Source organism: Ambystoma mexicanum, chromosome 11 (assembly GCF_040938575.1).
Source record: "Ambystoma mexicanum isolate Mex_15411 chromosome 11, UKY_AmexF1_1, whole genome shotgun sequence".
Taxonomy (NCBI): domain Eukaryota; kingdom Metazoa; phylum Chordata; class Amphibia; order Caudata; family Ambystomatidae; genus Ambystoma; species Ambystoma mexicanum.
This window is the reverse complement of record NC_090934.1, coordinates 1,053,064,276-1,053,208,454: the sequence shown is the minus strand read 5'-3', so window position 1 is coordinate 1,053,208,454 and position 144,179 is coordinate 1,053,064,276. Positions and strand designations below refer to the sequence as shown.

The 144,179-nt window shown below is 46.9% G+C and overlaps 1 protein-coding gene across 2 annotated transcripts; it reads left to right on the top strand.

Annotated features, from left to right (window-relative positions):
* The first annotated feature begins 42,375 nt into the window (after positions 1-42,375).
* Positions 42,376-130,186, top strand: LOC138504084 (apoptosis-enhancing nuclease-like). Of its 2 annotated transcripts, none has more exons than XM_069624294.1 (4): positions 42,376-42,515; positions 99,103-99,927; positions 100,464-100,664; positions 127,315-130,186. In XM_069624294.1, the coding sequence occupies exons 2-4, from the start codon at positions 99,112-99,114 to the stop codon at positions 127,510-127,512; spliced, it is 1,215 nt and encodes a 404-aa protein (XP_069480395.1). In that variant the 5' UTR covers positions 42,376-42,515; positions 99,103-99,111; the 3' UTR covers positions 127,513-130,186. The 2 variants fall into 2 exon arrangements, with proteins under 2 accessions (XP_069480395.1, XP_069480396.1); XM_069624295.1 differs by having other exon boundaries at positions 42,393-42,525.
* The last annotated feature ends 13,993 nt before the right edge of the window (positions 130,187-144,179 follow it).

The window sequence follows — 144,179 nt, the reverse complement described above, 5'->3', positions numbered from 1 at the left end:
TCAAATAATCATTCAGTGCCCAGGCGAAGAGCTGTTCCCACGCTAATCTAAGCGATCTATCTCTTAGGGCAGGCAAGTATGGGTGGAGGTGGGGCATCGAGTATTCTATGGCCAAAAGGAATGCTGTGTAGTAGACACGTACTCTTTTCCTTTTCAGGTACGTTGGCCTTTTTATTTCATATACAAATTGGTGTGACAATTCTTCTGGGTAATTATCGTCTGAGGGTACCATCTACTCCTGGGCAGTGAATTTGTTAGTTATCTACTTTCTTAGCAGTACAATAATACGCGGTTCCTGCATGTGCGAGAGAAAAGAAAAGAGAGCATTCACGTGTTTACATGTGTATTTGTGTAAGGCAATGTCCTTCAGTTCAGTTACTACTGTAATGGGGACAGGGGTCAGTGGATGGTGGGCAGGGGGTTTTTGGGCTCAACTGGTGGGCGTGGCTTTTACTCTTTGAGCGTGTGATCATGGGGTGGGCTGTATGGGGATCACCCCTTTCTTCTTCAGTTATTGTCTCTGGGGAGTCTCGGGAGTGACAAGGTATGGAAATACTTGGGCCGCTGGCTGTGGTAGAACTGTCTTCTTCCGTTGTCGATGTTGTTGCTGTTCTCTCAATGGACCTGTCGGTGGCGCTGGGGCGGGTCTGTTGTTTGTAGATCTTTACGTCGTGTAGGTGGTTCCAGGCACGCTTGTCCTGTAGCTTTACTGCTCTTGTTGATACCTCCTCTACCAGATGGGGACCAGTAAAGCGTGGGCTGTTCCACTTCCTATTGAAGTTGCGAAGTAGTACGTGGTCATCTTTAGCAATTTTACACAGTCCTTCCTTTTCCAGTTCTTTATCCGCGTCTTCTTGTTGGCTTCTATTAGACCCGCCCCGTGTGCGCTCGAGCTGTTGAGACACAAACACTACACTAGTAATCAAAGAAGACACATATTGGTACATTTCATCACCCAGAACACTTGCTGTGCTTTCGTGGTCGGTAAATGCTCTTGACGTTGGCGTTAGGGGAAGGCGCATTTGACGTCCGGTAACCACCTCGTGGGGAGTGAGGTGGTGGTCGGACCCTGGCCTATTCCTTAGCTCAAATAAGGCTAATGGAAGACAATATAACCAACTCCTCTTTGTTGTTTGTTGTATCTTTGCAATTGACTCCTTTAATAGGCCATTCAGGCATTCACATACACCGTTGGCCTGTGGGTGGTATGCACATGCAAATTTATGTTGAATGTTCAGCAGTGATGTAATGTGCTGAAACATCTCGTTTGCGAAATGTGGGCCATTGTCTGACCTTAACACCTCGCACACTCCCCACCTGGGGAAGACCTCCCTCACTAGGAATTTGGCTGCTCTAAATGCATCTGGGTGTGAACAGGGCCCTGCCTCAATCCACCTAGAAAATGGGCATACTACTACAATCATATACCTATTTCCTTGACATATATTGATCATATCAACATAGTCAATATGGAGATGCCGGAAAGGTCCCTCTGGCCGGGGTATAATACCTCTTATCACCTTTAGAGTGTGGCCGGCCGTAAACTGTTGACATGTGAGACAATTACTGATAAAATTTGACACATGCGGATTTAACTCGGGGCAGAACCAGTCTTCCCTAATTCGTGCTGCAATTACTTCCTTGCCTGTGTGGGCTGGATGATGTAGTTGGTTCAGGGCGGTGTTCAAAAGTGCCAATGGTATTACAACCTTTCCAGTGCCACCCTGGCGCCATAGTGCGTCGGTTGGTGACATTGTACACCCTCTTTTTACCCATATTTCTTTTTCGGCCACTGGTGCAGCCGCTTGTAACTCCATAATCTGTGTGGCTGGGAGATGGGTGTGCCCTTCTCTTATCAACATCTCCTTAGCCATTCCCCTCCCTCTCCCTCTCTGTGACTCTGGGGGGTTCCATATCTCACCAAAGTATGCAGCATACTTCGCATGTGCGTCCGCTGCTGCGTTTCCCTTCGAGACGTGGTCCTCACCATTGGTGTGTGCGGTGCATTTCACTAAAGCTAATTCTTGGGGGTCATTAATTACTTCAATTAGTTCAGCCAATAAGAGGGCATGTTGCACTGGAGTGCCATCAGCTCTCCTAAACCCTCTTCTTCTCCATTTCGACAGCCCTGAGTGGACAGTGGATGTAACATATGCGCTGTCAGAATATATGGTCACCCGTTTGTCAAAGCTTTCCTTCAACGCCAAGATCAGTGCGACCAGTTCAGCTGCTTGAGCGGAGTAATGCTGTGGTAATTGTACACATTTCATTGCCACACACACCGGTACCTCCATCATTTTTACCACTGCAGCCCCAGTTCTCCTCACACCATCCCTCTGATCGATAGTTGATGACCCATCAATAAATAACAGCTCACCCCACTCTAGTGCGTTTTCCTCAACTTTTCTAGTACATGAGTACATTTCAGTTATTTGTGTACAGTCATGGGCATAATCTCCCTCCTCAATTACTTCTGCTAGGAACCTTGCAGGGTTGACCGTGCTGCATCTAACAATTGATAGTTCGGCTCTCGATAGAATGATCTCATAACCTGATGCTCTTTGCGTGGTTAGGGTGGATTTAGGTTTATTTAATATCGCAAAAAGTGCATGTTCCACAAAAAGTGTAGTCGGGCACCCCATGGTGATTGCTGATGCTTTTTCCACCGCAAAAGCAGCTGCGGCGAGACCTTGTTCGCAGGGGAAGTGGCCTAACATTACAGGATCTAAGTGGCCACTGTAAAATGCTACTGGTTTGTAGCCCATGCTTGTTTTTTGAGCCAACACTGCTTTCATTACTGCTGAGTCGCAATGAGAAAATATAAAAAATTGCTGCTCATAGTCTGGGGATGCCAGTACTGGAGCAGTTGATATCGCATCTTTTAATTAATCAAAAGCTTCTTTCATTTCCATTGTCCACCCCAGTTTTTTCTCCCCTTTATTAGCTTCCCGTAACGCCTCAAGCAGGGGTCCTATATACGAACTGTAATCAAATACCCAAGCTCTACAGTAGTTGCAGAGCCCCAGGAACTGCTGCAGTTCCCTTACAGTTTGTGGCATTGGAGTGGTCGAAATAGCTTGTGCTCTTTGTGGTGCGATCTTTCTTCCATGTTGGGATATAAGCTGACCAATGTAAAGTACCTGTTCTTGACAGTACTGTATCTTCTCCATATCTACCTTGTAACCTTTGTCAGCCAATATTGTCAACATCTTTAAGGAGTCCTCTCTGCATGTTTTTTCGTTTTTACTGCAAATTATTATGTCATCCACATACTGCAACACCGTGCTTTCTACTTCAATGTTACCCAAATCCCTCTGTATCACTCTATTGAAAATTGAAGGTGATTCACAATACCCTTGTGGCAATCTGGTGTGCTTCCACTTAGTGTTTCTGTAAGTGAAGCTCGTCAGATCTTGTGAGTCTGGGTGTAATGGTATTGAGAAAAAAGCATTTTTAAGGTCGATCACTGTAAATCGTGATGCTTCTGCTGGAATGCCACACAAGATTGTGGCCGGGTTTGCAGCTACGGGATATTCCGCTTCTACTATGTTGTTCAAGGGCCTGAGATCCTGTATAAAGCGCCAAGACCCCCCTTTAGCCTTGCGCACTGGGTACACAGCCGTATTACATGGTGATTCTGAGGGGACCAATATACCATTATTTATAAGGGCCGTTATGGTTTCATATATGCCCTCATCTGCCTCTTTTGATAGTGGGTACTGTTTTACTCTGGGGAGTATTGCACCTTTTTTCAATTTTATTTTTACTCCCCCTATACTTTTATGCAGCCCACGTCATAGGGGCCAGTAGTCCACAATGATTTGGGTACTTTTGACATATCGTCCTTAAAGAAAGGGACCGGGGTGCATGCGGGTGCCTCAAGTGCCATTGCAATTTTCTGTGCTACTTGTTTGTAGGCCACTCTTAGCCATATTTCCACACTCATCATGAACACCATTTCACCTTCCTCCTTTTCATCTGCAAACAGCTCCTCATCTGACACCTGGGTGAGCCTACATCCTTCTGCTAATGCTATCACTGTCCTCCATGCTCTTCCTTCTCTGTCTTGGGCATGTACAGCAATATAATCAGCTGTTGCAATAATGCTTTCAATATCCATTGAAACCACCTTCCCTTCTGGTTCATTAACAGGTGTTTCTGGTCTGAACAGATAGGCTGCTGGCCTTCTCCATATTTTCCCTTCTATCCCTGGCATCCATGCAATTGCCATGTCCGTTCCATACTGGAAGAGTTCACCATCTACTGGCTCTGCCCTAATCGCTTACTGTCCACAGTATGCTTGCATAATCTGTCGTGCCCTGACCATGTTAATCCCCGGAGTAGAGCAAATTATGCCGTCCTCAGTAAAGGAGATCGTCATATTCAACCTGTTCATTATATCTCTCCCCAGTATATTTACTGGTGAGGCACTATAATATAAAAGTGGAACTGACAGATCGTAATCTCCAATAGATAAGGGAATGTTATCAGTAAAGGGAACCAACCCTCTAGCCCCAGAGAATCCTTGGGTGTTCATGGTCTCGCCTGACATCTTAAATTTACCTTCCCTTATGCAAGACCGGGTCGCCCCGGTGTCAACAAGGAATGATAATTTTTTGTCACCTATCGTTACCTGCGTGGTTCCTCCGCACTATTAGGTGTTACGGACAGGATGGGACACACCAAGGCCGTCTGTGGGCTGTCCTATTGGGGGTACAATGACTGGCCATTTCCAGTATAAGGGTTGGTTCCCAAAACCGTCACCCTACCCAGTTGTGTTTGTGGTGTTTGGGGTTGTTGTGTCATTGCTACCTGTTGTTGTGGAAGTGTTTGGGGCTGTTGTTATGTTAATTGTTGTTGTTGTTCATTTCCATTTTGCAACATTTGCTGTTGTGGTATGCCCTGCTGTACCTTGAGGGCCTTGATTGTCCCTGATCACTCCATGATGGTGTTCCTGGTCTAACTCAACACGTGCGTGACATGTGCCCCAATAGTCCACAGCTCCAACACACCGGTGGTTCCCTATTCTGCCATGGAAAGCTCCCTGTGTTGTACTGGTATACTGGTTGCCCTGTGGGGTAGGAATTTCTAAATCCTCCCACCTGCGGTTGGGTGCCATATCCGTACCCTCTCCCTCTCATAATTCCTCCTCTCCCCCTGTTATAATTATAATACCCAGCTCCTGGCATTGGGTATCCTCCTCCCATGTTGGGCGTGTATGGTTGGAGTGGCGGCACCTGTTGTGTTGTAGTCTGTGAAGATGGTATTTGGGAGGAATCTTGTGCAGCCACTACTTGTGTGGGGCTTTGGGTCATTGTTGTAGGTGTAGTTATTAGTGCCCCTTCCATTGTGTATTTAGTAAGCTTTTTCTGTACTAATTTAGCCTCTTCCGTTTTCCTGTCCTCTTCCTTTTGTTTCATTTTTCCTTTCCATGTCCTACAATGATGCACTATAGTCAGTTGTATTTCGGGCCATGGTTTTGCTTCCATTCCCACTACTTTCTTTAGTTGTTTCTGAACTCCTTCTGGGAGCCCTTGTACCAGTATATGGTAAAATATTGCTGGTGTTTTATCCCATTGTTCTCTAGTTTCCATGCGCCACTTCTCTTGGATTTCCTGGATATAATCAACAGGATCTTCGTTCTCATGCATCTTGCGGGATGTAATTGCTCCTATATCTGATGTGTCTGGGTACTGTACCCTTAGTGCCTGCCATAGTGCATGTCTGCAGTTTGCGAACAGGGCCCCATCGTGTGATGTATTTGTTATTGTTACCCCATGAAATCCCGCTCTCTTCCAGATGTCATCCGCTCTATCCCCTAATATTGATATTAAAAGGCCCTTTACATCTCCTACTGCCAGCTTCTGTCCTGCGGTGTGTTTTTCCATTTCATATATCCATTTACCCGCACCTCCACTCAATGATGGGAGCCTACATTTGATATTTTCTTTATCGGTATGCTTCCAAGGAACATACTGTGGTCTAACCCACCTCTCTCCAAGAGTGGCATTAAATTATGTTTCGTTTCACCCTTTGTGTTCCATAATATTGAGTCCTCACACCCTTCCTCCTCTTCTCTTTCTTCCACATTTTCACTTTCGTTTGTATTTCCCCTGCTCATACCTCTTTCTTCTCCATCTTTTCCCCTTCTTCCATCTTTCTCTGTATTTAATGTGGGCATGTGTATACCTCTTTCCTGCCTGCGACTAGGGAGGTCTCTAAGCTGCCATGTATAGGGTGTCAGTTCGTCGGTGAAGGGAGCTAGTTTTATTTTGCGTAACGAACGTGAGGTGGTTGAGCATGTAGGGTGCGATAGGGGAGGGTGTGATGGGGATGGGGATGTTGCGGCCTCATGTGCCTGTCTTTCCTCTATTCCTTTCTTTCCCTCCTCACTTCTCTCCATCTCATCCTTTCTCCTACTGATCCATGGTGAGTCTAGGTTGGTCCGGGTGATGTATAGTTTATCTAAGCTTTCCCTTTCACTGTTTCTTCCTTCATTTTCCGCTCCCTCTTCCTCGCTACAAAAGCTAGTCATAAACGGCACCCCCCACTCGGTCTTTTTCCCCTTGATCGTTACTGTATGTAAATCTATTAGGTCCAGTTCTCCTCTTTCTCCTTTATCAACCGCTCCCCTTTGTGCTGATGTTGTTGCTACTTCTGTGTCATCATATACATCCCCCCATGCTCCACTCTCCCTTCCCCTATCTCCTCCTTCTCCTTCATACCTTTCCTCCATCTCCTTACTATTTTCCTCCCTTTTCCTTTTCAATTCCTCCATCACTTCACTTCTCATCTGTTCTAATATTCTTTCATCCTCTTTCTTCCTTTCCCATTTCGCCCTTTCTTTTTCTACTTTACTCTCTATCACCCTCCCTTCTTCATATTTCTTAGTTGATTCTGATAGTAACCTCCTCCTCCATATTGCCATTTCTTTTTCTTTTTCTTCTTCTTCCCTTTTCTTTTCCCGCAGTACTACTCTTGATACCCGTTCTGCTGCTGCTTTTACCCTGTCAGCTTCTCTCCTTTGCTCCTCAGTTCGTTCCCTTATTTTTTCCAATTCGTTCTTACCTTCTCTCCTTTTCCTCGCTCTCTCTCTCTCCTCCCTCTCAAGCTGCTTGATCAATTAATTCTGTTCATCCCTTAATTTTGCTAATCGTTCCTCCAAAATCTCTTCTTTTTGTCTTAACAGCTCTTCCCCCCTCAATTCACTCTCTCTGGCATTATCCTCGTCTGTTTTCTTTACTACCTCCTTCTCTTCTCCTGTTAATGAACCTCGTAATTTTAATAATATCTGTGCAGCTACCCATTCATCATTTCCTATTTCCACAGTCTGGTCTTCTCCAGTCCTCCCCTCCCCTGCTGGAATTTTCCTGTGAGCCACATATGGTGGAGGGCTGTATACCGGGTTCGAGTATCCCTCAGCCGCCCTTAACTGTCCTCTTTCTATTTCTCCCAATTCTCTTAAAGGGTACAACCCCCCTCCCTCTGTTTTTACTCCCGTTGCTATGGGTATATCATTGCTCGGTTCCTTTTTTATTTCATCTGCTTTATTATTCTTTTCTCCTCCCTTACCTGTGTTTCCCCTGTTCTTTGGGTCCTCATTCCCCTGTGTCCCATCCACTCCTTCCTCCTTAATCTCTGTTTCTTCTGGTATTTCCCCCATAGTGAATATTCCATTTGGTCCTGGTCGGGACCCCTGGAACATCCACCATAAGTTAAACACCTCCACGTGGTTTGCCAACTTCTTCCCTTTATATGTATTGTGCAGATGGTTTAATAGTGAATGTTGGGCATATGGATCAAAGCTGCCGTTAGGCGGCCACGGTGTTAGCATTTTGTTATCCGTCCCCTGGGTCCATTCTATGCTATACTTAATCAGTTTCTCCCTATGGGGTGGCAGTGTTGTGCATATGTATCGTAGTGGCGTGGTGAGGGTGTTCCCCCACCCTCCCGATCCTGTTCCGTATGACATAGTAGCGCTCCACTTGCTACCCTTCCCTAATCTGGTATCAGTTTATCCCACTAGTAGTTTACAATATTTAGCCTTATATCGTTACCTGGCCCCGTAAGTTTGGGGACTTACGATAGTCCGCGTAAGGAAAACTATAAAAATATAGTATGTTACATTTGTAGATTTTCCTCTGCCTTTCTTCCTTTATACAACACCCTTATGGCCCCCTGCGGCCGAGGCGTACGTAGCCCCCTGCGGCTGCGTACCCCTTATTACGTTCTTATACAGTCGTCCTGTTTTCACGTGCTCCTCCCCCTTCTACACTTGCCGTGGCCAGCGTTCTCCGTGCGCAGCCACGTTCCCCGTTTCGCCTTTCCTTGATCAACTCGTTTACCGTTTATCTCCGTTTCCACTCCCTTACCACAGTTCTCTTCCACACCACTCTCAAAACCAAGATCCCTCGTGCTTGCGATATCCTATGAAAACCCTACTGGTGACGTCGCCGATCTCGTAGAGCTACTGGTAAGTTCTTCATATATTCTTTAAATCCAAAATACACCTGCAATCTACCCCCGTTAACCCCACAGCTGTCTTCCTGTCACTCCTGGAACAAGGTAATCAAATCAACAATATAATCGGACTGCGCACGCTGCGTCGCCTCGCGTGTGATACGCCCCTCGACAGGAGGGCTTAACCAGCCAATTATCTTCCGTATTGGGCAACTAACTAGCTACCGCCTACAGGGAAACGTCATCTACCTATCGAGTGTCTTGCTCGAACAATAGGGATCCTCATCTACTCATTGACCAATAAATGCCAAATCGTAGGAAACCACACACACACACACACCCTTACACGTAGTCGCGACCTAGGCCAATCAGTGTCTACAAGCGGCCGCACGTGATGTTTTCGTGCTCCGCCCCCTTCTCTCGCGTGATGTAGCCAACGGCTCTCGCGCTTGTACAACTACCATTCATTCTATTTCTAACACTAAATTCTCAAACCTTCGCCGTTCACCTGTGCAACACCTCCCGCCTCCCGTATTTAATTCCTCCCCCCTCCCTCACGATTTCACATTGTTTGTTGTGCGTGGCATGCTCACCAAGTTCTCTTGATGCGGGGCCGCTCGACTGCGCGCACCCCTCCGAGCGGCTCGTCACCTCCCCTCGTCTGGACCACGTCTGGACACTCGCCAACCGCGGGCGGGATACTTCTCAACCGGCTCCCAAGGGCCAATATCCGGATTGCGCTGTCCGGTCTTCTCGCAGTTCCGCGATGGTCCTGTAGTCCTCAGAAGGGGGCGACGGCAGAGGGGGCCGCGCCGCCGGGCCTCCTCGCAACCGGAGTGATTGGAAAAAGTAAAAAAATAAAAATGCCGATCTTAAACAGATCTCAGCAGTGCCTCCAACTTGTCGGGGGGAAATTCTGCCGGGGTCGGCCGGGCCGTTCGCAGACCTCCGGGCAGGGAGGCCCCAACTCCTCCCGTATATCCCAAAAGAGATAGAGTATGAGACACACACAAGAAGCAAGGTGACTCTGCTGTTTATTAAACACAAACGGCAGGGCTGGGTCAAGGATCATACGCGTCTGACCTGACACACACACAATCGTGGGGCTCGCAGGCCCTTTTTACTGTAGTATGACGCGCTACTTGCGTCACTTTAGAAAGTTAACAAAAAACCTATCGCCACTCTTAATTGGTTGCTCGACTGGTAGGGTTAGTATAGCATATGTATAGAGAATAATATGAGTGGACAAGGGTTAGTCAGGTGATATATCTGGGGTGTCCCTACAATTAGATACATGAGAATTGTTACATGAAGACTCCTAATGATTGGTTAATATTAATGGTGTCAGTGATAAGAGCCCCATGTTCTGATTGGTGCGCCTGTGAGCTTCCCAGCCTGGGACCATCGCTGTTCCCAGCTCTCGGTGTACCTGCAATTTGCAACAATGTTTCACTATGGGTACATGCAGACAATGTGAAGACTTATTCATGAGCTGGACGGCCGACTACTCCCACTGTCGCAGATGTCCATTGATCCTTTCAAGTGTATCTGCCAGTGTCTTGTAACGAGGGATCCAGACGCCTCCTTCCTCCTGGGCTTGGCATCTTGTCAGTTTCGGCTTGGTCACGTGAGGTAGGACCGTGTTTGAGGCAGAATTCTGCACAATTAATATTGTTTTTCCACTGTGTGCCTGGTTTAATTTGCAGGTGCGACTTTAATGTTGGTGCACGGCGTGCGAGGTTGCAACATCGTGCCCTTGATGGTCTGCTTTTGAAATGTGGGTTTGCAACATTACGACCTTGGCTGTCTGCTTTCGCCAGGCTCATTCTGCAGGATCAGCAACCTGACTCTTGTTCTGTTAACGTCCACGGGAGCTCTTGCTTGCGGCCTACTTAGGCCTGGTGTATAGGTGGAACCGTTTGGTGCACAGGCGCTTTAGGTTATAGTCTCATATTGTCTTATGACCAGTATCGTGTCTTCGTTATAATTCTCATTATGGCACCTAGGTTTAGAAAAAGCGTAAGCAAGCTCTTTAGATGAGTTCATGGTGCGTCTTGCGTTTCTGCATTTTGAGAGCCTATGTGGAAAATAATAAAGATGCACGTCTGTGAGTATGTCTGTCGCCTACGTCATAGCACTGAGTATATGCTTCGTGTAGATTGGTGCAGGAGTGTCCAGTGTGTATATTGGCACAGGTGTGCTATCCGTTAGCTAGGTCGTCATGGCATTTCTAACGACTTATAGGTTTTAGTCTAGTTGATCCATGCCGCAGGCATCGGCATGGGCAGGGCGGGCTGCTGGGCAGGCAGATGGACACATCCTTATGTTTCTGTACCAGGGTATCTGGTCGTCTGGTAGATGGGCAAACTCTTCTCGTGGCGGGTGCTTGGGCCGTGAACCTTTAGGCCAGGCGCGAGAGGGGAAAGATGGGAGCCTGTTTTTCCATTTTCCCACTTCAGGTGCCGGTGCTGGGACGGTGCCGGTGCTTCCGTCATCTCCTATCAGACTCAAATGGGAATGGGGATTTACATTTTTCCGGCGCCTGACTTCCAGGAACACTGGGGTCATAATCCCCCAGTGTTTCCGTGGAGCCAGGTGCTGGAAAAAATCACAACTCTGGCAGCAGCCTGCTGATTTTACCGGCACGGCTACCGCCGGAGCTGTAATGAGGCCCAATGTCTGATGTGCACCATACAGAATTTAGCAACATGTGGTTTAATCACCTGCGCTCAGTGGGGAAACAGAGGTATAATGGGGGCTGTTATGTCTGCACTCTCATCCAACACACATCTGGGGCACCCAAGATGTTAGTGCCCCATAAAATGGTATCCTTGTAAGCCCAGTGTTTGCTTCATCTGGCGCTATGTCGAGTTTGCAGTTTCTTCCAGGGGCACGAGGTGCAAGTTGTATTAATGGATAAGGATGAAGAAAAATGACCCCTGCTGAAATTGGACAGAATACTGTTCTTGTCAAACAGATGGGAAAAGGCAGCGTGAACTGTGCGACAGTGGTCTTGACAGGGTTTGGAAAACAAGTGATGTGGAACATCAATTAGAACTGCTTTACAGTATGTCTCGAAACGAACATGGATTGAGACACAAGAAGTTCCAGTGATGGTTCAAGCAGCTGAAGAATGAGTTTTGCTTTCGAGGGCTGGGGACAGTTCCCTTTGGAACTAACATCAAATGCAATAAAACACTGTTATTCCAGATCTTGCTAAAGGAACAGCGGCCCTCATGGATATCTACTGGGTATGCGGTCAGCAAGCATACATGCATCTTCCACCATCTTGACCAGGTACCTGTGCATTGACAACAATGCAATCAGCTATTCTCGTAGTGCGTGAAGCTTATCTAACAATTGTATCCAAGTCTGATACAAAGCAACAGAATCAAGTTCTGACCCAATCCCCGGTGGGCAAAAAGAAAGAAGTGCTCCCTGAAGATAGGAAAGAAGAGATCGAATTATTTGTCAGAAGATTTGTCCAAGTTGCCCAAAGCCATCCCAGAGAAATACCGCCTGCATACCAAGACAGAAGTGATTTTCGCCTCCCTTCTGATGCCAGGGCTTCATGCTGCAGCAAATGCTAAGTGGTTACAGATTGTGAGCTGGGAAATGATCGTGCTGGCAAACAATTCAGAACAAGGTTTGAATGCTAACAAGAGTGAGTTGCCGGCTATCCGGTTGATGAATGTTCAAACCTAGTATGTTTTGGACATTTAGAAGGCGATGGAGTGGGGTTTGGGCAAAAAGATTGGACAGTCATGCCGCACGTACAGACCCCCAAATGATGCAGGAAATGGTTCCCTGTCAGACAACATAGGGGCTGCATACAAGTTGAAGACAGACATGGAAAGTGAAGCAGCTGCAGGCCGAAGATTGGTTTGACATACTGTTCTCGTGGGCACTATAGGGTAGACATGGTATCAAACAGCGAAGACAGACACAAGTGATAACAGTTCAAGGGTGTTTATTGAACTTCAAATGGGTTGGTTGAACACCTATCTAAACCTAAAGCTAAGGATGGGAGCAAGCTACAACCATCAAATAATAATAATGCAGTCCTAGTCAAGTCTCTGTCAAATAAAAGTGCCTGTACTATTAAACCTATTGCCAATCTTGAATACTCCCAATCATACTTCTCCACGTCCCTCTTGACTATTCTTACCCGAACTCGGAGATGACTTTGACAAAACACTACTGTTCCCACAATCCCCCCCATTCAGTTCATGATGACAATCTTGATCATTTTCAGTTGTCTCACAAACCCTACCAGTCTCACCCTTCTAAATGTACCAAAACCCCTAGTACAAGGAATAGAATCCCATACCACACCTCTTCCTCATCCTACCCCCATAGCCGGTCAGATATCACAGCGAGTAGAGTGCTCGCATTGACATCGTGCAGAGCCTGCTGATGCAGGTTTGAATCCCGGCAGGGCCAAACTCAGCCTTTCATCCTTCCGAGGTCGATAAATGAGCACCACACACCATGGGAAATAAGCAGCGATCAAATACCTGAGGGTTTGTAGTGCTATATAAATGCACAAACAAACCCAGTGGGATATCTGGAAACTCTACTAACACCCTTTTCCACGTTCTCCCGCCACGACAAACAACGGACTGACACTAAAGCCATTTACCTGACATGTCCCAACCCGAGGGTCAGGCAAAGTCAGGCAATTAACCAGAACGGAACACAACTGACTGCTGTTTCCTTCCCCCACAGGGATAACAGGTGGAGCACAAGATGAGCAAGGCAGACCACACAATGTGAGAGCTAACTCACCACGGCAGTTCAAGAGGAGAAAGACAGTGCATATTGGGGGGTTCACAAGGAGAGAAATGGCCTCGCCCTTTCTGACCAAGCCCTGTGAAACCTCTGCAGAAGGAATTATAAGTCTGCGAACAATAGTCAGCATGAGTTGCAGCAGATGTCTGAGGTACATGAGACCCTTCTCCCCTGATAACCAAGCCAGGGAGAGACACGGGTCTCTGTGGTACCAAACTTGACTCGCAGGAGAAGAAAGACAAGCAGTTCATCACAGCGGGTGAGTCGAGGGAAGAGACAATAAGAAATCAAACTGTGTTGAACGATAAATAGCCAATGGCTAAAGTGAACTTTGAACAGCTAAAGAGCTGGTAAACTAGCAATAGAGGAGTTTGACACCATGTGGGTGCTCAGGCAGGAACCTGTGATGCTTGAGCTAAAACATGGCACTGATGCGCAGTGCATTCTGGGGGCACTCAGAGCCAGAATGGATATTTACTCCATGCCTCCATGAAAATTGCACTTGCTTTGCTAAAAAACATGCTTTCAATATTATTGGTTGCTGAGCCTGGTATGCAGGCCTCAGTCAAGGACACTGTGCTGGGAAGGCTGCTGGGATTCACAGGTGCCGGCTGGTACCCGATAAGAAGGTAATTTCCGTGCCAAGGTTAAAGATGAGATATGGAATTGTTTTCCGTAGTGCTTTAGAACAGGGAAGCTTTGCTCCTTGGGGTTACTGTCAGTTGGCCCAGCCGGCAACCAACGCTCACTCATCAATGCGCAAGCGCTAATGCCAGAAGGTTCGAGAAATTACCACCCCATTTTGGGGAGGGCATATATGGGGAGCTCTGGAAAGGTCAGGTGGAAAAAACACAAAGACCTCAGTCGGAGGTCGACCTTCCTGTGGGCTGTTGTGCTCTCGGCCTGGCTGTTACCGGGGTCTTCCAGCCGCTTCTGGCAAGATGAGGGATTCAGTTACGCCGCTCATGGTGATGTATTCTCTTTAATTCACTATCTTTTCTGTGATTTATTTCTGTGTTATTACTTGTCGCCTATGTATGCTTAAGTATGAATAAATAGCCGTACAAGTGCTAATTATTTCGCTAACTGCGTGTCTGGTTGTGAGTTATTGTTCCGTCTACCTGCGTTCAAAGTATTTGCTCTGCTCTGCAACTGTACTGGTGATAAATAACTGTCCGTGCACTGTTGGCGAGTAATACAGAACCTTTGGGCGATTACCTTATGGTAGAAACTAACAGGACCAGAAGCCCATGGGAAGAGGCAAAAAGAGGTCAAAGTGGTCATACAGGGGTCTTGTAAAATCTTTTGTACCATCGAAAGTCTTTGACCTACAGATGACAGAGGAGAAAAGGCGTGAAGTCTAAAGTCCCATAGTGAACTGTTTGGTAAAGGTTGGCCAGAGTGAACATGGCAGAGGGATGCTAACGAAAAGGGGTAAGGCCTGAAATCCCTATGAATAGTGTGTTGACCGAAGCAAACCTGATCGAAGGTTGTCCACAGTGAACCGTCTGAAAACATTGGCAAGAGTGAACCCGGCAGAGGGAAGCCGACAAAAGGGGCGAAGCACAAAGAACTGTTTAAAAAGACATTAAGATTTGTGAAAGTAAGAAAAGCCACAGTGAACATTTCAGGCTAATGTCTGAAAGGGGTCCGAGCCCGAAAGCGAGTGATGGTGGAAAGTTATCAGCCAAAATTTCATTGAAAAAAAAGGAACTGTTTAATCAATTTGTTGAATACAAGACAAGAGTCTATGCCCGGAAGAGGAGGACCCTGGGGTGAAGCCATCATCCAAAGTATAGGTGAAGCAGAACTTGTTGTTTGTTTGTTGGATGCATCAAGCCTCAAAGGCAAGAGACTTTTTCATTGAAAAGAGACTTAACCATCGAAGACCCTGATAGCATATACAGACTGTTGGCTGATGCTGGGAAACCTCAAGTGTGTGCTGTGCGCAGGAGATCCACCTTGTCCCGTGCTCTAAACGTGGGGAAGGGAGACCCCAACCAATGCATCCTGACACATTATTTGTGAACACTTCTTTCTTTCTTATGAATCCTATCCCACACTCTTTTTTTAATTAGCGTTAGGATTTGGCAATATTTTTTTTTAGGATAGGCCATTTATTTTGACAAGACACCACAAGGACTCCTTTATTTTCATTTGATGGTCAAAGCTCTCTCCCGTGTTAGATTTAGGATTAGTTTAGGCGTTTTTCCACCCTGCATTTATAGTACAATAAACACCCTTGAACTGCGATCACTTGTGTCTGTTTTTACTGTTGCCACCATGAGTTCCTTACATATGGTGTAAGTAGTGGGATTTGATCCAATTGATGATAGTTGGAGAACCCCCTTGCACTTGGAGAATCCAAATAGAGATTTCCATGCCCTATCCTCAGAAATCTTAAAATCAAGAAAGAAACCCTATCAAACTACTTTTACCCTCAATGGTGAGAAATCGATGGAGAGTAGGACATCGCCCTTCCAGCTCTTAGAACAGAAAATGGGAGTGTAATTTTTCCCCTTGACCTCTCAGGCTATTTCCCCCAACTGAAAAATTATAGAGCTATTATCTCTGATGTCCCTACGACTTTCCCATCACAGGGAGGGATAAAATCGTGCTCTCTCTGGGCTTACAGATGGGGTTATCTACAACCTCTGCAATCTAAGTGGTACCCCTCAAAAAGCAAGGCGTACAGATCTTTCCCCTTTTCTCATGTGGAAATGATCTACAATTTGCTGTGCTCAACTTTTCTCCCCTTCCCAGAACTATTTGGCGGGTTGAAATACTGGAGACTCTTAGATTTGAGAATTTATGGAGCACTGCAACTGAGAAAACCACCAAAAACCTAGATAGGGTTAATGACCCTGCAGCAAATCTGTCATGAACCACCGGACGTGTCCCTTCAGGACTTCATGGTCCCTGACCCATAGAGGATTGAACTCAGCAGTACTCCCAACATGGCTGCTGAACGTGAAACGCTGTTTGCTAGTCTACGCGTTGTACGCTCTGCGTTCTACAAAGCAGACACGCCCCCGCGGCCCTGAGTGTCTCACCGCTACCGCTTGCAGTAGTCAGACGTGTGCTGCCGTAGTTCATACAGCGATTTCCACTGATTCCTGGTTCCCGGTCCCCTAATTTTCTTCCTCCTTCATCCTCCCCTTTTTGTCCTCACCTTGCATTCCTGGATCTCCTTCGCACTCGCCTTTCGATTGCGCTCCTTGCCATTTCCTGGACTTTTTTCCCAGACATCTGAACGCTCCCTGGAGACAGGTTGTGAACCGCATGCTGGAACCCGAGGACCCACGCACAGGGTTATACAAGACCCGAACTGTGCGAAAGAAGACTTCATCGAAGAACTCGAACAAACAACACAGACAGGTGAGAAGGGGGGTTAACCTGTGACAGATTGAGACACCAACAAACTGATACAGTTACGGACATGGAGGCTGCAGTTTAAGACCTCATGCGCGGCATGCAGGAGTTAACAACAGAAGTTCAGAATCTTAAGTACGAGAATGCTGCATTGAAACAACTTGTCCTGTCACGTGATTCTGCAACCAAGGAAAGTGTGTTGCTGGGCGGAGTGGTGGATAAATATGATGGCTCATCAAAGAACCTTTGTGGCTTCCTCGATTCGTGTTTAGTGCACTTTACCTTTAAGCCCTACTACTTCCCCACCTCCAGGGAAAAGGTGGGCTTTATGATTTCACATATTTCTGGGAATGCATTAACTTGGGCAACGCCCTTAGTTAATTCGGGTGATGCCCTCCTGGATGACTATGATGGTTTTGTACGGGTGCTAAAGGCCATGTTTGACCGCCCAGAACAGGTATACAGTGCCCAAGAACGCTTATTGGACTTCCAACAAGGATCCCAGGATATGCTTACCTATGTAACACGCTTTAAGCAACTGGCCAAGGAAGCAGACTGGTCCTCTGAGGCCTGCTTTACCCTCTTTCGAAGAAGGCTGAATGAAGAGATAAAAGACAAGCTAGCCAGGGTAGCTCGCCAAGGTTCCTTCCAGGCTCTCATGGATCTCTCTTTACAAAAAGACTTTCATATCCAGGAAAGGAAGGCGGAAAAGAAGAAGACTAAAATGCCTTACCAAAAGACCTCTACAGAACCTTCCTCTAGACCTGAGCCCATTCCTGCCCCGACCACAGACCCAGAACCCATGCAACTATGAGCCTTCCGCAGACCCATAACTCCACAAGAAAGGATGCAACGGATTCACACCGGGCTGTGCATGTACTGCGCCTCTGATAAACATCTTGTGAGAGAATGTCCTTTAGCCCTCCACGGCGTTCGGGAAACGCCAGCTCCTGATCCTAGATGGAGCACAGCTTCGGGAGAGAGATGTTTGCTCCACATCTATTCCATCCTTGAACTCTCCTGGACAAAACAATCTTGTGATTCTTCAGGCCTTTCTATCGCCTTCCAAGAAAGAAGCTTATCCCATTCTGGCATTAGTGGATTGTGGGGCCATGGGGATATTCATAGATCATTATTGGGTCACTACCCGCCACATTCCATATGAAACACGAGACATCATGCAACCTGTAGAGGCTATCGATGGAAGACCTCTTTCTTCAGGACTCATAACCCTGCAAACCAAAGAGATCCTGGTTTCTATAAACCACCATCAAGAGAGGATCAAATTTGACATCATAAGATCTGCCCATTATCCAATGGTACTGGGTATGCCCTAGTTACAGAAGCACAACCCCTACATCAACTGGGCGGCAGGATCCTTGTTTCTTGGTTCAGAACACTGTATGTCCCACTGTCTATTCCTGAATTCCTCGTCAAGATCCTCTGAAGATACGCAAACAGACCAGCAAGGTCCATTCACGGTCTCAAATATCATCCAGGTTCCCAGGGCCTATCAGGATTACACTGATGTGTTCTCGACTGCCATAGTTCAGGCCCTACCCCCTCACAGACCTGAAGACTGCGCTATTGATACTGAACCCTCAGCAGTGATTCCCTTTGGAAGGATGTTAATTCTATCAGAACCAGAGAAAAGAGCCCTCCGAGAATACTTGGATACCAACGTGGATAATGGCACTATATGACCATCCAAATCCCCGACGGGAACTTTGTTGTTTTTTGTTCCCAAGAAAGATACCAAGGAGCTTAGGCCTTACCTTGATTATCGTGGCCTTAATCAATGCACCCTCAAGGACCGCTACCCATTGCCCTTAATCTCGGCTATCCTGGAAGCGGTGAGAGGAGCTGTAGTGTTCAAGAAATTAGATCTCAGAGGTGCCTGCCATCTGATCCGTATAAAGGAGGGTGACGAATGGAAAACAGCCTTTAGAACACCCTTTGGTCATTTTGAATACTTGGTTATGCCCTTCGGACTCGCCAATGCCCCAGCAGTCATCCAACATTTTAAGGACCAGGTGTTCTCCGATATGCTGTTCCTCTTCATCATAGTTTACCTGGACAATAAACTGATAGACTCCAAGGACCATCTGAAGCATGAAGAACATGTTAAAGCAGTCTTACAGCATCTACGTGAACATAAGCTCCTGGTTAAATCCGAGAAATGACTTTTCCATGTGTCTACTGTTCACTATCTCGGATTTTTCCTTAGCCCAGAAGGAATTAGAATGGACCGCTCGAAAGTAGACTCCATTGTATCCTTGTCTGTTCCAACTACTGTGAAACAGATTCAATCCTTCCTGGGGCTTGTCAAATTCTACTGAAAATTCATACCTTCTTTTTCGGAGCTAGTACAACCGATCATTACATTGTTGAAGAAGGATACTCCCTTTCACTGGACAGCAGTCCAAGATGAGGCGTTTCAACGATTGAAGTCAGAGTATACACAAACCCCCATCTTGGCTCAACCTGACATTCCTAGTGGAAACGGATACCTCTAACTACGCCATCGGGGCAGTCCTAAAACAGGAATTTGATGACAAATTAGAACACCCCATCGCCTATCTTTCTCACCCCCTGACTTCTAGCGAAACCCACTATTCTGTTCTGGAGAAGGAACTATTAGCCATCCGTCAAGCCTTCACAGATTGGCGTCATCTACTCCTGGGAGCGAAACATCCTGTTCATGTCCGAACGGACCATCGGAATCTTCAAGTTCTACAATCCCTGGAATGTAGGAACAGTTGTCAAGCCCATTGGGCCTTCTTCTTTGCCCAGTACCAGTTTCAAATCCATCATGTTCCTGGAACACACAATATAATTGCTGACGCCTTATCCCGACGTCCCGACTACAAAATTCTTGAAGACCGATCCTTCCCAAAGATGTTTCCCCACACAATATTTGTTGCCCAAGCAATCAGTCTCCTGGAAGACATTCGGATTCAAACTCAGTCCTTTGGGATCTGGAAGGAGTTTACTAGGAAGAATCCATGGAATCTCAAAACAAAGGACGGATATTTGTTCAAGGATAATGGTCTGGTCATCCCCACGCAGAGATTGCGACAAAGGATCACAAGCCTATGTCATGACACCCTTCATTCAGGACACCGTGGCATCACCAACACTCTCCGTTTAATACAAAGACAGTTTTGGTGGCCGAAAATGAAAGATGATGTCCAGCATTACATCCAAACCTGTGCAGTCTGCACTCAAAATAAGCATGATAACAAGAAACCGGCGGGTCTCCTGCTCCAACCAGCGCAGCCAACAAGACCTTGGGAATTCATTGCTACGGACTTTATTGTGGACCTACCACCTTCCAGGGGATACACAAGTATCATGGTTACCATTGATTTATTCACTCACATGGCTCATTTCGCATCCTTATATAAACTACCATCCGCCTCTGAACTCGCTGGAATCTTCCTGGAACACATATTCCGACTTCATGGACTACCCTCCAAGATCATATCTGACAGAGGACCTCAGTACATATCTCAGTTCTGGAAACACTTATGTCGTATACTAGGAATCCAACGTGCCCTCTCCTCAGGTTATTATCTACAGACCAATGGAGCTACTGAACGCGTGAACCAAACCCTGGAGCAATATCTTCGCTGTTTTGCCACCAAGGTCCAGGACGATTGGTCACTTCTAATACCCGTGGCTGAATTCGCATACAACAATTCGGACCACTCAGCTGTTAAAACCAGCTCCTTTTTCTGTAGCCAAGGATTCCACCCTTCGGTTCTACCATCCATACTCCCACATCATACCCCAGTTCCTACAGTTGACTCCTGGATTGAAACCCTCATCAACGTACACAGAGAAGCCAAAGAACACCTCGAAAAGGCCTGAACAAACACCAAGCATTATGCGGATTCCAAAAGAAGACCAGGGCCTTCATACGCAGTGGGTGATAAGGTCTGGCTTTCCTCGGAACTACTGCATCGACACTTACAAACAAATAAGTTGGCACCCCGGTACTATGGCCCTTTTTCCATAAAGGAAATCATTAACCCAGTGGCCTTCCGACTCCAACTACCAGAATCTTGGAAGAGGATCCACACAGTTTTTCACACTTCTCTGTTGAAACCATACGTCCAGTCCTCCTGGACTGCTCCAAGATCTACCCCTGTGGTTGTCAATGATCAATTACAATACAAAGTGTCTGGAATATGTGACTGAGTGGAAAGGGTACCCTCCCAGTGAACGCACCTGGGAACCAGTCTCAAACATAAATGCCCCCAGACTACTCCGAAGGTACCACCTTATACACCCGGGCAAACCCGAAGGAATTGGGTTTTGGAGGAGGCATGCTGTCATGAACCACCAGACGCGTCCCTTCTGGACTTTATGGTCCCTGACCCATAGGGGACTGAACTCAGCAGTACTCCCAACATGGCAGCTGAATGTGAAACGCTGTTTGCCAGTCTCTGCGTTGTATGCTCTGCGTTCTACAAAGCAGACACGCCCCCACGTCCCTGCACGTCTCAACGCTACCGCTTGCAGTAGTCAGACGTGTGCTGCCGTAGTTCGTACAGCGATTTCCACTGATTCCTGGTTCCCGGTTCCCTAATTTTCCTCCTCCTTCATCCTCCCCTTTTTGTCCTCACCTTGCATTCCTGGATCTCCTTCGCACTCGCCTTTCGAGTGCGCTCCTTGCCATTTCCTGGACTTTTTTCCCGGACATCTGAACGCTCTCTGGAGACGGGACGCGAACCGCACGCTGGAACCCGAGGATCCACGCACTAACACAGACAGGTGAGAAGGGGGGAAACCTGTGACAAAATCTGCCCTTCCTCTTCCCAGAAAAACTTCATCTCCCTTCACACAAGAAATATAAAACCCCCTTGTTAGAGAACTTCCTCTCTAATTCATTTCAGAGGAAAAGAAAATGTGCACAAGATACATCAAACTCCCACAGGTTGAAGGCAGGGTAAGATGTACATTTGGGAAGTGTGAAAAATGGAACAGCTAGAGACCCTGAACTAAGGAAAATGCCCAAAGAGAATCCATTGTATGAGACCTTCTCATGAAACATTAGGAAGGGCTCTAGAGATTCTTTTTCCAGAAAATCAAATTCCCGATCCTGACTATTCAGAGGGGAAAATAGAGGGTGAACAATTAGGGGAAAGATACACTCAAAGGGGAAACTGCAAGAAGAACAAAAACTAGAGAGCCAACACCCTGGACAGTTTTATTTTAGCCCCCTAAATAAGGACAGGAGAGGGTCCATATCTGCTGTGTCTTTAGATGGGTCAGTTACCTGCCAAGTAGATCAGTGCTTATTTTGCGGAGAGAGGGGCCATGTTATGGAAATCTACCCCGACAAGCTAGAGGAAGAGTTAATAGACGCCTAAAGAGAAAAGGAAGTGAAAGAACGCCTATAACCATATCGCCTGCAAAACCGGAACAACCAGACAAGGGTAGAAAGCCCCAACCATAATAATCTTGGGCTATTCGAGGGGGAGGATATACCCGGGTTCTATGCTGGAAAGCTTGGACTGACTCTCTGGATGTTACACAGAGAGATCCCTTGGTGAAACATCTCTGCCCGACCAGCATAGGGGAAGGGTATGTGAGAAACCTGAGGGTATTCTCAAAAGTAGACCTCAGGAGTCCCTTATTTAGGAGGGTAGAGAGGGGCTGGCGCTCTGAGATCCCAACCCTGGGGGTGGAATAGCGAGGGAGGATCACCTGGTTAGGGGAACCCGGGTGGTGCTCGTAGGAAAACATAGTTGAGACGCGGTACTGTACTGGGGAAGGAGAAGACAACATACCTGAGGCCTTTGTAGGATGTAATACATGTACTCCCCCTACTGCCACTGAATCGGTCTTAGCCAGATCCAACGACCCCTCTGCATATAACAAATTCCTTAGTTTTCCAAACCCCATTACACCCAGAAACTATCTCTCCAAGAATCCCTGATATCCTGTTACCTGTCAGAATACTCCCAATCGTTCTTCTCCACGTCCCTCTGAATATTCTTAGCCGAACCCTCAGTTGACTTTGACAAAACACTACCCTTCTCACAATCCCCCCCATTCAGTTCACAATGACAATCTTGATCATTTTTGGTTGGCTCACAAACCCTACCAGTCTCACCCTTCTAAATTTAACAAAACCCCTAGTACACTAGTACAAGGACTATAATTCCATAACACTCCTCTTCCTCATCCTACTCGTAGACTATCTGCAAACTCTACCAACCCCCTTTTCCACGTTCTCCCATCACGACACACAACAGACTGACACTAAAGCTGTTTACCTGACATGTCCCAAACCGAGGGTCAGGCAAAATCAGGCAATTAACCAGAATGGCCCACACATGACAGCCCTTTCCTTTTCCCACATAAGTCAAACCGCACGACGTGATAGCTAACTCAGCACGGCAGTTCAAGAGGAGAAAGACGGTGGATACCCAGGGGTGACAAGGAGAGAAGTGACCTCTCCCTTTCTGACCCAAGGACTATGAAACCTCAGCAGAAGGAATAAGTCTGTGAACAGTAGCCAGCGTGTGTTTAAGCAGATGTCTATGATACATGAGACCATCCTCTGCTGATAACCAAACAGGGGAGAGACACAGGTCTCTGTGGTACCAACCTTGACTCGAAGGAGAATAAAGCCAAGCAGTTACTGCTTCATGACAGCCAGTAAATCGAGGGAATAGACAATAAGAAATCGAACTGTGTTGAACGATAAATAGCAAAGGGCTAAATTGAACTTTAAAAAGCTAAAGAGGGTGAAAGCCAGCAACAGAGGAGTCCAGCACCACGTGGGTGCTTAGGCAGGAAACTCTGGGCAGTTACCCAATGGTAGAAACTACCAGAAATAGAAGCCCTTGGGAACATGCGAAAAGAGGTCAAAGTGGTCATACAGGGGTCTTTTAAAATCCTCTGTATCGTCGAAAGTCTTTGACCTATAGATGACAGAGAAGAAAAGGGAAAAAGTCTAAAGTCCCATAGTGAAATGTTTGGTAAAGGTTGGCAAGAGTGAACCTAGCAGAGGGAGGCTAACTAAAAGGGGCAAAGTCTACAGTCCCTTAGTGAACTGTTTGGTAAAGTTTGGCAAGAGTGAACCCGGTGGAGGGATGCCAACGAAAATGGGCGAAGTCTAAAGTCCCATAGTGAACTGTTAGGTAAAAGTTGGCCAGAGTAAACCATGCAGATGGATGCTAAAGAAAAGGGTCGAGGCCTGAAGTCCCTATGAATAAAGTGTTGACCGAAGCAAACCCGATCGAGGGGTGTCCACAGTGAACTGTCTGCAAAAGTTAGCAAGAGGGAAGCCGACAAAAGGAGCGAAGCCCGAAGAGCTCTTTAAAAAGGCATTACAATTTCTGAAAATAAGAAAAGCCACAGTGATCCCGAAGGAGGGAGGTTAACGTCTGAAAGGGGTCCGAGCCCAAGTGTGGGAGATCCGGTGTGGAAAGTTATCACCCAAAAGTTCATTGAAAAAGGAACTGTTTAGACAATTTGTTGTATACAATTTTGTGAAGGTTCTACGCCCGGAAGAGGGGGACCCTGAGGTGAAGCCACCATCCAAAGTATACGTGAAGCAGAACTTTGTGGTTGTTTGTTGGATATATCAAGCCTCGACGACAAGAGACTTTTATATTGAAAAGAGGCTTAACGATCGAAGACCCTGATAGCTAATACAGAACTGTCGGCCCGTGGTGGAAAAGCCTGAGTGTGTGCTGTGCTCAGGAGATCCACCTTGTCCTGTGCTCTATACGTGGAGAACGGAGACCCCAACCACTGCATCCTGACAAATTATTTAACACTTCTTTCTTTCTTATGATTCCTATCCCACAATTTTTGTAATTAGCGTAAGGATTTGGCAATCGGTTTTTTTAGTGTAAGCCATTTATTTTGATAAGACGCCACAAGGACTGCCTTATTTTCATTTGATGGTCAAAGCTTGCTCCCATCTTAGATTTAGGTTTAGGTGTTTTTCCACCCTGCATTTATAGTTTAATAAACACTCTTGAACTGTGATCACTTGTGTTTATCTTTACTGTTGCCAGCATGAGTTCCTTACACTAACCCATTTTTTATTGGACAATTGTGTATGTAACAGGAAAACTGCAATAGGTTACACCAACTGTACATTTTGTGAACGGTGTATAAAAAGAGGGACTGTTCTTCTGACAAATTGCTCACTTCGCTACTCTGCCTGAGATATGGGTCATGGTCGAACCTGAGCACACTCGAGTGAAATACACGTTCTCTTTATCTAACTCCGGGTCTGATAGTCTAATTTCCATTGATAGATGTGCTTTTGGTCTTACAGGTGGCATCTCTAAAAAGTCTGTTCTAAATGACTAGAGGGGTTGGCGATATCATGAGGTTTACAGGGTGTTCAGTGCAGACAAGTGCACAGCTATGTTGCGGCAGAAATCTTCTTCTGAGCCTAAGAAGTCCTTCTCTTCTAAGTCTCAGCCTTCTTTTCAGTGACTGGGTGCAAGTCCTTCGAGAAGCCACGGGGCAGGGGTGTGTGCTCGTCCTAGACCTGCTTGCCTTTGGGGCTGGTTCAGAAGCCCCAAAGGTTACAGTGGGCAGATGACTTTCTCTTTCTTTGCCTGTGTGGGTCCAAGGGTCCTCCGATGCCTGGGCTCTCTGCACAGTCCGGTGGACATTTTATCCCTTTCTGTTCTACTTGCGTTGACCAGGACTTCTACTCCATGAACGGTGACCAAGAAGAGGGCCATTTTCACTGCCTTGGAGGAGTTGTTGCAGAAGAACGCTATAATGCCAGTCCCTTGTTGCTTGTCAGTAGCACTCTTGCCCTTGTAGTGTAGCCGAGGAATTCTTCTTGCCAATCTACCGAACTAGTTGATGCAACGAACAACTAGAACAATTGATTGGCGGAAAGATGGAATGCCAATGATGAACCCAGAACCGCATGGAACAGGAGATTGGGACGAGATGTCTTCTCAAGGTGTACAGGCAAGACCCCCAGACAAACTGCAAGAAGAGCAACAATCACAATGGTGCAATTCTATGCAGAAATTCAAACATCAAAAGAGAAACCAAACACTAACCTGTGCAGTTCTTCAGAGTGTCAGAAAATCCCCAGGAAGGAGAAGAAGTAATGTGGAAATGTTCGTGGCAAACCAAAATACGAGATGTCAAGGAATGAACCAGAAGTGAATGCAAAACAGGAAACAGGAGGTGGATCCCAGCAGATGTCCAAAGAGCAACACCTAACCTGACGGCACGAGGACCCCTAAAGGTACACTAAGGCAGTCTCTAGTCTGTGTACCAGTGATGCAAAGTTCCAATGCAGGAGTAGGAACCGCAAGCGGGAAACAGTACAAAAAACAGGCTGGCAAAACAAGGCAGGTCCGGAGCAGGGTTGGTAGCAAAGGTACAAGGAGTAAGCAAGGCAGGTCCGGTGGCGACCCCAGGTCGAAGAGCAGGATTGGCATCAAAGTTTACAAGGAGTAAGCAAGACAGGTCCGATGGCGGTCCGAGGTCAAAGAGCAGGGCTGGCAGCAAAAGTACAAAGGGGTAAGCAAAGCAGGTCCGGTAGCGGTCCGAGGTCGAAGAGCAAGGCTGGCAGAAAAAGTACAAGGGAGTAAGCAAGGCAGGTCCGGTGGCAGTCCGAGGTCTAGAAATACGGGGAAAACAAGGCAGAGAAGACAAGGAAAGAACCTGGATACGAGGAAATGCAAGCCGCTAGAATACAGGATTCAGAAGCGCCGTCATAACGTACAGGCGTGGCTTAAATAGGGATCACATGAGCACAATACGTCCTTCATCGTGCACGGTGAAAACTGAATGCCGTGAGAGGACGCCATCGTCTCCATGCCAACCTCCAAGCTCCCGGCAGACGAGGTCTTAAAGGGGCCGTAACCACCGTTCGTTGGCAAGTACGAGATCTATAAGTATTACGCCTCGTGGAAGCCGGATAATTACGGCGTCCTAACACTGATGAGTTCTGCCAATACTTGACATTGCTCAACGGGCTCTGGGGTTTTACTCCAGGGTCTTTCTGGTCCCAAAGCCCTCTGGGAACCACTGGCTCATCTTGGATTTAAAGATGTTAGACTGTTTGGTGAAGAATGAAGGGTTCAAGATGGAGACTCTACAGAAAATCCTTCAGATTCACAGAGGGTTGGTTGGCATCCCTGGATCTCCAAGACACCTATTACCATGTGGCAAATCTCCCTTCTGAGGGGACATTCCTCAGCTTCGTAGTGGGGGGGGGTGCAAAGACCTTTTTAGTTCTGTGTACTTTCCTTTAGGTTGCAATTGGCTCCGAGGGTGTTCACCAAGTTGTTGGCTCATCTTCACTTACAATGATACAACTATTTCCATATATGGAGGATTGACTTGTTAAGGCGGATCTGAGGGGCAAGGTCCTGGAGCATCTTAATCTGGTCTCTCGGGCCCTGCGGGATTCGGGTTTCCTAATACATTGGCAGAAGTCCCACTTGGTTCCAACCGAAGACCTGGGGTTTAAGGGACCAATTTTGCACAAGACTGGGGATGGTCTTCTTGCCCAGCGAGAGGGTACAGCGGCTCCACTTGGTTCTCAGAAGGCAGTGGGTGCCAGTGAGGCTGTTTGCGTCTTTACAGGGACACATGACCTCTTGCGTTTTCTGGCCCCAAGAGCTCATCTTCATATGTGATCGGGAGACGCAGATCTCCTGGATTACTGCTTCTCGGGCTTACAAGGCCCAGATCCCGGTGACCCAGTTCTCGAGACAGGAGCTGGTATGGTGGTTGGATACTGTGAATCTCCAGTAGGGGGTGGCCCTGGTTCACCCCATAAAGACCACTCTTACTACAGACGCCAACCGTCTGGGATGGGGCCAGCACTGGCGACACAGGGGATGTGGAACCCTGAAGAGCGTTGTCTCAAATCCTCTAACTGGAGGGAGTTGTGTGCTATTTATTGAACTATGTTGACCTCTAGGGAGAGGGCAGGGCTGAGTTTGTCAGGATGGACAGCACTACTGCCCTGGTTTATGGGAAGCATCAAGGGGGCTCAGGGTCTCAAACTCTCGATGTCTTTGGCTCGGGAATTGCTTCATGGGGGGTGGGGAGGTGTTGTTCGTTTGTTTGTTTGTTTTATTCATTATAATGCGCAGATATACCCGGGGGTATCAAGGCGCAGCATTTACAAGAATATGCAAAGTTTAGTTACAAATATAAAATGTACATGTTGACAATGGAAGTATAAGCAAAGCATAATGAAGAGAACAAGCAATATATACAATATAAACAAGAGTACAGAGTGGGCACACGAGGTTACACAGTGTGCGGATAGCATGAAGAGATAGCCTTGGCACTTAGCTATCTTGGTGGTCCCTTTTTTTCAGTCATGAAACTACCATGGATCGAAATTTCAGGTAGGGCATGTCTACTCTACGGTTGGGAGGCAAGGAGTTCCATAGTTTGGCTGCTTTTACCGGGAAGCTGTTACCTCCTATGGTGGCAAGTTTGAAATTTGGGACAGAGAGGCAGTCTTTGTATGCAGTTCTGAGGGGTCTCAAGGATGCTTGTCTATGGAATCTGTTGATCAAATAGATTGGGGCGGCATTGTTAAGAGATTTGTAGGTAAGTGATGCCGTTTTTAGGAGAATTTTGTCTCCAGTGGATAGCCAGTTGTTCTGTTGGCTGAGTCCTGAAATGTGCTCTCTTCTAGGGATGCCTAGGGCTGCTCTCAGGGCGTTATTCTGGAGGGTTTGTAGCTTGTTGGTGGTAGCCTTGGAAGTTCCCAGGTAAAGGGCATTGCAATAGTCAAGGCAGGAAAGTATAAGGGCTCTAGCGATGTGTAAGGCAGCTAGTGTCTGACAGAAATGGTTTGGCTGAGCGGATTAATTTGCACGTGTATGCAGTTGAGGATGCCAGGGAACTCAGTTGTCTTTTGAAGGAGAGGTTAGAATCCAAGTAGAGACCCAATGTTTTAACCTCCTGTCCAACTTTGATATTGTTCCCATCTATCATGAAGGAGTTGTAGGCAGGGCTAAGTTTCTTTAAACTGGACGTAGTACCCATGATGATAAGCTCCGTTTTCTCATCATTCAGGCACAGTCCATGAGTGGCCATCCATGCCTGAATGATGATGTACACCCTATTTAGCAAGACCAAATCCTTTTCATAATCTCCAGAAAGCGGAATGAGGATCAGGGTATCATCTGCGTAGTTAGTGTAGGTGATACCGAGATGATCCAAATCATCGAAAAGGGGCTTGGTAAATATGTTGTACAGTCTGGGGGAGACGCAGGAGCCCTGTGGGACACCAGAGGTGATGGGAATGGGGTCTGCTGCAGCAGTGGGAGAGAAGACCCTCATGGTTCTTCCGTTAAGGAATGAGGTGATCCATGTGATGGCCTCTGGAGAGAAGTGTGCTGCGGTATGGAGGTGTGAGCATAGGACAGAATGGTCGACCAAATCGAAAGCTGCAGATAAGTCAAGGAGGAGGAGCAAGGCAACTTGCCCTTTGTACCTGAGTGTATCAATCTGGGCTTTCAGGTCAATAAGTGCAGTTTCAGTCCCGTGTTGAGGACGGAACCCTGATTTTCTGGATCCTAAGAGGTGGTGTTCTTCCAGGTGTTTCTGTATTTGTACATAGGCGACTTTGTCGAGGATTTTTAGTAGGAAGGGAACAGTGGTTATGGGTTTGTAATTTGTGGGTATGGCTGGGTCCAGAGTAGGTTTTTTTTAATAATGGAAGTACCCAGGATTGTTTTAGGTTGGAGGGGATGGAGCCAGTGTTAAAGGAAGCATTGATCAGTTTAGTGATGAAGGGTGAGAGGTCGCGGGCGGCATCTTTGATGAGCTGTGCTGGGCACAGATTTCCCTGGCAGTTGGATGGTTTCACAGACAGGATAATTTTTTCTACATCAAGAGTATTGACTTTGGAGAACTTGAAGTGAGTAGGGTCTGTGGTTGTGCGCTTATCCTGAGTTTTGGAAGGGAGAGTGTCTTTTAGGGCAGCTTTTTTGCTAGAGATTTTACTTTGAAGGGTCACGATCTTATTTGCCAAGGCATTTTGAATTTCTGAGCACCAGTTTTATGTTATCTGCTCTCTCTGAAAGCAATGCATATTCGGGGTGGACAACTTCCAGGCGGATGACCTCCGTAAGTGGTTTCCCTCCTCTCAGGAACTGGTGCTGTCGGACAGGTTCTTTTCAAAGATCTGTCACAGATGCGGGCCCGAGTCTAGATTGCGTGCCTCCCAGTCTTTAGCGAAGATCCTGTGATTCTGCTCTAGATTCCAGGTTGTGGGAGCCCGGGGGTGGTGCCCTGATTGTGGAATGGCAGAGGGGTCTTTTGTACGCCTTCCCTCCTATTCCCCTCCTCCCCCGGGTTACTCAGTAGATATGGGGTTGCAGGACAATGGCCCTCTTGGTGACCCTCTTTTGGCCCTGGTGTGGGTGGCTCCCTAGACTCCTGGATCGGACCCGTGGAAGACTACAAAGTGCCCATGCCCTCCACAAGGCGGGCTTGGGTGCAATACCAGGAGGATTGAATGAGCAGTCTGAAAAGTGTAAGGTCTAGGTTAACAACACAGGGATTTTTGGGCTAGGTGGTTGACGCTATCCTTCTTGCCAGGCACCTATTTACCTTATAAACCTATGAGAGACACTGGGGGAATTTCCTGGCTTGGTGTAAGGGGTGTGGGGTCTCTCCCCTTCAGTGTGGGCGTCCTTCTGTGTGTCAGTTTCTACAGAAGGGGTTTGACAAGGGGCTTGCTGTAATCACTCTTCGCTCCCAGTGGGCCTCCATTAAGACATTCAAAGGGAATGCTGAAGGAAAAATGGAGGTGGTTTCCATGGTGGGGAAGTTCCTTAAGAATCTTGCATCTTCATCTTATCGTCCCTGTTCTTCAAAGGGCGTTCCTCCATGGGATCTGGCACTTTTATTGAAATTCCTTCAGGGTCCATCCTTTGAGCCTACTAGGGAGATTGACATCTGGCACATCACGTTCAAGACTGCCTTCTTGATCGATATTACTTCGGCTCGTAGGTCGGGAGGTAGGGGCTTTGTTGCACCAATCTCTGTTTTAGCAGGTCCTTCCAGATGCTATTTTTAAGCAGCAATCCCAAATTTCTTCTGAAAGTGGTGTGGAGGTTTCACACATCTACAGACCTTGCTCTCCCTGCCTTTTTTCAGAATCCTTGTGCCCTGAAGAGGTAGCATGGCACTCTCGGATGGAGGTCCTGGAGTACTTTTCTAGGACTGTGCATTCCAGAAAGACTGACAGTCTTCTTGTGACCTTTGGGCCAGCTCGGGCTGGTAGGAAGGCCTCTGTTGTTTCCATCAGCCCTATGGATCTGGACTGTCATTACCATGGTGTATGTGTCAGCAGGATTGTCCATCGGAGAACAAGCCCACAGTCGTTCTACCAGGTGGATGGCAGCATCCTGGGCAGATAACCAGGGAGTTTCTCTGCAGGGCAGTTACCTGGGCTGATCAGAGCACGTTTATCAGTCACTACAGGCTTAATGTGCATAACACCAGGGATGGTTCTTTTGGGGTTGGGTCCTGTCTGTAGGCATGGGCTGAACTGTTCTGGGGAAATAAAGTGGTGTTGGGCTATTGCAGCACTTCTGTCTCTGTGTGTTTCATTGGGACCTCTACCCATTGTCTATGCGTTGGTATATCTCAGAGGTAAGTACTGGGATAAGGAAGAGGGATGTGGAGGTAATGCTCTGATATTTTACCGGAAATCTTCATTACTCCTAGTTCTACTCTTCCATGTCACAGTACTGACAACCCATCTCTCCCGCCCTGATGGGCGGGGAGATCCCATGCTCCGGCTTCAAAATTGGTAACTGGCGAGTATCGGTAAGTAGGAGGAAATACTGCAAAAGAAAACTGAAAAGGGGTTCCTGGAGTGGAGACAGGGCCCCAGAGGTAGGTACTGTGACAAGGAAGAGAATTACTAGAATTAATGCAAATGACCAGTAAGTAATCAGAGCATTTACCCACCCCTCTATCCCAAGCCTGTCTAACCTCAGGGGTTGTCCCAGAGCCTACGGTTTCCATGTTCTTCTCCAGGGAAGAGCATAAAAGCTCTGTGTTTTTCAAGGCTGCAATAAAATGTGTGGCTGTCTTACTTTGACACTGATTAGAGGATGTCTGTGGAGGTGCAGGGTACACACGCTGCTCCAGGAGCAAAGTCCACAGGCCTCCGCCTCCCACTGGGGACTTTAAACATTTAACATCTGTTTATGGTCAGAGATAAGAACTTGGAAGACATTAGCTATTTTGCATCATAAGAGACAAATAAAACCTGAGATAAATACCGAAGTCTGTGCCTCGTTTCAGGACAAATGCATTTAAACTGTCTCACAATTGTGTTATTTGTTCTTATTTTGAAACACACAAAAGTGTTTGTATTGATGTAAAATGTAACACTTTTTTCCAACTACCTATGAGTAATCGGAATGCCTGGATTAACAAAGCTGACAAACGTTGTTAAGACGGATTTCTGAACTCTGTCCTGGTGGCGCAGAAGTTCAGAAGGCCAACCTAATTACTTGGAACAGGGTAACCTCTGGACAAGCCAGACCAATCAAGGTAGCGATCGCGGCGGTCAAGACTAGGTCTCAAGAGGGGTGAGGGTGACTGAAAGCCCGCAATGAGCACACAAAGCAAGAGCGCTTACAAACTACTCCAAACAGTTGTTTATATCAAAAATAGATACACATTTATTATAAGGCCTTGAAACTAATAACCACAGTAAAAGCAGCAATATACAACGATATTAAACCAACACATACACTATCCACCCAATATATATACAGAATACACAGTTTCACAGCATTAGCAGCACGAAATATGTTATCCACCTGCAGGGGAAGGAAAACAGGCAGTGCGAACCAATGCGTGTGATATGTCCGCCTTCTGAGGCCCCTAACTAGATGGTAGTCCAATCCCTACGAAGAGTGGAGCCTAGCGCTCAAAAGTACCTGCACACGCCGGTGCCAATGGGCAGAAGGTGAAGCTCTTCGGAGGACGTTGGACAGCTCTGTAGGGTGCCCTAATGAAGGAGAACACGGTCCGCGACTCTAGCGCAGCCTCCACTGTGAGGCAGAAGTAGGGCGCGAGTACGGACAAGGGGAGCTGTATTTACAGCGGGGAAAAGCAAGGGGCACTGCAGGAGGGCGACCAGATCCTAGCTAATCTACTCACCGGTCCCCGAAGCAAGCAGGCCCGAGCTTCTCCTCGATAGATGCAGCTTCTGGCAGGTTCTGAAGAGCAGGGAACGTCTCGTCGTCGTGCAGAGTAAAAAGACGTCCCGATCGAAGAATCCTGCACAGTTTTGTCGCCACGGCAGGGCAACGGAACGGCCGGGTGTATTCAAGCCAAACGAGCACCGTTCACCTCTAGCTTAGGGTTGCTAAGCAAACGAAGCGTGTGAGCGTGCCCCGGACTCAGAATACCACCCAACCTGTCGGCGATTACAGAGCAGGACTCCTTAGTAAGCTGGTCAGTCAACTGGATGGCCCAGAGACACTTCCGAAGGCTTACGGCAGGAGTTGATGAAGGTGCCGGGAATAGCTGGTCCTGCTATTCCAATAGGTCGAAGCGCCAGTACAGGCCTTCTTGTTCGATCTTAGGTGGAAAGGGCTTCACCGGACGACAGCAATGAGGAGCAGAAGTTCTTCAGGGGGTCACCAGCGATTCCTCGGTCCAGCCTCGTGTTCGCAGGATACTTGGCTCCTGTATCCCTGGGTTCGTAAGAACTCAGGAGATCGACATGGTAGTGGTGTTTCCAGCTCCCTCTTATCCACGGTTCCCTTCGCGCCAAAACGGAGGGGAGCCAATGGGAGATCCGCTCATCAACACACCTACCATACGTGGACCAATCACGGACCACAGTGGTCCCAGGCATTCACACCACCCTAGACTCTCTGGCACCCAGGATGTGTATTGGGACCAGACAGCCCAGCCCACATCCTGGGGGCACTCAAACGACATGTAGAAGCCCGCGAAAGCAACCGTGTTTCGCAGGAAACTACATGCCCAAATAAGGAAGGCCCCGGGTCGCCTGACCTGGGGGAAGGTAAAGGGAGCAAGACGGACAGTGGACGAGACAAAGGAGCCTCGTGGTCCGGCCATTTTGGGTAGCCGGGCCACCCTTTCGTGTTCGCGGCAAAAAGGTGCTCAGAACGGCAAAAGGAGCTCAAAATAAACCAAATGATCGCTGCCACCAGCCCAGTCCCTGAATGACTTGCACCGATCCAAAAACCATCCTACAAGAGTGTCTAGGGTCTGTAGAAGGCTAGAGACCCAAGAGAGCTGTAACTTAGCTTACAGTGCCCTCTTGTGTCGTGTTGCACTAAAATGGCGACACGATAAAAGAAACTACGGGAAACAGCGTTCCCCGGTACTGACTGTCTTAAGGGCATGTCAGTTTCCCCGTAAGAAAGGAGCGAAAGCCCAGAGGAGTACGGCAGAAGGCTGCACTTCTCTGGCAAAGTCAAGAAAACAGGTTGAAAACAATAGCAAAAAGTTTAGGGGTTGCCACATGGAAGGAAAGTTCCCTACAATAACGAAATCTTTCCTAACACTCGCCCCTCCCAGACTATGGACAGGGGGAACTAATCCACCCCTGGATGAGTCTCTTGTTCAGGTCGGTAAAACATTCTGGACAACCCATCAGCATTGCTATGTTGGACACCTGGCCTATGCTCAATAGTGAAGTCGAAGCCTTGTAGACTTATGGACCACCTAAGCAACTTTGGATTCTCCCCCTTCATGTTCATTAGCCACTTTAACGGCTTATGGTCAGTCTGCACAGTGAAGTGGGTCCCATTGAGGTAGGGCCGCAGCTTCCTTAGGGCCCACACAACAGAGAAACATTCTTTCTCTACCGTGGACCATCTGAGCTCTCTGTCCTTAAGCTGGCGACTAATAAAACCGATAGGGTGTTCCTTACCCTTCTCATCTACTTGTGATAGTACAGCTCCTATCCCAGTGTCAGAGGCATCCGTCTGCACGATAAAAGGTCTTTGATAATCAGGGGCCCTGAGCACAGGGGCCTGGCACAAGGAGTCTTTCAAGCCATTGAAGGCCTTCTCACACTCGTCAGTCCAAGTTACCTTCTTGGGTTTCTTCGGAGTTGTGAGGGCAGTCAGAGGAGCAGCTATGGTGCCATAGTCTGCCATAAAATTGCGGTAATAACCCGTGAGTCCTAAGAAGGCTCTCACTTGGGTTTGTGTAGTGGGGGTAGGCCAGTCTTGTACTGCTTGTACTTTACTGGGGAGAGGCTGTATCCTTCCTCCCCCTACTTCATGCCCAAGGTAAACCACTGAGCCTTGTCCAATCTGGCATTTACTCGCCTTTATGGTCAAGTGGGCTTTCTGAAGAGCCTGGAGCACAATCCCGAGGTGTTTCACATGGTCTTCCCAGGTGGCACTGAAAACTGCTATATCGTCTAGATATGCAAGACAGAATTCGTCCAACCCATTCAACACATGATTCACAAGCCTCTGGAAAGTGGCAGGTGCATTCTTCAATCCGAACGGCATTACCCGGAATTGGTAAAGCCCGTCGGGAGTTGAAAATGCTGTCTTCTCCTTGGCATGTTCTGCTAAAGCTATTTGCCAATAGCCCGCAGTCAGGTCAAACGTGCTGAGGTACTTGGAGGCACCCAAGGTATCCACCAGCTCGTCAGTTCGAGGCAAGGGGTGAGCGTCTGTCTTGGTGACAGCATTCAGAGCCCTGTAATCCACGCAGAACCTCAATTCAGAAGTGCCTGCCTTTGGAACCAATACCACAGGACTGGACCAAGGACTACTAGAGGGTTCAATCACCCCAAGGTCTAACATCTTGTTGACCTCGGTCTTAATATAAGACCGTACTTTATCCGACATCCTGTATCCCCTACTTTTGGTAGGTACACTGTCTCCTGTGTCAATGTTATGTTTGCACCAAGGTGTCAAACCAGGCGACTGTGAAAACAGGGGGGAAAACTGCCTAAGCAAACTTTTCACCTCAGCCTGCTGATCAGAAGTCAGGTGAGGGGCCACTCGGACACCCTCAACGGAGCCATCTGAAGGACCGCTTTGGAACAGGTCGGGAAGAGGTTCTGACTCCTCTTCCTCAAAGTCTGACGCCAGTAGCAGTGCTGCGATTTCGACTCTTGGGACGAAAGCCTTCAGCCTATTTACGTGGAACACTTTTGGAGCCTGTCCAGGCCTTCCAAGGTCCACTAAATAGTTCACCTCACCCAGGGGCTCCACCACTGTGTAAGGGCCTGACCATTTGTCCTGTAAAGCGCGAGGCCTTATAGGGTTCATGATCAGGACTTGCTGACCAGGGGTAAAGTGAATTAAGGAAGCTTTCTGGTCGTACCAATGTTTCACCAGCGCTTGTCCTGCCTTCAACTTTTCACTAGCCAAGCCCATCAGGAGTACCATCCGTTTTCTGAGCCCTAGCACATAGTCAACTACATTGGTAGTAACAGGGGGAGTGGGCATCTCCCATCCCTCTTTGACGATGGCTAAGGGTCCCCGTACGGGATGACCGAACAGAAGTTCGAAGGGGCTGAAGCCAACACCCTCCTGTGGTACCTCTCGGTAGGCAAACAGTAAGCATGAAACAAGAAGATCCCATTCTCTTCTCTGAGGCTCCTCCAGAGCCCCAATCATGCTCGTTAACGTCCTGTTGAAACGCCCCCCCAGACCATCGGTCTGGGGGCGGTATGCAGAAGAGAACCTGTAGGTGACCCCACATTCTTTCCACATAGCCTGCCTATACTTCGACATAAAGTTGCTGCCATCATCCGGCACAACTTCTTTAGGGAAGCCAACCCTAGTAAACATGCCGAGTAAAGCTTCTGCAACTGGCTTGGCAGTTACAGTTGTAAATGGGACGGCCTCAGGATACCTGGTTGCATGGTCGACCAGCACCAGGATAAACCTATTGCCTGAGGATGTTTGCGGGTCAAGGGGACCAACCATGTCGATCCCTACCCTTTCAAATGGTACCCCCACAACTGGGAGCGGTACCAACGGAGCTTGGATTGTCGCGCCAACCTTACCAGACAACTGGCAGGCGGCACAACTCCTGCAGTGACTTTCTACTTGCACCCCCATCTTGGGCCAGTAGAAGTGCATAGATAACCTTTGCTTGGTCCTCTTCATTCCAAGGTGACCAGCAAGGGGAACTTCATGCGCCAACTGCAGGAGGAAGGGTCTAACAGAAAGGGGAACCACCAACCTCCTATGGTCTCCTTCTGTAGACTCTGTGGGCTCACTGTACAGGAGTCCACCTTCCCAATAAATCCGATGCTTCCCAGGAGGTTCCCCCTCAAGCTGGGAGCAGGCCTGTCTCCTTAGGCCTTCCAGAGATGGGCACTCACGTTGGCCCTTACTGAAGTCGTCCCTATCAGGACCTCCTTCAACTAACAAGTCTTTTAGTTCAGGATGGTCGTTGGGGTCGAACACTTCAGGCATCGCCACCTCCTCGTCAGGCTCGGGCGATTGACCAACTCCCTCCACCGCAGTGGTAGGCGAGCTCGGGGGAATATTCTCTTTCCCCCGTCGGGACTTGTTGACTCCTTTCGCCTTGGGTTTCCCCTTCGGCTGGGGCGGCGTATTGGACTTGGCCAATGCTGCCCGTGCTTGAGACCGTGTGTAGGGTCTTTCGGCAGTGTCTCCTACGAGCCCTAGAGCTCTGAGATCATTGCCCAACAAGACCTTTCCCGGGACGTTTCTCTGAATGCTCACTGGAATCCTAACTGCTGTACCATTTAAAGTTAGATTAACAGGGATCACGGGAAACATACGGAGGGGGCCGTCAGCCAACTTAGTGGGCATCAGAGGAGCTCTGGCAACTTCCTCTGAGTCTACCAAGGTAGAATCCACTACAGTTCGACTGCACCCACTATCCCTAAGAGCTGGAGTATCCACTCCATTGATCAGCACACTGTCTTTAAAGTAGTGCTTGGTATTATCCGGAATCCTAGCATACGCCTCTGCGACTTTAGGCTCCCAGGAACCCAGGGACACTAAAACTACCTCAGCCTCGATCCCGCTGGGAAACGAGTCTGAGGAGAAGGACGCTCCTGTAATCTCTTCTTCCTCGTAGGAGGAGAAGGCCAGATTAGCGGAGTGGACCCCCAAAGGTCTAACCTTACAACGGGGATCCCCCTTCACATGGTCAGTTGCTCCACAAGAAAAACAAGCCCCATTGGGTCTGTTTACGTAGGGAGGCTTATTATAACCAGAGTTCTGTTTCGGAGGCGAACCTCCACTACCCTGTGAGTTCTCGTATGGCTTACCCTTATTTTTCCTTTTGTGGCCCTTATGGGAAGAAGATTTAGCAGATTCCCCACCCTCCGTATCTTTGGACTTTTTCCCTTCCTCCTGCTTACCAGGATGAGTTTTGTCCTTATGGGACACTCGATGTGACACCCATAAGTCTGCTGCAATGGCCAGCTTCTTAGGATCTATCTCCTTCGAATCGGCCAAATGCTGCTTAAGCTCCGGGGAAGAAGAAGCAAAAATGTGTTCCAGCATGACCAGATTGATCATGCCTTCGAAGGTAGAAACCTTATAACCTTCAACCCAGCCAGTTAAGTTTTTCAGGGACTCAGCTACATACGACACCCAAGTACCACCTTCCTTTTTCTTATACTCTCTAAACCTTTTCAAGTATTGGGTCGGAGTCTTCCCAAACTTTAAAATGAGAGTCTGCTTCAGCATTGCAAAATCAGCGCGCTCAGCCTTCGACATTTCCATAATGGCACTGCAACCAGAATGGGGCAGTCTGCTGAGTAACCATGCAATCTTATCCGCATTATCAACCTCTTGAACCTCGCATGCATACTCAAACGCATTTAACCAGTCCATAATGTCATTTCGTTCCTCATACACACTGAGCAGATCTTTTGGAAACCGTGGATGAGAGGAAGCCCCAGAACCATGTCCAGGACCCTTGGACCCATTTGCGAACTGAAGCTTGGCCAGTTCCAACTGGTGATCCCTGTCTTTTTGTTTTTCTGCCTGGTCGATTTTCAGTTTGGCTATGCTGAATTCAAGCTCCTGCTGCCTAAACCGCAGCTCTTGCTTCTTGAATTCAAGCATAGCCTCCCCATCAACACTGGCAGAGGAAACGTTAGACATTACATCCTCCCTGTCCTCGTGGTCGTGATGGATCAGTGCAGCGGCAGAACCGTCGGTTCTGCCAGTGAGAGCAGCCCCACCACCTTCTGCACTGTCCTCGGAAGTTATAGCGTCAAGCTGCGCTTCTTGCCACGCCACGATTCTCTGGATCATTTCCAATTTAGTGCCTTGAGAGGAAACCCCTCTCTCCGCACACATCTTCTTCAATGTTTCAGATTTCGAAGCATTTAAGGTTAATAAAGTATTCGTTTCCATACTGTTGATAGGACTATGGCCTTTTTAACGTTATATTCAATACTTTACTGCGTGTCCTGGTTGAAATAACCTGAAAACGCCTTAGCTCGTGCGCAACACTGGATACCTTCAGTCGTATCCCACCGCTGTACACCAATTTGTTAAGACGGATTTCTGAACTCTGTCCTGGTGGCGCAGAAGTTCAGAAGGCCAACCTAATTACTTGGAACAGGGTAACCTCTGGACAAGCCAGACCAATCAAGGTAGCGATCGCGGCGGTCAAGACTAGGTCTCAAGAGGGGTGAGGGTGACTGAAAGCCCGCAATGAGCACACAAAGCAAGAGCGCTTACAAACTACTCCAAACAGTTGTTTATATCAAAAATAGATACACATTTATTATAAGGCCTTGAAACTAATAACCACAGTAAAAGCAGCAATATACAACGATATTAAACCAACACATACACTATCCACCCAATATATATACAGAATACACAGTTTCACAGCATTAGCAGCACGAAATATGTTATCCACCTGCAGGGGAAGGAAAACAGGCAGTGCGAACCAATGCGTGTGATATGTCCGCCTTCTGAGGCCCCTAACTAGATGGTAGTCCAATCCCTACGAAGAGTGGAGCCTAGCGCTCAAAAGTACCTGCACACGCCGGTGCCAATGGGCAGAAGGTGAAGCTCTTCGGAGGACGTTGGACAGCTCTGTAGGGTGCCCTAATGAAGGAGAACACGGTCCGCGACTCTAGCGCAGCCTCCACTGTGAGGCAGAAGTAGGGCGCGAGTACGGACAAGGGGAGCTGTATTTACAGCGGGGAAAAGCAAGGGGCACTGCAGGAGGGCGACCAGATCCTAGCTAATCTACTCACCGGTCCCCGAAGCAAGCAGGCCCGAGCTTCTCCTCGATAGATGCAGCTTCTGGCAGGTTCTGAAGAGCAGGGAACGTCTCGTCGTCGTGCAGAGTAAAAAGACGTCCCGATCGAAGAATCCTGCACAGTTTTGTCGCCACGGCAGGGCAACGGAACGGCCGGGTGTATTCAAGCCAAACGAGCACCGTTCACCTCTAGCTTAGGGTTGCTAAGCAAACGAAGCGTGTGAGCGTGCCCCGGACTCAGAATACCACCCAACCTGTCGGCGATTACAGAGCAGGACTCCTTAGTAAGCTGGTCAGTCAACTGGATGGCCCAGAGACACTTCCGAAGGCTTACGGCAGGAGTTGATGAAGGTGCCGGGAATAGCTGGTCCTGCTATTCCAATAGGTCGAAGCGCCAGTACAGGCCTTCTTGTTCGATCTTAGGTGGAAAGGGCTTCACCGGACGACAGCAATGAGGAGCAGAAGTTCTTCAGGGGGTCACCAGCGATTCCTCGGTCCAGCCTCGTGTTCGCAGGATACTTGGCTCCTGTATCCCTGGGTTCGTAAGAACTCAGGAGATCGACATGGTAGTGGTGTTTCCAGCTCCCTCTTATCCACGGTTCCCTTCGCGCCAAAACGGAGGGGAGCCAATGGGAGATCCGCTCATCAACACACCTACCATACGTGGACCAATCACGGACCACAGTGGTCCCAGGCATTCACACCACCCTAGACTCTCTGGCACCCAGGATGTGTATTGGGACCAGACAGCCCAGCCCACATCCTGGGGGCACTCAAACGACATGTAGAAGCCCGCGAAAGCAACCGTGTTTCGCGGGAAACTACATGCCCAAATAAGGAAGGCCCCGGGTCGCCTGACCTGGGGGAAGGTAAAGGGAGCAAGACGGACAGTGGACGAGACAAAGGAGCCTCGTGGTCCGGCCATTTTGGGTAGCCGGGCCACCCTTTCGTGTTCGCGGCAAAAAGGTGCTCAGAACGGCAAAAGGAGCTCAAAATAAACCAAATGATCGCTGCCACCAGCCCAGTCCCTGAATGACTTGCACCGATCCAAAAACCATCCTACAAGAGTGTCTAGGGTCTGTAGAAGGCTAGAGACCCAAGAGAGCTGTAACTTAGCTTACAGTGCCCTCTTGTGTCGTGTTGCACTAAAATGGCGACACGATAAAAGAAACTACGGGAAACAGCGTTCCCCGGTACTGACTGTCTTAAGGGCATGTCAGTTTCCCCGTAAGAAAGGAGCGAAAGCCCAGAGGAGTACGGCAGAAGGCTGCACTTCTCTGGCAAAGTCAAGAAAACAGGTTGAAAACAATAGCAAAAAGTTTAGGGGTTGCCACATGGAAGGAAAGTTCCCTACAATAACGAAATCTTTCCTAACAAACGTATCACCATATCCTTTGTCATCGATCTTTAAGTGTTGAGAGCACATTTGCAGAATCTAAAAGGATTTTTTTTTAGCTTGCATTACTTTGCATTCTGAAACTTACATTCCTACATTCAAGATGGGCATGAGGAGAAAGCTACAATACATGATTATGTCAACTTACCATTGTTGCAATATATATATCTATATCCGCCCCCCTTTTTAGCTAGGTTGTGCAAACATCTCGGGCGGCAGAAATCTAAGGGTTTTTGAATTTTAAATGTACTGTAAGCAGGTCTGCTGGATCCCCCAGAAAGGACTGCATTTGTAAAATCCATGAATCTCTCCCTCTGCACAGGAAGAAAATAAAAACACCACCCATTTACTTGCAGTAAAAATACTAAATTCATACTTGCCAACACTCCAGATTTAGGCAGTAGGCTACTGCTTTTGAAACAGCCCTACCCCCTACAGAGTTCAGTGACAGATCCTACTGCTTTTTACAGTGGCAAGTAATGTATATGATTCTAAGGCAGGCTCCAGGACAGAGCATGCAACACATTAATTAGTCTGTCTATACAGTGGACTGGTCGGTGATTACTTTCATTGCATTCAGACCAATCCACTGACAGATGCACTCTTGCCGGTACAACCCTTAGGTAAACCAGCAGTGAAAGCAAGTGGCAGAGTGTAAGACCATCACACAGCATCTGCTGACAATTTGGTGTTAGCATTCAGAATTATACATTTTTAACATTTCAGCATCTTTCCATGTTGTGCTGTTTGTATGTTTTGCATTTTCCTGTGATGTCATTGTTATAGGAATTATTATTTTTCAAACTTGAAAAATTCTACATCTTTTTGGTCACAGAATGTTGGCAAGTATGTAAAATATGCCACTGTCCAAAGGAAAAAAAATGCCTGCCCTCCCCCTTTACACAGACTCACACAAGTATTGTGCACAGGAACACAAGTCCAAAAAGTGGACCCTTGAAAGGGCAAAGGGCTACGATGTGTATCTCTGGTCAGTTCTCAGCCACGATGCTCACTACACTCGAGAATGCGAGATGCTGCAAAGATTACAGTGGCTGACTCTGAACCGAGGGAGACCAGTGCCACGTACACAGGGGGCCTGCACGTAACGCACGAATACGTGTGGGGGAGGAGCGTCAACGGGTCCATTTCTCTAATAGGAAGTAGCCACACCACGCTTCGGGAGAGTGACGTCCTCGTTCGCACGTTCCTTCCCTAAATCCTCAAACCTCTTGAAGTTTGTTAGCGGCTTTGTTGGGACAACTAAAAAGTAAGTTCCGGTGCGTTCCTCCACCCTTAATTGACATGCGTCCAAGCGTTTTGTGCGTCTGATTTCAATGAGGGGGTGGCGAGGGGTGATAATTTAAGATTTCGTGCTGAAATGTTTACTGGTCTATTTGTATTAAACACATTGTTATCGCTACTCATAGCCAATAGCTTCAGTTGAAATGATCCAGGACTACAAGTCCCTGAATGCCACATGTCCACGATCCAGTAATAATGGCCACGTGTGGCGCATGCGCCTTACAGTGAAACTTCATATTCAGCCATGCCAGCGGCCTCGCATAATTATGGATAGATGTGAAAGAAACAGTGCTTGCAGTGCCTAGTTTTAGTTGCTTTTCTAATAAAAATATAACTTTGATCTCCATTCAAATGTAAAACGATCCTCCTTGCCATCTTTGACAAGTAGACTTTCAATTTCTGGTTCTATTGCGCATGCGCTGCATGTCTATATTTAGTTGTCCTATCAAGTAATTCTCATCATGGGTATTTTATTTGGAAGCCGAAACCTAAATGATGCTCAGTTTAAACAGCACGCAGTGTGCAATGTTATAAGTACTGACTCGGTAGGTGCGAGTCTTTCATCTTTCTGGGATCGCTATTTTCTCAACACGGGCTCATCTATTGGGAAAACCAGTGCATGTGGCTTTTTTGTTTTGTTAGTGTGAGTAGATGAGTGGTCCGGCGTGCTTGTTTTGGTGGTTAAATGATTATGTTGTTATTGATGGATGACTGGGAAAATCCTTTTCGATCTCTGGTGATTACATAGTTAACGATTTTTATTTATTATTATTTTTTTTATTATTGAATTTTATTCAGACGAACCTGAATTTTATCAAGGTTTGGAACAAACTTAGTCTCTTCACTTCTCAGTTCTCCCCCAGTCCGCTATCAAGTCCATCTGTTTTACAGTATGTATGCAGAAATTACCCCTTCACCATAATCAGTTAGATGACTCTAAGTTCGACTAGGGATTTGTTGTAGTCGATGCATGGCTAATCTGCTGTAACGCTAATTCTATTAATTTAACCATGGCCACCGTCCATCTGGTAGATCGTCTTCTTGTAGCATCCAAGAGTTTGTTATCAACGGTAGGAGATATGTTCTTATGTTTTGTTTGGTTTTAGGGCAGTATATCACCAGATGTTTCAAGGTTTCTACCATAGCTGCTTTTTTGCAGAGGCGACAACCGTGTTCGCTCGTCGGGCCCCAAATGGTTATAATTTCGTGAGTTAGCAACACATTTAGTCTGGCTTTCATGAACAGGTTTCTCTTCCTTTTTTCCGGGAATTTTACACAATAGTTTGTGGGCTTTTCAGCTTGTTAAAGGTCGGAGGAAGATGGGTTAAGAGTTTGTTCCCTGCTGCTTTCTCAATTGTGTTGATCCAGTCCATCTCCTCCATTTTTTTGTATCAGGGTTTTCTTTTAGCTCCTTTTCTGTGCAGGCTATTTCAGTCAGCTTCTCTTTTTCTGCTTTCTACCCATTTTTTGAGAGCTACACATTTTCCGATTTCTTCCAGGATGATTTATGTGTGCAACGTGTCTGCCATGATGATTTTCCTATAAAGTCTCATGGCACTTTGGTCACCAATGGAAGCTAGTGACACTAAGCCCAATTCCCGTCTGATGGTCGACTTTGGCAAGCCTAACACTGCTTTCCAAACATGACCCTCCAGTTTGTTCCAAAGCGGACGTGGGATGTTCAGAGAGGATTCCATTCCATACACAAGCGATGGGACAACCTTTGTCTTATAAAAGTTTATCGCTGGAATTAATGAAAACTTCCCGAACTTGGTATTGACTGCTCTCATCTACGAAGTTTTCATCCTACAACATGTCTTGCATAGGCTTGTCCGTTCCTGAGCTGTCAATTTGAACTCCAATGTATTTGATGATCTTTTCCTTTTCAGTTTTGGTGCTGTCGAGAAACCAGTTCTGCTGTTTGCTCGGTTTACTTGGTACTTTCTCTATAGCCAGAATTTTACTTTTCGTTTTATCTCTAGGTGGTTATCATCAATGTATTTCGCCAAATTTGATAGTTTTCGTTGCAGCCCAATTTTTGTCTGGTCTATTAAGATGACATCGTCTGCATATAAAAGTCTTGGAATAATGGTTTTACCAATTCTTGGAGAGAAGGCCCTAATTTTTGCTTCTGTATGCTGGTAATCTCCTAGGAACGCAATTAATAGGGCCAGGGCTAAAGGGCATCTCTGTTTGACACCTCTATTCACCGTGATCTCTTCCGATAGTGTGCCCTGGTGGTTTAACTTAACTCTTATCTTAGTTTGTGAGTGGAGAGCTTTTATTGGTTCGAGCACCTTTGTTGGACAGTTCCAGCCATGTAATTTCGACCACAGTTTATTTCGGTCGATCTTATCGAAGGCTTTTGAGAGATCCACGAAAGCCAAATACATCTTTTGGGGCTCCTTCCTTCACTTTAGCTTTCAGGATGTTTATTAGCATGATGTTAATCGCTGTGCTGCCGCTTTTCTAAAAGCCCGTTTGTAGGTTGTCTTTTGATGGACCATTTTTTTCCAAGTCCTGAAGTGATCAAGCAGGTGTGTTGCGTATATTTTTCCTATGATGTCCAGTAATGCTATCGGCTTATAACTCTCGCGGTCTTCTCTGCTTCCCTTTTTATACACCGGTACTGTGACAGCTTTCTGCCATGTTTCCGGAATCAATTTTTTTTACCACATTCTGCGAAGATCTTACTGATCCCTTCCGACCACTTTTTAGGGAACTGTTTAAGATCCACATTCGTCAGTCCATCGGGACATGGAGCTCTAGATGTTTTCAGCTTCCTGATTGTCCTTTCTATATCCTCGGAGTTTCATACGTCCACCCAAGTTAAGTTAGAAGCTCGCTCATTCGCGGATGTAGCTGACTTTGGGCCATCAAATTCTGTCGTTAGGTAGTTTACCTACTTTGCTTCCGACACTGTGTTGCTCAGCGTCACACTTGATGTATTATTCATGGTTTTTATCAGCGCCCAGAATTCACTTGATTTTTTTTGTCGCTATTTTTCTCATCTCTTCAGCATCATTTTGATATTGCACTGCACTGTTGTTTCCGCCAGCTGTTATACCTTTTCACTTCTAACTGCCGTTTCTCCCAATCTTGTTTGGCGTTCGTTTTCTTAGCTATTCTTCTCAATCTCCACCCCACTTTTCTTTTTTCAACCACTGCTTTATCATACGCATGCTTGGAGTAATTAATTTAGTGATTTTTCCTATCCCTGCCGTTTTGATATGCTAGTAGTAATGGCAGATAGTTTGGTCTTTCTTAGACGGGTTGCTAGCAACTCTCAGGTCGCAAGACGTTTTGATTTTCTGGATGTCCGCTTCTGTATTTTTATTTGTATTGCGCAGCCTGCCCACGGGCATCAGGGCGCATGTTTAGAAAGGTGGTTACAAGAAAGTGTTACAGCAGGCAGTTAGAGGTTACACTTATTTATACATAAACATATATAAATTATGTACAACATTTACAGGGGTAATATACAGATGCATTATATACAAGGTAGCCGGGAAGGTGCAGCATGCAGCCAGTGTTACATAGGACTGGCCGCCATAGCGTCTTGCTCATGGAGCCAGTGTTTTGTTTTACTTTTGAAGGATTGGAGGGAAGGGACATTCCTGAGTTCATTGGGTAACTAATTCCAGAGCTTCGCCGCAAGGACTGGGAAGCTCGAGCCTCTGGCAGTTTGAAGCTTGAAACTGGGGATGATAAGTGTGTGCGCTTGTGCAGATCTTAAAGGTCTGGAGGCTGTGTGTTGGGTAAAGCGCGCTGATAATTATGCCGGTGCAGCGCTATTCTGTGCTTTGTGACTAAGAACAAGTGTTTTGAGGGCGATGCGCCGTGCAATGGGGAGCCAATGTATGTTGCGTCTGGTGGAAGAGATGTGGGCGCGCCTGGGTATGTTTAGAGCAGCCCTGATGGTGTTATTCTGGGTTACCTGTAGTTTATCAATGTTTCTTTGGCTCGTTCCGAGGTAAAGGGCGTTGCAGTAGTCAATTTTTGATAAGATGAGGGTTCTGGCGAGAATAAGGCAGTTGTCCGTTGTTCTGTTAAACAGAGCCGTGTTTGTTGTATATTTACTTCAGTGACCACATGATAGTTCAATTTTTCTTGTCTCCTTCCTTGCCATGCACAGGACAGTAAATTGTGGTCACTGTGTATTGTTCTTTGTACCTTAAAACTCTCAATACTTGGTATTAGACCTTCAGTGATGAATATATAGTCTGTTACTTTTGAGGACATTCGTTCCCAAGTAGGGATGTTATTTTGCTCCGGGAACAACGAGGCTATGTTTTGGATGTTTTTCGATCTGATAACTTCATTCCATGCTTTTCCTCGCTCCATAGTTGCTTCAATTCCTCTGGTCCACTGATCGTCGCCCAACTTCTGCCCAGATGCTTCATTGCATTTGGCATTGAAGTCTCCACATATCATGATTTCAATTTTCTCGAAGTCTTCATACAGCTGTTCTATCGTTGCTCCCATATTGGAGCATAAGGTTTTTGTTGACATGCGTTGCGGGTTCCAATAGCAATTAATTATTGATAGATGATTAGGTTGGAAACTTCGCTTCTTCATGCTAGATTGTGACCATGTTGTCAGAGTAACAAGCATTTCGTATGCTTCTTTCCACTTTCTAGGTTCAGTTAGGCCCAAGCCCGTTTTAATTGCCTTTAGCAGACCCGATAACGGCATGCCTAAAAGGCCTTTAACTGCTGGCGATATTTCCACTGTAAACCCGTCGAGCGTTGGTGGATCCATCAGCCATGTCTCTTGCAAACAGACTATGTCATAGAGGCCTAGATTCACATCTCCGACTGTCTTTAGATGTGCGTGGCCTCTCGTATTCCAAGATCCCATACTATATTTTTCATCATCGGGCCCCTCCGCTCCTCTTGTCGGTTCGTTGGGCTGGTCGAAGGCAGACCCTGATCTTTGCTATTTGCTGCTGTTCTTATTCCAAGTTGATGTTAGCCACTTCCATGGGCCATTAGATTGAGATGACCCTGTCAATTTCACTGGATAATTCTCCTTTGTATTATTCTTTGACTCCTGTGCTTTTGAACCTGAAACGGTTTGTGTCGGCTGCTCTTTATGCTCCTCTCTTCGGCTTCTTGGTGAGCCCTGTCCATATACGGGATGTGCCCTATATGAGTAAGTCTGTTGCCTATTTTTTCCCACTTCTTCCTGCCAAATTTTGTCGCTTTCTCGTTTTCCATCTCTTTGGGTATAATGGTTTACCTGCCAAGATTATTATTCTTCTTCCTGGGAATTCTTCCAGCGATTCTGATGGTATATCTCCTCTGTTTTTGATAATGCTTTCAATGTTTTTCCCTGTCTTTCTTTTCAATCTCCTGATAGTTTCTTCCCCTCTTCTTTTTTTATTTCAGTCAGGCGAAAGCCCATTTGTTTAATTTCTTCGATTGCAAACTGGTCGATGTATTTGATTCCAGCTGATTTTACATGAAGGAATGCTTTGGCCTTCTTTTCGTTGTGATACAGTTCCACTAATTTGATGGCTTCTGTTCTGATTTTTCTTACAGTTTTCGTTTTCTTTGTTATCTGCAATACTGTCGGTCGATTTAGTATTATGTAGTCTTCTTTTTTTTCCACTTGTTCTAACTTAAAATACGCATATCTCTTCTTTTGTTTGCTTTTCGTCATCCTCTCTTGGTGATTGATACTGCTGTGCACTCCATCTAGTTCTAATTCCTTTTGTTGTTTCCTTCTTTCGCTCCACACTTGGATAATCGTTTGGTTTTGTCAATTTTCTTACTCATTGGCGAGCCACTTCGATCATTGAGGTGGTGTATATCTTCTTTTCTTGCTTTACCTGCGAAACTTGATCCTTTCTTATGGCTAATTCCATCACTACTTATATTTCTTTTTGCGCCCCCCTCCTTTGACTCAATCAGATTATTTTCCAAATGTTGCGATATGTTCATTAAGTCGGAATTTGTCATAAAATCCTCTGCTGTTTTTGGCGATCTTAATGTGTACCTCTCTGATGGCCGTTTATTGACACTCTCTTGCTGCTCCTTTGTTTGAGGCCCCGTTATGTTGTTTGTTATTTCAAATGGTTCGAATGTCGCCTTTATTTCTTCATTGGACTTTGTTTTCCTCTACCAGCAATGTTATCATTCGCGGGTCCCTTTTTTGGTTTGGCAGTTGATTATCTTCGCTTTTCTCTGCTGAAGGTATTGACATGGGTTTTTCCTTATCCATAAGCTGTATCTGCATGTCTGTAGTTTAAGTGCCTCACTTCCCGTATCTCGTATGTTTTCCTTGGGTTTTAGAATGGTCTTTGACACCGTTACTTTTCTATTTATTGTTTCCATGCTTTCGATCTTTCTTTCTAAAGATTCAATTTTTTTCTTTCCCAGTTATTTTGCAGACTGCTTGCTCTTTCTTCCACCGCCATTATGTAGCTATCCACATGCGACATTTTCTTTATCATATTTGTCAGAATTGCGGTGTTATCTTGAATCCTCCTCTTTTATGGCTTCGTAAAGTTTACAAAACTGCACTAGTACAGTAGTTATTGCGGACATGATTGCTAACATGTCCGATTTCTTGTTTGGTGATTCTTCTTGCATTGATGCTGCAATATCACTTAGACGTCTATTCTTCGGTGATAATTGGATTTTTTCTGGTCTCCTAGTGACACCTGGTGATTCCGTTGTTGAGCGCTCCATAGATGTCCTTTGATCATGATCTATTGCTACTAGACCCCCAGATAACCTTTTATTCATTCGTTGGTTATACCGATTGACTATTTCCTCATCCGTTTTTTTTTTTTTGTAGGTGTCATTCTTGTCTGACCCATAGTCAGATGGGGCTTAGTCCAGGTAAAACTATGCTCTCTTCCGGCCTGTATGTGGTCCTGCTGTTGCGCCTCTAGAGTTGTTTGCTCTGCCTGCGCTATATCCAGCGTTTGTCCATCCACCCTTCCTTCTGTTTCACCTAAAATCGACAGAGCTTGTTTCTTTAGTCGTTGGATCTGCTTGTTGTATGCTTTGGGTCGGGGATCGCTCCGCTCCTTATGTCTGCTTGGTTGGTACTGGGCTTCACTACCCACTCCGGGTCTTCTTGGTTTTTAGTTACATCATTGTTACTGATGTTTAGGTTTTCTTGAGGTCTGACCTCTTCTACAGTTTGACTTTAAATATGGAGGCCATGTCAGTTTTTCTTTGCTTTGAAACTGGTGGAGTTTCTTGTGCCACTTCTAGCATCTCTGCGTCTGATACTTCTGTCTCCGTGTTTAGCTTTCTTTTATGTTGTTGCGTGAAGAAAGCCTTTAGGGGGCATGATAAAAGTGGGTTTGGCAACCCTTTTGACGTGGGTCCCCATCTTTTAATCACCTTTGGACCCTCACTTCCTTTTGATTTCGCCTTTTTTGTTTTCTGCTCCATCATAAGCAGTTTATTTGTTACATTTTCAAAAATCTTTTTTTGCCCCTAATTTCGTTGATTTGGCCTCCATTTTTTTTTTTTTTTGTTTTGTTTTTTTTTCTCTCTAGATGCAGTCTTCAGTTGTTCCCCATCCGTCTCCTTATTGGAGTCTTTGGGCTCACCCTCCTTTCTGTGTCCGTATCTACTTCTTCAGATTCACCATCCTTTCGCTTTCAATATCCGTCTCACTGGCGGTAATCTCTATGATGCTCTCAATGTCGTTTACTGTCCTTTTTCCCTTTGTTGCCGATTTAACCCGACCTGACAAGTTGTCGTGTTGCTCCCTGATGTTGCTGTGGATCATTGCTTTTATTTTAATTTTATTTTCTGTGGTTTCAACTGGTTCCAATATATTGTACAGTACTTTTTTTGGTCCTTTCCTTTGCTTTTTTCTTGAACCCCAACTTCTCGGGTTGGGGGTTTTTCTAGGCTTTCATCCGAGTTTCCCCCGGTTTTCGTCCACGTTTTCGTCCCCCTGGGGCCCCTCTATGTTTTGCTCCTGGGCGTCAGGACACTTTTCTGCGTCCCCAGTGTTGAGGCCGGCCATACCTCTGCCTGTCTGGAAGGGTGAGGTTTTATCGCACTCCGGCCCCTCTTGTGCCTCATCCGCTTCAGTTCTTCCTTTTCGCCCTCTCCCGCTGCTGTGATTCTGCTTAGAGTCCCGCGGGAGCCGTCCTCCGACAGCTCTCGCTCGAACTCTAATCGCCCCACCGGTGGACGGCGGATTTCGACCACCAGCGAGTGTGGAGGCAGAAGGGCACCTTGTCTCCTCGCTGTAACTCGTCTCGTGGGTTTGATCTTGGGTTTCCAGGTTTATCGGGCCCACTCTCGCCGGACCCGGACGCACCTCCCGGTCCTCCTGAACCGCTGGATATACTATTGGAGACGATAGAGACGTAGACGCAGTTAACGTTGATGGTATTGGAGATGGCTCAGGTAGGATTGCTCTTTCTTCTACGGGGCCGTGGTCTTGCACTTCTTTCGAGCCACTTACCCGGTCAGGGGTGAGGCCAATGCTTACCGGGTCCATATGCTGAGCCACGCCTATGGATGCGGGTCTTGGAGCAGACCCCATTTCAATCGCTCCCCTCTCCTTCCTTCCTTGGGCCATTGGACGTGGCGACTTTGGCGTTGATTTGGACCGTCGGGCTCCATGCGGCTCAGGCTCCGCGTTTGCAGCGGACTGCTGCAGACTGGCTCACAACCTCGGCTCACCAGCTCCGCTCACTGCTCTGCGGTGTGTCGGTGTAAATATAGGCACCGCCCACTCACAAACAATGTGAAAAGACTCTGCTGAGACTGCTGCAGACTGACTCACAACCTCGGCTCACCAGCCCCCCTTTTTCTCTTTTGGGTTCTGGGACTTAACATTGTTGTGTTTTTTTATTTTAATTTGTTTTTTAAATTTTGTTTTAGCCGATCTATTTGACTTTTCACAGTGCATACAATTCCAGAAAAAAGGAAAGAATCACATTTGATTTAAATTTCAATTGCAATCAAACAAACTATTAATAAATATACAAAATACACAGCTTTCCAGTTGTTACTTTGAAGCGAGGACACCCCGTATTCTCCTGGGCGTCTATACAAAATACCCCATCTAAAACCAACTCGTGTCAATAGCAGTGCATTAAGCCACATACTTGCAAAACATGTACAACATGCACAATCAAAGAGGTTTCGTGGCCTGCATCAGCCTGTCCCAAAACATTGTTGACGATGAGCTGTCTTTTTCTCTCCACAAAAGGTAAGAAGTACTTCAATCTTCCCTCGTCCCTTTGCACTACAGCAAAATATGTCCGAGATTGATCATTTACTGCTTTCAAATTCTTATTGTGATGAAACTGAACTCCCCCCCCCCCCCCCCTCCCCCCTGTATGCATCAGATTGAGGAGGATGTGTCTTCAATTGCGGGAAGCGTCGTTGCTGGAGCCTGGTAGAACTGAAGCTTTCCAACATCTTTCCCCCCGCCTTAATTCGGCTTTAGAAGGCTGAGACAACGAACGGATGAAACTAGCTGTCCCAGTGTTCTTGACTTTCTCAGATTTAACATTATTATTTTTTTTTTTTTAAAGACGATTCCAGTCGCCTTTTTTCTTCCTCCTGGCTTTTCCCGTCCTATGATTTTCTTGACAAACAACCGCTATCGGGTCAGCATCTAGTGGGGGTCCAAATCATCTTCTTTAGGCTTACCCCCTGCCCCCTCCCTTGCACATGTAACGTCTACTACTTGGGCTATTTGTCTGAACTCCTCAAGTACTGAGTCCGAGAGAGCGGTATCATAAAACGTATTGAGATTATTAAGCTTATCGTCTGCTGGGGGTGCGTCTTCGCCCCTCACCTGGCCACTGCTCATTTGGATGCTGTTCACCAGCAGAGAGACAACTTCACAGATCTTTTCCCTCTGATTATCCACTCCCCCAGCTGATCTTTCATGGAATTCACCTCTCATGCTTGTTTTTTTAACTCCCTCTTAAGATCCGATACCGAAGACATTACTATAGTGTTTAGAGCATTTCTAAGACCAACCACCCAAGATTCACAGGAGCCCATCTCTTTAGGTAGCTCCATCAAAATCCCAGAGTGTACCTGAACTTTACCCTTAAGTAGCTCAAAAACGTTCACTAATGAATTAAACACAAAATTCAGAGCCGGAAGAGTACCATTGTTAACAACTGGGCCATTCAAGTTTTCACAGGTTTTTTGTGACTGGATAATGGGCTGTTCAGCGCAGTGTAGACCTGAACTCGCCATCTGAGGCAATGCCGAGGGCCGTATGAGAGTCATAGATGACACTTGAAGCGGGGGGCTTGGAGGTAGTGGAAGCAGTCGCCCCTCCTCAAACTCCCCTCCCCCCCCCTCCATCATCTTACTGTCTCCCCGCATCCAGATCAACAAGTCGGGAGGAACTATCCCCACTGAATTACATTGAGGGGGCTAGACCACCCATACTACGGGACCTCCACTTTCGGGAAGAAGCCATTGATTTTCTTCTTAATGTTGGGGGCTGTTTTATGTATATTTCAGACCGGAGACCCAAAGTAGCTGAGCATCAACTGTATCTAAGTCTGTAACTATTGTAATTTCCATGCCTATGTACTTGTGCTTGTGCCCAGACCGTCACGCCCTGCATATCGATCACTGGACGCACATTTTGAACCTCACCTACACCGATTGAAACTCTAACTCTGGAGCCCTCAAGTCACCCTGCATTTCCCCACTCCGCAAATAGTTCATTGAGGGCCCCTTGATGCCTGTGCACAGGGTGCCGCTTTAGGGTGAAAATCATGTCAGCACACCCGACAGCCAGAGACGCAGGTAAGTTTGAGACCAGGGGCGAGGACAGGGGAGGGAAGGAGGCACTGAACAAGTCACAAGTATCTTCCAACAGGGGAAGAGAGTGTACCTTATCCTTCCAGAACGATTCGTCCTCAAGGGCGCAGTGGATCAAGTAGATGTAACAGGCATCATCAAATCGGAAGCCTAAGGATGCAGGACAAGCGGGTCAGATGCACCATGGAACACTCTGCACCGCAGCGATCTGCTTGGGAGCCAGGGTTTTAGATTTTTTTTTTTTTTTTTTTGCTCCTCCTTGAGCAGGCAGTGCAGTAAACGGCGAGAACAGACCAGCAAATGAATTGGAGACCAACACAAGGAACACTCCCACAGCAATGCGCTTGTTTTCTTTCACAATTTGAAATTTAGGAAAATTACAAGTTCAACCAAAAACCGGACCCGATGGCCCCCTCTCTTGTGGTCTGAAGATACTGAGATTTCTGTGGCTCAGTAAATATTGAAATGTATAGATACACGAGGACATGCAAATGTTTTTTTTTTTGGCTATGTGGTTGAAAATGGTTGGATAGATGAGTGGGTGAACATGGTTGGATGGGTGTCTGAATGAGTGGCTAATAAGGGTGGGTGTATGGATATTGTTGGACGTTTGAGTGGGGGAATACAGGTGAATGGATGAGTGAATTTGTATGGGTGGTTGGACAGATTATTGTATGAAAACAGCTGGATCATTTGGTGACTATGGCTGTTTGGTTGGATGAGTTGGTCAATATGGTTGGCTGAGCGAATGGGAGACTAACGTTGGAAGATGGGTGGGTGAATATGGTTTGATGTTGGACGAATATGGTTGAGTGGGTGGAGATATCAATGGATGAGTGGGTGAACGTGATATGTTTATTGGGTTTTATACTGCACACATTACCATTGTAGTGGTCGTAAACCGCCTAACGTCCATTTGGAGGTAAACTGTGGTTCGGCCCAGGGTGTAAACCAGACTGTGCCCTGGGGGATCAAAAGGAAACTGGAAAAAAGTAAGCAAGACAGAGAAATGGAACGAGCAAGTTGGAGAACAATACAAACGAACACTGGACGTGGTTGACAACCAAAAACGAGGGACAACTTTAACCCTTACCCGTACAAATACAAGCTAGGGCAGGCAATTCACTATCTGCAAGCCAACGCACACAGGTGCCAGTTTCTCCTGGTTTAGGAACTGTCTTATCACTCTACCCTCACTAACCAACCTTGTCCTCTTTCGTGAGGGCCTGGAGACTGCCCCTTTGGGGTAGCGGTCCGCGGAATAAAGTAACATAACATAATCTTCACCCCACCTTTTGCATCTCATGCATTTATACTTGAGTAGGGTTTGGTTTATTACTTTGTCTTGTCTGCAGTCAAACATTCTTATTGGGTGCTGAATTGATACTTTGCTTTCACTGCATTTAAACAACCTTTGTGCTTTTTCTGTATCAAGAATATTGTAGCATTCAAACACTTGATGTTGTGCTTGTCGGAACACCCTGTGGTTCCCAGCTGCTTTGGGCAAACTTACTGGTTCCTTCCAGTGTCTCCATTGTTGCTTGTGCCGCTGCAGTGTGATTCCTTCACCCGTCTTCCAGTTAGGAGGGTGCAGACGTTCTCCTTGTGTGTGCGCCTCTAAGAATAGTGAGCAAGGGGTCCAGGTCTGGATTCCCCTAGTAACTTAGGGTGAGACCCAAAGTTACTTGAAATATGCAAATAACAATGGGGGTCCTGGGAGACTCTCTGCCAGACATGAGTCCTGGTTGCAAGAGCCTTAACCAGAGCCTTTAGCTCACTATCTTTCACAGAGGAGAAATATCCTAAACATATCAGTCTTTGTCCTGCCCTGGGGCAGTCCAGCACCGAAATGCTAGGCAATTCTCCTCTGAACAAGAGTACCAACAGCAACCCCAGACAGTATTTCGGTCTGGTTGTTGTTTTCTTATTTCAAGTAACTTTGGGTCTCACCCTAAGTTACTAGGGAAGTCCATACGTGGACCCCTTGCTCACTATTCTTAGAGAGGCACAGCTACACCCTACGGATGAGGTTCAACCAGACCGAAACTCTGGGTAAGGCTCTTGCAACCAGGACTCATATCTGGCAGAGAGACTCCCAGGACACCCCTTGTTATTTGCAAACTTCAAGTGCGTGTCAGTTTGCACAAGCCCCCATGTCCTCCTCCTTGTTTTAGTACCTGGGTGGATATGGGAGTTGGAGACCCATTTAAAAAAATAAATAAATTAAAAAAAGTTTTATTGGTTTTAGTAGGTATCCATACAGATGTCAAAACGTTTGTACATCAATGAGCATTCCTTTTGGCATACACAGTGACCTGCTGAACCACACACATGACCGTTTAACATCCCTAACCCCTGCCCTTCCTCCCGCATACTCCCTCCCACCCCATGTTGCTTATCGAGCCTCAGCTTCACATCCTCACTTGTCGAACGAGGACCATGCCTATTGCGCAGTCTCGGGATGTCTGTCCTTTCCCGGCCTCCTCAGAGGCCATTGCAAACAAGGTTTGTGTAAGTGTGATCCATGTCGTGTTCCCCTTATTAGTATCGGAAGGGTTTGCGTAAGCCGCTCTCTGCCAGACTATTGTCAGTGCCCACTTTTTAACGTCACAATACCAATCTTCTAGATGAGGGCCCCCGGGGACTTACAAGAAATCGCTATCTGCCTTTTAGCCAGGATAAACGCAAAGTCTTGTAACTTGGAGGTAGAACATAGGTGTTTGGTGTGTGAAAAGCAACCCAACGTGCATGCTTCTGGTGTGAATGGGTGGATGCTAAAGCCTGCTTTGTGCATTCTGTCCGCTCTTCCCTAACCCCAGTACTGCGACAACCTAGGACAGAACCAAAACATGTCCAGCATCCCCGCGTCTGGGGCTTCAAATCTAGGGTAGCGTTGTATAGAAGAAGCCCTGGAGAACTTGGAAATCCTGAGAGGTATCAAATACGTTCTATGCGTGACCTACAGTTGTATCAACTGCAGTCGTGTATTCCGGGACACTTTCTTATGGTACTGCAATATCTGTGCCCAGTAATGGGGTCCCCAGGTCCTCCTCCCACCCGTACCTAGTGCTTACATTGGTTAAGGGTCTGCTCTCTAGAAGGAATCCGTACAGCCGAGAAATTGTGTGTGGGCCCTCTGCCAAGTCATACATTGTATCAATTAAGGAGAGTGCATTTGCTGCTACTACCTGCGTTGGCCATCTGCGCATAATTAGGTTTTTGATGGTGAATTGGCCATAATGTAGCCCTACACAGGGGAGGAGAGGGTTCGGTGGGGGGAGATTGGGGCGAGAGCCCCGCGTGAAATGTAAAACAAAAAAGTATTATTATTTTTTATTTTATTTTTCAGATTGGAGGATATGGGCAGTGGGGGCTCACATGGACCATAAAAACTGCCTCGGGCACCAATGGAAAAGTGACCCGCAGTTGCAAATGGATATTCATTCCTTTAGTCACAGACTGTTTGAATAGTACCCAAGGGGGTGTTTTCTGTTAAAATGTAAGCAAATTGTGATATTTAAAGAATATCCAGAAACAATGGTCAAAACTATTAGCTGCATAGTGTAGTAACTCAACTGGCACACATTGTCCGAAATGTGACCCATTTTGACTGGCCTACACTAGCATTTTGTGTTTTTGGTACGGGCATTGCCCTATAGGTGAGTCAGAGCCTTGCGGCTCATCCATAAGGTGCGAGGGGGCGTCCACCCAGTGGCCCCCTCACCCATTATGGAGGAGCCAAGGAGCCAGCCCGGTGAAACACTAAGCACTCAGCTGCTTTTTCCAGCTGAGGGAGTGCTCTTGGGCTGGCTGAACTGTCAAAGGGAAACAGCGTTTCCCTTTGATGGTACTGTTCCCCAGCCGCACATGCTCATTGAACCATGCAAGGCTGGGGGCGTTTTGCTTTGCCAGCTTTCCATAGCTCATTGGAAATGCTGGCAGGGTCTCTGTATGTGTGAAGGGGAGCTCCTGCGCCTCCTCGCACATATGGACAGAGAAACCTGGAGAGGGGCATTTCAGCACCCACGTGTAGCCCCCTGCAGAAGGTACTTTTATGTTCATTAATTTTTTTTTTAATTTAAATGTGTATGGATGTGTGTATGGTGATGGGTGCTTGTATGAATGATAGAGTGATTGCTGTATGTGTGTGCGTGTGTTTGTTTTGGTCCGTTGAGCTGATTGTGGCAAGTGGGGGGTTGAGGGGGGAAGGAGGGTTGTACAACAAAGGCATTTTAAAAATGCCCCTGTTGCACAATCCCCCTACCCACTTGCCAAAATCAGCTCTCCTTTTGAGGCGCAGTGGAGCCCAGGGGACAGGGATGGTGTGGTATCTATCGTAGATGTCCAGTCAAAAATAATATGCTTTCCCCCTTGGCCCCCCAGCGTCAATTGCCAACTGTTTGGCTTTTTACCGATTCTTTTTTAAAGTATGCTCTAAAATGCGACATTTTAACCCATTATTTAAAATAAATTAATGGGGGGGGGCAAATCCCCCTTGATTGGTTTGGGCTCCCTCGCTGTGCTCGGTTGCCATGGCATTTTTGTGTGAAATAGTTAAGCCCCTCCACTTAAAAAATTCACCAACTCCCACTACCCCTCGGACTGTGTTGGGAACAGGGTGGGGGGGATCCCAAGGACTGTGGTGGGAGCAGGATGAGCAGGAGCACTGGGATAGTGGTGAGAGCATGGTGGGGAGAGCCCAGGGACTGGGTAGGACTGGGATGAGGGAGTCCAGTGACTGTGATGGGAGCAGGTGGAGGAGCCCAGGTACTATACTGGGAGTAGGGTGCAGCGACAGCGCGCAATAGTTCATAGTCATTTGTATATACATACATTTTGGAGGGGGGGCGGCCTGCCCAAATTTTATGCAGAGGGGGTCCTGGCCAAAAAGGTTTGAAGACCACTGCCTTAAAGGGTAGTGTAGGAGCTATCCAGGTCAGCACACCACATGCATACGCAGAGTATGTGGAGCCTATGAGTCCCCCCACACCCCATTTTCTGCTAAGTTGTGCTTGCATTTCAATGTGTCGGGGGGGGGGGGCTCCTGTAATAGAGCTATATACATGTCTAGGAAGATAAGTGTACACTCTATTCCTTTTCACAAAGTTATTCAGCCCCCGAACATTCCATGTTAACAATTTTATCTTGCTAGCCATCTCCAAACATTTGCAGCAAAGGGGGTCAACAGTGCCGCCAACCCCGCTCCCATCCCCCTACTTCGCGCAACATAACCAGTGCTCCATAAAAAGGTCCCCAGCGCTGAGACTGATATTAGCAACACAAAACCCCTGTTCACTTCCCCAACTAACAGTCGCCCAGTATTATTACCCGTGCTCGGGCGTGTCCACCTTTCGCCACTGCCTATGGGATTTCGTCCCAAGAGTTTGCGCAGCGGTTGGGTGCAAAAACAAGCACCCAGAAAAAGGAAAAAAAGTCAAACTCTGTGGGTGTGCTAGTAGCAGCCCTGGGATCGGACTGCTTCTTTGTGTTTACTAAGAATGCTGAGGTGAGAATCCTGCCAATTGAACAACCTGGGCAATAGCTTCGAGCTCAAGGAGAGGACCCTCCCCGCTATTATCTTTGCTCCCTCTGGGAAAAATTCACCAGTTTTTTGTCGTCTGCTCCAGCAGCCCGTAAGTTCCCTCTCCTCCACTCGATCGGCAAGTACCATTCGCATCCGCTCTCGAGGAGTCTGTGTGCTCATGTGGTGAGGTGACTTCTTTTGACCGTGGGTTAATCCTCTCTGTCCATCCACTCCTGTACCTCTTCGGGCTGTTCAAAGAATAGGGCATGGTTTTTATACAGGACGTTTAGACGCACAGGGTACATTAGCATATACTTCTTGCCAGCGTTGTGGAGCCTGATCTTGGCCGATGAGAACAGCGCTCTGCTTTGTTGGACCTGGAAAGTATAGTCCGGGCATCTTTGCTGATGTCCTACACTTTGTGCCGTCTTGTCTGGAGTATGACAGGATCTTCTCTCTGTCTCTGTAGTTCAAGACTTTAGCTATTATCGGGCGTGGTGGGGCTCCGGGTGGTGGTTTCCTGAGGAGAACCCTGTACGCCCTCTCTATCGTGAAGCCTTGGGACAGGTTCCCCGGCCCGATATCCTGCAGGAATAGGTTTTCAATGTACCTCGTAGGGTCTGCACCCTCTTCTCCTTCCGGTAGGCCTACGATGCAGACGTTGTTAGTTCTGGCCCTCCCCTCCACATCTACCGCCCTGCTCTTGAGGGGGTTAACCTTTTGTTGTAAAATGTGGAATGCGGGCGTCATTGTCCTTGTTTTTCTTTCAGTTGCGATTCCAATTCAGTCGTTCACTCTGCTAATTTTCTCACGTCCTGCCGCAACAGCCCAACGTTGACTATTTCCGTGATTGCCACTAGAATCTGATTATTTTCTTCGTTCTCATTCCCTCTCATTGTCAATTGACGTAGCCATCTTGTCGTTGGGTTTGTTGTGTAGGGGTAAGGTATAGCTGTCGAGCGTTTTTTGTCTGCCCTTCGCTTTGGCCGCTTTGGGAGGCATCCAGCTTGTCCATGTGTAGTTGTGATGACCCCAACTTATTGGATATGTCCGTTTTATTGCAAATTCCACTCTATTAGCTAAACCAGACCAATGTGCTGTGTCCAACTGATCCTGCCGATGGCATTCACCTATGCTGGCCTTCAAGAAAGATACCCAAAGGGGGAGCCTCAGTGTGGGTGGACTGGAAGCACAAAACGAAAAGGTGATGGCTGGAAGGTTTTGAATTAATCATAATGACAGGAATAGCTCTGGCAAACCTCCAGACCATCGTTTTTCAGCCTGCCAAGCCATTACAGAAGGGGGGAAAAACCATACGCAAATCAGAATTGGTCCTACCCCAAAAGTGGGAGGCCAGCCCGAACTGCTAGGTCACATCCCTTCTGCACGAGACCACAAGCATCCCCAGACTTGTTTCAGCCTTGTTTGGCATCATCAGTGAGGAGTAGCTTGGGTCTCTAGGCCGGGCACGCCACCCAGTTAATTGCAGACTCTTATTCCTTGATCTCCCGAGCAGGGTGCGCCCCCATCGGAGACCTCTCATGTGGTGTCAGGGTATGAGGTGAATGCATGAATGCAGTTATCTTGTGTAGATACCCAGCATAATGTGCAATCTTGCCGTGAGTACCAAATTGTGCTACAGCGACACTGCTGTGCTTTTATTCTTTGTGCATGTTGGCGCCCTTGCCAACCAAGTATATCTAGTGAGGCTAGCTTCCTGCACGAGTTTGTGGACTCAGCGTCAGGGTTACCTTCCCCCACCTCCCCCCTGTGCCACCGTCTTGCCCACAATGTCGTCTTAAGGGTCCTCCCTCTCCTTCTTTTGATGTATGGGAAATGGTGCGTGCTTGATGCAGTGTATAATGGAACCGCCCGATCGCTCCTCCCAGTTGTGTGCGCTCCACTTGCAGTGTTACATGGGTGCAGGCTCAATTGTCTAGTTCCCTTCTGCCTGCCCACCCGCACTGTTTATCGCACTGACTAGAAGTGTGACGCTGGGTTGTTGCCGCCTCAGTGGGCCAGCCGCTCATTGCGGCACAGGGCGCGCAGGCTCACCTTTCCTGACTTCGAGTTGTGGCCACACCGTATTCTCCCATCCAGTGCTTCCTACTACGGCGGTGCCCGTTAATTACACCACGTGTCCACAGTGGCCAGGCTCAACCACGGAGACCTTCACAAGCGCAGTTGTTCCGAACTGCTGGAGTCACTGCCCTCGCTGCTGCCCGCTGACAGCCGTCATTTTGTCTTCTTTGTACTGGGGGATGGCTTGGTTTCAGGAAGCTTCCCACGACAAGCAGCCCTGCTGGATCGTACCGCTAGCCTCGAATCGTTCGCCAACAGGTTCCAACAGGTCCTCCCACTTTACGGGTACTTGCAAATCCTTAAATACTGCCTGCTGTTGTCGGATTTCGTAGGATCCGGCAGGATCTCCTCTGAAAGCAGCCTCACACGATGGTTGCTTGGCCACACCCCTCGGAGTTGGAGTATTTTGGGACTTTTCACTCCTGGATCGTTTTTCTTATGAATTCTATATAGGCACATTGGAGACAAAAGATGTTATGTGAGAGTTGGGCATGTATGAGTCGAATGTGAAGGCCTTATTGGAACAACAAGAGGCCGGTCTAGTTGTGCCCAGTTGCTGCTTCTATTTTGACTTTGCACTGCTGATTTCAAATCTAGTTGTGCCCAGTTGCTCCGTCTGTTTTGACCTTGCACTGTTGAATTTGAATCTAGTCGTGCCCAGTTGTTGCTTCTGTTTTAACCTTTACTGCTAAAAACAAATTTAGTTGTTCCTAGCTGCTGCATTGTCTAAACCTTGTCCTGCTGTAATCCAACCTAGCTTTACCTGTAGCTGTTTGGTGACTTCATTAGCTGGTACTCTACCCCTCAACCCACCGCCTTCCAAGTGCAACAGTGCTCAGAATGATAAGTGTCTCTTTCCCCACCACCACAGCCAACCATGTTGCTATCTATATCTCCCATCCTCTGCAACTGCTTCACTATCTCCTATCCCTCTCCTATCACTAAATCTGGCCGGAAGAAACTTAAGGACATACTGGGCTCCAACCCAGGCCTTCCTATTGTAGACACCTGTGTCACGGCTTCGGCCTGAGAGACTATTTCTGACATTTCATTGTGAATGTACCTGACCTTTGAACTCACTACATGGTCAGCTTTCAATCTCCTATCGCCTCTTCTATTAATAGTGGCACTTGCTGGGTGGTTCTCCTTGACCTCTTCCCCATTTCTAGAGTCATTGTTAATGTTTATCACAATGGAACCATCATGGGTCCTCAACCCAACCTTCTCTTCGACAGGCTTCTTCTTCGCCTCTCTAACCTCACCTCTCCCTCGGGCCAGGCTCCCTTGCTTTCCCTGCCTTGCTGTACTGTCCCGGTACCCTTGTCGGTCTGGGCTCCTTCGCCATCCTCCACTATCCCCTTGCCCTCTTGCCACTCTCTGGGGGACCACTTTCCCCTGTGCCCCCCCCGAGGAAGACCTTCAAAGAAGGCAAGCTGCTCCACATTGCCACTCTCAACACTCGCTCTGCCGTCAAACACTCGTTGGACATCTGCAACCTCCTTGAACTCGTAGATCTTGATCTGCTCTCCGTCACAGAGACATGATTCACGGATAGTTCATTCACAAGCTTTGACGCACTCATCCTATCTGTGCCCAGGCCTAAGAAGACAGGTGGGGGAGTGGCACTTATCTTCCAGGAATGGATACCTATGTCCATCATCCCTACTCGGGCCTACTCCTCCTTCGGGTGCCTAGTCTGCAGACTCTCAATCTCACCTGAATCTTCTCTCTTCGTGGCCACCTTCTATCGGCCACCAGGTCAGTCTGCCTCTCGGAATGGGTTGAACTGGCCTCCTCCCTACTCTCCTCCTCCTGATGGGTGATCTGTACATCCATCTGGACTATCCCGACTCATCAGGTCCCTTGCGCAATCTTTGCAACACTCTCTCCCTCTCCTACCCATTGACTGCACGCGCACCGCATGCCACTCCTTGGATGCTCTTATCTCTAGTGACATCCCTCTCACTACCTCCCTCTCTTGGACTGACCACGCTCTTCTCTCTGCACACTTGAAGCTCTCCTCCCCTCTTGCAGCAACACACCCGGCACATCCACTCAGCTTCAAAGTCACCACACCCATGAAAAAAGTGTCAATCGCTGCCTTTGCCCCCACCTACTCTCCTTCTCCCATTCCTTCGGCTGACTCCCATCCTGATACAGCCCTCACTAACCTCAATCTCTCTGTCTCCAACACTTTTGACACTCTTGCCCCAACTGAAGCCTTCCAAAAAGTGCAACTCTTGGTAAGACTCTGACCTGGCTGCCCTTAAACACAAGTGTAGAGCAGCCGAGCGGAATTGGAACGCGTTGGGAGAACCATCTGACAAACGTGCCTGCCGCTGCCTCCTTTATTAAGTCTGCAAGTAACTGGCCAATCCTGCAGCAGCCCCTTCTTCTGTGTCACACATCCAGGATCTTTGCTCAGCCCTGCCTGCACATTTTACCACAAAAACTTTCCACCCTATCTTCCTCACCACAGCAAAACATCAAAACCGGAGCCTTCCTTGGCCCCCCCTTCCACTTACCCTCTCTTCTCTCATACCAGTCATACCTGATGAGGTCACCACACAAGTCCGATCTATGAAGGCTTCATCCAAACAGGCGGACCCCTGCCCCTCAAAAACCATCAAAGACAATACTGACTCCCTCGCCACAGACTTGGTTTATCTCTGCAATCTCTCCTTTTCCACAAGTTTTCCCAACTGCTCTTAAGCACTCCCTTATGCACCCTCTGCTCAACAAAAACTTCTGCCGAGCCCTCAGTTCCGGGAAACTACCGCCCTATCTCCATCAATCCTTTACTGGGCAAACTCCTGGAGTAGCTGACTATCTCTCAGCTGACCCTCCACACTGAATCTATTAGTTGCTTTCATGACCTTCAATCTGGCTTTCGAGCATCCAGAGGTACGGAAACTGCTCTTCTGAACACCCGTGAAGACCTGCTCTCAAATCTTGTCACTAACCCTTCCTCTGTCCTCATTCTCCTTGACCTCTCCTCTGCCACGGTTATCCACAATACCCTGATCGCACGTATGTGTGACACCCTGGGAATCGCAGGTCAAACTCTGGCGTGATTAACCTCCTTTCTCTCTGACCGCCCATCCCAGGTGGAACTCGGAGCCTTTCTCTCGACTATAGCTCTCTCAACCTGTGGCGTTCCCTAGGGATCTAACCTATCCCCATAGTTCTGCGTCTATATGGCTGCCCTGGTACATGTGATTGCCACTTTCACCTCTAACTTCCAGTGCTACGCTGACGACACGCGACTATCTTTCTGGCTACCCTCAGCTGCCGCCTCTCATATCTGAATGTCTTTCCGCTCTCCAGTCATGGTGTGCTGCAAACGACCTCTGCCTCAATGCTGAGATTGTTCGCATTGGGACCCCTGCTCCCACTTTCACTATGGCCAGCCTCCCTTGACCCTGCGCCCGCACCCACCTGCGCGGCAAGGAATCTTGGGGTCATTTTTGACTCCAGTCCCTCCTTCTTCTCTCACATTTCAGACACTCTAAAATGTCTATCGGCTACACCTCCTCAGAGGTACTCTACCTTTTCTCACTTTCCCCCAGGGTCTCACTGTCTCCAGAGCTCTGGTTCTCTCTAGGCTGGACTACTGCACCAGCCTCTTCCTCACCCTCCCTCCTTCTGCCTTGCGTCCTCTGCAACTCATCGAGAACAGCGAGACTTATCCTTGGCCTCAAGCCCAAGCACCACATCTCTCCGGCCCTGACATCCCTTCACTGGCTCCCTGTGGCTGCAAGGATCAAGTTCAAGACCCTCTGCATTGTTCACAAGGTTTTCTGGGGTGTGGGACCTACCTACCTGCAAATCTGCCTACCTAACTTCTGTCCCTCTCGAGCCCTCCGCTCATCCACCTCCAACCTTCTGCGAGTGAGCCGGTTCTCCAAGCAGAGATTTGGAGGGAGATCCTTATCCTCGGCAGGTTCCTCTCTCTGGAACAGCCTCCCTGCCGCTCTCTGTCTTGAGCCAGATCTTCTTAAGTTCCGGAAAATCCTCAAAACCTTCTCCCTCTCACTACCCTGCTAACCTAGTTTTCTGCTTTTCTCCCTCTCTCCCTCTTCCTTACAGCTTGCCGACTGGCCGCCTGGTATACCTCAGAGTCCCGCTGGCACCCCCACCAGTCCTCTTTCGCACTTGCCTCAGGGCCCCACACTCTCTGCACTCTAAGAGAGTGGCTCTCTCTGCACTTACCCCAGTCTCCACCGACTGGGTGCACTTGGACCTCCCCCTCCCTATGACCGTCGGTGTACTTGCACGATCCGTTCACACCATGCCTGATGATCGTCTGTCTGATCTCCCTTGTCTTCACCCCTCAATTGCACTGGTAAACTGCAGAATCGCCGTAATGCCTATTTGCTGCATCTCAAACTGTTAAAAGTCTGCACAGGCAGAATAAGTGCATAAAATACATTTATCACCTCGGAATTTCAAGGGCTCTGAGAGACTGTTGTTCTTCCCCATGGTCCCACCCTCCTTGAGTGCTTTGAAACACTTGCCTGTGTATAGGCGCTTTATAAATAAACAATACCATACCATACCATTCCTACCATTAAGAATTTGGGTATTAGAGGTTATTCTTATGGGAAGAGTGGGTATACTGCATCTTGGCCAATGGAGTCAAAACGTCTCCCCCGGTAGGTGTCCCCTCCCATGTGATCCTCCCTCATGAAAACACCCCAAGGGTCTTGATCAGGCAGCGGCTTCTGTCCTTTGGCCACATGGGAGGGGGTCACCGCCAGGGAATCCGTGATGACTCAACTGGAATTCATTACAGTATCCACACAAGCTAGCAAATGGAATAATTGCATTTCAAATTTGTTCTGTTTTTTTGTTTTGTTAAAGGATAGTTCCGGGACTTTTTTTTTATTGTCCCTACGGGTCGGCCATGTGTTTGTAAGCATAAATCGGTAGATCGTAGGAAACTTTCCTATGGACCTTACCCGACTTTTCGCCCATTATCGCACTCGAAATCAGCCTCCATTTTGTGATAATCCTATCATTCCGCCGCATCGACCTGGCTCACCTGCCTTTGCGGCACTAAATCAAATCCCCCGCCCCTGAGCCTGACATCAGCAGACGCGTACTGCCCATTTCAAGCACGTCTCGTGTCAACAATCGCTGCGCCTCAGCTATTGACGTGTTGCCATGGAAATGGCAGGACGCCTCTTTCCCCAATAAGTATAAACAGACCGTTTCACAACATACAGCAGCAGATTTTCGATTCCATTCCTCTCTCTGTGTTACTTTGAGTATTCTGTGACTCGTTTCAGTGCTCTGGTCAGCTACCTTCGCCGCTTGTAGCCCGTGTGAACACCTGTACCATCTCTGTAAATTATTTTACTATCTTTACCGCACAATGGCCACAATAATGCCGTATATGTACGAGCCCGAGTACACCGAGGAGGAACTACTGGAAAGGCAAGCACGCGAAAACGATGGGGATTCGGACGGCAGTTGGGAGGACCAGTCAACGGATGAAGAGCCTGGACCATGTCGCATGGACGGCGTCTCCACCTGGTGCACGTGCAATCGGTGCGAGCTAATGCCAACTGAGGAGGAGAACTGCTGCTGCCGTGAAAATTCCGGGTGCTTGGCCTACATTTCGGAAAGCGAGCAAAGTCTGCAGGAAGGCGAGCAAAGTCCGCAATGCATCACCGAGCTGCCAGAGTTCAGGGAAGCCTGCCTCTCACGGACAGTGTTGAGGATGATGATGGTGCTTATGCACGAACTTCGTGGCACTGTTCGTCCGCGTAATCCGAGTAACGAGTAAGTATACTCTGTTTGTGATGTCAGTGATGCCACCACTATTTCATGGTCGTCTCCCACATATAAAATTACATTTACATATCATTCGAACGCATGTAAATTGGTTCCATATAGTGCATTTTCTAGATATAATTTTTTTCTAAGAAAAATGACATGTGTTACCTGAATCGACATTGATAAGAAAGTTTGGTCAGTTTAATACAGTTTGCATCTTTTTTTTTCACAGGTGGTACAGGCTGGTGGCCTATCGTTGCTTCACTTGGTGGCTTCACGGGAGGCTCGGACACCGCGTTCGGAGAGTAATACCTGCCTGTGCGGTACTTGCCATTAGACAACATTTCCCCAGTGACAGTGGACAATACCGCGGATTTTCCCTCGATGTGCTGCAACCTCAACTTTACAATGTGTAATGTTTATTATTTATGTTTAATTAAAATCTAAAATAAAGCCCAACATATATTTTAACAATGGTTGTTTTGATTTTTTAAATGAATCTAGTGTGTCTCCGTTGAATAGCCTTCCAGTGCCTTGTCTTGTCACACCACATGTCTCCGGCCAGCATCCTCCCTCACGCTGGCCGCACACCTTCAATCCACATAACCGTTGAACCCATATATGCAGCAGTCATACATATATTATTTTGTGGGTTGGCATCAAGCGTTGGCAATAAAAAGCTGTTGGATTTTATTGATACAAAACATGGTTATAGGTAAATAATAAATATGGTTGATCATAATAAATCCTCTTTTTGGGCACCGGGTACAGAGATGACCCCCATATATTCTCCTGGGAGGGTGAGGTATTTATAAACTCACCCCCCTGCCTTCCATGTAGTAGATCCTGCAGCCATCCTCTTACATTCAGTTAGATGGCCTCTCCTTGGTGAGGCCCTGCGGCAAACGGGTCTTGTCTGCACGACCACCGCCCCGATCCACCCCCCGCCCTATCAAAGGCAGTTCGCACCAGGGTACTTGCGCTGCTGGCAAGTGGAGCTGTCAGGGAGCGATAAAGGCCAAGAGGTGCCAAAGACCATGTACACTTCAAAGTGGTCTATAGAGCATGGGTTGTTGTTCCCATGTCTACCTCCAGACCCCGTGTCTCCTGCCAAGCATCCCCCCTCACGCTGGACGCCCCCCTGCAATCCACATAAGTGTGTCTCCATTCACGAGTCTTCCTGTGTCTTGTCTGCACGACCACCGCCCCGATCCACCCCCCGCCCTATCAAAGGCAGTTCGCACCAGGGTACTTGCGCTGCTGGCAAGTGGAGCTGTCAGGGAGCGATAAAGGCCAAGAGGTGCCAAAGACCATGTACACTTCAAAGTGGTCTATAGAGCATGGGTTGTTGTTCCCATGTCTACCTCCAGACCCCGTGTCTCCTGCCAAGCATCCCCCCTCACGCTGGACGCCCCCCTGCAATCCGCATAATGCCACGACATATACACGTCATTCATTCACAAACACACCCCTGTTTCGAATTCTTTATAACCCACTTCATATTTCTAATGAGAACTTCTTTGCGCTTTGCTAGTCAACCCGTGAAGGTGCTGGTTATCTGCTCTTCGTCTCTGTGAACTTCCGTGACCACTTTGAGCAAACTCGTCAGTTTGCAACCTGTGAACTGCTCCCTGTTCTACGACAAGAAACTACTCTGATCCCTGCATCTAACTGTTTGTTCGTCAAGGTAAGTCCATGTACCATAATCATTTTGCGTCCAATTTTTTAATTTATATCTATTTGCTAGTAGTCATCAAATTGCATCCATGTTTTCTTTTCGTTCACGACAGTACATGCAAGGAACTAGTCACATGTTCTGAGTTTAGTCAAATTACTTTTTCTATTTTTTGAAAGTTATTGAAATACTTATCCGCATGTGAATAACGTGTATAGTTCCAAGAACCAAAACGGACCTTGCATTGAACCTTTTATGTGTCATTTAATGTTTTAACACATTGGTATTCATAGAGAATTGTTGATCTTTACTTTTCAGAACTTTCCATAATGCCTGCCTGTTCCATTGGCGGTTGCCCTTCGAAGACCCATAACAAATCTGAAGATACTATAATGCATGTTTTCCCTAAGACAATAGATCAGATAAGAGAATGGGTCCGATATTGCGGATATCCAGCCTCTGAGCTAGAAAGTAGAGTCCTTGAAGTCTTTGCGGACAAGAGGGGTGATCGATACCGCATCTGCAGCAGGCACTTTAGCCCAGACATGTACTCCACATCATTGCTAATAAAGAAGAAAACACCGCGAGCGAGGCGAAAATTGCTCTCAACCGCTATTCCCACTCTATTCGTCCACATCCCTCCACTGGTGAGTCAAGTTTACGTATTTGTCTCTCGGCCTTGCGGTAGTGTGTAGCATTAGCTAACAATAATTTCCCCATTTATGTATCCACTCAATATGAAGGCGGAAGATTCTCCATCCGTGTCGTTATTGCAGTCATCAGCCACTTCAAGCGCCTATCGGGTAATCTTACTTAGCTATTCTGACACTGACTTGTTTTAGGCATGTAAATCAATAGTTTTAATTGATCGTGTAATCATTTTACCTAATGGTACACCACAGTACTCGTCCTCTAGTCTTTGTTTTCAGTTATAATTATTGTTATCCAAAATAATGCAAGTACTGTCTTTCAGGGAGATGCTGAGGAGTCCAACGCATTGACGACAACCGTAGATGTCACTCAGATGCTCGAGGTACGTTTCCGGACAGTTCCATCGATGGAGATCATCAGATCTTGCATTCTTGTAGCGTGATTGTTACACACAATGTTTCTTTCGTTTTTAGCCATTGGTATGTCCTTCTGTCGTCGCCCTCCTATGTGTCTTCTTTTTTCAATATTGTGTTCATTACTAATGAAAGTCCTATGTTTCAGGGAGTCGATGGAGCATTAGTCCAAGAAGAAGGGGGAGCATGCAGTTACGGGTCGGCGCAACAGCTTGCAGAAGTGTGCACCGCAGTTACAGCGTCCCTTGATGTTCTTATGCATTTCGAGGTATGGATACTGACAGATCAATCATGCGAGATCAAATGACGTGATTACATCCGCTATACTTCCTTCTTTATTAACGCAAGTACTATGTTTCAGGGAGCTGACGGAGCTTCTTCAACAAGAACATCACCCCTAGTAGTTGATGCAGATCTCTGGGTGGTGACACTTCCAACGATGGAGCAAATCGAATCATATTTAGATATCCATTATTTATTTTAGACAACTGATCATCTGTGCAGGTCTATTTAGATGAGCCGTTGACGCCTGCAGAAAGTTTATGTTCTTTTAAACAAAATAGAAAACCATACTAATGCAATTACTGTGTTTCAGGGAGTTGCTGAAGCGTCATCTTCAATAATATCATCAATGGAAGTCTATGCGGAGCCCGAGGTATGGATCTTGACAGTTCCATCTAACTAGATTAACAATGCGTGAACTATTGTCGTTTGAATGTTCTACACAATGCGTTCATTCGTGTTTTGCTATTGAGATGTACGTATGGGTATTGGTCCCCAAGTACATTTTGTGTTTTCAATATTATTATACATACTAATGAAAGTTCTATGTTTCAGGGAGTCGATGGAGCCTCAGTGAGTGATGGATGTGCTTATCATGAAAATATAGTCGTTGCAGCGCGAGAGGAAGTGGAGACATGCACACACGAGTCGGAGCAACAGCGTCCAGATGTTGAAGTTCGAGGCAAGAAAGTTTCAAAGAAAAGAAAGCAAAAGAAGGTTAGTGTCCTGTTCACTATATTATGTTGTTTTTCACTGTTAATAGTTCAATACTGTAAGTTGTGTTTAAACTGAACATCCCTTTTCTAATCTGTCCTCTAGTTGCGAGTGGGTGTAAGAACTAGATCTACACAGACAGTGAAGCGAACGAGAGATGTTGCTTGTCAAACCTTTTGGCAGGGACTTGAGACTGGAGAAGCATCGTGCCAATGGGAAGAATATGAAGTGATTGACAACGGAGCTATACCACCACCAGCCATTGATAGTGAATGTCCTCCTGGTAGTTTGGATGCAATCGGAGATCAATTCACAGAATCTACACCCGCAAAAAATAAGAGCGCGCGAAAGTTGAAGACATTGTTTTTTTCTCCCATCTCCGGACAAGGAACAGATGTTGCAATGGAAGAGAATGAAGTGGACGACAATGAAACACCATCAATATCACTCAGCATAGCGGAAGACGATATCAGAGATTGTACCTTTCATGCGAGTGACATGTCCTCAACGTTACAGGCCGAACCAGCTGGGATGCAGAGTGACAGTATAAGGAAAGAGGCCAAATTCATTGTATTCGATAGCTGTTTGATGGATATTATTATGATGATGAAATGTGGGCATTGGGTTGGTGGGGAAGTATGTGGGGAGCCATTGATTAATGTGACTCGTGCAATTCGAGGCACTAACCTTAAAATACATGCCACCTGTACACAATATCATCCGTTCGCATGGTCTGCACAACCCATGCTGGGGCAACTGCCAGCAGGCAATCTACTTTGTGCAGCGGCCGCACTTTTTAGTGGTTCAAGTTTTAAAAAGTTACAGTATTTCTTTCAGTTTGTGGGAATCCATTTCATTGCGAAAAGTCAGTTCTACAAATACCAAACCGATTATCTATTTCCAGCCATCAGCGAAGCTTGGAGAATGGAAAAAATGTCAATGGAAAGTACATTCGCGGGCAAACGCTTCAGGCTAGCCGGTGATGGACAGTGCGACAGCCCAGGATTTTCAGCCAAGTACTGCACCTACCACTTTCAGGACATGGAAAGTAAGAAAATTGTGAGTTCGGTGGTCGTGCAGGTGTCACAAAGTACATCCTCAGTGGCCATGGAGAAAGTTGGCTTTGTAGCATCATTGCAAGAACTACAATCGCGGGGAATGGTGATCGACCTGATAGCCACGGACAGACACGTTTCAATTGCCAAGACAATGAGAGAAGAGTACAAAAATATAAATCACCAATTTGACGTATGGCATCTTGCAAAAACAATCAATAAAAAATTGTCGGCTGCAGGAAAAAAAAAAGATATGCAAGGTATTTCACAGTGGTCCAAGTCAATCAGCAACCATCTTTGGTGGAGCTCAAAAACATGTGAAGGGTCGTTGGAAATTCTACTGGAAAAATGGCGGTCAGTAATGTTGCACTGTAGCAACGTACATCGATGGTCGACAAATGAGCATTTCCACAAATGTGAACATGGCCATTTGTCCACAGAGGAGGCACGGAAGAAGAAGTGGTTGATTCCTTCATCACCCACTCACAAGGCCATTGAAAAGATTGTATTTGATAAAACTATAACAAGAGATTTGAGGGGACTCACGGAATTCTGCCACACAGGAGATTTGGAGGTGTTCCACAATATGTGCCTAAAGTACAGGCCCAAAAGATTGCATTTTGGCATGGAAGGCATGATAAATCAGACTCTTCTAGCGGTCTTGGCACATAACCATAATGTTGGCCGTCAACAAAGTAGGACGACCGGAACTTTAGGGACGCTTCGCTACAATAAGGCCTTCACTAAAAGAAGTAAACAATGGGTGATCAAACCAGTGTTTGAGGATATGCAATATGAGTTTATTGAGAGACTTATCGTAGATGTCCTCGATAGGCACATACATGGAGTGGTGAACGAACCTATGCAGGGGACAACTGCATTGCCACCCAACATTGCCTCTGTTCCATGTCCACCTAAAGCAGAGCTCATTGAGAAATACACATCACGGTTTAAATGATTGTAATTTGATTGTCTGTTCTCTCGAGTCTCCTCATGTTGCAGGCCCATTGCAATTAAACCAAACAGTAATATAAATCATTTTTACAAAAATTATAGAATGTTTCCGTATTACAAACACATGGCCGACCCATAGGGACAATAAAAAAAAAGGCACGCAGACAAGATGCCCTTACACTAACTGGAGCTAACTAGAAATGTGTGCTCGCTCAAAGTGAAGGTCAGCTGCTTTGATGTTTTGCTCGGGTGGCGGAACGGCCCACGACCCAGTATAAGGTTCTATTGTGATTTGACCTTGACAGGCCGGGACCATCCTGAAAGACTAAGAAAAGATAATGAATAAAATTTCAGAAACGAAACGATGAGCCACGTTCATTAGAAGAAGTAACGTCGGCAAAGAAGGAGTGGTGTTTCGGGTCTGCCCTACACAGAGACACAATGGAAAATGCAAATATAATGTAAGTAACTTTTGATGAGTTTATACCGCAATTTCATTACTATACAGTGGCTTTAAAGACGGGTTCAGTTGTACTTGTTCGTTCTATGTGGCATATTGTTTTCTACCGCGCACTATCTTGAGGAGAAACATCTGCTTTTACTGAAGCACCTCAAAACCTTCCTCTTTGCTTCTGCTTTCTCTCTCCCTCTCCCCTGCTACAACTGGTCCACTGTCTGCGACCTCGGTCCTGGGCCCTTCCACTCTCCACCTGCACTGCCTCCCTGTCAACCCCTGCACTGGGGGACTGTCTCAGTATCCTACAGCCCCCCCTTCCCAGCACTTGTTCTGCACTTACCTTGCACTTGCCACCAGCTGTCCCTATTTATTATTTTATGCTACTTACCTTGTACTCCACTCCCCCCCCCTCCCTGCCTCGCCACGCCTTTAAACACTTGTGTACACCCAGTAGCGCTGTCCTCGCTATGATTTTAATAAGGATCTGATGGTGAGACTAATTTCATTTTTATGTTTTTAGGTACATCATTCACTACTGTCTGTGTCACGAGTACCGGACACCGGCGGACGGCTTCTACAGCCGCCAGTTGCTTCTCCGCGTGAACAACGTTACCACCCTGACCATTTTATGGGACGATCGCCAAGTACAAGTATGCCCTTACGCGGTACTAACGGTTAGATGCAACATACCTACCGTTGTGGTGGCCTAGTGCCTCGTTGTTGGAACAGCCATGCGATTATCAGTGCGACCGAAGAGCTTATTTTTATCGTAAACCAACACCCTGTGTACTGCACACGAACATCGCTTCCCTCAAGACGAACTAATTTGGATCGAGAGCAAAGAAAAATGCAAATCGCTGAATATTCTCTAAACATTTGATGTCCAATAAACGTACTTTGCCAAATGTACAATCTTGCCGTTTGCTTTTAAACCACGGTTTCACATTCCGAATTGTGGCGCTGTATTGTGAGATGCTCTAAGACCCTGTGTACAGCAAAGGACCATCGCGTTCCTCAATACGAACTTTTTGGAACATGAGCAAATAAAAATGCAAATCGCTGAATATTCTCTAAACATTTGATGTCAAATAAATGTACTTTACCACATTTACAATCTTGCGGTTTGATTTCAAAGTACAGTTTCATATTCCGAATTGTGGTGCGCTGTATTGTGAGCTGATCTGTGTTGATTTCCGGGGTCTGTGTGGAGTCGCGTAGAAGACGCCTGGGCGCGTTTGCCTACGCAGCTCAGTCACGTCACGGATAGAGGCGGGGAATATGAATGTTTTGATAAAGTCTGTTTCAGGGGCGGGGGATTTGATTTAGTGCCGCAAAGGCAGGTGAGCCAGGTCGATGCGGCGGAATGATAGGATTATCACAAAATGGAGGCTGATTTCGAGTGCGATAATGGGCGAAAAGTCGGGTAAGGTCCATAGGAAAGTTTCCTACGATCTACCGATTTATGCTTACAAACACATGGCCGACCCGTAGGGACAATAAAAAAAAAGTCCCGGAACTATCCTTTAATGGAAATCACAAGTAATCTTGTAGTGTTTGAGGAATTGTTAAAAAAAAATATGAAGTATTTCTTCTGGTTGCATGCTATATGCGTTTATTGATATTCTTACAGATGGCACAATAATCATTGATTCTCCAAGGTGGTTCAAGGGTGTTTATTTTGTTGTAGGCCCCAAGGCTGTAACTCTCTCTCCTATATTATGTGGGATTTCCTCCTACCTAACCTAGTTGTCCATAACCCCGTTTAGAGCTACCAACAGTAACCCCTTACTGTCTTAATGCCAGTATTCAGCCAGAGATGTCTCCCTAAAATGTTAGTTGCCTCAACTGCTTCAGGGACTTCCTTAATTGTCTGTACTCTAATCGGTGGTTAGTGTTATGAAAGGAAATTGGGATATTGCCTTGCACTTACTCACTTGGATTCTGACTGGTTCACTCAGGCCCACTGACCGTGTTGCTTTCACTCTTACTATCTCTTCTGTACCTTATTCCTCCCACCACTCTTCTATCGGTCTGGTGCCTCACTCCTCGCTTCCACCCTTTCATGTGACTGCTCTTCTCATTCCACCACTCTCTTGCACTACTCTGCCTCCAACTACTACCCGTTGTGTCCTCACTAGTACTCTTCTCCTCCTGACCGCTCTCCTCCTCACATTTCTATTCCACCCAACAAACCCCACAAACTTCCTTCTTCCACTCTGTACCATTAATTCATTACATTAGCTTCTCCTGTTCACTCTCCATACAAACATGCACATTCAAACTGGAAAACCACTTTCACTACTAAGCCAATATCTCACCTGCTCCCTGCTCCAACAATTTCCTCCACACGCCGCCACACCTTCCTTCTTTCTGCTGTCCTCTTGGTCATCCCCCACCACTGAACTCACCCGAAAAACCCACACTTCTGCTTCCTTTCGTCTGGTTTAAGTGTCCCTACCCTGTGATGATTGGTCATCTTCCCCAACCCATACTGCCCCTGTATTTCCCTGCTCGGGGTGTGAATGTGCTGTAAAAAGTGTTGAAATGGTTGCCCGCCCAGCCAACATTCTGTGTGTGCCCTTGTTGTTAGATGAGCAAGGAAGCTTGGGAAATTCAAATTCTTTGTTCCCGTTTTGGGAACTGTATTTGTGCGGTCTGCCTGTAGGTTCACTTGGGGAGGGTGGGTCCTTCTCCCTTATTAATACCCTGTGGTGCAGGGCTATTTGTGAGGCTGCGCAGGCTTGCGTACACTGCTCAGCGGCTACATAATGTTTGCCCTGCTGCTTCTGAACGCCGCATCTCATTCACTAGATAATGTGGTGGTCGCTGTGCATCGGTTCTCCCTCTTATAGCTTTGGCAGAGTTCTCTTTGCTGCTTGTGGCTTCACTGTTGTAGCTGTCAGTCTGTAGTTAGGAAAGCCACTGTCCAATATCTGTGCAGGCAGTACAGTTGTCGATGAGGGTCTGCACACAGACATGTTGGCACAAAGTGGGAGGACAGGCATTCAGGCCCTCTCTTCTGGCTCTGCCGAAACAGTCCAACCTTTTTCCCCTCCATCTGTTCTGCTGAGAGGTATCCACTTCCTCACCTGACAAGGTCACTTTTGTTGCCTTGTCACATTATGTTCAGACATCAAACAATGGAGCCTGGAACATTGGAGGCAAATTCGGGATCTATAACATTTGAAATACTTGCAGGGAAATTATCAAGACTTGGCTGGCCTCAACAAACCTCTCTAAAATGAATCTGTGGTAGCTTCTGAATCTTTTGGTGCAATCTTTCCCTCCTGCAAGCATGGGACAACTTTAGGTACCAAATAATTTGTGGCAGGCTTTTAAGTCTTACACGAAGATCTGTTGTCCAGTCGCAAGTGGCGGATTGCATGAAAAATAACAGGTTTATTCACTGGGTTTGTACAGCCAATACGAGACCTCGCAATTGATTTGTCAAGTTTGTCTCTGAGTTCCATCAGCCAATATGATGCTATGAATCTCTCGAGGAAGTTTGTCCTCGGATATACTCCTTTGTGGTTTTGCTAGGGTGTGAATGAATGTGTTGTACAGGACAGTGTGATGAATCCGATGGAGTATTACTGATTCCCCTTTGGTGACCTCCCACGCATGTGGCCAGGGGACGGCAGCCGCTACCTGATTCTGGGGGCGGCTACAAACAGGGGAGGGGTTGACTCCAATGAGACGAGAAGAGGAAGGAATCTATGCAGATCAAGAGGAGCCCAAAGCCTAACATGCAGGCTAGTTTTTTTGTGTTTCTTTTAAGTTTTTTTTTTTACTGTACCTAAAGCACACAGGACATTTAAAAATGGCAGACACTATGCAAGAAGAGACCGTGCAGGAGAAGGCAGTGAGCAAGAGGACACCCTATTCCTTGCGGAGGCTTGCGAATGCGAAGCACACATACCAGTATGGGGGGGGGAAGAGGAGAGGCGCAGTAGGCACACTGAAGGACAATGGAAGGACTGGAAGCTGCAGCAGAGCCCTTGGAGGTACGATCGTGCCAAGAATCGGCGTTCTACAGTCCAGGCCGCAGAGGGAAAGCGGCGAGTGATCGCGGAGCTGCAGCAAACACTGGGGGAACGTCTGTATTGTGTAAGAAGCCGACCCAGCGGGGAAGCTTCTTCGCAAAGGCACACGAAAAATCGCAAATGCACAGCATGAATCGGGGACGCCGTGAGCAACTAGCGAATCTTCCCAAAGTTGTTGGGGACCCCGGTGTGTACCGACGTGCATGTAAACAAATGACTGTTTTCAGATTGCGAATACCGACAATATACAAAAACAGTTGAATGACGACGAAGCACAATACTGTTTCAAATATCCAATGAACAAAATATTTGAATGCAGAGGAGACAAAGTGCAACTACAAACTTCGAGCATGCACAGGTGCATGAGATACCAATGTGGGGGAAAACTAAAGCAAGTGTTACCATAGGCAAATATATCAGGCACCTTAGGATGTGTGCTACTGTGATAGAGTCACAAGGACAGTGAAACAAATTAAAAAATCCTGGCACGGGAGTATACTGAGCACTTGAAGTTTTCTAAAGTTTCTGACATTGTGGGAAGATACCTGTCGAGGAAGTACACTAGGCGATCTGAAAAGCCCATAGAAGGAATCCTGACAGGGAATTCTACCAGGCAATCCGCAAAAGTTACCAGAAGATGTAAAGAAAGACTGTCGTGGAGTTTGACCAAGTTAAAGAAAGACTGTTGTGGAATGTATTCTTTGACTAAGAACCTTGTTAGCCCAATACAAACTGTTGGATAAAAGGGCATTTTTTGCCATCTTGCCTAAAAATCCAGGGGAACGGAACCACCCTTGTGATCCAAGGGTTTTTCTTGGAAGTTATTTTTGAAGCCATAATAACACTTTTTGCTGGTATCAATTCAAAGACATTTCCGTGCACCGTTTGGTTGTTTTGTTTCTAGTGTGAGTCCACTTCGAATCTTTTTTAACACAAGGACCGTTTTTAAGTTACTGACTACTTGACCCAGATAGATCCTTCGTTTTGATTTTTAGGTAGGGAAATTCCTTTTAGAATAGGGCCACTTAGACCGTTTCCCAACCCATTTTTGGTTCAATAAATGTCTTTACTTGAGAACATGAATACCTTGTTTTTGAAGTCTTCTTTTTTTTTTGTTCTCACTCTGTCCAAGTAATATAATGTTTTGGTTTCCCCATAATTGGAAAAAGTTAAAGCTACCCACACCTATTTGTATTCCCAGAAACATTTTTTCAAATAATTGTGTACACTTTCCAATCTGGGTGTTTGTCTTGTACTGTTGTGTATTTATCAGTATTGAGTGGTGTTAGTTTTAGTTGAAGTTTTTAGGGTATGGTCGTTTGTTCCCTTGTTTGTTCAATTGGATTACTTAGGGTTGTGCTCCTCTTCTTGGGATACACACTTTTGGAGTTCCCAGGTTGTGCAGTGAGCACACACAAACACTGTTTTCGGCCTTTCTTTTTGTGTAATTTTGAGATGACTCTCTCTGGATGTCTGACGAAGGATGGGTGGGAAGAGGTGGATGGTTTGCATTTCTCCTGGCAGGAAAAGGAGGATTCCCCGATTTGGTTGATTTTATTTTTTGAGGAGTTGAGGAATCGGTTTGAGTGCCTGGGCCACCCACTATCACAGATCCTCTGAGTCATGGGGAGGCTGAGGCATTGGGGGAGGCCTCAGGAGTTGGAGATGAGACAAGGCATCATGTGAGTGCTCCTGCACAAGCATTGGAGGAGTAGAAGACTAGGATTGTTATGAGGTAAGAGATTTGCCTCAGCAAGCACTCATTGGGAGGTGTTTGGGACGGATGCTAACTGGACGGCCGAGCATAGAGGAGGAAATGTTCTCCATCCGACATGGTGAGGCTGCGTTCCCCCACTAATGGCGCTATACAAATGACAAGTACAATACAATGCTCTCTCCCCTTTTAAATGAGGTGGTTGGGCTGGGTCAAAGGGTGGGTGTGTTAAAAGAGAGCTGCTGAAATTGGAAATAAATATGTATCTGTTGCCTTTTATTGGCTAGGAGCCAATTATGGTCTGCAGTCCTTCCCACATTGCACACCTTCAATTGTTCCTTTCCCCTCATCCTTCTTCATTGATTCACTTCCTCTCTCATTCTCTTCCCCTCAGCCCTTTATATGCCACATCCTTGTCCTCCGCACTTTCTACCAGCGGACTGTACATGAAAACGTGCTGTCCCTGCCAGGGTGACATGGGGACATCATGTTGGATAATGACTTGGCTCCCTTGCACTTTCTTTTCAGCAAATATTCTGCAAGGCCAAAATACTTCCTCCATTCAATTCTTCTTTGCCAATCAGGATTTTACGTGTTGAACTCTATTGTGTACACGTGAGGAGCTGAACTGTGGATTCCTTTCTCTGGGAATACTGCTGTGTGTTGGCATTGGAAAGGCAGGATGCAAAATGTGCACTTGCCACTGGCCATTGGCTAGTGATATTGGACCGTTGGCAAGTAAGAAATAGTAATCTGTGTGTATGTATAGAATTGAGGGGGGGTGACTTTTATGGCTGGCTAGCTGCTTCCAGTTTTAATGTTTGCCCACTTGAAAAGGGATTTGCCAGGGATTTGTGTCATCATATACCACCATACTCTCATTGCAAGGTATTTCCACCTTATGGCCAGGACGTACAGTGCCATTATTTATCATGATGGTCTTAGGTATTTGCATCACATGTCAGCAACTTATATCACACAACGGGTATTGCCATCTTATTTCATATTCTCAAGTACTAATGTCAGGGTTACACGCTTCATTTGCAAGCTACTGTGATGAATCCTGCAGAGTCCTCACATAATCCCTCCCTAAAGTATCCTCCCAGGTGGCCAGGGGAAGGCAGCCACTACCTGATCCACCCTGCTAATGGCACCCCCAGGGTTAGGATCACCTGGGAGGAGACGGTCCCTAAGGGAAGAAGACTGGCCCGTTAGGTGAGACGCACGCAGTGTATATCATCTTCAAAGGGAGAAACTTCCATGATGCCAGAATATCTAATGGCTTATTGTCGGAGTAGGACTTCCCTTCCCAAAACTACTGAATTGTCAAGAATGCAAACCCTTATAATCGACGGAAAAAGGATATATAAGAATCGGAGAATTCAGATCACTAAATGGTTATGATTCCTCTTTGGGTGTGCATTATAAAGCCTAGAATCTATCATTGATTCGTATTTCCTAAATCATTGAAAGAATGCAAGACGTTTTGCGAAATAAAGAACATTAGGAACTTCCAGTCCCACAATGCTGTAAGTACTGGGACCAGGAAGAGGAGCATGGAGGCGCAGAACTATGATGCGCAGGCTAGTGGTTCTAATGGCCCACAGATGAGCGGGACACTTGAATATTTAAAGCCCCTTCAGGTGCAGGCTATTAGAAGGAGAAGTGAACTGCAGCAGTGGACGCAGCAGGAGCTGCAGAGACCGTCTCGCTGGGGGGAATAGACATAAGCCTTCCATAGCTGAGTTGTGCTGACAGGGCTGACACATGTGTGCTATCAAATTGATGTGGCTACAATAGTTATAGGATGTACTAGTCACCATACCTTAAATCCAGGCATGGCTTATTTTTAAACTTGGAACGTACCAGCGGGATAGCAACTCACATAGTTATGTAGTTTTTGGAACACAAGTGCATCTCCTAAATACAGCCCTTTGCTGCAGTAGCCTGACTGTCGCAGCAGCTGTCAAATGTGCAACTGTGACCCCCTGAACCTGCACTGTGCCTCTGGAGAGCAGGCACTGCAGATCAGGATATGGATCATGCAGGGCACAGGTGTACACTATGCTTTATGCGTGTATCCTATGAAAGGGAGATTTCTTTCCGGAGAAGGAATTACCCATATCATTTTATAAATTTAATAATTTTAAGTCCGGTCTTCTGCACCCTCGCCAGATGACAATCTGTCTCACACCCCTGTTAACAGGCTAGTAAGAAATTTACAGATGCTGCTGCTCTTTGAAACCACTTTAATAAGTAACTTTCTGTCTCTTGTTATCCTATCTGTGGAGGACAGCGTGAAGAGGCTCAGTTGGTCGTATTTGAGTACTATATAAATCTAAAAACCTCCATCAACCAGAAATCTGTTTCAATTGTGAGTTTATCATTACAACCATGACGTGAATGCCCATTTGTTCAACAGTGAATGCACAAATGATACTTGTATGCATTTGCTTTCACGCCCATCCGTTCATATAGAAACGGCTTTTACATAATACTGTAATGACACTTCCACTGGTTTCTGGCCACCTCCACTGGTTTCTGGCCACCTGTCTGCAATGCAAACAACGGTGGACACAGTGGACTCTTGACAACCACCCTGTCAAAACCTGAGCTTGTGGTTTGTTGTTTTAACATCTTTCCAGGCAGGTGGTGCATTGATCAATTGAGCCTTCTTGCTTGCTTTCCCATATTCCATTATGCCACCATGCTGCTTTGAGAGAATTGAAGAAGGGGTAGTTTCAAAGACATTTATTGTTTGTGTGTTAAAAGCATGACACTGACATGCAAAGTGGCCCCTTACTGCCAATCGCTTATTTCATGCCTCTAATGATGCAGCCAAGAGATAAGAAGAGGAGCTGTGCCATCATAGCCCTTCTGCACCTTCCACTGAACTACCTTCGCGGTCTCCAGCCGCATACTTGGTTTGCCTTGTAATTGCTGTTCATTGACTGTACCCAGTTTCATTGATTAATTTTGCCAGAAAAACCTCACTTTTTTAACATCCAAGAACATTATCATATGTTTAAATATAGGCATACATGCACAACAACAAAGCTTTATAACAAACGTTGTTAACGCATATCTTTACAAATCCCCCTTATGCCCTCATCCTAAGGGATTCCCTACCTAACAAAACTAAACTAGAGTGCACATCGTTAATGGTGAAGTCTGTAACCAGAACTCTGTCCTCCATCCCAAAAGCTGACCTATCCTGTTCCTACCACTATTGCTAAATAACAGAAAAGCTCTAGGAGAATGACTCCCTTCTCCTGGATTGCTTGATCACCACAGTGCTCCTCAATAGGGGATTTTTAAATCTGTCGTTGCCACTTCTTTATAGTTTATCTTCCAGTTCCTTCAGGTGGCTCCTCAAGACCCCTGAATATATTCCTTGTTTTCTTAGCATTCTCGCTGCACTCTTTACAGTTCAATTGGGTCTTGGAAGACCGCTGGTAGTTCACAATACTTTTCTCTTCAACAAATTCACTTCAGGGCTCTCTCTCATTTATCTATTCCTCTTCTAACTATCTATTCCTCTTCTAACTAGCCTATACGGATTTAGCCCTTGTTAGACTCTCTCTCTCCTTATTTGTAGAATTCTCACTCCTCTTACAAGTTTGCCACTCACTGGGACAAGTGTAATCAATGTCCTTATGATTCTTACTCTCCTTGTCAATTTTCCAGTCACTGTGATAAGTATGATTAGCCCTGTTAAGACTCTAACTCCTCTCATAGTTCGACGCACACTGAGACGAGTATGATTACTCCACTTTTTCCGACATTGGGACATTCGTGGGTATCGCTGTCCCCCTTTATCACGCTGGGTCTCCCACTCTCCCCTTTACTTGGGTTGTAATGGGTCTGCGTCACCGGTTCGGCATTCCTCCTTGTTCTTCACTCTCTACTATTAAGGATGGCTTCTCTGCTTACTCTTCTCTCCAGACACGCTCCTTGGCGTCCCACCATGGTATGGTATCAGCTTTGTAAGGGTTCTTCTGCTCCTTTCGCTTTAGGCCACCACCTCTCGCCTCTGTTTGACAACCTCCCTTCCCCTCTCTCTTCCGCCTCTCTAACCCCCCCACCCTCGCCCTCCCCAAGTTTGAAGTAGCTGACTGGTCAGTTGGTGTCTTTCTTGTTTAAGTTAGTGTTGATCTGATGGAGTAACAATGTTTAGTTTTCTGTGTCTTTAGGTTAGCAACTTGACGGTTCAACATACCACCTAGGATGAGGAACTGAGTGACCATTTGCTAATGTCACTTGCAGGTTAAACACACATCGCTTGACCTCTTGCCTTATCCACTGCACCAGCGATTTCCATGTATGCAACCGCAAGCCCATATTGCAATACTCTGACTTGCCCTCCCAGAGTTGTCTAACAATGTAGTCTGCCTGTTTTGGTTTATCCAGAGGACTTTTGTTCTGCCTCCACAATGTTCAGACATAAATCTGGCACCAAATGGTGTCATAAACCCCATAGTTCTGTCACCCGGAGATGGACTGCCTTTTTTCACAAAGCTGATTCTGATGGGGCTGTGGGTTTCCTCTGGAATTCGGTATTGGATTTTCACAATCCAACAGTTCTGTGCCTTGTGGCTAGCAAATGTTTCTTCACAGGCATTATTTATTTATTTATTCGCATTTGTATAGCGCACTTGCAGCCCATGGGCATCGAGGGGCTGTTACAAGTAAGTGTTGGATTCTTAATTCAGCAGATATGCATGAGACCAGAGGTCTTATGGATACAAAATTACAGGCATAGTTGCAGGTGAGGCATGATATTCATAATACAGTAACAGAATGCATTCAGGTACGTTTCATACAAAGAGCTTGGTTTTAACAGCTTTGCGGCGGGCTTGGTGGGATTCAATCATTCTGATGTGAGGTGGCAGTGCGTTCCAGTGGGTGGCGGCCCGAGTGGGAAAGCTGGCACCACCAGCGCGCACCTTGCGTGATTTGGGCGTGACAATCGTGTTGGAATAGCACATTCTTAATGGTCTGATGGCAGAGTGCTTGGTGATTCTTTGGGTCAAGTAGGGTGGGGCACGATCATGGAGGCATTTGTGGGTGAGGGCGAGTGTTTTGAAAACAATCCTCTCTTTCACCGGAAGCCAGTGTGCCTGTCTTCTGACTTCTGAGATGTGGTCTTTTCTCGCGGTGCCTGTGGCCGCCCTAAGAGCATTATTTTGAACTAGCTGAAGTTTGGCCAGGTTCTTATTGGAGATCCCAACGAGTAGGGCATTACAGTAGTCCAGCCTGGATCCAATTATTGCCCTAGCAATGGTGAGGCAATTCTGGCGTGACAGGAAAGGTCTGGCAGCGTTGAGGACTTTCGAGTAATAGGCTGAAGAGGAGGCAATGGCATTGACCTGTCTATCCATTGACAAGTCGGAGTCTAGGTAGACTCCGAGTGTCTTCACATGTTTGGAGACCTTGATGGGAATGTTGTCAATAGTGAAGGAAGTGTACTGTTCACCGAGGTTCCCCAACGTGGAAGGTGCTCCTATGAGGAGGAGTTCGGTTTTTTTCACTATTAAGGCATAGCCAGTTATCTGCCATCCAGGATTGGATAGTGGAGTAGATGGTGGTAAGAGTTTTAGTATCCGCCAGGTAATCGCCTGTGAGTGGGATGAGGACCTGGGTGTCAGCCGCATAGTTTGTATACGAGATGCCCAGGGAGTCAAGGATGCTGAACAGTGGCCTCGTGAAGAGGTTGTAAAGCGTGGGCGTGATACATGAGCCCTGAGGCACACCGCAGGTGATGAGGCTAGGGGTGGCACAGGCTGAGTCGGAGAACACTTTCATGGCCCTTTCTTGGAGGAAGGAGGTAATCCATTCGCAAGCTTTGGGGGAAAAGTTAGCTTGGGTAGCTAGATGGTGACACAAGGTGTTGTGGTCCACCAGGTCAAAGGCGGCGGATAGATCCAGGAGCAGAAGGAGAGCAGGTTTCCCTGCGTCTTTTAGATCGTCCATTTGGTTCTTTAGGTCCAGGAGAGCCGTTTCGGTACCGTGTCGTGGGCGGAAGGAACTTTTGGACTTGCAGGTAAGCTGCTTTGTCCAGGATTTTCAGCAGGAAGGGTACAGTGGTGATAGGTCGATATTTCCCCGGGATCGTTGGGTCCAGCGAAGGTTTTTTGAGGAGTGGGCGTACACAGGCCTCCTTAAGTCCCGTTGGAACGTGGCCGGACTGGAAGGATGAATTAATGAATGCTGTGAGAAATGGAGCTAGGATCTGTGCTGAGTCTTTAAAGGATAGTTCCGGGACTTTTTTTTTATTGTCCCTACGGGTCGGCCATGTGTTTGTAAGCATAAATCGGTAGATCGTAGGAAACTTTCCTATGGACCTTACCCGACTTTTCGCCCATTATCGCACTCGAAATCAGCCTCCATTTTGTGATAATCCTATCATTCCGCCGCATCGACCTGGCTCACCTGCCTTTGCGGCACTAAATCAAATCCCCCGCCCCTGAAACAGACTTTATCAAAACATTCATATTCCCCGCCTCTATCCGTGACGTGACTGAGCTGCGTAGGCAAACGCGCCCAGGCGTCTTCTACGCGACTCCACACAGACCCCGGAAATCAACACAGATCAGCTCACAATACAGCGCACCACAATTCGGAATATGAAACTGTACTTTGAAATCAAACCGCAAGATTGTAAATGTGGTAAAGTACATTTATTTGACATCAAATGTTTAGAGAATATTCAGCGATTTGCATTTTTATTTGCTCATGTTCCAAAAAGTTCGTATTGAGGAACGCGATGGTCCTTTGCTGTACACAGGGTCTTAGAGCATCTCACAATACAGCGCCACAATTCGGAATGTGAAACCGTGGTTTAAAAGCAAACGGCAAGATTGTACATTTGGCAAAGTACGTTTATTGGACATCAAATGTTTAGAGAATATTCAGCGATTTGCATTTTTCTTTGCTCTCGATCCAAATTAGTTCGTCTTGAGGGAAGCGATGTTCGTGTGCAGTACACAGGGTGTTGGTTTACGATAAAAATAAGCTCTTCGGTCGCACTGATAATCGCATGGCTGTTCCAACAACGAGGCACTAGGCCACCACAACGGTAGGTATGTTGCATCTAACCGTTAGTACCGCGTAAGGGCATACTTGTACTTGGCGATCGTCCCATAAAATGGTCAGGGTGGTAACGTTGTTCACGCGGAGAAGCAACTGGCGGCTGTAGAAGCCGTCCGCCGGTGTCCGGTACTCGTGACACAGACAGTAGTGAATGATGTACCTAAAAACATAAAAAATGAAATTAGTCTCACCATCAGATCCTTATTAAAATCATAGCGAGGACAGCGCTACTGGGTGTACACAAGTGTTTAAAGGCGTGGCGAGGCAGGGAGGGGGGGGGGAGTGGAGTACAAGGTAAGTAGCATAAAATAATAAATAAATAGGGCCAGCTGGTGGCAAGTGCAAGGTAAGTGCAGAACAAGTGCTGGGAAGGGGGGGCTGTAGGATACTGAGACAGTCCCCCAGTGCAGGGGTTGACAGGGAGGCAGTGCAGGTGGAGAGTGGAAGGGCCCAGGACCGAGGTCGCAGACAGTGGACCAGTTGTAGCAGGGGAGAGGGAGAGAGAAAGCAGAAGCAAAGAGGAAGGTTTTGAGGTGCTTCAGTAAAAGCAGATGTTTCTCCTCAAGATAGTGCGCGGTAGAAAACAATATGCCACATAGAACGAACAAGTACAACTGAACCCGTCTTTAAAGCCACTGTATAGTAATGAAATTGCGGTATAAACTCATCAAAAGTTACTTACATTATATTTGCATTTTCCATTGTGTCTCTGTGTAGGGCAGACCCGAAACACCACTCCTTCTTTGCCGACGTTACTTCTTCTAATGAACGTGGCTCATCGTTTCGTTTCTGAAATTTTATTCATTATCTTTTCTTAGTCTTTCAGGATGGTCCCGGCCTGTCAAGGTCAAATCACAATAGAACCTTATACTGGGTCGTGGGCCGTTCCGCCACCCGAGCAAAACATCAAAGCAGCTGACCTTCACTTTGAGCGAGCACACATTTCTAGTTAGCTCCAGTTAGTGTAAGGGCATCTTGTCTGCGTGCCTTTTTTTTTATTGTCCCTATGGGTCGGCCATGTGTTTGTAATACGGAAACATTCTATAATTTTTGTAAAAATGATTTATATTACTGTTTGGTTTAATTGCAATGGGCCTGCAACATGAGGAGACTCGAGAGAACAGACAATCAAATTACAATCATTTAAACCGTGATGTGTATTTCTCAATGAGCTCTGCTTTAGGTGGACATGGAACAGAGGCAATGTTGGGTGGCAATGCAGTTGTCCCCTGCATAGGTTCGTTCACCACTCCATGTATGTGCCTATCGAGGACATCTACGATAAGTCTCTCAATAAACTCATATTGCATATCCTCAAACACTGGTTTGATCACCCATTGTTTACTTCTTTTAGTGAAGGCCTTATTGTAGCGAAGCGTCCCTAAAGTTCCGGTCGTCCTACTTTGTTGACGGCCAACATTATGGTTATGTGCCAAGACCGCTAGAAGAGTCCGATTTATCATGCCTTCCATGCCAAAATGCAATCTTTTGGGCCTGTACTTTAGGCACATATTGTGGAACACCTCCAAATCTCCTGTGTGGCAGAATTCCGTGAGTCCCCTCAAATCTCTTGTTATAGTTTTATCAAATACAATCTTTTCAATGGCCTTGTGAGTGGGTGATGAAGGAATCAACCACTTCTTCTTCCGTGCCTCCTCTGTGGACAAATGGCCATGTTCACATTTGTGGAAATGCTCATTTGTCGACCATCGATGTACGTTGCTACAGTGCAACATTACTGACCGCCATTTTTCCAGTAGAATTTCCAACGACCCTTCACATGTTTTTGAGCTCCACCAAAGATGGTTGCTGATTGACTTGGACCACTGTGAAATACCTTGCATATCTTTTTTTTTTCCTGCAGCCGACAATTTTTTATTGATTGTTTTTGCAAGATGCCATACGTCAAATTGGTGATTTATATTTTTGTACTCTTCTCTCATTGTCTTGGCAATTGAAACGTGTCTGTCCGTGGCTATCAGGTCGATCACCATTCCCCGCGATTGTAGTTCTTGCAATGATGCTACAAAGCCAACTTTCTCCATGGCCACTGAGGATGTACTTTGTGACACCTGCACGACCACCGAACTCACAATTTTCTTACTTTCCATGTCCTGAAAGTGGTAGGTGCAGTACTTGGCTGAAAATCCTGGGCTGTCGCACTGTCCATCACCGGCTAGCCTGAAGCGTTTGCCCGCGAATGTACTTTCCATTGACATTTTTTCCATTCTCCAAGCTTCGCTGATGGCTGGAAATAGATAATCGGTTTGGTATTTGTAGAACTGACTTTTCGCAATGAAATGGATTCCCACAAACTGAAAGAAATACTGTAACTTTTTAAAACTTGAACCACTAAAAAGTGCGGCCGCTGCACAAAGTAGATTGCCTGCTGGCAGTTGCCCCAGCATGGGTTGTGCAGACCATGCGAACGGATGATATTGTGTACAGGTGGCATGTATTTTAAGGTTAGTGCCTCGAATTGCACGAGTCACATTAATCAATGGCTCCCCACATACTTCCCCACCAACCCAATGCCCACATTTCATCATCATAATAATATCCATCAAACCGCTATCGAATACAATGAATTTGGCCTCTTTCCTTATACTGTCACTCTGCATCCCAGCTGGTTCGGCCTGTAACGTTGAGGACATGTCACTCGCATGAAAGGTACAATCTCTGATATCGTCTTCCGCTATGCTGAGTGATATTGATGGTGTTTCATTGTCGTCCACTTCATTCTCTTCCATTGCAACATCTGTTCCTTGTCCGGAGATGGGAGAAAAAAACAATGTCTTCAACTTTCGCGCGCTCTTATTTTTTGCGGGTGTGGATTCTGTGAATTGATCTCCGACTGCATCCAAACTACCAGGAGGACATTCACTATCAATGGCTGGTGGTGGTATAGCTCCGTTGTCAATCACTTCATATTCTTCCCATTGGCACGATGCTTCTCCAGTCTCAAGTCCCTGCCAAAAGGTTTGACAAGCAACATCTCTCGTTCGCTTCACTGTCTGTGTAGATCTAGTTCTTACACCCACTCGCAACTAGAGGACAGATTAGAAAAGGGATGTTCAGTTTAAACACAACTTACAGTATTGAACTATTAACAGTGAAAAACAACATAATATAGTGAACAGGACACTAACCTTCTTTTGCTTTCTTTTCTTTGAAACTTTCTTGCCTCGAACTTCAACATCTGGACGCTGTTGCTCCGACTCGTGTGTGCATGTCTCCACTTCCTCTCGCGCTGCAACGACTATATTTTCATGATAAGCACATCCATCACTCACTGAGGCTCCATCGACTCCCTGAAACATAGAACTTTCATTAGTATGTATAATAATATTGAAAACACAAAATGTACTTGGGGACCAATACCCATACGTACATCTCAATAGCAAAACACGAATGAACGCATTGTGTAGAACATTCAAACGACAATAGTTCACGCATTGTTAATCTAGTTAGATGGAACTGTCAAGATCCATACCTCGGGCTCCGCATAGACTTCCATTGATGATATTATTGAAGATGACGCTTCAGCAACTCCCTGAAACACAGTAATTGCATTAGTATGGTTTTCTATTTTGTTTAAAAGAACATAAACTTTCTGCAGGCGTCAACGGCTCATCTAAATAGACCTGCACAAATGATCAGTTGTCTAAAATAAATAATGGATATCTAAATATGATTCGATTTGCTCCATCGTTGGAAGTGTCACCACCCAGAGATCTGCATCAACTACTAGGGGTGATGTTCTTGTTGAAGAAGCTCCGTCAGCTCCCTGAAACATAGTACTTGCGTTAATAAAGAAGGAAGTATAGCGGATGTAATCACGTCATTTGATCTCGCATGATTGATCTGTCAGTATCCATACCTCGAAATGCATAAGAACATCAAGGGACGCTGTAACTGCGGTGCACACTTCTGCAAGCTGTTGCGCCGACCCGTAACTGCATGCTCCCCCTTCTTCTTGGACTAATGCTCCATCGACTCCCTGAAACATAGGACTTTCATTAGTAATGAACACAATATTGAAAAAAGAAGACACATAGGAGGGCGACGACAGAAGGACATACCAATGGCTAAAAACGAAAGAAACATTGTGTGTAACAATCACGCTACAAGAATGCAAGATCTGATGATCTCCATCGATGGAACTGTCCGGAAACGTACCTCGAGCATCTGAGTGACATCTACGGTTGTCGTCAATGCGTTGGACTCCTCAGCATCTCCCTGAAAGACAGTACTTGCATTATTTTGGATAACAATAATTATAACTGAAAACAAAGACTAGAGGACGAGTACTGTGGTGTACCATTAGGTAAAATGATTACACGATCAATTAAAACTATTGATTTACATGCCTAAAACAAGTCAGTGTCAGAATAGCTAAGTAAGATTACCCGATAGGCGCTTGAAGTGGCTGATGACTGCAATAACGACACGGATGGAGAATCTTCCGCCTTCATATTGAGTGGATACATAAATGGGGAAATTATTGTTAGCTAATGCTACACACTACCGCAAGGCCGAGAGACAAATACGTAAACTTGACTCACCAGTGGAGGGATGTGGACGAATAGAGTGGGAATAGCGGTTGAGAGCAATTTTCGCCTCGCTCGCGGTGTTTTCTTCTTTATTAGCAATGATGTGGAGTACATGTCTGGGCTAAAGTGCCTGCTGCAGATGCGGTATCGATCACCCCTCTTGTCCGCAAAGACTTCAAGGACTCTACTTTCTAGCTCAGAGGCTGGATATCCGCAATATCGGACCCATTCTCTTATCTGATCTATTGTCTTAGGGAAAACATGCATTATAGTATCTTCAGATTTGTTATGGGTCTTCGAAGGGCAACCGCCAATGGAACAGGCAGGCATTATGGAAAGTTCTGAAAAGTAAAGATCAACAATTCTCTATGAATACCAATGTGTTAAAACATTAAATGACACATAAAAGGTTCAATGCAAGGTCCGTTTTGGTTCTTGGAACTATACACGTTATTCACATGCGGATAAGTATTTCAATAACTTTCAAAAAATAGAAAAAGTAATTTGACTAAACTCAGAACATGTGACTAGTTCCTTGCATGTACTGTCGTGAACGAAAAGAAAACATGGATGCAATTTGATGACTACTAGCAAATAGATATAAATTAAAAAATTGGACGCAAAATGATTATGGTACATGGACTTACCTTGACGAACAAACAGTTAGATGCAGGGATCAGAGTAGTTTCTTGTCGTAGAACAGGGAGCAGTTCACAGGTTGCAAACTGACGAGTTTGCTCAAAGTGGTCACGGAAGTTCACAGAGACGAAGAGCAGATAACCAGCACCTTCACGGGTTGACTAGCAAAGCGCAAAGAAGTTCTCATTAGAAATATGAAGTGGGTTATAAAGAATTCGAAACAGGGGTGTGTTTGTGAATGAATGACGTGTATATGTCGTGGCATTATGCGGATTGCAGGGGGGCGTCCAGCGTGAGGGGGGATGCTTGGCAGGAGACACGGGGTCTGGAGGTAGACATGGGAACAACAACCCATGCTCTATAGACCACTTTGAAGTGTACATGGTCTTTGGCACCTCTTGGCCTTTATCGCTCCCTGACAGCTCCACTTGCCAGCAGCGCAAGTACCCTGGTGCGAACTGCCTTTGATAGGGCGGGGGGTGGATCGGGGCGGTGGTCGTGCAGACAAGACCCGTTTGCCGCAGGGCCTCACCAAGGAGAGGCCATCTAACTGAATGTAAGAGGATGGCTGCAGGATCTACTACATGGAAGGCAGGGGGGTGAGTTTATAAATACCTCACCCTCCCAGGAGAATATATGGGGGTCATCTCTGTACCCGGTGCCCAAAAAGAGGATTTATTATGATCAACCATATTTATTATTTACCTATAACCATGTTTTGTATCAATAAAATCCAACAGCTTTTTATTGCCAACGCTTGATGCCAACCCACAAAATAATATATGTATGACTGCTGCATATATGGGTTCAACGGTTATGTGGATTGAAGGTGTGCGGCCAGCGTGAGGGAGGATGCTGGCCGGAGACATGTGGTGTGACAAGACAAGGCACTGGAAGGCTATTCAACGGAGACACACTAGATTCATTTAAAAAATCAAAACAACCATTGTTAAAATATATGTTGGGCTTTATTTTAGATTTTAATTAAACATAAATAATAAACATTACACATTGTAAAGTTGAGGTTGCAGCACATCGAGGGAAAATCCGCGGTATTGTCCACTGTCACTGGGGAAATGTTGTCTAATGGCAAGTACCGCACAGGCAGGTATTACTCTCCGAACGCGGTGTCCGAGCCTCCCGTGAAGCCACCAAGTGAAGCAACGATAGGCCACCAGCCTGTACCACCTGTGAAAAAAAAAGATGCAAACTGTATTAAACTGACCAAACTTTCTTATCAATGTCGATTCAGGTAACACATGTCATTTTTCTTAGAAAAAAATTATATCTAGAAAATGCACTATATGGAACCAATTTACATGCGTTCGAATGATATGTAAATGTAATTTTATATGTGGGAGACGACCATGAAATAGTGGTGGCATCACTGACATCACAAACAGAGTATACTTACTCGTTACTCGGATTACGCGGACGAACAGTGCCACGAAGTTCGTGCATAAGCACCATCATCATCCTCAACACTGTCCGTGAGAGGCAGGCTTCCCTGAACTCTGGCAGCTCGGTGATGCATTGCGGACTTTGCTCGCCTTCCTGAAGACTTTGCTCGCTTTCCGAAATGTAGGCCAAGCACCCGGAATTTTCACGGCAGCAGCAGTTCTCCTCCTCAGTTGGCATTAGCTCGCACCGATTGCACGTGCACCAGGTGGAGACGCCGTCCATGCGACATGGTCCAGGCTCTTCATCCGTTGACTGGTCCTCCCAACTGCCGTCCGAATCCCCATCGTTTTCGCGTGCTTGCCTTTCCAGTAGTTCCTCCTCGGTGTACTCGGGCTCGTACATATACGGCATTATTGTGGCCATTGTGCGGTAAAGATAGTAAAATAATTTACAGAGATGGTACAGGTGTTCACACGGGCTACAAGCGGCGAAGGTAGCTGACCAGAGCACTGAAACGAGTCACAGAATACTCAAAGTAACACAGAGAGAGGAATGGAATCGAAAATCTGCTGCTGTATGTTGTGAAACGGTCTGTTTATACTTATTGGGGAAAGAGGCGTCCTGCCATTTCCATGGCAACACGTCAATAGCTGAGGCGCAGCGATTGTTGACACGAGACGTGCTTGAAATGGGCAGTACGCGTCTGCTGATGTCAGGCTCAGGGGCGGGGGATTTGATTTAGTGCCGCAAAGGCAGGTGAGCCAGGTCGATGCGGCGGAATGATAGGATTATCACAAAATGGAGGCTGATTTCGAGTGCGATAATGGGCGAAAAGTCGGGTAAGGTCCATAGGAAAGTTTCCTACGATCTACCGATTTATGCTTACAAACACATGGCCGACCCGTAGGGACAATAAAAAAAAAGTCCCGGAACTATCCTTTAATGAGACTAGCTGGACAAGCATCTCCCTTACAGTTGGAAGGTTTGATGGACTTAAGCAGGGCGATGACCTCGTGCTCAGTAATGTCTTTGAAGTTAAAAGATGGAGAGGGATTAGTGGTGGAGGGTGTGGTGGGTTGACTATGCAGGTTAGCTATGAGGCGGGAAAGGGCTTTTTGGTGGCCACGAATTTTAGCTTGAAGAGTGTTAAGCTTGTCTAGCATTGCGGATTGAATGCTATTGCACCAGTTGTCATCTTTGATGAGAGCGGGAGGAGGAGAGGATGGTTTTTCCAGTTCCCTGAATATGGTGAAGATTTCCTTTGACCCCGATTTGGCGTCATAGATCCTAGCGTTGAAGGATGCAGCTTTAGCTAGGGTGATGTTAGTTTTGTAGGATTTAGAGATGGCTTTGAATGCATTTTTGGTGGTTTCTGAAGGGTTAGTTTTCCAGGTGGAGAGGGCAGTCCTCTTTTGCGCACGTTGTTCAAGGAGTTCTTTGGAGAACCATGAATTAGTGTGTTTGGTTTTCTTGGCTTTTTTGAGGGTCAGTGGCGCAACGGCGTCAACTGCTTGGGTGATGACTTCTTTGAAAGTGTTGGCTAGGGTTTCTGGGTTGTTAGAGAATGGGGCCTGCAAGGCCGGGTTGCGGAAGTAGGGTGCTAAATTCTCGACTGTGAGCTGGCGGGAGCTCCTGGCGAGAGTAGCTGGGCATGGGGCGGGAGGTGAGTTGGTCTCTTTTTTGGTGCGAAGGTTGAATTGGATGTAATGGTGGTCAGACCATGGGATGGGCGTGTTTTCCGTGACAAGTAATGAGCAGCTATGTTGACTGATCCAGTCGAGGGTGCGCCCTTTGATGTGGGTGGAGTCAGAGACAGATTACGCAAAGCCCAGGGTGGATAGGGCGTTCTTGAGGGTTTTGGCATGGGGGTGCTTGGGGTCATTGAGCCCCAGGTTGAAGTCGCCCAGGAGTATGACCTGGGAAGTCTTTTTGATGTTGTTGGACAGTGCGAGGATGATGGTATCATGGAAGTCAGTGCAAGGACCCGGAGGTCTGTAGACAATGTGCACAGTTATGGTGCAGTTAGGAGAGACATTAATTTTGAGTGGGAGGTAGTCACTATTGTGGTCAAGTTGCCCTGCCATTTCCCTAATAACAAAGGATTCCCTGGCGATGAGGGCCACGCCACCACCTCTCTGAGAGGTGCGGTTCTTCCTGAATATGGAGTATCCAGACGGAATAGCCAAAGATAGTGCCGGGCCTGAACTTTCATTGAGCCAGGTTTCTGTGAGGAATAGGAGGTCAAGATTGTCCTTAATGATCAGGTCGTTGATGTCGAGGGCGTGGGCAGGTACGGAGCGGGCGTTGAGCAGGGCGCAACTAAGGGTGTGGACCGTTGGAGGTGTGATGGAAGTGGGTGGTCTGGGGGGGGTAGTGGGTGGGTCAGGGATAGGGGGTGGTATGTTTTTGGACTTGGTCGTGGTGTCGGCACTAGGCATAACAGGCAATGTAGAAACAACATTGGGCATAAGGGCAGCAATATCAACAGTGTCAACAATATCAACATTTGGCATGGGGGCATCACAAGGCGTAACAGGTAATGCAGCAACAACATTGGGCATAAGGGCAGCAATATCAACAGTGTCAACAATATCAACATTTGGCATGGGGGCATCACTAGGCATAACAGGTAATGCAGAAACAACATTGGTCATAAGGGCAGCAGTATCAACAGTGTCAACAATATCAACATTTGGCATGGGGGCATCACTAGGCATAACAGGCTGTACATAGTCCACATGAGGTATAAGTGCAGCAGAGACAGTAGTGGCAACATTGGGCTTGTAAGCATCACTTGGCCTGGGCGTGGATGGTGGTTCTGCGAGAGTGTTAGTAATGGGCTTTTAGATTTGGGCGTCTGATGAGATTGGGCGGAGATGAGGTGCAATGGCTTCAGTGTACAATGGTGCCATGGTGCAGGCAGGCCTGTGGGGCACAAGAGTGTCATCCGGGTAGGTCGAGTTAGAGTTGTGCCTGCGTGACGGCGGCAAACATCTGAGACCTACCTTAAGGTTACGGTCTACTATATTCGGGGTGTAGGTGATAGTGGGGCGGGTGCGCGACCGGAGTCGTGCGTTTCTGAAGCTGCACGGCACTGTGCGCAAAGTAGTAGGGAGGGCCTTCCCCCATGATGGGGGGGACATGCAGATATTGAGGCAGGTGGCCTTACCTTGTGTGGGGCAGCATAATAGCGCCTTGCGCGCCGTCGAGCAGCGGAGCTGCAGAGAGCGGCGTCGGCCTTTGCCAACGGCCTTCGCCAGACTGCGGCTTCGCCTGCTGGTCTGCCTCCTCTCTCTTTAAAGCAGGAGAGGAGGGGCTGGCGGGCGCGGCAGGCAGATCAGCTGTGCTGGGACCAGCTGTGCGGAGTCGCGCTGTGTGGGAGGGGCTCTGCTCCTCGATGAGCACCGCGGGCCGGGCCGCGTGCATCCCAATGGCGGCGGGGTGGGGGCTGCAGCTGTGGTTCCTGGGGGGGTTCCTGGCGTGAGGCCCTCGCAGCGGAGCTGCAGAGAGCGGCGTCGGCCTTTGCCAACAGCCTTCGCCAGACTGCGGCTGTGGTAGGAATTTGCAGGTCATTTGCCCCCCACCCCACTCCTCCCTGAGCTCTCTTGTTGCTTTCTGGAATACAAGGCAAAGGCTTCCTCCAGGACTGGCCTGTTCCTCTGCAATGGTATCACTCTGGGTCCGTGAGGCTGTGACCGTTCCATCCTCCCCACTTATGAGCAAATTCTATGATATGCTTCCACAGCCTAAGCCAACATTTGAGTGTTGCCCATTGTATCCAGCCCCAGGCCCACCCTCTGCATCAAGGTAGTTGCTCTTGCCCAGTAGTGGAGGCATTCTCGCTTTCCTGACTATCAAGGAGGGAGCAGTGCCCTCTCTGCTTGCTGGAGAAGTTTAGTGCATGTGCAGTCCCGACTTGAGATAGCTCGTCCCTGTAAAAATACTCTCAAGATCTACCTTGTACCTGGTTTGCATTTGCTCCAGTATCTTGGGATATAGGGACAATTCAGGTCCAGATAATAGGGTTGAGTTGCCTGGGGAACCTTGTTCCTACCTTCACGGCTGTATGGTTGAATGGTATATTAATCATTGAAGGCCAGAATCTTTCCAATTAGTTTGGGGGCTTGCTTTATCGACAATCAACGTAGTTGCATATCCTTTCTCGTCCTCAATGTTCACTTTGGTGGTGGCACCAAGTCTGGGCTCCAGGGCACAGTCGTCATGTACACCTTCATCCATGAAAGCTTGTGCAATGTGAACTTTGGGACAGCCATCCCACTAAAAGCTGGGACGTGTCTGACATGTCTGATGGGAGTGCCCTCCATAACATCATAGGCAGTTTGGGTATTCACAGACACTGTGGTAACCTTTTGGGGTGAGGTCTATGACACAGCAGCAGCAACAGTCCGAGCTAGGTTTTGGCTGTTCCAGGACATAGTCTATCACCCATCGTGCGACAAGACTTTGATGGGGATCTCCATCACTTTGGAAGAGGTTTGACTCCAGGTTCTTGATGTCCTATCTGGAGATACTTCCAGCAGCATGGATGCATGTATGTCTGTGACTCCCTGTGTCATTTTGTCTCGATGAATGATTCCTCAGACAGGAAAATTGCCCTCTGATATCAGGTAAAAATTGCTACACGGTACACACAAACTCTTGGAAACTCAATCCCCTGAGGGACCTGACACAATTAGAATTTGTGGTAGAATGTAATGGATGTAATAGCTTTAAGTAGGAGTATGCAATGCACAACCAATATATTTTGTTCAAAGTCTGTTTTGTTGGCCCCCTTTTACGCTGGATCTCCGTCAGCAGAGGACCAGGGCATAGACCAATAGGAACTTATAAGTAATGCATGCTACCGCTAACAGAGAAAAATCTGTAACTCTGGCATTGGAGCTGAGAAGTAATATCACTGAATACAAAGAGGCTTCACTCTACTCGCCGATCTTCAGAGGGACAGCAGGCGACAGTGTTTGTGTCTTGTTCTCTCCTTGCTCGAGTTGAAAATTGCAAGTGTTGAAAATTGCAAGTGTGAGGGTACCGCCATGGATGTGCGTCCCAACCACGTGTATTGTTCCAGTATGTGGAGTCAGCCTATTCCTTCCAGTTCTGGTTTTGCGCAAGGCAGTGTCTGTATCGTGGAGAGTGATTGAGTCTAGGCAGTAGCAGCATGGTGTATCCATTTGCAGCGGCTCTGCGCTTGCCTGGATAATTCTGAATGCAATGTTTTGGCCCTGGGAAGTCTCTCTAATCACAGTCGTCCATAGTTTCGTCCAGTCAAATGGGTCACAACATGTTGCGAACCATGGTGCAGCTGCACTTTACTCTGGCTTGGGGTGCCAAGACAACAGCGGACAGTAAAAGTAGTACCAGGATAAACCCACAACATGCTTATTTGAGCCAGATACAACTAAATGCACGCTAACACTGCTCTAAGGATGGGGTCAGGAGATATATTGTTAGTGTCAAGCAAAGGATGTAATGGTTTCTCGTCAAACAATTGCTCCAACCGAAATTGTGTAAAGAATGTTATCACTGCTACTAGCCTCATGTTAAAAGGCTGAGCTTTGTTGGGAAGAAGGTGTGGAGCATGATCATAGCAAAGTCCGTGATGTATTGTGATCTCAAAAATATTTCTTCTTGGGCTTATAGTAGAATTGAACGTGTCCTTGTACTGTTTAATGTTAGCAAAACATATATAGCTGGGAAATGAAAACCGGTAGCGGGTGAGAGTGGAAGAGAGGTAGAGGCAGGAAGACTGAGAGGGACTCTTCAAAATTAATTACTTGTACAATACGGCAGTCCTAACAAATCTGCAGTCTCTGGGTAGCCATTTTTTATATAAATGCTGGTCAACTTGAGTTGTGATGGATAGCATGCGGATTCCCAGAAAAGGAGTGTATGATGGGTTTGGCAGAATACAGAATGTTTAGGAGCGGAATGTTTCCGATGTCTTCTTGCCATATGCATGTTACTGAAGCTTTCTCCCTATTGTTAGAAGGCTTATATACTAGTGGACAGATCTTAAACGGAGATTGATTCAGCACTATGAATTGCGTGCATTTATGTTCATATTCCTTGATAAAAACGAATTTATTTAATAAACATTGAGTTGCCTTTTAAAATACTGCAATCCTTTTGGGCAAGCTGCAACATGCTGCCCGTTTTGTCTCGCATTTAAGGCTGATGCTCAATTTTGATTCATCTGTAAGAGGTGCAAATATTATCACTGTCTTTAATCAGCCCTACAGATAAGGGGTGCATTGGCCATTTTTTACTCCCTCAAAATAGGCAAATTGTCCCAAACAGCAAAAATGGGGAGTTCTCCCAACAGTGAAACTGGAAAGAGTGGGTGGCTTGTGCCCTTGCTATCACCCACACAGCTAGCTGCATGGATATGTTTGGACCAGTAGTACAAATGATGCCAGAGAAATAAACTACTTTTATTGCTGCCTAATCTGAAGAGGGAAAATGTATTTTTTTTATTGTGCATCAATAACTGGGTGCAAATAAATATTTAGTATAAAAACATTTGTTTCATCCCATTGCGAATCGGTCTTACCTTTTTACTCCTTAAAAAAAATTAACTTAAAAAAAAATAGGGAGTAAAATACTCGCACTTCAAAATTGTATCCGGCGCACTGTCTGTAATGTTCTATGGTAGTACAAGGAGTTTATTATTTCTCCATGTTTATTAAGGTCTCTAACTGCTATCTGATTTATTCTTTTTAGGTTTTTTGAATGGTGTCTGATTCCATGATCAACAGAATGCAGTTCGATTTCAGTTTCATACCGTCCAGTGAGATGACTGATTTTACCAAGGTTGGAGATAAAAGAGCTACACAGCTCTTCCATGGGTTTTGCAGCTCTGATCTATTTGAGAGTTCTCCTCATGTGCAGCAGGAGCTTCAGAATAGAACGGCTGGTGTAAAGCGGAAAAAAAGGAAGAGCCGAAAGCATCAGCGTGTTTTGTGCCACAGAGCACTTTTGGAACAAAGAAAGCAGCTGAGCACCAAAGAAGAAACTGAAAAGGGGTCCGATTCAGTCGTACTTAAACGGTTGGCCAACAGATCTGACCTTCAGTTGGACAGAAGCTTGCACATTCAATCTGACTGTAGATGTCCAACTGCTTCTATATCATCGAATTTGTTAGTGGAGAAACACAGATTGAGGAGGTTTAACAAACTTAAGAAGGCTTTGGCCACATCTCTGCCTGTCCCTGCTAAGAGAGCGGATGCCCTCCTCCCGAACATCCACGGCTATGACAGTGGATTATCAATGCCAGGTAGCTCTGCCTCTAGCAGGCCTTCGTCACCATGCCCACCACGGACATCGCCTGCAAAGTGCGTAGCAATTGACTGTGAGATGGTTGGTACTGGCCCAGGAGGGAAAGTTAGTGAACTGGCACGATGCAGTGTGGTGAACTATGCAGGTGATGTTATATATGACAAATATATTATGCCAGAGATGCCAATATTTGATTACCGAACCCGCTGGAGTGGCATTACACAGCAGGATATGAAAGATGCCATTCCTTTCATTATTGCCCGAAAAGAGGTAAGTGACCATTTGGTTTAAAAATCCACTTTTATCAGTAGCACCACCACAAAGTTATAATTACCTTGGGTTTTCTTCATTTTCGACCTATTGTTTTCCCCTTGATCATAATTATTTTTGAACAACCACTAATATATTGGCGCACTTTATATTTAATGTGTTCCTCTTAATATTAATCCATGAGTGATGCATTGCACTTGTGCTTGCATCTCCACATGTTTTCATAGACTGGGGCTTGGCTTCTGTTTCTGTATCTATGGTTGCAAAGAACATTGATCATTTACTGTGTCCCCATTTAATACGCCTAACTGCTCATTTGCTAAATCTTTCCTGTGTCGTTTGAAGATAGCTTGGAAAGTTTATGTATATGCTCTTATAATCTGTTTGCAATTTGAAGGGATTAGTTGGGTCAAATTTTCATAATTTCAAGTGTGTTTAAAATGTCCTAGTCGATAAGTTGGGGAATGATCACTCCTCTTTTACAGCATGTATATACTCCAGCTCTACATGAAAACCATTTTCCATTCTTATTTCAGATAACAGCAATATTGAAAGACAAGCTTGTGATCGGACACGCTCTCCATCATGATTTTCAAGTTCTGAAGTACTTCCATCCCAGTATACAGACGAGGGACACAAGTAAAATGCCACTGCTGAACCAGAAAGCCGGACTTCCTGTGAAAGCTACGGTTTCCCTGAAAACTCTAGCATTGCAACTCCTTCACAAAAGAATTCAGGTGAGTGATGTTTGTGAGCGGTCTTTCTAAAGGCATAAGAATCTGTAACCCAAGTGTTTTCCCATCGCTTTGTCTGGCAGGATTTCTGAAATTGGCCTCCTGACCATTTAATTGTCAGGGTTTTAAGACTGCCTAATGTAATTCACCCTCAGTTCATGGCAAGACATTTCAAGACTATTACATTTCACACCACTAAAAAGGTATTGCTTTTTTTAAAATCCCTTACATTTGCCAATTGGTGGTTGAGCATGGTAAGTAGCTGATTTCTGTTCGGTTAGCCTTGAGCGTTTAAAGTGCGTTATTATTAGTCAACCATTCACTTTAGTCCCAGGGTCAAAGCTATTGCTCCTTCTCAAACCCCATGACATGTGTCCTTCCAAATGGAATTTAGGGGTGTATAGAGGAGGCACAGCACTTCTAGTCTCTACCTTGAAGTATTTGTTGGACCTTGAAGTAAAAATGTAGTTACGGCAGTCTGAAGTCAGATCCTGATTATTAGCTAATTGTACCCTATTAATTAGGGCACCATTTGTTTTTTGGGCATTCTGCCAGATTTGTGTTGCAATATACCAGTAAGTTACGTAGTCTCTCATTGTCCAGCATATTGGTTAACTTTTAGAATGTTTTCAGATCTGAAGGTCCTGTTATAACAAGACTTCTTTTTCTTGTATGCATTTGCAGAACCACACACAATTCTGTAACCGTTCTTTTATTGTTTCTAAACTAGCCAGAGGAAGCCCTAGGATACATTTTCACCTCATTCCAGTCTGTTTATATACACACATTTTCGTTTGCTAGAGTTGCTTTCTCTCGCAAGGAGCCAGCTATGGACTTCTTCTTTCAACAGCTCCTGCTTCTCTGAAATTGAGGTCCAAGAAAGTCTTCTTGGTTAAAAGGAAATTATGGCTTCACCAAACCGCAGACACATAGTGGATTGTTATGTCTGACCGCACACTGTTAACATTGGCATGGCTCCTGGCACTCAACGTGCCTCTGCAAGAAAGAGGGCAGGGTGGGCTATTGAGGGAACAGTGATGAGATAGGTCGAGAACCAGGAGAAACTGGCGTCTTTGCGTGTTGGCTTGCTGATGAGTTGATTGCATGCACTGGCTTGTTGTATTCATAGGGTAAGGCTCAGTGTCTGGGATTGTTTGTTGTATGCAAATGTTAGTTATGTTGTGTGTATGTTTGTGGTTTGGCTAGCCCATAGGGCGTGTATAGTACTTGGGGAGGTATATTGTAGGGGAGCATGAGCTGGGTGGTTAGTACATTGGCTACTCTCAAAGTTCTTCCAAGTATGTCCTCAGAGCTCGTCAAGCTGCAACACCATGGTACCCTCCAATTCTTCCTAGTGCAATACACTGACCACCCCCACACCCCTCCAAGCTCAACACACTATCCACTCATACAAATTAATTCCTCTAAGTGCAATACACTAGCTGCTCCCTGTGACGAATCTAGCAATGTCGTCACTGCTTCCCTGGGGGTGAAGCTTCTCTTACATGGCCAGGGAAAGGCAGGAGCTACCTGACCCTGGGGTGGGTAACTGTGGTAGGACCACGTGGGGGAGGACAAACTCCAGGGAGGTGAAGATAGAGGTAGAACACTAGACTAGAATAATTATTTGCCTGGATTCTTTGATGACAAACTGAATGGAACACTCAGGTAAACAGTCGCTCTCATACTGTGCCCCTAATGGGGTTACTATAGTCTTTGCAATGGTCGGAGCGAAACTCATCCAATATATTGTTCTAATGCTCTTAGGCTGAGATTCATGTTGAAGGTAAACAAAAATACTCCACTGTACTTAATCAAATGCGTAATTTAATTCTTCAACAGAAGGAGAGGCCAGCTGTAACCTAAAAGAGTTAGAGCTCGAATGCCAATGCATTTCGGATTACCGGACTCCATCAGGGCTGGGCCCTCTATTTTACAGTAATTTGTGTTGTTGGATTAACATGACAACGAATCCACAGATATAGGTATAAAACAGTCAACCTGAAATATGTCAATGTGCAAAAAAAAAAGCATCACAGAAAGCAACATGTACATACCACAATGTGTATCCAGTGTCATTGAGAGGGAAGAAAAGAAAAAGAGCGTTTATTTTGCTACGAACGGATCTGCACTGGGAGATCGTTAAATGGACACCCAAAAAAAAGTACCTTTTTTTTATTTTATTTTTTTTCTTGCAGCCCGCTGTTCATATGGACAAAAACTGGTGTTTACTGCAGGTGTTTAAAATCCTATGTTACGGTTTCTTAAAAACAAATTATACAAATCTGTGTCAGTAAACGTTTCTAAATGAATGGCTGGTTCCAAATATAAAGTGAAGTTGCTTACTTACCCAGTCTGTGCGCGTCAGTGTTAAACACACTGTCTGAGTATTGTATGTCTCCAGTTCGAGACTTCATGAGCAATTCTGTAATGTATACAAAATGTGTAATGAAGTATTAGACTGTGATCAAAGACATTAGAAGCCTACTGCTGTGCATGTAGGGCTTATTGCTTACCTCTGGTGAATGAAGTTTGTATTCAGGAGTGGAGAGCGCGCATACAGCGCACAGATGTCTAAATACCGTTGCCATGGCATCTGAGGAGACGCCTGTGAACAGTACACCGAGGGGTGTGTCCTAGCCCAGGCACCTCATTTCCTGATCTCAGCTGGATAGCTGAGACCGGGACGTGCAGAGCGCCGGATTTTAATCAATGTAAAACACCTCTTGCATAATCTTGAGGAAAATAGATGTATGCTGGGTAGCCAGTGATTCCATCGAATGCAAAAGCATTGAAAAAAATGATTTTTTTTTAAAGGTAAAGGTTTTATTTTTATTCTAATGGGTTTTAAGGGGTAAAAAAGGGGGTTGAAAAAATGCATTTTTTTCGATGCATTTTTTTCGATCACTGTAAACCGTGTGCTGAGATACACTGTCTACTTACTCGAATGGTTGAAACAAGAATGAAAATGAAAAGCGCCACACCTTTTTAAGAGTATTTAAGTGGCCATGACGACCAACCTGGATGTCATGGAAACCAAAAGCCAACGTCGACTGGAAGTACTGTATCTCCAGGGGATTAACACTCTGGTTCGGACTACTCTAAATGGGAGTTCGATCGATTTCGGGGTGAAAAGAAAAAAGAAAATGTACACAGATCGTGTATGAGAAATTCCAACATGAACTCTGCAGTGGCCAGACACTGGCTAGAAAAAAGACACAATCTGTCCCAGATCAGATTTCAGATTTTGGAGGTTGTGAATATGACCAATCCGCATGAGGACTGAATATGACCAATCTGCATGAAGACATCAACCTGAAACTCGATGGAAGAGAAACTTTCTGGATCGACCGTCTGGGATCCCTCAGCCCACGTGGCATAAACCAAGAAATTCATTTTCTGTGTTCTATCCAATTCCTTGACCCACATGACTTTTCTACACAGAAATATCCTGGTAGAATGTATCCACACCACTGACATAGTGCTGTTTCTCTTCCACTTCTTATGGAATGTTATTTGCTAATTCCTTTGCTTAGATGGCTGATATGTGGCAGTTTGGGTAACAACTCTACAAGTTTGCCATGCCCAACAGTTTCCTAACGCGGATCTACAACCTATATGTGCTTCCCCCCTTTTTTTTCGTGGATTTGATATGCACACATTTGGACTTCACTTACATGCACATTGGACACAAAGGGCAGAGAATTTTATTATCGCTATAGGGAATACCGCACAAAACATTTGTTTCATTGCATTGACATGCCATGTATCGCAAACTTCTGATCTAGATAATGCCATACAATATATAGACTGTAGTTGGATGCAGCACGTGTTTTTTTTTTTTTTTTAACGTAACATGTGATTTCCTTTTTCTTTTTTCTATTCACCCCGAAATCGATCGAATTCCTATTTAGAGTAGTCTGACCCAGAGAGTGTTAATCCCCTGGGGACGCAGTACTTCCAGTCAACGTTGGTTTTTGGTTTCCATGACACCCAGCTTGGTCGTCATGGACACTTACAGGGTAATTCATGGAATTAATGTGCGCTGAAAAGGGAAGCGCAAGCGTGAAAATCACAGCGCACGCAGCCGTTAGTCGATTCATGGAATGCGCTGCGCGTGGCTTACCTGAGATGTGCGCTGAATCCGCATGTGGCGAACACGTCATTGCGACATCCCGAAGGCTGTGCGCGAGACGGCCAGTGAAGGCGCACACAGGTCAGCGCACACACCTAAAAAGGGGGCGGAACACGTGGAATGGGGAACAACACGTGAAAATGTGGGCGTTACGGGGGAAGTACCGCTGCCAAATCCTCAATGCCCACATGCGCGCTAACAAAACGTATTTGTGGAATCAAACAGGGGAAATCTGCGCACCACAAAAGACGTGCTATTCCGGAAACAAGTACGCCAGGTGGAAGCAGGCGGAAGCGTCCCTGCACATCATAAAAGTGCGTGCAAAACAACAAGCAAGCTCAAACGCTACAATGAATATATCGTTCCTCGCAGCAGTGGTCGTGGGACACTGCAGGAGGAGGAGGATAGCCAAGCCCCGCATTTTGTTTACCCAGGAACAGCCTTTTTGGGATGCCTGATGACCAGGTCTATGGCAGGTACAGGTTTCCACCCAATATCATCCTAGAACTGGTTGCTGAGTGGGAGGATGACCTCACACCACCCACCCTGTGCTCCCAATCACTGAGCCCCTTGGAAAAGGTGCTCTATGTACTCCTTTTCTTGGCTACTGGGTCATTTCAGCAGACAAGTGCCATATTGGGGGCGTCTCACAGGCTACAGTCACTACAGTCACGCTGCCTACACAAGGTGTTGGTGATCATGACTGCCCGCACACCTGTAGAAAGGCAGGCCGTGGTCCGGGACTTTTACAGGTTCCACACTTCCCCAAAGTGCTAGGTGCCATTGATTGCACCCATGTGGCTCTACGTCCTCCTAGGGCCACTGAGCACATCTCTCGAAGCACTGGAATTCCATCAACGTGCAGGTTGTATGTGATACCAAGGGAATCATCACCTCTGTATGTGCCAACTATCCGGGGGTCCAGTCATGATAGTTTCATATTCAGAATGTCACTCCTAAACCGGGACCTGAAACCTGGGAGGCATGGCGACACATGGCTTAAAGGTGAGTACAAATGCCTCTGCACATGCGTGCATGTCACACACTGACAAATGGAAAAACTCAACTAATGACAACCATTATCCCCTCCCCAGGGGACAGTGTCTACCCTCTGAGCACCTACATGATGACGCCAATACGGAACCCCACCACACCACCCGAGGTAAGATACAACACAGCCCATATTGCAACCCGCGGCAAGGTGGAGCGCACATTCGGAGTGCTGAAGTCACGTTTCCACTCCCTTGACCGCTCTGGTGCGCAGCTGCTATATGCGCCCCCAGTAGTGTGCAGGATCATAGTGGCAGCATGTGTCCTGCAATCAACTTAGAGAGACTAGATGTAATATTTTCTACGACCAATAGTGAACAGCCCTCTAAAAACAGAACTTTTCAAACAATACACAATGTTCACTCGGTCCCTTGCTTCCCCAAATCCATAGAAGGTTGAACCTTACTGTGTGAGATTAGAAGCCATTAAATTCTCAAACTGTACCACATATTATCAAAAATAGTTATTTATTTTTCATGTTTCAACAGTAAAAAAGCTTTTTATCTTTTTTCTTTTTTTCACAGTTCCATTAATATAGAGTTGTTCAAGTTATATACCAAATCACAGTATCTGCGACATTCATATATTATCGCTGTGCACATTTAATCTCATGTATCATTTGACCAATTAATATTTTACAAAATTAATTTCTTAATCTGGATCTACGAGGTGCTTACCTCTATCATAGAGCCAAACAACTTAGTCCGTAAAAACCTTTCACTTTGTCTTCATAAAACCCATGCTTACTTTCATACAACATTCAAACCATACCCGACATGTTTCATTCCTTCCACACTTTCACACTAATAACAAGGAAATTCTTCAGGGGTAAACATTTACACAACAATCAATTAAATGTACAATCTTGATAGTCTTCTTGTAGACCTAATCTCTTGTGGGAAACCGCTTTCTATAGGATTCCATCACACTTTTCTTTAGGGTCCAACCTTCACAATGGATAAGCTTCAGTTAGCTGACTTCTTTTTGTGTCTTCTTTGTAGGGTTCTTCTGGTTTTAGATTCAATTTCCCAGGCCCTCTAATGGTGGGATTGCATGACTCTCAAGCGGATGGAAATCACTAGGATTGCTGGGAGGCGTTCTTCAATATTGCAAGGCAGCACATCGGCTGAAGCTAAACTGCTCTGGCATGCTGTGCTGCAAGCAGCGGCAGCGAACAGCCACTTCAGGAGCCACTTCCTCAGAGCGTGCGCAACGTAGAAACCCGGCGGGGCGTGCCTGTGGACATGGTGGTGCCCCCACATCCCCAACCACATGGACAGCCACAGCGCATGAGAGGGGAAAGGGCACATGGTGAGGCAGCCGTACCCAGCTTGTGGCAAATCTATTCACATAAAATCCCACCCCTGCGGAGTGCACACAGGCCTGGCACATACCATCTGACAATTGATGATGACAAAAGGGACAGTGAACTGTCGCAACCATACCACCCTGAAATTGTTTACCTGGAAGTGCTACATTGTGTGCATCCCTAGCTACTTAAAAAAAAAACAATGCTGTGTCAGTAAAAGGCACACATTCATGCTGCATGAAGGACTACCCCCTTGCAAAAGGACACACCCAAATACTGGTATGTCGACCAACCCCTCCCAAACCCCATCTGAGCTGGCCATTACGCCATGGCATGCAATGTCAAAGCAACCAAATGATTGCACAGCCTGTCATACAAGTCTCACAAAGTGCTCCGTCACAAATTGGAACAGGGCAGAGACAATTCCCTCTCACCTATGAAAAATAAACCGCACACATGAACAAATAATTACCAGCAAGAGCAAACATGAAAACAGGACCCAACAGTGGCAATGTATGACAGTAACCAATGACAATAGTGCAAGTGTCACAACCTAACAAAGGCAGCACATCGACCCCTTCCATCTCCAGTGTGTTGCTGGTAGGTAAATGTGGCAGGTTACTGCATACAACATGAACTGCATCTGCAATGGACACAGGCAAGTTAAATTAACAAGGGGGGTCCTGGGAGTCCCTCTGCCAGACATTAGTCCTGGTTACGAGAGACTTACCCAGAGTCTTTAGCTCACTATCTTTCACAGAGAAGAAATATCCCAAACATATCAGTCTTTGTCCTGCCCTGGGGCAGTCCAGCACCGAAATGCAAGGCAATTCTCCTCTGAACAAGAGTACCAACAGAAACCCCAGACACGTGTTTCGGTCTGGTTGGAGCACAGGCAAGTTAACACATGAAGAAGCTACATGAAAATATGAATAATGGCCAGTATGTTATACAATATACAAATCAACCATGCAGTGGAGAAATCATCAGCAATCCCCACTAGGGGTGTATACACCGTTTGGACTATAGACTGGCCACACAACTGATGGAAGCCCAATGCCTCTGTGTAAGTTACTGTCACAAGGTGACACCCTTGCAAGCCCATGGAAAGGGGAAGCAGGAGTGGCATATGTGTCAGGACCCCAAGCTGCTAACACAAATACAGGACAAGCCTGCATGGGCCCAGCCGGAACACAGAGTGGATGCCTACGGATGCCACACAAAGCAACACACTGTAACATGAATGTACAATAGAAGCAAAAATAATTTTCAACAAAAAGGGAAAAAAAAATTCAAATGAAAATTGCAAATAGAAATGGAAAAAAGCAAATGAAAATGTACAAATTACAATTGAAAGTGGAAAAAGAAAAAATGGCCATGGGTCGACCAGGGGACTAGGGGGGTACCACTCAGGAGGGAGTTGGGTACAGGGAGCACACCAACACCCACATGCGTGGATGTTGAGAAAAAATAAAAAACCCTCCATGTGCTCATGGCATGCACGGCTACCCGATAGTGGGAGAACTGCCGTCGCTGTCGTCACCCTCTGGTGGTACATTAGAAGGTGTGCGTGGTATGGGATGCAGACCACGCAAAGCCCTGGTATACTCCTCCATGGCAGCAAGCATGCAGGTCTGAAAGGTTTGGTTCTGCAGGTGATGGGCCGGTGATCCCCACGCATCACCTCATGGGTAGCACAGACATCTGCCTGCAACGTCTCACTTGATGCCCGGATCTCCTCACGGGTTGCCTGGAGCTCAGCTGAGATTGTGCGTGTTAGCTGTTCCAGCTGCTGTTCTGACCTTGTACTCTGGGACACCTCAAGTGCACCCAGAGTATCTCTGAGGGTCCTCTGTTTTACCCTCTGGGCATCCCTGTGGGCCTGTGACTCTGCAGATATGGATGTGTGCAGAGTCTCCAGTTCAGCCCGTCGGTCCCTGTTGGACGCCAACATGTCTTCCCTGTGTGAGCAGCACGTGGACTCTGTTGCCTGCTGCTGGAGCTCCACCTGCCTTTCTGGGGGGAGAATGGAAGTGGCCACCCTATCCACGGCCTGAGCCATCATCGCACACAATGCCCTCTGTTGTGCTGCAATAGTATACATTAAGTTCTCCCACACAGTATTGCCCGGTGGTGCACGGCCACCGCGTTGGCGGACACCACACCTGTTTGGCCCAAGGTGATGTGCACCTCGCTCTGCTGGCACTGCCTGAGGCTACATGACTGCATTCATCCTTTGATCTGCTGGGCCAGGAACTGGAGCAAATATAGTGGAGTGTGACCCTGCATCTGTAACCGCCACAGGTGGACATTCCAACACTGAATGGCCCATTGAGGGGTCTACCCCCAGTGCAGGTGCGTTGGACAGAACAGCATCCCTGCCAGAAACACTCACCTGTGACGGGACATTTGTCTCAATGTCTGATTCAGAACCTGAGCCATAGAGGTCATCGGAGGTGTACCCAGCGACACCCGTGGACAGGGTGGTTTGTAGGACTAATGGCTTTTCCTGCAGCACCACCCCACGTCCTCCACTGGTGCTTGGTTGTTGCTCTGAGTACTCCCCTGTGCCATCTCCTCCTCCTCCTCTTTGACAGCATCTAGTGCCTCATCACCTGCACAAAAATAAAGCAAAAAGTAATGAAGACCGGCATGAACAGCATAGCCGACACACATAGGCATCACAATCTACACATCAAATACATTAATGAGACATGTCACACATGACACTCTGGCATGCATGCAGTGGCAATGAAGTGGAAGGGGACCTAAAAGCAGACACTGAGGACTCCAAAATGGAAAAGCAACACATGTGCTGCATGTTGCATAGCACCTGCAACAGACATTAGCCTGTGAGTAGCATGGACAATCCACAAACATGACACATGCCAGCACACAGATTGCACGCAGCCTAGCCATGGCAGAATTGAAAAGGACACCCAGATGGTAGTAAATCATTACTGTCCCCCATCCATGTGAGACGCACATCATGAAATGGAACCTGAAAAAGAGTGTGAAAGCTGCAACAGCGCCAGTGTTTACTAATACAGTTATGGGAGGCACATGGATACATCAATAGTAGGTCCCGTGGACATGACACAAGTCAATTGTCATGTTGAATTTTCAAATAGGGCTCCGAAGTGATCGGGTGCAGTGCATGTGTAGGTGCACAAAAGTCAATCAGCCTGATTGAAATCATTTCATAAAAAGTTTACAAATGTGGGGTGAAATATATGTCTGAAGTATGGTGAATTTGGGGCAGAACGGCACAAAAATGTGTTTTTATCATGCAAATGAATCAATCAGGCAGAATGAAAAGAAAACAGTATTAAGAATGTTGTGGCATGATGCCATTTGAAGGGCAAGTGCAGTCATTATGTGCAAGTGTTTTCAGCGGTCAGTAGGGATACTGTGAAACCCAAACCCAAGGGTGGGGAATGTTTTGGAGGCACCACATGGGGCACATATAGTAGTCATGACTACACAACCTGACCTGGCACTCAATCAGAACACATCACCCAAGCACATACACATGGTCTGGACACACACGCATGGCCACTCACCGGACATTGCCTCAAGATCTGGTAGGTCTCCCACGCCTTGGATCTGATCCTCTGCGATGAACCCTCCAGCGATTGCCTCATGTTCTGTGAGTTCATCCTCCTCTGGTGGAGACCCACTGCCAGTCACCAGAGTAGAGGCATAATTGGAAGCAAGCTTGTTTTTTGCTCGGCGTTTTAGGTCATTCCACCGCTTTGAGCAATCATCAGCTGTGCGCTTCACAAATCCAAGAGAACTAATCTGGTCTGCGATGCACTGCCAGTGGGCCCCTACGTTGAGCAGTCGTAGTCTTGCAGCCTGCAGTCACCAGCATGTCGCAGCCATGTGCCGACACGTAGTACGGTGTGGCACCCAGAAACACAAAAATAAGCATATGCGTGGTATAGGCAGGCTACAATGACCTCTGAATGGGTACGCGACACACGGGGGCAACCACCGTGGAAAAATATGTGCGCGACTCGCTGTGTGCCTGGAAAAATAACGTGACAAAGACGCACGTGGGCAACACCCCCGCCAAAAGAACAATTGAGCTCTGTCTCCGTAAACAAGGAGTACGCACTGCAACCGTTGTGAAGTAATTGCGTGTGAACCGACAAGAAGTACAAGAATCACCCGCTCGCTCTCCACAAAAAGCACATACAAGGAAATGGCGTCCTACACGGACCTTTAACCCCTGCCCACAGAAACGCCCATGCATGCCACGTCACTAATGCGCTAAAGGCCTTTCCTCGAATTACACGCTGATGTGCTGTTTTTTCATGTGCCAAATCACTCCGTATCAAGCTGGCCACGTGACAACACACGGAAGACCACGCTCCAGCCCAGAAGGCCATTTTCCTGCCCCCCCAGAGCCCCGAGCCGCCTCCCACGAGCCTTCTGCTGCTGCCGCCTGCCTGCTGGCCACGTGCCATGCTATTTGGTGCATGCACGTCAGCCATCTGAAGGGGTCCAGTTGCTGTGACCACCCCTGCTGGAACAGAAGACTCCCGACTGCAGTTCCATCTGTCCACAGCCCAGCACCAGGACCCAGTTTCCCACCCACACCTGCCTCGGGGGGTGGGGGGGTTTGCCATGTCAGGCCAAAATCCATCTAGGACCAGTGGTGACCCCCCCCCCCCTCCGGCAGAGGGCTGCCAGCTTCACTGCAGGAGAAGTTGGCATCCTGGTGGAGCAAGTCCTGGTGCATTATGATGCCCTCTTCGGAAGAATACGCGCTGACAAGGATGGACGGAAAAGGATCTGGATGGACATTGTGGTTGCCATCAACGCGGAGGGTTGGCAACCCGCGACCTACCACAAGTCCATAAGCGCTGGGAGGACTTCAGGTCCAGGACCCTCAGGAAGGCCTGGCGCCTCTTGGACGCAGCGGATGCAGTGGGGTGCCGGGTCCGCGTTACCACCGACCAGATGAGGGTCCTGGAACGCATTCTCCCAGCGCTTCACCTCCAGGTCCTCGAGAGGCAGACGCATCCAGAGTCGTAGTGTCCATGCATACTGATTGGACGCAGTGCATGTTGAGGTGTGCCAGGAGTGTGCAGCTTGGACATATGTCTGGAAAGGCCCATGTATGGATGTATATGTGCAGGGACATGACCCTGCTGCATGCGAGTCCAGTCATGTGTGATGCACATTAATGGTGTATGTGTTCCAAAGCATGATGCACAACTGCATGTGGAGACGCACACATGTTAGCATTTCTGTGTATGTACTATGCCATGGTTGGGGTGTGGCACATGGATGCTGGTTCCACCTTCATGTACGTGCACGGTGTGCGTGTGTGTGTGTGTGTGTGTTTGACATATGTGCGACTGTGATACGCCATGGATGCATGTGGCACAGACATGTAGTAACCCAATTTTCAGATGTGACGTAGTTGCCGATGATTGCACTGTGACCGGCGGGGGAGATGTACAGATGCATGTCTGTCTGGTGGCGTGTGTGCATGTGTTCGGCACTCCCCATGTTGCTTGTGCCGTCATGCCAACGTTCGGATGTTCATGCTGTTGTGTGTGTATGGATGCTGCTGCCTGCTGCACGATTCCTGTTAATTTGTGCATGTGTGTGGGTTCAAATGATATGAGTGTTGTGGAGTGTGATGCCATCTGTGAAGTTTGACACTGCCACTCCTGTGCAACTGTCATGTGTGTATCAGACCATTGTACAGTGCCCTGATGCCTGTGTTCTGTCTCTCCCTGTCTGCAGCGTTGACAGAAACGCAAGGCCCAGCTCCCCTCCCAGGTAGTGATCTCTTCCGGGAGTGAGGAGTCTGGTGCCGCGTCCATGGCCGCAGCTGCCGAGGGAAGGTCCAAGAGGCGGAGTTTGGAGGTGGACTCCTCAGCAGCAGTAGGGGCAGTTGAGCCCACACAGGGGCCTACGGAGGAAGATGGCACGCAGTCCTCCAGGTTGGTGGGGGGGGGGGGGGGTTTGGTTGAAGAGGAGGCCGTGGAAGCCCCATGCACGGGCCTGGATGGGGGATTCTACTGGTGCTAGTGGTGCAGTCCAGTGGCAGGGACAGGAGGCAGCACAAGCCGCCGCGGAGGTGCCTGTGTGTGATCCTGTCTCCGATCCGACCAGCAGGGATGGATGCCTCCGTCCAGACCAGCTTTCAGGGAGGGGGTGGAGCATACAACAACTGTCCTAGCTGGGGTGGTGTTGCGCCAACGTGGTATTCGGAATGACGTGCAGGGTTCTCGTCTGGACAATGCACGTCATTTCGAATACCTCTTTGGCTACGTCGGCCTACTAGGACAGGTCGTCGGCACTGGGTTCATCCATGTGCTGGATCTTCTTGCGACCTCCCTCCTCCACTGAACCCCTCTATGCGCCAGTCGTCCTCTGTGCCATCTTCCCTCCCAATTATCACTTGGGCCCCCTGTGGAGCTGCCCCTGAGCCAGCTCTACCAGCCAGGGGCCAGGCTGGTAGAGGACACATCCCTGCCACAGTCGGGAGTCTGAGGTCCAGCAGGGGTGGCCACCCCACCAACTGGACCACAGCAAGAGGACGTGGTGCAGGCATCAGCAGGCAGGGGACATGCACGGCAGCAGCAGGCTCAGGGTGGGAGCGATCATGGCTCTGGGCCATCAACATCCCAGGGGCAGGCATCGGCCGGCGGGCAGGAGGACCCAGGATTGGGAGTCTCTTCCGTGTGGCAGCGGTTGGGCTGGCAAATAGATGCGGAGCGGCGGCGGGCTGAGAGGGCACGGCTCACAATTGTCAGGGCGTAGAACTCCATGCACCGGGCGTTGAGGCGGGCTGAGTGCCTCAGGCAACTCGCATGGAGTTGGAGGAGGCCATGGCTGCATTCCTGCGTGACCTCGGGGCCAGGGAAGAGGTCCCCCTCCGGGACATTGAAGTCGACATGAGTGAGCCGTCGGACTAGCCCGCCGCCTCTGTAAATAGTTATGTAGGTTTCCTTTTTTTAAATTATTTTTGTTTGGGGCGCATGGACTATGCCCTGCCTTTTTGTAAATAGTTATTCATTAGGTAGGTTTGGTTAGGTTTCCTTTGGATTGTTGGGCTCATGGACCCTTGAATATTCATTTGTTTATAGTTATGGACCTGGATTTACTTTATTTTTTTTACCCATGGAGGAAAGCTTTGCTTTTTTTGGAACTTTGGATTTTGTTTTATGGACTCACGCTTTGGAGCCATTTTACTTTGGATTTTATTGATTAGTCTTCATTTTTGTTGCTCAATTTTGCACATCCGGATTTGGATTTATTTTTTTTCTTCTTGTGTGCTTTCGTTTTATTCATTCAGTTCAGTATTTAATACTGTTTTTTTCTCTACTTTGTCTTCTCTCATTGGTTTTGTGCATGTCGCAATGTGGGTTTTCTCAGTCATCTGTCGCCATTGTGTGGGTCTGACGGACATGTATTCATGGGCATGCTGGTTATTTGGTTTCTATCATGACATGGGGTATTCAATGTGGATTGGATGGAATGCTTGGTTGGGTGTTTGGACTGGGGTGGCGTGGGGTGGGATTTGGGTGGCCATAAGGGCCATGGGTCTGAATTGTGATGACGTGTTGGGTGGGGAAACATGACCCGGGGCCTGCTGGCAGGTGCCCGTCACTGGGGGTGGGGGACATGAGTCGGGGCATGCTGCAGGTTGCCATCAATGGGGGTGGGGTGGGGGGACGGGGCTCCAAGTGCATAGTGCCATGTGGCCTGCCTGCGTGTCATGGTCTGGAGTGATGGGCTACTTGCAGGGCATGCCCAGGGGTGTAGGGTGGTCCCCTGTGGTGTGGTGAAACCACAAACCCAGCCAAACAGAGGGAGGCAGTGGACACCTGCAGCGGTGAGCGGACACGGGAGAGGGTCGTGATGACAAGGCCAGGACTCTGAGGACCGCCGTGGGACCCGTGGCGCAGGGGGGAGTACAGAGGGCTCCACGCGGAGCCTGCACGCACGAAGGCAAGCCGCCCCTGATCTGCATCGCAGACAGTGAGCCGCCGGGGAAGACCCGAGGCGCCCTCCCGCTTCCTCCCCTGCCCACATACAGAGCAGGACGTCCCTGTCCCGTGCCATAGACAAGAATTGGCAAGGAGGGTGCCGGGGTGCCCTTGCGCTGCTTCCCTGCCTTGAAGCAGCTGTGGAGCGGCAGGCGGAGCAGTCTCATAAGGGCACGGAAGGCGGGACACAGAAGGAGACACCCGAGGTAGAGCGGGTCCCGCTCCAGAGGAACATCATAGCCCAGCAGCACAAGAGGTGAGGAGATCGCCCGGAAGTGCCCACCTCAACCTGAGGCATATAGAATATCCAGGAACAAAGGGAATCCAGGGGAGCACTGTGGACTGTAGGAGCAGGGTGAACGGAGAGGGAGAAGCACCAAAAACGCAGCAAACTAGGCTGAGGCCCTCCGCACCAGAGAAACAACATAGCCCAGCAGTACAGGAGGTGAGCAGATTGCCGGGAAGTGTCCACGCCATCCTGAGGCATACAGAAACATCCAGGAACAAAGAGAACCCCCGGGGGAGCACTGAGGATTGGAGGAGAGGGGTGAATAGAGAGTGAGAACCACCAAAGACGCGGCAAAGGAGGCTGGGGACCCCACACTAGAGAAACAATTATAGCCCAGCAGCACAGGAGGTGAGGAGGTTGCCGGGAAGTGCTCACTTCACCCTGAGGCACACAGAAACATCCAGGAACAAAGAGAACCCCCTGGGGTGCACCGGTGACTGGAGGAGTGGGGCGAACAGAGAGTGAGTACCACCATAAAAACGCGTCAAACCAAGCCGAGGCCCTCCGCCCCAATGATGCGAACAACTCAGCAGCATAGGCGGCAAAGAGATTGCCAGGAAGTGCCCACTCCACCCTAAAATACACAGAAACACAGAGAAATAAAGGGACCCCCAGGGGACTACTGTTGACTGGAGGAGTGGGGCGAACTGTGAGTGGAAACCACCATTAAAAATACGGCAGACTAAGCCGAGACCCTCAACAGATATCACAGAAGAAGCAGGTTCCTGGCACGCAAGCCCAACGAGACCACAACAAGACATAGGGAGTCCAGGCATCAGTAGCCCATATTCAAGCAGGATCCGACCCCACACTGATCCTGACGGGCTACACGTGAAAGGAACAGGAGCGGATTAGTACTCCCGCCCGCACAGTAACAATGTCTAACAAGAAAGCAAAGGCGAGAACCAAACAAGCCAGTATGGACACTTTTGCCAAGGCGTCCGGGAATAAGCAGCCAAACCCACTGGACATAGCAATGGCGGAGACAAACACCCCACACCAACTAGAAAACGGAAACGATGGGCAGATCCTGGAGGCGATTGCCTCCCTAAAGACGTCCCTCGAAAACAAGATGGACACAGCTGTAGGTGCACTGAAAGCATCCTTGGAACATAAAGTCATCGTGGACGTGGGCCTCCTTCGCCAGGATGCAAGGAACCTGACGGACAGAGTAACAACAACGGAGCAGCAGGTACAACAAAACACTGCAGACTTCGCCGTCATGCGAACACAAATGTCAGAAGTGCTACAGAAAGTCAAGATCCTAGAAAGAAGAGTAGAAGATGCAGAGGGCAGGGCAAGGAGGAACCGCTCTGAGGTTCTACATTGAACCCCTTCAAAAGACACAACGTGCCAAAACAGATTTGAGATCCTTGTTCTTTAAGCTTGAAAAATGTAGTATCAAAGAAAGTAATACATTTTTGGAAATGACGACACTGAAACACTATCTACAGGAGAACAAGATACCTCGAGGTTTAAGAATTCTCATTCTTCTGGATTTTGAGGATCCGTTAGACACAGATTTTTTGTCCGATTGGGAAACCAATCTCACCACAAGCTCCAATAAAATGTTGGAACTTCTGGTTGAGCACGCTACACGTGAACATTCACGTACAATAGTTGAAATTGATAAAATTAAAGAACAAATTAATCTTTTTGATGCACAGAGTGCTACCATTGATAAAAATTTCAAAACAGTATATGAAATCCTGCGCAAACACCAAGATGAGGTAAAAATGCGCAAATCAAGAAAATGTTATTGCGATAATCGCAACTATAGAGATAATCGCATCTCTACATACCAGGCCAAATATGACGAGGTCTCCCGATCCTGTTCTAGCAGCCTGGCATCCACCCCAGCTAGTTCAGAAGTAGATGGTGACTAGCCTCAGACCCCGTCAACATCTAATTTGGGCAATGCCATACATTCTGATTCTTTACCACATGACATAGTACAAGACGAGTTATTAGACTCTAAACCCAATTTTTCGGTTCCATCAGGCCCTTTGCCTTTTTTGGAGCAGCTCAGACGCTTCAAGAAAGGCAATCGGATTGCAGCAGCAAAAAAGGTGCGTTTTCAAACGCCAGTAGCTTCAAATATATTGGCCCCAGGCATGCTACCAGGGGCACAAGGGATGGTAGACCAAGGCAGCGGAAACGCTCCACCCAACAGAAGACAGACCCGAGCAATGTCTCAGTCCCTACAACAGTCAATCAATCTGAACCAATAAATGTAATTGCTAACTTAAGCTCACATCCGCTCTCCTCGGCGGAAATGGCTGTTCTCAACAAGGGTCTTTCGTTTGTGCCATCAGCTACCAACAACTTTGTGGACATCCACATTGATCTTTTTTAAGTTTATCCGTAAACTCAAGCTTAAAATTTTTTTTGCAATGCAAGTTCGCAGTTATAAACCTTTACCTCCCACTCCTGTTCCGTCTCAAATCTCTATGCAAACACTCCTTACTACTCATGTCCTTATGACCCTAGATGATGATGCACCACAAATGCAAACCAGCATTTCAGAAGTTCTTAAAGAATTAGATGTTGTTCAACAAAATGTTTCCATCAAGGAATTAAGCAGGAAATCTAAGTTTACTCCTACATTCCCTTCTGATAACGTCATAGATACTTTCTATCAGGCAGTCATTAAGGCTATCCATTCATTAGAAGATTTTGGTGCAATTCGCAAGCCGTGTTATAAGCACAATCTTAATAAAGATGAGTTTCAAGCAATGTCTGGCAATTCTGAATTGATTATTAAGGAGGCCGACAAGGGCGGGAACGTTGTTGTCATGAATCGTGCTGATTGTATAACTATGGGCATGCAGCACTTGAATTCCGCCGGATGTTGTTTGATTCTTTCTAATAATCCTTTGAAGACTATTCATGCGACAGCCAATGATCTGATTACCAAATGGCATAATATAGGCCGTCTTACGGATGTGGAAAGGCAATATCTCACCGTAGACGGACCTATTATGCCCACCATTTATTTCCTCCCAAAAATTCATAAACAATTCATCAATATACCAGAACGGAGACCAATAGTGAGTGGGAGCGGTGGTACATTGGAACCTATCTCTGTCTATATCAATGAATTCCTGTTACTAGTGGTGCTTAACACTCCTACATACATTAGATACCATGCACACTTTACAAATTCTTGACAGTTTAGATTTTCAAAATAACAGCTGGCTTGTTACTCTGGATGTAAAAGCATTATGTAACTCTATTGATCATCACAAAGCATTAGCAAGTGTGGACTTTCTTTTCTGTGAATTTTCTGCATCATTTTTCGAACACATTTTGATGGTTAAAGAATTTTTGCTGTTTACTTTACAGAATGTTTTCATTTTCAATAACATGTACTTTAAGCAACTAATTGGAGTGGCCATGGGTGCTAGCTTCGCACCAGCTTTGGCCAACGCATTCATGCATTCATTTGAACAAAAATGTGTATTTGGGAATTAAGCTTTTTTACCTTCCATGAAACTGTGGAAACGTTATATTGATGTTTTGTTCATTTGGACTGGTACACAAGAACTCTTGCGTGAATTTGTGATTGGGGTATACAATTTACTTTGACCTACAGTCGGATTCGCATAGATTTTTTTTGGACCTTTCAATTGATGTTACTCCAAATGGGTTGGTGACAAAAACTTTTCGCAAATCCACTTCTGTCAATTCAATATTATATGCGGACAGCTGTCACAAAAATCATGTCATAGCGAATATTCCTAAAGGAGAGTATATTCGCGCTAAGAGAAACTGTTCCGAACCCTTGTACTTTGATCAAGAAAGTATCGCTATCAAATCCCGGTTCTTGGAGAGAGGCTATCAACATAGCTGCTTCGACAAGGCACTCATGTCAGTACGTCATCTGAAAAGAGCGGATCTGCTAACTCCTAAAACCCGCGAGAAATCACCTCTGCCTCAAAAAATCAGGTTTATTACTAGATACAATTCAGATAGTCACAAGATCCACAGAATTCGGGAGAAACAATGGTACCTGCTCCATTTAGATTCTGACATTGCCAACTGGCTTGATCCCTCTGTTAATATAACATTTAGCAAAGGGAAATCTCTTAAAAATAAACTCTGCCCTTCATTTATGTGTCCACTCACTCCTAAATCTATGTGGTTAGACTCTGCCCGTGCTTCTGGTTTTCACAAATGTGGATTCTGCAGCATGTGCAAGTACACTCTGGAAACTTCAAAGGTCTCCTTTGGAGATAGAGGAGACCACACTATTAAAACATTCCTCAATTGCAATTCAAAGTTCGTGGTTTACTGTATTATTTGTACATGCGGATTGCAATATATAGGCAGCACCATCAGGCCCCTTAAAACTCGTATTCGGGAACATCTTGCCACAATTGGCAGCCAGGAATCCAAATACCCACTGGCCAATCACTGACAAAAACTGCATCAATTATATGGTAAGGATGACATTCGATTTGAGGGCCTTTGCAAAGTGTCATTGCCGCCTAGAGGGGGCAATCTCACGCTCAAATTACGCCAGTTTGAAGCAAGACTCATCTGTAAATATCGTACTGTGTTTAGAGGTCTAAATTCAGACCATGAATTTGCAACCTTTTTGTGAAAACCTACTGTTCTCTTTATTTTACACAGGTATCATGTTTTCCCCTCCCCTTTTTTTGTGGACATTAGTACTTTATTTACACCCAAGAGGTCATTTATCATCGTGTGGGGTCTAGTGATCCCTCTACAATGACTGTTTGCAGTCCCATTACCTCACATTTTTCAATAGCAGCGCATTCACAGATGGCAGATGCACAATTTATTTTACATCTTTCCCCAATTTGGTTCCTGCTAGCATGCTCTAGTAGTCGCAATTCTCTGCGGTTTAATCCCCTTCATCTATATGAACCCGTTTTTCCTTTTGGTTATTCAGCTCAACAGCAGTTGGTGCACGAGGCGCAAATTTCCTTTCGTTCACTATTATATATTTATCTTGGCGCCCTCCGGGGCTCCATTTTTTTGCAATTAGTACAGTTTTTGCTGTGCAACGCACTTTATATAAATTTTTGTGGAATTCTAGCCCTGCTAATTTTTAAATTCAGAACACGTTAATCTCTGCCTTTTTGCGGCATTTGATAAGCGCCTTACTTTCCGGGGCAAATTCACTCCTCAGGTATTCATTTCATTTCCATCATTCCAATATGGCGGTTTTCTTTCCTGACCTAATCGGCCATGTTCTAAAATACCTTGTGTATTTAAATATTCCTGTTTCTATCTCTATGGTCTGGGCTTACTTTCATTTCATTCAGTTCAGCAGCATTGCACAGGTAAAACGGTTTTTCAAGGCCCCCTGGCCGCTATGATACTTCTAATTAGTGCATCAGCACATCTCAATTCAGTTTAGAGAAAGTCAATTTTTAGCTTTGCCCATTCTTATTTGCGCACGCACACCATGCTTTTGCGTTTTGGGTTTCCTCTGACTCCGGGTAGCTGCATTTTAGCAATCACAGTTAAGTTAATTTATCCTTGTTTAAGTGATGCTGAGGGAATTTCTTTTCCCTTACAGAGTTCCGCAATTGCGAAGCAGTGAGGTATGATTTGTCATTTAATCTCACACACTCTTGTTCTTCCTCAATTTCACATTTGTGCTTGAACAGCGTATTTAAATACTTCATATAAAATAAAAATCTTTTCTTCTCTCTTCCTTTTTAGAGAGTGCATCTGGCACTGGCCACGATATACTTAATTGGTTAGGCTAGCTCTTGAAACTTTCAGGTACCTTTTTATTTATGATTCCAATTTTGTTTTTTTTGGCAGCTTTTGCCTCTTTGACTGCGCTGCTATAGCTGTTCCGTGGATGCATTATAACTAACTCCTTGCAACTTGTTTTTTTCTTTACCCGTGTTTCTTACATGCATCCCGTAACCTATGGATTCTCCATTCAATTCAATCCCCTCCTAATATGGTACTGTGCCAATTGCTATTTGATTTTATCTTAATATATATGCTGTAGCTGCTGTTCTTTTTGGCCTACCTGCACTTGTGGTTGCCCTTTTGGTTGAATGTCCTTACTAATGTCCTTATCTATTTCTTATTGATTTTTTTCACAATGGACGACTTTCATTCAAACTGTTTATGTTGTGCTGTACTATTTTTGTTCATAATTATGTTGTGCGTTATGTTTAGCCTCAGATGAAGAGTCTGTGATGACTCGAAACACTTGTCGGGCTACTTCGTTATTAAACTCATTGGACTCATGAGAAATCCCTCCTTCTTCTTTGAATTACTTGGAACACCTGTCACCATTGCACTGTTCAGCGCAGTGAGACTGAGAACTGTCTGTGTTCATCAAGGAGGAACAAGGTCTGCATAATTGGAGTTCCGGAAGGTGAGGAGGGAAATGACCCTACAAAATATGTCAAACCTGCTTCTTCAGGAGATCGGAGCGGGACGCTGTCCCAGAGCTTTGTGGTGGAACGGGCGCATAGAGCTCTAACTAGGAGACCTCAGCCGGGTGCCCCTCTGAGGGCGATGAGCGCCAAGATTATAAACTTTTAAGACAGAGAAAGGATACTGGCATTCTCAAGGGGAGGCGGGAGTGATCAATAGGAACACCTCCAGGATCACCATATACCCGACTATACAGCCACAGTCCAAAAACAAAGAGCAAAGTTTGGCCCCACAAAAGAACGTCCCAGAAGAGCGGGGATATGATCTATGCTCCACTTCCCGGCCAAGCTGAAGGTGATACACAAAGGGAAATCATGCTTCTTTGAGTCCACAGAGGAGGCCCACACATGGATGTCTGCACAAGTAATCCCCAAGCTAGGGCAGAGAAACGCCAATAACGGAGGGGACGAGCCCCGGTGAAGGGACCCGCAGCTAGCCAGGAATAATGACGCCAAGCATCTAAATAAATAAATAGTCAGGAAAAGAAAATATAAAGGAGCGACCAGTCCTACCCACTCGCGCCAGCCGAGAAGAACCAAGCCCCCAGGGAAAAGCGTAATGCTAGTTTTGATGGCAGTTTTAAGGCATCACGCTGCAGCGAGTCTGCTTCACCTAGAGGAGCACGACAAGAGAAGCGGCGAGGCACGAGCAGGGGGAGGGTGGCTGGGCGTTAGTTTTTCAGTTTTGGTTTAGGTTAATGACTTGAGTGAATGGTTGGTAAAAGGCATTGGCAGCCAAAGGAACAACAAAGACTATAATGGGGAACCCCAGTACGAAGTGACTGGTACAGCATACGGCAACCATCCTGGAGACACAACCGCCGAGGTACACGGAAAGGGAGCCCTGCAGGGCCGACCCCAAGCTGCACCAGAAAGAGCAAAAGCAAAGAAAGTGGACAAGCATTAGGTTATGGGACAAAGGAGCCGGAGCAATAAGCGCACACAGGTCTGGATGAGCTAACAATAGCAACCTGGAACGTGAGAGGACTCCACGCATACGTCAAAAGGCTGCGAGTCTACGGCTGGCTGAATAAAATGAAGGTCAAGATAGCAATGCTCCAGGAGACGCACCTGACACCAGCGAAACAGACCAATATCGACCAGAAATGGGGAGGGCAGGTATACAGTGCCGCGTACTCCAACTATGCATGAGGAGTATTAATATGGATCGCCCCAGGTGTGCCATTCCAGCTCATAAAAGCAGGAAACTGACTCCGAAGGGAGGCTAGTGCTAGTGCATGGCATGCTGGAGAACAAAGTGGTGTGCCTAGTCAACACTTAGGCTCCGAACCACGATGCGACAGAATTTTTCAAGAAATTAACACCTAAACTGGCCCACTACAGAGAGGCAACGTTTATCTGGGCCGGAGACTTCAATTGCACCTTGGACCAGCTCCTTGATAGGTCGGATGACAAGCACAAAAAACAGCACCCCCTGCCAAGGGACTGCATAAAGCCCTCGACCGTCTACAGCTGGTGGACGTCTGGAGACAGGTACATGGAGGGAGGAGAGGGTACACACATTATAGCGCACCCCATGGAACATTTACACTAATAGACTATATATTCACGGGCACTGAGACACTGCAGGACTTTACAGGGTTTAACATCAAAGCCTGTCAGACCACGCCCCGATACTAACAACATGGGCACATACACATGGGAAAGGCCCGATACTAACATGGCGACTCCGGGCAGAGCCCCTGGGAGAAGGAGAGTTAGAGGAACACCTCCAAGAGGTGATAGAAGATTACTTCGAACATAATGAGGGAAGCGTAGGAAGCAATGCCACACTCTGGAATGCGTTTAAAGTTGTGATAAGTGGGGCGGCGATCGGCAGAATGGGGGGACTGAAAGGTGCAGCCATAGAAGAACTTAATAAACTGGAGAGGCAGATAGAAATGGAGGAACGTAGGGCGGAGGCGGCGGGGAGAGAACCTAAGGAACTGATGGAATTGAGAATGAGATGTGTAGAGCTATGGGAAAAACTGGGAAGGTTGAACTACGGGCGGTATCTACAAAGATTGCATGCGGAAGGGGACAAACCTAGTAGGCTCCTGGCATGGCTCACTAAGCAAGAAAATAAAAGAGAACCCATAACAGTGCTAGAAGACGAAAAAGGGAGGGAGATTAGGAGTCAAGAGCACATCAACCATTAATTTGCCCAATTCTATAAGCGGCTGTACGCCCCTAACCCGGAGGTTGACAGATGCGCTAGCAGAGATAAGACTGCCAAAATTAGCAGAGGAGCAAGCCCAAATACTCGATGCCCACTCACGGAAGAGGAAATAGAGGGCGTAATTGCTGAGCTCCCCACCGGCAAGTCCCCGGGTCCGGACAGACTCCCAGGAGAGTTCTATAAAACATTTAAAAGTACCATCACCCCAAAACTATTAGAGACATACCAGGACGCATATGAAAGTGCACAATTACCAACTAGCATGTCAGAATCAATAATTGTACCAATCCTTAAACCAGCAAAACCACCCACGAAGTGTGCCGCATACAGGCAGATTTCCCTCCTAAACCAGGATGCCAAAATACTCAGTGGTTTTAGCTAACCGCCTGAAACAAGTAATTCCCACATTGATGCACTCAGATCAAACCGGCTATGTTCCGGGATGGAATACGTCATGGAATCTCTGTAGGCTACACCATATGATAGACAGGACAAACCAGAGACGGGGAGGGGAGTGTGCGATAGTATCCCTGGACGCTGTCAAAGCATTTGATTCAGTGAACTGGGTGTGGCTGATGAGGGTCCTCGCCCACTTCGGCATTGAGGAAGGGTTCCTCAGATGGATTAGGCTACTATATAGAGACCCTAGAGCCAGGGTGAAGACAGGATGATACATCTCGGAAGGCTGGAGAATACACAGGGGAACTAAACAGGGGTGCCCACTGTCACCAATGTTATATATCTTGGCTCTCGAACCGCTGACAGTTTTTCTTAGAGCAAAATACTGAGACACAGGGATAGAGATAGATGGAGTGCTGCACCAAATTTCGTTCTAAGCAGACAACATGCTGCTTTTTGTGGGAAACCCACGCACTAGTCTGCCCTGCCTCCTGGAGGCAATTGGGGCAGATACCAGACTCTCCGGTATAGCAATCAACAAAGAGAAGTCCCTGATTTTCCCCCTGGCCGGACTGAGGTGGATCCCCCAGGCAGACCTCCCAGATCTAGGCCTAACGTGGGCACCACGCTCCTTCCGATATCTGGGAATAGAGATACACCATGACACTGCAGAGTCTCTTCAACACAACACGCAGGCAGCACTCGAAAAAACACAAAAGTGTATGACCGTCTGGGGAACACTACCACTGGGGATGATGGGTAGGGTGGCCCTCCTGAAAATGGTGGTATTCCCACGTCTGCTATACTATTTAACAAATATCCCACACAGTATTCCCAGGGCTTTCACCAAACTAAATACAATAGCAAGGAACTTCCTATGGGCAGGGGGGAGAAGCAGGATCGCAATGAAGACGCTAGAGAGACTATGAAGAAGGGGGCATTAGGATTCCGGACTTTGAAAAGTACTACCTAGCGGGGCAGCTGCAATTCGCAGTCAAGTGGCTGGGTGAGGAAGAGACAATCGACACACCCATTTTTCAGCCAGCATTAAAAACATACTACCTAAGAGAAACACCACGGCTGGACAAACCCCTGCTCAAGACCCTACCGTACTTGCTTAACCTTGCAGTGGGACTGTGGAACACAGCATGGAAACTACAGGGGACACAAGACCCCTGTTCGGCACAAATCCCTCTTGCAGGCCTTGTGGGCATGGACACAAATACACTATCAATATACCGGACCCAGTGGGAAGCCAAAGGCACAGCACAAATCGGGGACCTGAGAAGAGAGGGGAGGTGGGCAGACTTCCAAGAGATGGTGGAGGAATGTGATATACACAACGGCCAATTCATCCTTTATAATAGAATAATCCTTAAAATCAAGAAGAGATGGCCAGAATGGGAGGACCAAGAGGACGAAACGGGAGCATTAGATATATGGTACGATATATCCGAGGGAACACACACAACCTCTAGGTTATATGAACAGATGTTGAGAGGCACAAGAGCTACACATAAGACAACGTTTGGAAGAAGAACTCCAAAGGCCCTTCAATGATCAAGAATGGAGCAGGGTGTTAAGATATCCGAAGAAAGTGTCCAGGTACGCAAGGTTCAGACAAGCACAGTTGTACGTAACACACAGGGCGTACCTCACACGCAAGAGGATGAATACGATGTATGAGGGAGAACCTGATAAGTGCCCCCGATGCTCAGCCGACGAAGCAGACATGGTGCCCATGTTTTGGACTTGCCCGGTCGTACAGATCTTTTGGGAGGGAATCGGAGTCAAAATAACAGAGCAGACTCCAAATACAGGCGGAGTACCCAAAGAGGTACTTGCTGGCCTCTTCCCGAGAGGAGGTAGACATATGGCGCATCTAGCAAAGATGAAAGACTTGATATGCATACTAGCCAAAAGAAGGATAGCGATGTCTTGGAAAAGAAGGCCCGACCATAGAATCATGGTGGTCGGATCTCCGGAAGTGGACATTAGCGGAAACCGCAGTCTGGATAAGAGCAGTGCAAAAGGGGGAGGGAGACACGGCACAGAAAATAACTGCATGGAACTCCCTGGTACAGGACTTGTTCGGACAAGAGAGGGAGGAAGAAGGAGATGGGCCCCGAGAAGACACGGGAATAATGACGGATTCAAGACAGCGGTGCACAAGCAACTCAACAAAAGACCGTATGAGAGGGGATGCCGAAACTGCCAACACGAGCAGCTATAGATGGACGGCAAGGTCGCTAAGTAGCTCCAGGACATTGAACTCCTAGCGGAATCCGAGAAAATGCCAGTATGCCAGTTATGTTGTGTGTTTGTATGTTATATTTGTTGTTTATTTAAAAAATAATAAAGAAATTAAAAACAAAACATTTTCTTCCCTGTGAGAGGAATACTGTTTTTTTTTTCAATTAGTGAATATCAGTCCGTTTATCCCTCGTGAAGCAGTGGTGTATGGTTTGCACATGGACCAAGAACCAGACGCTAATGGCAAAATGGATTTTTGTTCATTACAGGTCAACAACAAAAAGTACAATTTTTCATATGACGGTTCCTTTGTTTTTTGTTATTTTGAAATAATACTGTGATTACCATATTCTAGTGCCAATGCTCTATGGTGCTCCTTAATAAGTAGCATACAAAGGATGCCAAAATCACACAAATAAATTGTAGTATACTAATGTGGACCATCATGGACATATTTCGTCCACGTTGCCTAGTTTAACTCACAGGCTTAGTATGACTATGAGTTTTGGGTTTGCTAAAGTTGGGTTGGTGACCTAAAAAATGAGAAATAATTGAAACCTACATGTTTTGTTTTTATTTTTCTCTTTCAGGTTGGCAAAGAGGGGCATTCATCTGTGGAAGATGCTTTTGCTGCAATGGAGTTGTACCGACTTATTGAAGATCAGTGGGAGCAGGACATCATGGGCAATTTCCCTTGCCAAGCTGCAGTTGAAACCTCTGATAACGAGGAGTTTATGGAAGACAAATACTGGCCAGAAGAATTAAACGGAAACTACACACAAAGATAATTGCATATGATTCGTTTTGATTGCTGCATGGTGATTGGAATGTGGACAAGGCCTTTTGTAACATAATTCTGTTCTATTTTCAATGTGTGCCTCTTTACCTGAAACTTCAAATTTGCTGCTAAATCTGAAAGAGAATTCCAGTTGTTTTTTAGCTGGTTCCTTCTACAACTTGCACAATTTTAACCTGTTCATTAAATGGGCACCTCCTTCAACAACATAAATCTCACTGGGACTGCATTATTTCCAGTGCAATAGCCCTTCCATATAGGGAACCTGTACTGTTTCACAGTAGGTACTGCATTGTTATTGGTTTTCCATTTAAGTCGCTGTTGGGGTCACCGCCATTGATAGGATTACACCATGTGTTGCATGTTTTCAATTCCCCTTTTAGATCAGTCTTAACAGTGTTAGAGTGCTTAGTCCTCCAGAAAAACGTTTTCTTTTAAAGGTTGACAGTTTTGTGACTGTTGCTCATATTAAGATAAAAGCATAAAATAGTGTGGCAGCTCATCGCTCTTGCACATCGAAGATGGTCCACCAACACCATTGAATCTGAACATTGAGATGGCCAACTACATCCACAAAGGTTCACCTCTTGAAAATGACAGCCGAATTTAGAGGCACACACATACTCAAAAGGTTCCAAGATTACGTTGCATTTAGCATTTCACACTGTATTGCTTTGTCTAATCCTAGAGCACTTGAAAGCACTTTAAATATGTGTTCGTTTAGAGAGTCCCCATTGTGTAGTAGTAAAAACTATCGCCTTTTCTCGGTGCCTAGGTAAACGGTGCCTTGTTCGTTGAATGAACTGCATGGATTGTTTTGGTGTTGAACAATGAGAGTTGGTGGAGCTATGGCAAATGGTGTCTTAGATTTGGATGTCTCTTTAAACGGCAAACTGAATCGACAGCCTCATTGCAAATCCTAGAACAATTGTGAGTCTTGGAAAGCAACCAAGACCCTTGGTTTATTATGCATTTGCTCCATATAAAAGGCATCTCCTTACGCGGGGAGGGGGGGGCTGTCGTATTAAAACGTATATTCGAAGAACCGCTATATTCAGAAATATTGGTAATGTGCCGTGTAGACAGACGTGGCGTGCACAAAACCGTTCTTTATGCAATGGGGTGAGAGAAGCCGGGTCCCACACCATCCTTTCTCGTATATATTCAGCATTCTGCTAAATAATCCACCCCATCGGTTGTAATGCCTCAGAACCAAAAAGGGTCCAGTATGTGTAACCTCCTGATGAGAAAACATTACGTATCACTCTGAAATAATCCCCCTCTGTCTTTAAGCTGCGTTACGTGTCCACACGTATTCAGTAATATTGCTCAATTTCACTTTTCAAAAAAGGTTTTCACTGCAGATTTAATTTGTATATTATTTTTCACTGTGATTCGTTTTCTTGATTGATGCATCTCTGCTGTGTATTTTGGGATTTGGGTTCTTGTTTACTTGACTATGAAAGTTAATCTGAATGGTGCACATGGCTTTTTAATGTGTTTAATCCTGGGGTTACGCCTTTGTAAAAAATCTCAGGGCGTTGAACTAGTAAAATACCCCCCCCCCCCCCAAAATGGCATAATTAACATTTCCCACTTCCTGGGCCGCTTGTACTCTAATCACATATTTATATTTGAGTATGTTGGTTACAATGTGCTCTATACAATAGTATGTGCTTGTAGTATGCTCTTTATGCACCTTGTAGAACGCTGTACTCCGAAGGTGGCTTCCTTGAGCTTACTGCTCATCTTGGCTTACCGCCCCCAACCTCACTATTATACATTTGTTTTCAGTGAACCTTTTCTATTGTGGGTCTATGCAAGATTTATTTGTTTAAAACTGTGAAAAACAGTGCTGCTAATTTTGTACAGACCATAGAACTGTTGAATCCCAACTGCACACCACATTTGTCTATTAAATGTATTGGAACAATTGCATTGGTGTATAAAATCAGATATAAGTGCAATGGTTTATTTATATACAAATATATTTGTGCGTTTATATATACATATATATATATCTATTGGTATCCAGTGACATTCGCCTGGGGAAAAAGTCGCCAATGGGGTGACACTTTCCCAAATTTGCACTGCCACGAAAATCAAGCATTTCCCCAAACATTATAGGATTGGAGTTAAAATAGAAAATTGTACTCATCATCGAAAATGTGGGGGGAAGGCTTCTAGGGGTGCAGGACACCTGCCTGGTGTTTTTTTTATTTTTTTTCCCCAATGGGACATTTTCACATGGAACCTATAATTTGATTATATATTTAAAATGTGATACATCTTACATTTCAAACGCATGTTTTGATTCTACTCGTCTTGTCTGTTAACTTTCTGAAAATTGGTTAAGTTTTGGTACCAGAACCCGTATTTAAATATAAAAAAATAGAATTTCTTTCCTTTTTTTTTTTGGAAAGAGTAGAAGCTGTTCAAGTAGGAAACTTGCTCTCCTTTAATATGATCACTTCATAGTATTCTAGGCATGGAGACAGCAGTGGGACAGTCAGTCCCCTTGCTCTTTTTAGAATCTACACTTGCAATGACAAAATCTGCTCAAAACAATGCAAACCGAAATGTAATGGAGTCAATAAGCCACTACAAATTTTACTAATGAAGAACCGTTTGTTATTGACTGAATTAGAATAAAGGTTCACAATTCATGTTTGTTTTTCTTTTTTTTCTGTATTGTACAAGGAGGGTGCTTCTCTTCAAAATGGTGTACATAAAAACAAAAACCGAAGAGCCGTGCTTTTGCTCGGGTGCTTTACAGAGTAGGTTGCTGAAGCAAAGCATAAACATTAGGTAGAAACGGATAAGAATTAGTTAATTAAGAAGGTATTGTGTTGTGAACTGAGTTAGTCAGAAAAGAAGGAAAAACATGGGACCAGGTCTTTGGAGGGGCTAGGGAAAGTAGCATGCTAAGCGATTCTGGCCCTGGAAGGGGTGTGTGTGTATTTCTCACAACCCCCCACCCTCCACCTTCCCGGGTCACTCCCCCTACCAAGCATTGTAGCACACCTTGCTGTTCCCTTTCTCCCATAAACTGGAAAATTCTTAGATTCAGATATTATCTTCGATTGCCCAGCCCTTAAACAGTAGTAGGAGATCTGGCTCGCAGGTTGGGTTTCCATCAGAGATTGCATTTATGCAAGAGACGTGGAATCAAATGGAATTGCCAATTGAGCTTGGTTTGCAGGTATAACTGTGACTGCCTATGTACCGGGAGTCCACAACAAGAAACTGCATACGCCAAGGCAGAGTGAATGAACAGACGGCACACCGGTACAGGTAAACGATAGGAAGATCGGGCAAATACCATGATGTGGCCACCTGATTTTAAAATGGCAAACCCCTGTGGCAGTGACATGCGGACTGTAGGATGATAGGTGAGACCTCATGCCACTGCCTCTCCAACCATATATGCCAACCATATACCAATCACAGGTGTTAGCCAGGTATACTCAGAGATGAGTAGCGTGATTAAAAGCTGCAATTGAAGAGGAGAGGCCTTTGCCTCAGTGCCGGCAACTCTCTGTAGCATTAAGGAAACTCTTGCAAGCAAGTGGGTCGCTGGACCTGCACAAAACTTGATATGAAACTAAGAATACCGACTTAAAGGGACTCGTAGCAGATGGTAGGAGAGCAGCACTGGTGCATCCACATATAGGAAGAGCGTAGAATTAATTCAAAATGGTGAATGTAGCTTGTGTAGACTTTTTCCATCCGAGCCCTGGGTCTGTCAACTTGTCACATGTGCTAGCTAAGAAAGTTGCAATTTGCAGAGCCAGATCCTACACTGTTTAATGCCAAAGCAGCGCACACAGCACCTTGCAATCCGACAATCACCCTGGAGCATGCAGAGCTATAGAAAAGACCCAAAATGGTGGAAGGGGTGTAGGAATTAGCAGTTCAAAGTAGGAGGTGGTGGTTAGATTCTGGCGGTGTGAAACGAAACAAGAGGGAGAGTGAATAATGCACATTGAGGAGGCAAGGGGAGAGGCTCACTGGAGGGGATAAAGTGAGAGTCGCAAATGAGGAGAAAAGGAGAGCAAGCGGGTGTGGAGAAGGAGAAAAAGTGGAGTGGAGGTAGAAAGATATTGAAGTAGCTCAAAAAGTGAGAAACGGGTGATTTTGTAAGAAGACGGTAGGCAACACTGGAAAAGGTAAAAAAGGAATTAGCCAGCATTGCAATGTGGCAAGGAGGCAGAAGGAGCGAAAGCAAGAGACAGGACAACAGACAGAAGGAAAAACCTGGAGAAGAAGCAGATGAGTGAGGGAAAGCGAACTGCTGAGGTGGAAGATACAGTGTGAAGGTTGGAAGGTAGCCTGGGAGGAGAGCAAGAACTCCTTCTCCAAACTTCAGTCGTGGAATGTTTTGAATAGTACTTCAAAGGCCTCTCCTACCACCTTGTGGCACTTTCTACCACGGCCGTGTGGGAAAGCCTGATCTCCCTGCAGCCCACCTAAAACTGTAAGAATGATGGACCCCCATTCGCCAAACACAAGGCACCAGGGATCTTCAAGTTTTGAAGAACTAACGTGACATCATGACCAATGTAGCAGCTGCCAACAAATCCCAAAGGCAAATCCAAAAAAGAGTTGAGTGGCTCTGTGTACATTTCAAAGACTACCGGCTTAGAAGGCGGACCTGATGCAGTGAATGAAACAACCTGACGGCTATACACGTCCAACAACTCGGCTCATAACCTTAGTTGATCCTAAACGCTCATTATTTGTCCTAAAATAAAAAGTAGGGAAATTGGGTTTCCTTGGTGCTCTGACACCCCAAATGTGGACTTGCCGTGTGCCAACAATAAGGCAGAGAAATAGTATTCAGTACACGTGAGGGAGGGGCCTCAACCAGTAGAAAATCGGGTACACCCAGGACAGCCCACGATTGCCCCTAGTGAGACCCTTGCCACAGTCCCACAATAGCCAATGGTATACAAGGAAACCGGACCAGTACAGGTCAAGGGTGTTGGGAAAGAGGTTTGAGGATGAGCCTGTGAGGTGGAGGAAGGAGACAAATGCAGGGAGAGGGAGGCAGTGTAGAAGAGTGAGGATGGACAAAGGTAGGCAAAGGGCATTCAGGGACATGTACAAGTCAGAGAAGGAAGGTGGAGACCTGGAGGATGTGATAAGATAGTGAGCGGAAGTGGAGGCCATTACAGGCAGGGAAAAAGTTGGACATAGAAGTGGGGAAGAGTAGTGGATGGAAGTGTCTAGAGCCAAAATCTAGCTTTGGCCAAGCCAGAAGCGTTTTGTGCTGATGGGGATGTTAAAGAGGATGAAAACGGGAGCAGTGGGGCTTGAGTTTGATAGAAGCCAGCAAGAAAGTGTTCGGGAGGTACAGACCCTGGACACAGACATTGGCAGGGTGAAGATCCTAGAAACCCCAAGAGAGATTGAGAGAAGAGTGCAGCAGAGAACCATAATCCAGTTTCCTATTGGGTTAGCAAGCCCACTGGGAATTAGCTCTGATGGAACGGCCAAATCTTTCGGAGAAACTAAGAGCACTACACAAGCCTGTGGTGTAATAAGTAGCCAAAGCCTGTGAGACGCACACAAGAACATCAGACATTGGTGGGCATAGAAGATGTATGACCCCATGTGAACACAGTTTGTAGTGGGATCCTAAAGTGTGAGCCTGAGAGAGGCTCAAGAGAAGTTAGAGCCTGTGGTGAGCTAAAAATGTGAGTTGATTAGAATTGTGCATGATAAACCTTCTTGTAGCTGTGGTGCCACAATGAGTGCAGCCTGAAAATTGGCTATCCTCCTATGTCCTGTCCCCTTTCCTCCATACTTGTGGGACATTACCACGTCCTTCGAGACGAGACGGGACAGGAGCACTTTTGTAAAAAAGCATCCAAAGTTTCGAATTTTTTACCTTTCATTTTTACGCAGGGTAGCGCACATGGCCGTAACCCCGTCCTCCTGAGATCCGCCCTCCGCATCGCCCTTTAATACTTTTCTCAGCGCGGTCTGGGCTGGACGCACTAGCAGCACTGGGAATTTTAATTTTTATTCCCTTTTGTCCGTCCTTCATGCTCCAGTTCCTCGGTCATCTAGCCCTCCGTCTGTGCCGGAGCATCTGGGATTTGTGTCCTGTTCTTCATGCGAACGTTGCTTCGCGAGGGTGGATTCCCCCCCACTCTCTTTGCTTGGAGTGTCTAGGCCCTGAGCATCGCTGGGATTTGGGCTTCTACTGCAAATCCCTCTCGATCCGGCACTCCAAAGTGATTTTCTTTGGTGGGAGGAAGTGTTTCAGCGCCTTCCTCCACTTCATTTTCATCTTTTCATCGAAAAGAAGAAATGCCCAGTAAGTTCTTTACTTTTTAGGGTGACCCGGCCAGGGGACTCCTTCCTGGGGTCTCTGTTTCTGGAGGTTTTCATACCAAGCCATGGCTCGAGGCACCTCTTGAGGGAGCTTTACGTTGCAGGTTAAAACCAGAGGTTCCTCTTCTTGGGGCTAAGTCAGCACCGAGAGATCTTCCTTGTTGAAGATCTTGCCGGGTAGGTACATACCTCAACCGTCCCACGCTCCGGGGTCGTGGTGATACCGATTCTGTCAAGGGGGCAAAGAGGGAGGTCACGGACCATAACTCCTCCACTATCGGCTCTGCTGAGCTTCCTTCCCCCCGCAGGCTAACTTTGGGGTAGTTTCTAAGATGTCCAGTAAGCATCCGAGACCCCCTAGTACCGGCTCTGCCGAGGATCCTTGGGTCAAGGCTAAGGTGTTACTAAGTCCACTGACTCTCCTGAGGAGACAATTGTCTTATCTCCACATGTGACCCAGTTCTCCTCAGGTATCGACAAAATGGCCAACCCTGTGGTCTACGGCCATTTTGGGTACGTCCCTTACACCAATGTTCATGCTGTCTGGTGCTGGAAGCATTCCTTTTGGGACTGAGCAGCCTTTTCCACGCTATGTGGACAACAGAAATCCGTTCCGCCCTTCATTTCACTGGCATGCTCGGACACTGCTGCCGCATACAGTCTCGCTCCCTCCTACTTCCGCTCCACTGATCTATGTGGATTCGGCCGGTGGTGGGCCCTCCTGGCAACCATCCTCCTTGCGTTCATCGGGGTATGCCCCTCACGAGCGGCCTCTTCCTGTACCAGCGACAAAGCCTTCGGATGAGGATAAGTTTTTCCGGAGGTTTCAGAGGCTCATGCGCTCTGACCCCATGAAGTTGTATTTTAAATGTCTTTTCAAAGAAATCTATCCTGAGCCTTCTGTCCCACACTTGTGTATAGGTGCGTTATAAATGCGATCTCATATCACACCGTCTGCCCCGGCTGTTACTTTGCATTTGCAGGTTCCGGTGGTGCCACTCCCTCTACCGCTTCCTTCTGGACCTCCTCCATCTCTTCTTCCTCTTCCCCTGTTGTCTCCTACAGAGAAGACACTGGCAGATCAGGGCAGCAATAAGCAGCACCGCTCGGTGAGAGCATTCCTTTACCGGGACCTGCATTGGTTGGCCCTCCTTGATATTCCAGTACCTGAGGCTCCCATTCCTCAGAAGCGGTTGCTTTCTGGAGCCTTTACCCTGTCACCTCAGGAGCGCACTGACCTGTTCCTCCAGAAGGACATCTTGGCTGAGGTCCGTAAGGTCTGGGATAAACCCCACACCGGGCTACACCTCAACAAGAGAATTGACGCTCTATACAAGCTTCACGCCTCTGAGAAATAGCATTCTCCGCTTGTCCACTCCCTTCCTCAACGGTTGTGGCAGCGCCCACCCTTCAGTCCAAGCTGGCCTCGGCATCTTCAACAGCAGCGGGCCAAATACTTTCCAAAGAGGATAAACTTTTGGACGCTTGGGCAAGAAAGTCTTTGCCAATTTGGCGCTCCAACTTCGTCTAGCGAACACCAAACTCATCCTGGCAGCAGCCAATGTGAGGCTGTGGAAAGTGTTAGCCGATTTCCAGGAGTGTATTCCTGCGGATAGGCTTTATGACTTTAAAGCCGGTTTGTCGGATGCCAGAGTGTTGGCACAGGATCTACTGGAAGCTGCGGCACAACATGTAGATCCCTCGGGTGGAGACCTTATGGTCGGGCTTGACACCTCCTGCCAGGCGTAGTTCCACGCGACAAAGTTCTCAAAGGAAGTGCAAGAAAAAGTACTGGACCTTCCTTTTGATGGCACGGAATTGTTTCATTCTTCTACAGACGAGGAACTTGGAAAGACCAAAGCGAGTACCCAAACCACCAAATCTTTATCGGTCCTGGGGAAAGCTCCAGCTAAGGCTGCTTATACACTGAGGTCAGGGTCCCAGACTCAGTCCTTCTCTGGGTTCAGGGGGTTTCAGTATTGCCATGCTTGCGGAACTGAAGCTCTGGTTGGTGGGTCCCACCGAAAGCAACAGCGGCAGGGTTGTTGGTTTTGCTCCCGGCCATCAGCCGCTTCTCCAGGGTCAGGTAGTCTCCCTGTCAACAAATCATCCAAATTATATATTTTTTTGTCCGTCGCACGAGACTCCGGTGGGAGGACGAATCTCGTCTCATCTCATCTGGAGGCGTGGCAGACTATCACTGAAGACTGGTGGGTTTTGTCCATCGCTCGGGGGGCTTTCGCTTGCCCCTACCCCACCCTTCAACCCTCCCAACAGATCGGGTAGCCCTCCCTCAGAGCGGAGGTAAAGAAACTTCTAGACCTCAGAGCGGTGGAGCCTGTTCTCCTCGGTGAGCAAGAGGAGGGCTTCTTCTCACGTCTGTTCAGTGCCCAAACCCAACCAGGCTGCCGTGTGCACTATCCCCAATCTTTCCCAGTTCAATGCCTTGTTAAAGTCCTCTCTTTGAGAGGGCGACTGGCTCAGTGTTGTGGCCTTCAGAACGCTTACATGCACATCCTGATATGGAGGCCGCATCAGAAATATCTGCGGTTCTCCCTAGGAGGGGAACACTTCCAATTCCATGTGCTCCCTTTTGGTCTCAGCTTGGCGCTGCGTGTCTTTATGAAGATGATGTCGGTCATTGCAGCCTACAGGGCGTTCATGCATATCCATATTTGGACGACTGGCTCCTGCGCAGTCCTTGCCCACAGACAGCATTGAGCAATCTCCAGTCCCTCCTCCAGCTCCTGTTCCACCTTGGGCTGGCGGTGAACTGGTGGAAATCTTCCATGATGGTCTCTCGAGACCTCATTTTCTTGGGTTTGCGTTGGAATACGGTCAGTACCAAGGTGTTCCGAAGGGTGGACAGGATTGCGGACCTATCAGCCACGTGTCAGCTCTTTCTCCAGTCTTAGCACATGATGGCTTGGTGGTTCCAGAGAATTCCGTGCCTCGTGGCCTCTTTCATGCTTGCTCTTACTCTTGCATGTCTGAAGATGAGGCATACTCCGATGGCTCTTCAGAGCTCTTAGTCTCAGGCTTCGGACCCGGATTCCAAGATAATCCCAGTTCAGTCCTCTATGACGGCGGATCTACTATGGTGGTCTTTGACCGACAACCTTTCTGTAGGAGCTTCCTTCCAGGAGCCCTCACCACAAGTGATGGTTACCACAGACTCCTCCCTTCTGGGTTGGGGCGCGATGCTGTGTCACCTCAAAGTATTCAACCTTTGGACACCTCAGGACAAGCAGTTTCATATCAATTATATGTAACTCCTGGCTGTTTTTCAGGCGCTCAAAGCTTTTCAACCGTCCATCACGAACAATGTAGTCCGTATTCGTACAGACAATTCTGTGGTGATGTTTTAGATCAACAAGCAGGGTGGCACCAAGTCACCCCTCCTTGTGGACATAGCCATACAGATTTGGGAATGGGCCACAACATTTGTCTCCTGGCTGTACACATTCCGGGTCACATCAATGTAACTGCAGACTCACTCGGCCACCAGTCGGCAGCCAGTTACAAGTGGGAATTAAACAGATGTTCTCTCGACCATTTTTCGCCAATGGGGCACTCCAGAGGTGGACCTCTTTGCGACTTCTGCAAATAGGAAACTTCCTCTGTATGCATCCAGAGACGGTCTTGGGGTGTCCTCCCTTGGAGACACTCGAGATTCCATGGCACAACATGAAGACTTATACCTTTCCTCCACTGCCTCTGATCCATCGGTCACTCTGCAAGCTGAGGAATGCATCGAATTGCAATCTCCTCCTCATAGCTCCTTGGTGGCCAGCCAGGTTCTGGTTTTTGGAACTTCGGCATCTGTCGATTCTTCCTCCGATCAGATTGCACTGGAGAAGAAGGTTGGGAATCAACAGCAATCACCAGATGTGGCACCCCTCCCCACAATCGTTCAGCTTAGCGCCCTGCTGCCTGAAATCAGCTCGTTAGCGCAGTTTAATCTGTCCGAGGACAATATGCACCTTATCCAAGCAGCCCAGAAACCTTCTACGAGGGCTCAATATAGATGCAAATGGCTCAGTTTTTGCCACTGGTGCTTAGCTAAACAGCTTGACCCCAGTCACGCTACGGTGGTCACTGTTCTTTCATTCATGTCTCATCTCGCAGCTTCGGGCCTTCTTGTCTTGCAGGACCTACTTATCCGCCATTGGGGCCTACCTGTCCACTGACAGCTGGTCCTTTTCTTTGACTAATCCAGTCATTAAAAGGCATTTTGCTGGTCTTCTGAATCTTTTCCCGCCGGTACGTACTCCTCACCCCAAGTGGGATTTGAATGTGTTATTCATTGCATTGTGCCATAAACCATTTGAACCTATGTTCACTACCGATCTCAAATACCTTTCGTGCAAAGTCGCCTTTCTGATCGCAGTGACACCTGCAAGGCGAGTAAGCGAGCTCCAGGCTCTTTCTGTGGAACATCCGTTCCTCACCTTCCATGAGGATAAGGTTGTGTTCCGCACTCATGCTTCTTTCCTGCCTAAGGTGGTTACCGATTTTCATTTGAATTAATCAACCTCCTTACCTGTCTTTTTTTTTTTCCCCCAACCCGGCATCGGATGTCGAGAGAGTCTTACAAAACCTGAACGTCAAGCGAGCCTTAAAGTTTTATCTCGACAGAATGAGTGAACTCAGGGCCTCCTCACAACTCTTGTCACATTCGGGGATCAGAAAGGGAAACCAACTTCCAAGGCAACTATCTCTCAATGGATTGCCTCCTGCATTTCTGAAGCCTATACAATTCAGGGCCTTCAACCTCCAAAAGGCAGCCATACCCATCTTGTACTTGGCAAATCGGCTACTGTTGCCTTCCAAAAGTCAGTTCCTTGGGAAACCATTGCCAAGTCAGCTACGTGGGCTTCCCCTTCAGCTTTTTGTTAGCATTACTGCTTGGACCTGAGCTCCAGGGCTGATGCCCTGTTTGGCCAGGCTGTCCTTAAGAATTTATTTCAGTAAGGTTTTTCTTTCCATCCACACAAACTTTCTGTGGTGCGTTTCTTGGGAATCTCTCACAAGTATGGAGGAAAGGGGACGGGACGTAGGAATATAATAAAGTTACTCACCGTAGTGACTACCTTACTCCTAGTCCATAGTCCACTTTCCTCCCTATGCCCGACCGCAGTATCCTCTATCATTGCTTAAATGGTCTCAGAACTGATGATAGAAAAGGACTGATGGGCGATGCGCGGGGCGAGCTCAGTACGGCGGGGTTACAGCCACGTGTGGTACCCTGCGGAAAATTAAAAGGACCGCCCAGTTAGTCAGCGGATAAACCAGAGGTCTGCCACTTCCCTTCAGCAACTCTGCACTTTCATTTCTGCAAAGCTAAATCAGAGTCCTACCAGCCTTAGCTTCATGACAGTGGCAAGGATCTCAAGAGTATTAGAAATGGAGAGGTGAAGGTTAGCGAGGACAGAGTCAGTTTAAGAGTCAGAATCGGGGGTGCGAGGGAAGATGAAAGTGGAAGCAAAAGCACCGACTGGCACTCGCTTCATCCGTCAAATGACTGAGAAGGAGGCTGGCAATGCTTGAGGTGGCTTGGATAGAGGGTTGAGGGGCTCCAGAAGGGAGGTGAGGAAGTGGTCATAACAGGAGAGGGGAGTGTTGAGCAGGTTAGAGGTGAGTGAATGTTTGAAGAGATGAATGCACCCAGAGGGTGTCGAGCTGTGTGGGTCAGACCGGAAGGAAGAATGTTAAGGAGAGGGATTCACATAGGTCGCGGAATACTGCAGTGGCAGATTCAGGTTAGTCAAGGAGGAAGAGGTGGAGCCACCAGGGGGTCCCTGTAGATGGTAGTGAGGGAGTAGGAGAGACACCAAGCCTACTGGGCCTTGAAAAGCTGGGCACTACCTTATTTTCTACTGGCATGCATCCAGCAACTTTGCACCAATATGCAGGCAGGTGCCAGGTTGTCAGCTCACTGAGTCTTATTGACATGCATATGACCCGTTTCAGTCACCAGTGTCATTGGACATCTGGGGGCACAGAGGACAATAGGACGTTCACCAGCTAACCGCACCTTCAAAGGGGCAACACACAGGAAAAGGTTGCTGCAGAGAAGTGCCTGTCTGGGTGTGACCTATAAAAGATCTTGCAGCAATGTTTGAGAGACATGTTCATGATGTATGTGTTGATTTATCTGTATTTGACCATCACTTCATTATAGAAAGAAAGCCCGTTCACTCTCGCGATTGGGGCATAGACGTGCAAAATTTTCTATTTGCCACAGTGGAAAATGGGAACGAGAATGATGTTTCTGATGCTTGTTAATCTGCTTAGAATCACATGCTATGCATATAGTCTGACATCTAGTGGTAATCGCGGAGTATTGCATCTTCAAAAGGGGATGTCGACATGGGCGTGCCTGTAACACTATCCCTAACGTGACATGTAGTGTACCCAAATTCCCTCACGCATGGAGGTCCCTCAGATTGTTTTTTTTTTGGACAAACTAGCTGGTCGCCATATGCGGAGCTCGAAAGAGATATATTGCAAAAGTTATAACTTCTTTGTCCCATGACCTTCTTTGACCACTATTGTGGACCCCTACTCCAAAGACGTCTATGACTTTCGGCAACTGGTGCTTCAGTTGACGCTGTCAACCGCGTGGCCTCGGCTTTCTGGCCAGGCTATACAGTAGGGAGTGGGGCCCTAGGGTTTGATTCTCTAAGAAGGCATTTTATTTTCCCCTCTTTTCCCTTCTTGTCTGGCTGCCGCTCTTTACTTCTACTATGGAGAGGACTCCTTTTAAGTTATGTCTGTCTTGTAATGGAAAGTATCATGGAAAGACACTCATGAAAGTGTAAGAAGTGCCGGCCTCGTGATCACGATGAGCAATCTTGGAAGTCCTGCCAACTTTTCCGTCCGAAGATGTTAAAGGATCAGCGGATGAAACGGTGGCCAGCCTATGCCATGCAGGCCAATTGTGGTTCCACCGTCGGCGCAGGCACCTCGTGTGGCGAGGATTCAAGCATCAGCCATGGCTCTGATGTGGCGGCCATAGACTTATCTGCTGAACCGTCCAGTTTCCAGTTGCCCTGCCAGTACTGCTATGTAGAGACTACATCCCGGCGACAGAGGCACACCCGCACCACAGAAAGATAAACACACAACCCCACGAGCTCCCTTGACGGATACGTCGAGGAAGCAACAGATGCCAACAGGCCTGTTTGGCCTGTTTAAAGTTTCTGCGGCACCTACCGATCCTCACACTCAGGTGCCCTCCCCACAACTGTCGTCTCGGCATGCGTCTGGGCATTCAACCCATAAAGGTATCTGCTTAAAAAAAAGACAAGCCCGATGCGCAGTCCAAGAGCGCGTCTGCCCCAAAGGTGTCAACAGAGCCAAAAACCTTGACGCCTACAGGCACGTCGAAATCTCTCCCCGATCCACCGGAGCTACTAGGAGTCTTGCTAACATAGTTTCGGCAGCGAATAAGCCGAAAAGTACATCCTCCTGTCGAGAGGCATATTCAGATGGGTCCCAGCCCCCTCTTCAAGACTTTGTCTGACAAGGCCCCTCCTTCTAGAGACTCCTTTCTCCTGGAGAGCCTTTCCATCCTCCCGACCCCTCTAGTTTATCTCCATGGACCAGAGTAAGGTTTGTGAGCTGTATGGACAAACTGTCTCAGTTTGTAGACTTCTCTGACAAATATTTCACCACTAAGAGACCTAGGGAGTAGGATTCCTGCCCTAGTTTTCCAAAAGTACAATAACTCTCCAGCCAGATTCCACAGGAAGAGGTTTTTGAATTCTCTGAACCTGAAGAGGACTTTCCCCCACTCCAACACCTGACCCAGACGCCATTGTCTTGATCGTCCCTCCTTGCCTCTACAGCTTTGGCTATTGATGATCAAATGGCATTTAATGCAATCCTGAAAAGGGCTGCAGAACATTTCCAGATTGCCACGCAGGAAGTTGTACAAGATACTGACTTTGTGGATCACATCCTGAGGGAAAAACCACCTGCAAGTCTGGCAATCCCCCTGCTGAATTCCATCAAGAAGCGCATCGCACCTTCTTTGCTGTCCCCTTCACTTACAAGGGCTGCCAGCCCCTGGGTTGAAAAACTGTTCCACCCCCTTCGGGGGCATGCCACTCCAGACTCCCTAGTAGTTACTACTACCAGGAAGTGGGCCGGGGAGTCTGGAGTGGCATGCCCCCGCATGTTCAACAGGTCAGAAGGGGAGGGGCGGAACAGTTTACAAGACTGTAAAAAGCTGTACGCCCTCAGCCAATGCATCACCACTTCAGCGGCATATTCCACGTGGATTGCTAATAACACTACACTTTTTGCAAGGTTATAGTAATGTGCAGTAGAATTTACTTCATGAGGGTCTCCAGGAAGTCCCGGAACCAGTACGATCACGCCTGCTGGCGGTTGTCTCGGAAGGGAAACGGGCGACCCATAACCTCCTAAAACACATTGGATACAGCTGAGATGGCAGGGCGGACCCTGGCTCAGGGTACTCTTCTTAAAAGGCACGCCTCTCTCAAGAACTCGGGGTTCAAGCAGGAAACCCAGGGCTCACTTATAAACAAACCAGTGAAAGATGCCCATTTGTTTGGGAAAGCTGTGGATGATGCCTTAGAAACGGCAAAAAAAGAGCACAAGACTCTCAGGTCCCTTAATCAAATCACTGCTCGCCCTTACCAACAGCGGGGAGGTAACTCTCGCTGCTCCTTTCGGGGGCAATCTTTTCCCCGTTCCCCACATAACCAGTATGGAACAAGGGGTACACCATGGCCATCCGGAAAGGGTGCAGCTGGCACCAATACCAGCAGAAGGGTCACCGAAGAGGCAATGGCAGGGTAGGAACTCCACCCCTATAGGCTCCCTGCTTCTGCTTAGAAATGACTCGCCAGTACGGGTCCCCTCCCATGCCTCCCCGGTCGTGGGATGTTTATCATATCTTTTCTTCAAGCATGGGAGGGGGTCAATTCAGACAAGTGGGTGCTCAAGACCACAGCCTACGGTTATTGTATTGAGTTCCACCGGCCTCCTCGATACCATCCACCAACATCCAGACGCCCATCGCCAGCACACCTGCAGATTCTGCTGGAAGAGGTGCAGATCCTTCAAGAAAAGGTTGCCATAGAAGTCATCCCCATTCATCAGGTAAACAATTATATATATTCAGTGTACTTCCTTTTACCCCAAAATGATCTCACCATGCACCCTGTGTTAGACTTGCGCCCAGCGGACATATTTGTCAAGCCACAAAAGTTCATAAGGACAACATTGCAGGAAGTAATCCCACTGTTGACACAGGGATTACATGGGCACATTGGATATGAAAGCATACTTTCATATTTCAATGATGCCGGCGCACAGAAAGTACCTAAGGTTCATGATAGAGGACAAGCACTATCAATTCACGGTCCTTACCTTCGGCACTGCCTCAGTCCCAAGGGTGTTTACGAAGGTACTGGCAGTAGTAGCGGCTCACCTGCGCAGGCAGTCCATTCCAGTCTATCCTTACCTTGATGACTGGCTAATAACAGGGGCTTTGTACGGAAAATGCCTATCAAATACCCAAAAGAAGGTAAATCTCCTGTTCAGTCTGGGATTCTTGATCGAGAAAAAGTCCAGCCTAGACCCCAGCCAAGTCAAGCAATTTTTGGGGGCTCTAATTCGGACCAAAGACTGGCTCGTATTCCCCTCCAACAAGACGGTTCAAAACATGCTGTTTCAGATTCCTCGCTATGGAGCCAATCGCGAGGGGCCGTACGCAAAGCCATGCGACTGTTGGAGATGTTGGCCTCCTGCATTTATCTAGTCCCACATGCAGGTTTGCGCATGTGCCCAGTGCAAGAGTGCTCTCGAGCCAGTGGTGTCAGGCCAGCGGACAATGGGACGATCTAGTGGTGGTCTCAGCAGCCCTCATTCTCTCTCTGCAGAGGTGGTCAAGGGAAAACCTCTTTCAGGGGAAAACCTTCATCACCACCCGCAGTAGAAGCCACTCTCACCACGGACGCATCTCTTGATGGGGTAGATGCTCACCTCCTTCATCAGATGGCGCACACCATTTGGTCCCAGCATCCAATCACATAAACCTGTTGGAATTGCTAGCAGTGTTCAAGTCCCTGAAGGCTTTCCAAACCACCTACAGGGAAAGACAGTCCTAGTCCTCACGGACAGCACCACGGCCATATATTATCTGAACAAGCAAGGGGGGCACGCACTCTCCAGGGCTATCCAAACTGTCTCAGAACATGGAAATGGGCTCAGAAATACAAGATGCTCCTCCTCTCGCAACCCGTTCCAGGGGAACTCAATCTTCTGGCGGACGTGTTCAAC

Bases quoted from the DNA above. Each gene is read 5' to 3' on its own strand.
- LOC138504084 (XM_069624294.1), top strand. From the start codon at position 99,112: ATGGTGTCTGATTCCATGATCAACAGAATGCAGTTCGATTTCAGTTTC. The intron at 99,928-100,463 runs GTAAGTGACCAT...TTCTTATTTCAG, and splicing joins TCATTATTGCCCGAAAAGAG to ATAACAGCAATATTGAAAGA. The intron at 100,665-127,314 runs GTGAGTGATGTT...TTTCTCTTTCAG, and splicing joins TCCTTCACAAAAGAATTCAG to GTTGGCAAAGAGGGGCATTC.